General features: G+C 40.9%; 2 protein-coding genes across 9 annotated transcripts; both read left to right on the forward strand.

Annotated features, from left to right (window-relative positions):
- The first annotated feature begins 16,641 nt into the window (after positions 1 to 16,641).
- ZNF37A (zinc finger protein 37A) lies at positions 16,642 to 65,511 on the forward strand. Of its 6 annotated transcripts, none has more exons than XM_032491791.1 (5): positions 16,642 to 16,830; positions 18,711 to 18,737; positions 51,273 to 51,399; positions 51,677 to 51,772; positions 59,270 to 65,511. In XM_032491791.1, the coding sequence occupies exons 2-5, from the start codon at positions 18,723 to 18,725 to the stop codon at positions 60,733 to 60,735; spliced, it is 1,704 nt and encodes a 567-aa protein (XP_032347682.1). In that variant the 5' UTR covers positions 16,642 to 16,830; positions 18,711 to 18,722; the 3' UTR covers positions 60,736 to 65,511. The 6 variants fall into 6 exon arrangements, with proteins under 6 accessions (XP_032347682.1, XP_032347681.1, XP_032347683.1 ...); XM_032491790.1 differs by having other exon boundaries at positions 16,643 to 16,830; positions 18,679 to 18,737; XM_032491792.1 differs by lacking the exon at positions 16,642 to 16,830 and adding an exon at positions 16,840 to 16,928.
- Positions 65,512 to 71,648: 6,137 nt separating this feature from the next.
- LOC116656686 (ral guanine nucleotide dissociation stimulator-like) lies at positions 71,649 to 76,561 on the forward strand. Of its 3 annotated transcripts, XM_032491798.1 has the most exons (9): positions 71,649 to 71,665; positions 71,895 to 72,127; positions 72,528 to 72,638; positions 73,272 to 73,465; positions 74,106 to 74,165; positions 75,111 to 75,304; positions 75,499 to 75,604; positions 75,873 to 75,966; positions 76,291 to 76,559. In XM_032491798.1, the coding sequence occupies exons 2-9, from the start codon at positions 71,990 to 71,992 to the stop codon at positions 76,294 to 76,296; spliced, it is 903 nt and encodes a 300-aa protein (XP_032347689.1). In that variant the 5' UTR covers positions 71,649 to 71,665; positions 71,895 to 71,989; the 3' UTR covers positions 76,297 to 76,559. The 3 variants fall into 3 exon arrangements, with proteins under 3 accessions (XP_032347689.1, XP_032347687.1, XP_032347688.1); XM_032491796.1 differs by lacking the exons at positions 71,649 to 71,665; positions 71,895 to 72,127 and having other exon boundaries at positions 72,241 to 72,638; positions 76,291 to 76,561; XM_032491797.1 differs by lacking the exons at positions 71,649 to 71,665; positions 71,895 to 72,127 and having other exon boundaries at positions 72,241 to 72,638; positions 75,505 to 75,604; positions 76,291 to 76,561.
- The last annotated feature ends 64,446 nt before the right edge of the window (positions 76,562 to 141,007 follow it).

Consider the following 141,007-nt stretch of genomic DNA (forward strand, 5'->3'; position numbering starts at 1 on the left):
TGCCCTTCCTCCCCAAATCCCACAACCACCATTTGATCTTGAGAAAAATTTCAAATGTTGGTTAAGAGGCATACTGAAAAGTACTTGACCAGTACTTCTCAAAACTGCTAAGGTCATACAAAACAAGGAAAGTCTGAGAAACTGCCATAGCCAAGAAATGCTTAAGTTGACATGACAATCAAATGTAATGTGATATTCTGGATAGGGTCCTGGGACAGAAAATGACGTTAGGTTAAAAACTAAGAAAATCTGAGCAAAGTGTGGCTATTAATAGTCATTTATCAGTATTAGTTCATTAATTGTAACAAACGTGCCATATTGATATAAAATCTAATAATAGGGGGAATTAGATGGTTTGGGTTATATGGAAACTCCCTACTATCTTCTCAAGTTTTCTATAAATCTAAAATTACTCTAAAGTTAAAATCTATCTTTTAAATGTAATGATAGAATTAGAAGATTATTATTTTACAAACTCCAGTGAATTAATGGTGTCATTAGTTGTTACATCACAAAGGGAGCCTGCCAGTTAATTATAAGTCTCTTGGTAAAAGAACACACACTATGAGTAGTCTTGCTGAAGTGATCACCCTTAGCATGATTGGGCCTCTCAATCCAGCAGCCAGTTTGCATGGAAAACAGAGGACATTGTGTCATTATTAGTCTTGCCTGAATTGGTTTATTGTAGTGTTTGACTTTAATCACAGGACTTGGAAATACTAAGAAAAGCCCTAAGGGAAACATATTCCAGACATACTGTTTCTTAACTCCCTTGTGCAGTAGCAGTCCAATTTCTTTTTGGTAGCCAGGATCAATCACCCCAATCATCACAAGATCTCCCTTTTCGGCTTATTGAATTGGAGACATGAGGAGCCCAAAGTGGCCAGGTGACAATCTTAACTTCCAGTTCAATGGATTTATTTCCCTCTTTGGACCTAATACCTCTAGGCCAGCAGAGCAGAAGGTTGTGGGGACAGGAAGCAAAAAAATTGCTACAGGGTCATTGTGGATAATAGTGAGTAATGCAAATCTCATCTCCACCCCTTGATTCCATGACCTGTGAATCCTGGCTGCAGGGGAAATAGCACCAAATACTCAATGCTGATTCAGAGCACATACAGCCTCCTGGAGAACCTTGCCTAGTTTATGAAAGGTATTGCCACCTAGCTGGCACTGTAACTGAATCTTCAAAACATTCAATCAAGCCACCTGCTTCAGGATGGTAGCAAAAGTGGAATGACTAATGAATTCCATGAGCATAGGCTTATCACCTCACTTCATTTGCTGTGAAGAGAGTTCCTTGATCAGAAGCAATGCTGTGTGGAATACCATGCTCCTTCTATGATGGAAGCAGTCTGATATAATCAGAGTGTCTCCAGGTAGATGACTGATCACCCTCAGGAATGGTGTCATATAGATATCTTTAGTTAGGTAGATAGATAGATAGGTAGATAGATAGATAGATAGATAGATAGATAGATAGATAGATAGATAGATAGATAGATAAATAGATATAGATAGACATATATATCTATATATAAATTATATATATGTTTTTATCTTATATATATGTATGTGTGTGTGTGTGTGTGTGTGTGTGTGTGTATAAAGATATATGCACACATAGCAGGCAGTGTTGGTCTCTGCTGCCGGCACGTTGGGCTCTCAGCGGCTGCTATAGCCACGTTGGCCTTGGTGAGTGGAAGCCTGTGTTGCTGAGCTCATGTGGAACCTCCATCCTTACCACCATAGCCACTTTGTTCATGGGCCCATTGGGTGATGACAGGTGTGGCTGGAGTAAAGAGTTGGACCTGTATCCGGAGAACAAGTCATTCCATCACTTATCTACTTATTATTAAAATTTTCTCTGATGAGGTCACCTCTTGGTGAACATTTACCTGGGACATAAATATTTTCACTTTTTTTTCTTTTTTGCCCATTCAGAGAAGTCTGTCCACCTAGCTTTTCCCTAGACTTTGTTGTCATCAATTTTCCAGTCGTCTTTCTGCCAAGTCCCTGACTATCAAGCCAAATGACAGACCATAGCCCATGAATTAGTGTAATTGCATGTCTTGTTGTTTCTCCTTCCAAGTTGTGAGATAACAGAATGAATATTATATATACATCTCTGACCCAGGTTCCTGGCACAGAGCTTCTGAAACCTTTGTAATTTCCTAAGGGGTAAGAGCACTAGAAGCATCTTTTGTTCTAATATTTGCCTTTGACCCCATCCCTTTCACAGGGCTCCTGAAACCCTTGTAAATTACTAAATGATAAGAGAAGTAGGAGCATCTTTTCTGCTGAGGAGACTCTGAGTGGGCCCCTGGATGGCTCCTGGATGGGACCTGGTCACCAGTAAGACCAACTCTCGATTAGAAGCTTGGAATTTCCAGTGGGGAGGATACAGCTCAGTGGTAGAGCACATGCTTAGCAAGCACAAGGTCCTGACCTCCACTAAAAATAAATAAATAAGCCTAATTACCTCCCTCCAAAATATTAATAAAGTTTTTAAAAAACAAGCTGCAATAAAATTTTTTTTTAAAAAAGAAGCTTGGAATTTTGAGCCCCAATCCTCATCTTCCAGAAAGGGGCTAGAAATGGAGCTCATAATTGGTCATGCCTATGTGAGTAAGACCCCATAAAATCCCCAAAGGATAGGGTTCAGGGAGCTTCCAGGTTGGTGAAAAAATCCACACCACGAGGGTGAAACACCCCAACTCAGGATACTCTCAGACCTTGCCTTATGTACCTCCTTATCTGGCTACACACCTGTATTCCTTATCATATCCTTTAATAAGCTGATAAATGTTAAGTGTTTACATGAGTTCAGTGAGCTGCTCTAGGAAATTAATCAAACCTGAGCATTGTGGGAACCTCCAGTTTGTAGACAAATTGGACAGAAGTTGTGGGTAACCTGGGGACCTACTACCTGCAGTTGGCATCTAATCGTAGAATGGTAGAAGTCTTGTGGGAATGAGCCCTTAACCTGTGTGATCTGACACTATCTCCAGATACATAGTGTTAAGATTGAGGTAAATTGTAAGACATCCATCTGGTGTCACAGAGAATTACTTGCTACGAGGAAAAACCTCCACACATTTGAAGACTGGAAGTGTCCTGTGTGAGTGTTCTATGTGAAAGTAAAAGATACTCCTAGGTGGAAAACTGAGTTTTTTCTTTAAACAAGCAAAATGAACCACCAGGGGCCCTTTTTAAAATTCTTCCCATAAGGAAGATTTTTCTTTATGGTTTGTTCAAGAATGTTCCAGAAAGGGCCAGCAGTGCTGCACTTGCTCACTTTTGGTAAATGCCTACATATTTTGCAGGACCATATGTAAACCAGGTCCTAGTTCTCTCTTTCTCTGTCTACTGATCATAGACAACTCCCCATGAGGACATAGATGCATGTGGGGAGGGAGAAGGTAGTGTAGCAGGAATGGGGACCACAGACATTTGGTCCATTTCTTTTTTTTTTTTTTCATTTTTATGTTTTATTAGGTAAAACTGACACAATTTAACTGCACATATACAATATATTGCATGTAAATACATATATGTAATATACTGTACATATTTTTAAAATTTACATATACATACTGTTCATTGTTTCTAAGAACAATTTAGAGCTTTAGCTTTTTAAACTTACATAGTTATCAAAGGAATAAAGCCAACCACAAAATAAGAATCAACAGAATGCAGTAATCCAATCATAAAGGACAGTCAAATGTGCTTACACGTACACAAGAAATCAATCATTCCAACTTATAAATAAGAAGTAGTTCATCTGTGTCCTTTTTTTTTAGATTCCACATATAAATGATATCATATGGCATTTTTCTTTCTCTTTCTGGCTTACTTCACATAGAATGATGATCTCCAGGACCATCCAATTTGCTGCAAATGGCATTATTTTATTCTTTTTAATGGCTAAGTAGCATTCCATTGAATATATTATATCACATCTTCTTCATCTAGTCATCTGTTGATGGACTTTTGGGTTGTTTCCATGTCTTGGCTATTGCAAACAGTGCTGCCATGAACATTGGGGTGCATGTCTTTTTGAGTTATATGTGTCTCTGGGTATATGCCCAGGAGTGGGACTGCCAGAACACATGGTAGGTCTATTTTTAGTTTTCTAAGGAACCTCCATAATGTCCTCCATAGTGCTGCACCAATTTACATTCCCACCAACAGCGTAAGAGGGTTGCTTTTTCTCCACACCCTCTCCAGCACTTACCATTTATGGACTTTTTAATGATGGCATTTCTGACTGATGTGAGGTGATATGTAGTTGTAGTTTTGATTTGCATTTCTCTAACATTTCGTGATGTTGAACATCTTTTCGTGTGCTTATTGGCCATCTGTCTGTCCTCTTTGAAAAGATGTTTATTTAGGTCTTCTGCCCATTTTTTGATTGGGTTGCTTGGTTTTTTTTTTTTTTTGGTAGTGATATGTGCTGTTTGTATATTTTGAGAATTAATCACTTGTCAGCCACATCATTTGCAAATATTTTCTCCTATTCTGTAGATTGTCTTTCTGTTTTGTTGATGGTATCCTTAGCTGTGCAAAAGCTTTAATGTTTAGCATTTGGTCCATTTCTTCATGAAATGTACTTGTGCCTTCAGGGCCTGCTTGAACCCAGTCTCATATACCACTTCCATTTGCTAATTCAGTGCTTCTGTGCTTATGGCTTGGTGGGTTGGGGAACACTCAGTTGATTACAGGCAAGTTAGGCCATGTATTTGGGTTCTATAGAGAAACAGAAACAATAGGATATATACACACACACACACACACATACATATACACACACCAACAGACTATATATTTTTAATATAGAAACTGGCTGACATGATTATGGAAACCAAGATGTTCCAAGTTCTGCAATCAGCAAGCTGAGGAGAGCCAATGCTATAATTCCAGTCCAACTCTGAAGCCAGGAAAAAACTGATATCTCAGATCATGCAGTCAGGGAGGAGGAGTTCCCTCTTACTCTTAGCAGGGTCAGTCTTTTTGTTTTATTCATGCCTTCAACTGATTGGATGAGGGAAACCCACATTAGGGACAGTAATCTGCTTTACTCTGATTCAAATGTTAATCTCACCTTTACAGACACACCCTTACAGACACATACAAAATAATTTTTGACCAAACACCTTTACAGAGAGACACAAAATAATTTTTGACCAAACATCTGTGTACCCTATGACCCAGTCAAATTGATACATAAAATTAATCATCACAAGTTGCATGCAACTTGGTGGCCCATGGTTACACATTCAATCTCTTTAGGCCAAAGCTGTTTCTCAAAAGGAGAATAGTTATCTGCAAATGATGAGGGGGGTGGGCTTTGCTTCAAAATCCTAAAAGCTTGTCCTGTGATTCACCTGTATGGGCCTGTCAAAGGCTCCAAACAGCATCCCTATCTGCCACTGACACTTTAAGCATGTGTAGAAGGGGTATCTTGACATGCTCCACACCATTGAACCCTAGAAATTTCACTAAGGTTAAATTTCCCTGAATTTTTTTTTCAAATTTATTTCCCACCATTTGACATGCAAATATATTTCTGCCCTTTTCTTTCTCTTGTCATTCAGGGACTTCCATAAAATAATGCAAATATTGGTTTTCTTGATGATATTCCATAAGTCTCATAAGCTTTCTTCATTCTTTTTCATCTTTTTTTTTTTTTTCTGTATGTTCCTCTGGATAATTTCAAATGACCTGTCTGTGAGTTCACTTGTTCTTTCTTCTGCTTGATTGGATCTATTGTTGAGGCTCTCTCCATTGAAGTGTCCAGTTCAGTCTTTATATTCTTAGCTCCAGAATTTGTTTGGTTCCTTTTTATGGTTTCTTTCTGTTGAAGTTCTCATTCCATTCGTATATTGTATTTCTGATTTCTTTTAGCTGTTTATTTGTGTTCTCTTGTAGCTAACTGAGCTTCTTTAAGGTGATTATTGTAAATTCTTTGTCAGGCAGTTCATAGATCTCCATTTTTTTAAGGTTGGTCACCAGAGCTTTATTTTGTTCCTGTGGTGGTGTTTTTTCCCTAATTCTTTGTTATCCATGTAGCCTTGTGTTAGTATCTCTGTGTTTGAAGAAGCAGTCACCTCTTCCAGTCTTTACAGACTAGCATTGTCAGGGAAAGCCCTAGTTGGCAGGATCTGCAGGTGGATGGGCCAGTGCTGGGACCTGCAGTGAAATTGGACATTCACTTTGCTCTCTTTCCTCCACAGGAGAATTCATAGGCTGAGGGAATCTCTTTTGGTATTTCATGGTGCAGCCCAGGGGAAGAAGTGATGCAGGTATAATGTGCCTGTTTCTCTTACTCTTTTCAGTGTATCTTTTTTCATTTTTGTGCTCCACCAGTGTGCTGTAACCTCTCATTTGGATTTTGGAGCTCTCCTGAAGTTATTTTCACCCATGGGTTGTTGTTAAATTTATGTTTCTGTGGAGAGACAAGGCTGGAACCTTATTTTTGCCATCTTGCTGACATCAGTCCTGAATTTATATTTAGATCTTTTAAAACCTTTCATTGAAGTTTTCATTAGGCAAATGTACAAGTCTTTCAGTTTTCACTGTAAGAAAATTTCACTGAAAATTTCTCTTTCACTTTCTTTGGTTAAATTGATTCCTAAGAATTTTTTTTTTGATGCTATTGCAAGTGAGTTTTTTTTATTTTAATTTCATTTTTGGATTGCTCATTGCTAATGTATGCAGGTTCAATAGATATTTATTTATTGATCTTGTATCCTGTAACTTTGTTGAACTCATTTATTAGTTCTGACATTTATCTAAGAATTTTCTATATACAAGGTCATGTCATCTGTATGTAGAGATAGCTTTACCTTTTAATTTCCCATCTGGATGACTTTTATTCCATCTTCTTGCCTAATTGCCCTGAAATCTTCAGTGCAAAATTAACTAGAAGTGGTGAGAGTGGTATAAGGGCAAATACAAATGAAGAATAAGAAGCTTAATATTCTCTGTTAAAAATAAAGGAAAAGATGTCCCCCCTTCTTTTCCTTAGAGCATTTTCTCTTGTAAACTTGTAACTGTAAATTCTTTATCTACTCCTTTAAGATGAATATGAATCTTTTTAAAAGCCTCATGGCAGTTTCAAACCCCTAGAATATCTTTCTCAAGGAGCCTCAGAGCCATCTCTTTGAAATGGACACTTCAAGGGGAATAGTACTTAGTTTCTTTGGGAGTGTGGGAGCCTAACTTCAATGCGTGCCTTGCTCCAAGTTACAAAACTACCTCCTGTCATAAAGATATGAGGAACTTATTTTTCCTTTTATAAAGATAATTAATTAACACAGGTGGTCATCCCAACTACCAGGAGAATTTAGAATAATCTATATGCAATATATGGTGCTGTCAAGTCTTCTTACTTGAGGACTATTGTTTATCTTGAGAACATGTGTGTAATGAGTTGTATCTGTTTGGCTATATAAAAGGGTGAGTATATTTCTGTCTTTGTAGTCTCTTAGCAGATTGCCTGTAATGTCCATCACATTCTGGTTTAGTGCACATCACATTCTGGTTTAATACTTAGTCAATAATAAAATTCTTTTCTTTTTCTTCTACTTTTGTGTAAAGGTTTTCTGTGTTGGGACAAAATTTTATCAGCGACAGTTTTGGTGATGAGAATGGGATGAGTCTGGCAGTTCCTGACTTGGGCAGATCAGCTGGAAGCCTGTGGCCACACAATAGTCAAGTAAAGGCCCTAAATTATAAACAGTCTTCTTCTTTTTAATTCTCTGCTCTTTTGGTGTACTAGCCAAACAAACCACCCTGTCCAAATTTAAGATTTTACTGTTGAATAAGCATGGATAATTAGGGGCTCTAAAATCTTATCAGGATCACCATGTGGTTAGAAAATACGGAAAGCTATGAATGCTGTCTGTAGGGCCATTTTTTAAACTGTCATACTTGGGATGGGCATGCACATGCAATTCCAGTCCTGCAGTTACTAGCAGACAATTCTTTTGATTTGCAGAGGGTTTTAGAAGGGCTTTATCCCAGTAAATGAGTTAATTATATTTATGGGATGAACATCATTCTAATCATTTTAAGAGGAAAGTTAAAAAATATTACTTGGATAGCCAGAAGGAAATATTTTTAAAAACAGAAGAGAGAATGTGAGAATTAAAGGCATTTTCTCTTTCACGGAACCTTGCTACTCCTCACTCAGTTGGTCCCTCCCTGCTCCTTATGCTTCCCCTGAATATCTCCCTCCCTGCTCACCTCTCCAAGCCTCAGACTGACTCAGGGGAAGAGAGAGGTGATAATCTTTTAGATGGGTGGTAACTTTTAGAGCACAACTTCTTTAGCCGGTAATAAATTACTTGCTCAGTTTGAAGACATGGGGTTTTGTACTTCATGGCCTAGGCTGAGTCCACTTAATGTCTTAGACAAGATTACCATTTCAGGAGTCTTTTATTATCCACATACCATGTAGCTAGAAAGGCAGAAATGATAGAGAATTATGGAAAGATTAAGAACTTGGATAAAAGTGCATGTCTGCATAGAAAGGCAACAGATGGAGAATAGCTGTGCTAGGCACTTGGGAAAAGGCAAATAAACAAGGTATTACCCTAATTAATGTAAACACGTAAAGGGAAACCAAATTTGCTCACGTGATTTACATTTTTCTTGTGTTAATGTGAAGGAAATCAGTCCATCCTAATTGGGGCACCAGCAAAGCTGATGCCATTGAGAGGCTACCCAGAACTCCTGGGTAATGTAGACGTGTTTCTCACAAGCTGATATTCCTCATTTAAAGGCTTCTTTTCCCCATGCCCCAGAATTTCACAGAAGTACGCCTCAGTGTGTTTTCAGTTTACAGCCTACATATGGGAATGTACTGTGATTACTGCATGGCATTCAACAACCAGCAGCTGCATGGAATTCTGCAATTAACAGATTTTGCTCCTTTGATAAAGTAATCACATTAGATTAGGGTCTGGAAGATCACTACATCGAGGGATATGGTGGCCAAGGGAAGCTGACTATCCGCCACCCCACCCTCTATAATTATGGAATAAATAGGGAGTTAAGAACTCATTGAGAACAGTTGCTAAGAGCTTTACTTGAAGCCTTTCCACTAAAGGTGAGCTGGGAGATGTCACAACAGTGTGCCCAGAAGACAGGTGTGTCCCCCATTGATTTCCTTCAGTGGTTTGTGGAACCTTTCTCAAAATTCCCTGATGTGAACCAGGAGGCAGACCAAATATGCTCTGGTTTTACCAGCCTTTGTTTTAGCTCTCTTGCTAACTATTCACATCCAAAGTAAGGAAAACTATTAGTGTGGCAAGAACAGACTATTTGTCAAATCTTAGCAGCAGCTACTTAATTTGGGGACAATCTAGAGAAAGACAAAAAAGAAAAGAAGAAATTAGACTTCTGTGTTGGCTGCTCAGTTAGAACTCTACTAAAAGGAATAATTCCTACTCTGGTCAACCTATGAAAGGTTCAAAGGAAGGGACTGTAGAAAGAGAGGATGCAGGGATTTCAGGGACAAGAGAATCAGGAGAACCTAGATGAACAAAACCTTCAGCTAAGAAATACTTGGTAAATGGCTCAAAATTGGACAGACTGAGAGAATCCTGGTGGTGGGAACTGGTAAACCATATGTGTCAGTAACTCCCTCAGGCTAATCTCTTTGCCTGTTCTGATAAAGACTGGTGCTGCTTATTCTACAATTTCTTCAGAAATTTCTTACTTTCCATCTGGCACTAGGTCATTAGAGGTTGTTGGTATTTTGAACCAGTCTTCTTACTTGTTCCTTTTCCTCCAGAATTCCCATGAATCAGGTCCTCTTACTAAGGAATGTGTGTTCTCATTTCTCCCCATTCATCTATAAACCTACTGGGGATAGACCAATGTGCAACTAAAAGGTTACCATATTTTGTAGTCTGGATGGAGTATTTGTGGAGCTCCTTGGGGAAAAGACACCTGATTTGGTCACTATGTGCCTTTTGAAAGAAAAGGGACATGGTATAGAGTGGCAGTCTCACATCATGCTGGGCAAGCACACCAAGCAAAAACATAGCATTGTATCACTTTGGGTCTAGGAAATGATGTTTTCTTTCCCTTCCACCTTTGTGGAGAGGTTTTCTGAGTTGAAAGATTTTGTTTTTAATTATATTTCCCCAATAGTGGACATCCTTGTCTTCTTCCTGATCTTAGGAGGAAAGTTTTTCATCTTCCACCATCAAGTATGATGTTAGCTGTGGGTTTTCAAAAATGGCCTTTATTAGGTTGAGGCAATTTCATTCTATTCCTAGTTTGTTGTGGGTTGTATCATGAAAGGGTGCTGATTTTGTCAAATGCTTTCCTATATCTATTGACATAATCATACATAATCATACGTGATTAAATGAGATAACAATTTGAGTTTATTCCATTAGTATGATGTATTACCGTAGAAATCATTTTTGATATTGTGTAATTGATGGTTTAGCATCTTGAAATCATGGGCCAAGCTAATGGCTAAAGATGTTTACATACATACCACTCCTGTGTTTCCACAGGTACATAGAAATCATTTTACAAACCCTCCAACCATAAACCCCAACATCTGGGTTTTCCTTCTTGCTCAGTAGGGCCCAGTAGGGCACTTCCCACCTTACAGTTAGGTTACTATAGTTTATTACCACCATTCATAATTTTCCTTCATGTCTGTGTCTCTTGTCCAACCCTGGTGCTTCCCTGTATGGCCCTGGATGGTGTGGTATGTCCCTTCCTCTTGAAAAATTGTAAGTAATAAAGTTTTCTTTCAATGGCAGTTGTCTCCATGTCTCATTTTACCATACCTGATTAAAACAAATCCCAGGTGCATCTTAACAGTTGGTGCAGTGAGCAGGGTGGTTCAGTGATGGATGGGAATGATACGTCTCTTACTAACTGGATCCAGTTGACCACAAATACTGCTTGGGAAGGCACTGCTGGCTGTTGCCCTGCCACACTTGTGATTTAGCAGCCACTACATTGTATTGTATCTGTTGGGTTTCTCAGTTATCCAGTTCAACTGTGTCAGAGCTCAAAAAGCTGAATCCACCCTTAGGTTGGGATGCTGTAGTCTGAGCAGAGAGGTCCCCAGTTGGTCCCTATGTGTTTGTGATGTACCTAGTCTGGATGAGGTCTTCAGGGATACTTAGGGTAATTGGCTATTGTCCTGAGCAAAGGTCCCCTAAAGGGATGGGAACAGTTACTCTCCCACCTTCATCTGATGGGTGAGCCCTATCTGTTGACCTTCCAGGACAATGTAGGTAGGGGCTGCTTCAATAGTCTTCCTTATTTCCCTTGTATGCAAAAGACATACCAGTCTGTCTCATTTGGTAGCCGAAGACTGCCTGACTAGGCATCTTCACACTGAAAGGACCTACTGGCTCTCAATTTGGGGGCCCCCATCCCATAGCGACCATGGCTCCCCACAAATGTTATGTTGTTGCAAAATCCTCTGCTATTGTCTGCCTTGCTGCTGTCACAGTTTGATCCCAGACTCAAGGATATGAGATATAAGAGGGCCCATCCCTGGAGACCTCCCTGGAGACCAATGACCCAATGTTTAATGAAAAAGAGAAAAGGAAAGGGATATCTGGTTGTGACTCCCCCTAAACTCCCAAGGATGTGTTCCAATTAATAAAAAATTATAAACTACCTAATCAATGTGCATGAGATATCTTAAGTGCTGCTGCTTATCAGTATACGAAAGGTCTTATACTCAAAACAAAAAAAAATTGACATCTAAAGCTGATGCCACTGTTGCTCTCTTGGATGTAAATGCCAGACCTGAGGTCAAGTAGACATCCTATTGACCACGAAGGGAGGCCATCACTCACAGTGCAAGCCACTAGGAATTACCAGGAGTTTTCAGGTAGATACCCAAAGGGTCTGATCAGGGACAGAGAGGGGCTGTACCAGGTAAAAGCTGCTGCCTAGAGCCACCTGGCCACTCCCTCTCCTTCCATTTTTCTTATCAGCAGAGAAAGAAACTAAAAAGCACATCTTCAAGCTGTTAAAAGCTTTAAAATAGAAAAAAGGGTAAGACCCTATATAAGGGAGAAAAATCAGAGATAATAAAATAAATGATACAGATGATATTTTAATATTAATATAGTAAATAAATTATATATGTGTATGTAACATGTAATTATATTAAAAGAAAGGTCCATAATTTGACCCAATTGGATGTCCAAAATTCCTATATGAAATTTATAGATTAAAATACTTTTTGTAATAAAAAGATAAAGAAGGACATTGATTGGCTTTTGTGCCTCTACAACACAGATTATAAATTAACTTTAGTACTTGCTAAAATGTTCCAGTCGACAAAACTTCATGGACTTCCTCAATACTGGGGCACAAATATACCTGTGGATACCACTAAATTTAAACACTGTTCAACTTATAATCTTAGGAGAGTAAACTAAATATAAAATATAGGGAAAATAGGTAAACCTCACTTTAACTGTTGTCTCACCTAAATTTTCCATAGTCATAGTACCCATTGCCTTAAAATATCCCATGTTGGGTATAGATGCTCTAACAATAAGTAATATTTTAAAATTCAAGTAAATCTTTGGCAGTTACAAATTGGCTTGATAAATGGGAATCCATGGACCTCCAGTTAAAATAATTAATATGGCCCAGTGTAAGTTAAAATAAGGCATTCATATATCAAAACTTATTATATCAAACCTAATTAATAAAGAAATGATTATTCACACTACTTTTCTGTTTGACACCCTGATTTTGCCTGTTCTTAAACACAGGAAAAAATAATACCTCGTGGTGAATCACTACCACCTTACTCCTGTAGTCCCATCCCTTAAGGCCCTGAATTCATCTGCTTGGGCTGCCTTAACAAATCACTACAGGCTGAGTATTTTAAACAGCAGAAATTAATTTTGTTACAGTTCTGGAAACTGGAAAGTACAAGATCAAGTTCTGGTAGGGTGCAGTTCCTGGTGAGGGCTCTTTTTATGTCCTATAGACAGCTGCCGTCTCATCATGTCCTCTCATGGCTTTTTTTTTTTTTTTTTTTTTTTTTTACGGTGTGTGCACATAGAAGAGAGCTCTCTGCTCTCTCTTCTTTTAAGGCCAATAATCCTATGGGATCTGGACCCCACATTTATGATCTCATTTAGTCTTAATTACTTCCTTCTCCAATTTCAGCCACACTGTGGGGTAGCTCTTCGACATACGAATTTTCTGGGATACAAATATTCCATAACTGCCCTTATACTTAGTATCCAATAATATTAAAATTACTGACTCTATCCAATCAACAGCTGGTAAACAAAGGTCTACAAAACGGACACGGACCAAATTTCAGGTAGTCGCCTCAGCACTGGATGCTCTTACCAAAAAATTGTCCCATCTCCACGTTTATTAGAACTATTGGGACATTGCCTAAGAGCTGACTCCTTCAGGATAAAGAGCTCTGTGAACCTCTTGCCTCACAGATACCCAAAATATAAATATAGTAGGCCCTCCGTGTCCCTGGGTTCCACATCCATGGATTCCACATCCACAATTCAACCAATTATGAATTGAAAATATTTTTAAAAATTCAAGAAATTTCCAAAAAGCAAAACTTGAATTTGCATTGTGCTGACAACTGTTTATATAACATTTGCATTGTATTTGCAACTATTTACATTGTATTAGGTATTATTAGTAACCTAGAGGTGTTTTAAAATTGTGTAGATTATATGCAAATACTAATCCATTTTCTATAAGGGACTTGAGCATCTGTGAATTCTGGTGTCCACAGGAATCCCTGGAACCAATCCCTGTGGATCCTGAGGAATGAGTGTATAAATCAAAAATATAAATAAAAATCATATGTCTCTACATATACAAGGCCTTGCCATGATATTCCTTTTTTCCTTTGAAGTTATAGACATTGCTAATAGGATCCAAGGCACACATTTTACTTCTCAAAATACACATTCTGGGCTCTTGGAAAAAGCATGCAATAGAAATTTCATGTCCCTGCTAGGTCTCAAATAGATGGTATAAATGAGAGGCATAGTTGTCTCCTCAAACAACTCCTTTTCAAATTCTGATCCAGCCAATAGATTCCTAAATGGATCTCTAAGTTAGTCTTTGAGGAGCAACTGGGATGGAAAACAGGTGGGGCATCTAATTGAAGGAAAGCCCAGGAGAATGACATTGTTGTTAGTTTGGAGTTGGCTAAAATTGTATCAGCAGAGTAAGCTTTTAAGGTCATATACAGGCAATTGGAAACCAAATGTCAAGTCCACCAATTTCTGATCCCCAATGTGTAGGTAGCTTTCTCGGCTAAGTCAGTTACCAGAACTTCCCCCCCTAGATAACTGATCATGTTGGATAACTGATTGAGTTATATACTAACAGCTAAGCATAAGAGATGTATTATTTCCTCAGTTAGTACTATAGAAAGTGATAAAATAATTTTTTGATCAATAGGAATTCAGACTGAGATACAGTAGTTGCAGAAGTTGTGAATACACTCCACACCACGTATCATCATCAGTCTTTCAGCTCAAATGACTGAACACACTGCTGCCAGAAGTACTTTCTGATTCCAAAGTTGCAACCAAAATGTCAAGTGCCAGGATAAAATCCACTGCAAAAACACCACAAATAATAGCTTCACTTATGATTACAGAGATGATCAATGTTCTAAATGCCTCATCTTTTTTTTCCACACAGCCTTGGATGCAAGCAATTGCAATGCAGAAAATACACATTTAACTCTTACTTCTACAAGACTCTTGCTGGTGGTAAAACAAATACAAATTTTGATGGATGTTTGCATAAAGGTGCAAAAATGTTTATTCCAAGCTGAAACAAAGCATGAATGATTCTACGGAAGATGTTGACTGTTCTGCCCATATTCTGCATAATGCTTTCTGTTCAAATAGCTTTGCTGCCCAGCTCAAACTCGTTCTGCTCACTGCACGACAGGCCAATTAATCAGGAGACAAGGTGTTGGGGCAAGGAATAGCGACTTTATTCAGAAAGCCAATAGATGGAGAGGAATGGCCAACTAATGTATTGGAGAACCATCCTGCTTTAGTTAGAATACAGGCTCATTTTATATGAGAAAAAAAAGTGGAGGGAAGGCATGTAGTTGGTTTTTGCAAACTTCTTGCTGCAGGCATTCTTTGTTCTTGCAGCTGTCCATGTGGGCCAGGTCCTGGTGTCCCTGTAAACTTCCAACCAAACAAAGGTCATTCTCTATTTTGCAGCTTGCCATCTCCACATAAGTGCAGAAGTGCTAACATCCTTAAAGGTCAGAGCCCTGAGAATAGGTTCTCCTATATATTTCAGGCTAAAGGCAACATTGTTTCACAAAAGGTGCAGAGCTAGCAAGACCGAGCCTAGAAAGCAGGGCACAGTGGTTAAAACTAAAGGAACAGATCCAATGTAGAGTCAGATTTGTTCTCCTCTATGACAGCTTCTCTTGTCCTTTCTATTAATGTTGAAGTAACTGTCATGAAGTTGTTCTCTGACTTCAGTATTTATACTGTTTGAATTGAGTGAATAAAAGATTTTTGTTGGCATTCAGTATTTTTTATTTCTCTTGCATTCAGAAACTCATTGGCACGCTAACAAACACAGCTGGAAGAGTTCTCAGTTAATTTAAAGCACTGAACTAATATTCTAATTTTCAAGGAAAGGCCCCAAATTATTGTTTATTTTTTGAATAATACATTGAAGCCAATTTGCTTATTCCTTCTTACCGTTTTCAATATCTCTTTAGCAATAGAATTATAGAAATTGAGAGAAAAACGTGTTATTGAGATATTCCATTGTTTAGTGGAACTTGGTGAAATCTTCCTGTCAGACTGTTCTTAAAAGGGATAACATTAGTTATGAATAGGAAAATAAATTCCGGTTTGTGGATAATCATTATTGTACCTGCCATGACTGTATTTTGAAATGAGTTTCATCTCTTGAAGAATTTGATTGTTTTACATGGATGTTACTAATTGCTCTTCTAACACAGAGACAAGTGGAATTATCGTATGTAGTGTTAAAAAGGCAAGGGAAAAGTTGACATAAAAGTTCTCTTTTGTCAGTGGACATGTTAAGAAGCCATTAATCAAGAGATCCAACATAATCCTGAAGGATGGAAAAGGCAAGTTGTGCCATAAGTGATGTTATTATGTGTTTCAATGAATCAATTTGCAAAGCAGTTCCCAGAGTTGTTAACTTAATGCCATTATATGTTCGTAATGCTAAAGTTGTGTGTTTTCTCATTAACGAATGTCCAATGGACAAAGAACAAAGTAAGTGAGATGTGACCACTGTAGAAGACATGTGACAATGTAAATGGAACAATGTCAATTGACTATGGAAGAAATTCTGTAACTGAAATCTGCAAAACAAAGAACTGTTAAGCAAAGACAACACATCAGGGAAATATAACTAATGAAACAGACATGTAATTTAAATACTTATCATTTATTTCAGATGAACAACAAATAAAAGTATGTCTCACGGCTTGAGCTTTATTTGCTAAACCTGACAGTTCTACCCAGTGTGCTGGAAGTCACAAACCCCTTTCCAACTGAGCTGGCTGGAGGGCTTTCAGCACCCTGAGTTTTCTGGCCCAGGACAAGGCAGTCGCTCTGGGCTTTCTGCGCATGTGCGCTGCCCCCATTTCCCCTCCCCCCACTTGCCCGTGTGTTCCCGTTCTGCGTCTGCCGTCTCGCGAGGAGACGGTGCCCGAGCCTCTGGCGGGGGAAGGTAGGGGCGCTGACTAGGACGCGCTGTTGAGCCCCCTGAGGGTTGGGCGGGTGGAGCAGCGGCCTCCACACGAGACGGGTAAGTGAGAAACGGCTTTATCCTCTGACCTTGGTGTGTATCCAGCTGCGTTTTCATGCACCTGAGGAGAACCGGCGCGTCCCAGCGCTTGTTACCAGGTGAAGCTGAGTTTTCTCATCTCAGGGGGGAAGGGTGGTCCGAGGCCTCGGTGCGACCTCGCGCGGACTCTGGCTTCGGGCGCTCGTAGGCAGTTCTCATCTCAGCGGAGAACTGTGGGGTTTTTTTCGCTCGAGATCTCACTTCATCCTCCCAACCACCTGCCGTCAGTGTCGTGTCCCATTTTAATGGTGAAACAGGCTCAGAGAGGAGATAGGAATCCGAAGTGGCGACCGGCGCAGGGGCAGGAGGAAGGATAGAGTCCATACCTCCTTCTCTGCCCAGCGTGAAACCTGAGCATGAGTCAGTCGCAGCAGTTAGCAGCTTCATGGCTCCAACCCCCCCGAGGAAATCACTTTGAAGTGAATGCGGCATTGGATTTGGGGAATTTCTTCTTGTTTCTAAAGAACTTATGAGCCTGGCACATAAACAGACGCGTCCAGGTTCCTCTGACCGCCGCCACCCCAGCATTGCCAGTGTTCTCAGTAGCGCCAGGTTGCTTTTACAGGTGGTCCTGCTTGTAATTCAGGCTGACAGGAAGATCCTGGAGCTTTAGATTTTGGGTGAATATTCCAACTGGTTTGGGTCAGGGTTTCTTGCAACAAAGCAGCTTTTGTGACGTAAGAAGGGGGTTCCAGGAGCAGGAATCCCTGGTAGGACAGTCAGTTGGCCGAAGACTTCAGTACAGATCCAGAGCCCAAGTGGAAGGGGCTCTTACTGCTCAGCCAGAAGCAATTTGGGTCCTCCTGCCAGAACCACTGTCACACGCAGACTGTCACAGACTGGGTGACGGTGGATGCTTTGGGCCAACTTTCAGAAGAGGTGTAAGCTGTGGCTGGGTTAGGAGGGCAAGGCAAAAGGAACAGAAGATACTGTTTCTTGGGGAGTTATGAAAGCATCGTGTGGAAGGAAGAGCTTACCAGCCACAGGGAAGGGAATTACCTTCTTCATCCCTTCACTGTTTCTGGGCTCTAAGCTGCGCCCACACTACACCACAACTAGAGATACGCTGATGCCTCTTCTGTACTGATGTTAGAGAATCAGAGGTGCTACTGCATGACAGGTCTATTTCTGCTTTACTTAAAAGACGGTGTGGGGATAGTGTGGGCAGGAAGTGGGCGTAAAGTATTAAGTGGTTACAGTCACACATTTTATTACGGCAGAATCAAGAGCAGACATTGAGTCTCTTGATAGTTCAGACAGGTTTTTTATGTTTTGACAACAGATAAATCAAAACCAGTTTTGTTTTGTTTTGTTTTGTTTTTGTCAAAAGATACTTTTGAGAACCTGAAACCAAATTAAGAGGAATTTTTTTTTTCCTTCCAAGAGAGACCAGTCCTTTAAAATACCCCCTCCCCTTTTTCAGAGTCTTGTTGGGATTTTCTGTTTTGTGATGAACATTACACATTTTTGATCTGTATTTTTGCTCAGCATCAGTTTTAAGGAAAGCATTATATTCCATTCCTTGGCTTTTCCTAATTGGCTGAATTAGTTTAATGTGTTTACATTTTTCTGGGTCAGCGCATACATTGTTAATAAATTAGCAGGAAACAAATGTATTTACATTTGAAAACTAGCGTGTCCAAGCACTGCGTAGTCATACAGGGTCATGCATGGACACAGAGTACTCCCTTCCTGACTGTTAACCTTTCTGCCCCTTCTCAAGGTGTCTTCCTTTCTGAGGTGTTTGCCAGGTACTATGTGGTGTTTTTTGGCAGGTGACATCTCTCATGACCTTTCCTTCTTTCTCAGCTGTACCCTTACAGTTCTGCACTCTCTTCCAGGACCAGCAGAAAATGATCACATCCCAGGTGAGCTGTTTAATTTATGCACAGTTTTGCTTAACAGTGATTATTTGAGGTTTATAAAATGTACATTGAAATGAAATAGTAGAAATGAATAAGTTAACATCAGGAAAAATAGAGAGCGGAAGTCAGCAAATTGCAGTCCATGGGCCAAGTGCAGCATGCTGCCTGTTTTATCATGGCCCATAAACTAGAATTTTTAGATGATTGAGAAACAAACAAATCAAGAGTAATATTCTGTGATGTGAAAATTTTATGAAGTTCCAGTCTCAGTGTCTGTAACATTTTATTGGGACACAGTCATGCTCATTCATTTATGGCTGTGGCTGCTTTACATGTACATACATCACAAGGGCAGAGCTGAGTGATTGTGGGAGAGACTGTATGGCTCACAAGCCTAAAATATTTGCTGTGTGGATATTTACTGAAAATGTTTGCTAACTTCTAATACAGAGTAGCAGATCAGTAGTAGGGCAACAATGCCATGTAGGTAAATGTGAATCTTACGATCTTACTGAGTTGTGAAACTAGGACATAAAAAGTTTTTTGAGAGGCTTCATTAGGTGACACTGTGAACCTTCCAGAGACAGCCTTAACATTACGTAAAGAAGTGTTAGGAATAAAGTGAATGATTCTTATCCAATCCAGGGGACAAGTTAAGAGATGTCAAAAGAACATACGTGATAAATAATTCAAATGAATTGAGCCAACGTTAGGACTCATGATTTTTCAGAGAAGGGACAGGTCTGGGTAGACCAGGGCGACCTAGGATGGTTAGTAGGATGAGGCTTTGTGACAATCCTGAGGACTGGGCAGAATGTAAATCTTTATAGAGTCTGATAAGGGATTCCCCTCTTATTTAATTGTGGTAAAATACACGTGACATGAAATTCACAGTTCAACCATTAAAAAGTAGAATTCAGTGGCATTTTGTACATTAACAATGTGCAACCTTAGCCACCATCTACTTCTAAAATCTCTTCCTCACACCAAAAGGAAACCCTATGCCCTTAATAAACAGTACCATAACTTAATTAACAGTTACTCCCCATTTACCCCAGCCCCTAGCAACTGCATATCTGTTCCTGTTTACGGACTTGCCTATTCTGGATAGCCCATATAAATGGAGTCATGTAGCCTTTTGTGTGTGGCTGCTTTCACTTATGTTTTCAAGACCCATGCATGTTGTAACTTACATTACTTCTTCATCCCTTTTATGACTGAGTAAATATTCCATTGTATATATGTGTGTGTGTGTGTATATATATATATATATATGTAATTGATGGGCATTTGTGGGTGATGCCATTTTTGGTTATTGAGAATAGTGCTGCTGTGAGCATTCTTGAACAAGTTTTTGTGAGGAGACCTATTTTCAGTTCTTTCCTAGGAGTGAAATGGATGGATCATGTGATAAGTGTGTGTTTAACTTAATTTGAAACTGCCAAACTGTTCCACAGCAAGGTCCCTTGCAAGTCATGAATTTTGTGTTAGCTTTTCTATTTCCACACAAAAGGCTGTTGAAATTTTGATAAGGATTGCATTGTATCTGTAGACCACTTTGGGGAATATTGCCATTTTAAGAATAGTAAGTCTTAGAATCTATGAACATGAGGTGTTTTTCCATTAATTTAGGTTTTTAATTTCTTTCAGCAATGTTTTGTAGTTTTTAATGTACAGATCTTAGACATCCTTGCTTAAATTTATTCTTAAGTATTTTATTTTAGATGCTGTTGTAAATGGAATTGTTTTCTTAACTTCCTTTTTGATTGCTTATTGATAGTGTGTAGAAATACAATGGATTTTTAAGTGTTGATCTTGTATCTTACAACTTTGCTGAATTTATTCACTAGTTCTAATAGTTTATTTGTAGATTCTTTAGAATTTTCTATATATGTTATGTGCAAATAAGAGACAATTGTACTTCTTCCTTTCCAGTTTGAATGCCATTTATTTATTTACCTACCTACCCACCTGAATACCTACCTACTGACCTATTTGCTCTGGCTAGAATTTCTAGTACAGTGTTGAATATATAAATGGCCAAAGCAGGCATCCTTGTTTTTTGTTTTTTTTGAATCATCGTAGTCTTCTTAAGTGTACAGTTCAGAAGTGTTAAGTTTATTTACACTGTTGTGCAACCAACCTCCAAAGCATTTTCATCTTGTAAAACAAAGTCTGTACCCATTAAACAGAAACTCCCCATTCCTCTCTGCCTCCTATTCAACTTTCTGTTTCTGTGAGTTTGACTACTCTTGATAGTTCATGTTAAGGGAAGTGACTTTGTGACTGGCTTATTTTACTTAAAGTGTAATGTCTTCAGGGTTCATCCATGTTGTAGTATGTGTCAGAATTTTCTTCCTTTTTTAAGGTTGAATGATATTCTATTGTGTATATATATCACATTCTGTTTATTCATTCGTCTGTTGTTGGATATTTGGTTTGCTTCTGCGTTTTGGCTATTGTGCATGGTGTTTCTATGAACATGGGTGTACAGATATCTCTTTGAGACTCTGCTTTCAATTCTTTTGGATAAATACTAAGAAATGGTATTGCTGGATCACATGGTAATTATATTTTTAATTTTTTGAGGAACCACCATACTGTTTTCCACAGCGTCTATACCATTTTATATTCCCAACAGTGCACAAGGGTTCCAATTGCTATACATTCTCACCAACACTTGTTGTTTTCTGGTTTTTTGATAGCAGCTGTCATAATGGGTGTAAAGTAGTATCTGATCGTGCTTTTGATTTGCATTTCCCTAATGATTAGTGATGTTGAGCATATTTTCATAAACTTATTGGCCATTTGTATATTTTCTTTGGAGAAATGTCTGTTTTAGTCCTTTGCTCATTTTAAAATAGTGGGTTTTTTGTTTTTGTTTTTTTTTTGTTGTTTTTGGGGGGGGGTTTGGTTATTGAGTTGTAGGTGTTCTCAGGGAGCCCCTGGAAGGTCAAAACACAATTCTTTGAAAATAAGGTACATATAGTCGTACCTTGTTTTATTGTGCTTTGCAGATACTTCATTTTTTATAAATTGAAGGTTTGTGGCAACCCTGCATCGAACAGGTCTGTTTGTGCCATTTTTCCAGAAGCATTTGCTCACTTCTTGGTAATTCTCAGTATTTCAAACATTTTCATTATTATTATATTTGTTATGGTGATCTGTGATCAGTGACGTTTGATGTTACCATTGCAAAAAGATTGTGACTTGTTGGAAGCGCAGATGATGGTTAGCATTTTTTAGCAATAAAGTATTTTTTGATTAAAGTATGTACATTTTAAGAGATGTAACACTACTTCACATGTAGGAGACTACAGTATAGTGTAAAAATAACTTTTATATGTACTGGGAAACCAAAAAATGCATGTTACTGAATTTAGTGCATTGATCTGGAACTGATCCTGAAATGTCTACAAGGTGTGCCTGTATTGACCACTCTGGCACCAGCAAGCCAAACCAGGAATGCCTCGGTTATTCCAGGTTTTTTGTTAATTGCAGAGTTCTGAAAAACTTGATTCTGAGAGTTTTTTCTAGTTTAATCATTGCTTTACAGGAGGGATGGAATTCTGGGTTTCCCTACTCTACTATTTTACCCCAAGATTTCCACATCAGTTTTATTTTCATTTTTTGAAACTTATTTTTTATGGAATTATAGTTGATTTACAACATTGTGTTAGTTTCTGGTATAAAGCAAAGAGATTCAGTTCTACATATATACACATATTCTTTTTCATATTATTTTCATAGTGTCTTATTACAGGATATTGAGTATAGTTCACTGTGGTGTACAGTAAGGCATTGTTGTTTATCTGTTTTATATATAGTAGTTTGTATCTGCTTATCCTAGACTCCTAATTTACCTTCCCCCATCCTCTTTCCCCTTTGGTAACCATAAGTTTGTTTTCTATGTCTGAGAGTCTGTTTCTGTTTTGTCAATAAGTTCATTTGTGTCATATTTTAGATTCCACATGTATGTGATATCATAAGGAATTTGTCTTTCTCATTCTGACTTGCTGCACTTAATGTGATAATCTTTAGGTCCATCCATGTTGCTGCAAATGACATTATTTCATTCTTTTTATGGCTGAGTAATATTCAATTCTGTATATATACATCTTCTTGATCCATTCATCGGCTAATGAACGTTTAGGTTGCTTTCATGTCTTGGCTGTTGTATATAGTGCTGCTATGAACATTGGGGTGCATGTATCTTTTTGAATTATAGTTTTCTCTAGATATATGTTGAGGAGTAGGATTTCTGGATCATATGAAACTCTGCTTTTAGTTTTTTAAGGAACCTCCATTCTGTTTTCCATTGTGCTGCACCAGTTTACATTCCTCCCAACAGTGTAGAAGGGTTCCCTTTTCTCCACATTCTCTCCAGCATTTGTTATTTGTATTATTTTAATGATGGCCATTCTGACCAGTGTGAGGTAGTACCCCATTGTGGTTTTGATTTGCATTTCTTTAATAATTAGTGACATTGAGCATGTTTTCATGTGCCTGTTGGCCATCTGTATGTCTTATTTGGAGAAGTGTCTGTTTAGGTCCTCTTCCTATTTTTTGATTGGGTTGTATTTTTGGTTGTTATTTTTGAATTGTATGAGCTATTTGTATATTTTGGAAATTAATCCCATGTCAGTTTCATTGTTTGCAAATATTTTCTCCCATTCCATATGTTGTCTTTTCATTTTATTTATGGTTTCCTTTGCTGTGCAAAAGCTTATAGGTATGATTAGCTCCCATTTGTTTGTTTTTGCTTTTATTTCTATTGCCTTGAGAGACTGACCTAAGAAAACATTGGTACAGCTTATGTCAGAAAATGTTGTGCCTAATTTCTCTTCTAGGACTTTAATGTCGTCATGTCTTATGTTTAAATCGTCAATCCATTTAGAGTTTATTTTTGTGTATGGTGTGAGGGAGTATTCTAACTTCATTGATTTGCATGCAGCTGTCTAGCTTTTGCAACATCATTTGCTGAAGAGGCTGTCTTTTCTCCATTCTCTTGCCTCTTTTGTTGAAGAGTAATTGACCATTTGTGTGTGGGTTTATTTATTGGCTATTCTGTTCCATTGATCCATATGTCTGTTTTTATGCCAGTACAATGCTGTTTTGATTACTGTAGTGTTACACCTCCAGCTTTGTTCTTTTTCTTCACGATTGCTATGGCAATTCTGGATCTTTCAGGGTTCTGAATACATTTTAGGATTATTTGTTCTAGTTATGGGAAAAATGTCCTGGGTAACTTGTTAGGGATCGCATTACATCTGTAGATGGCTTTAGGTCTTTCACCTTCTTGGTCAGGTTTATTACTAAATGCTTTATTTATTTTTGATGTGATTTTAAAAAGAGACTTTTTTGACTTTCCTTTTCTGATATTTCGTTGCTAGTGTAATGAAATGCAACTGATTTCTTTATGTTAATCTTATATCTGAATAATTCTTGCTGAATTCATTTACTAGCTCTAGTAGTTTTTGTGTGGCGTCATTAGCATTTTCTATATGTAATATTATATCATCTTCATATAATGACAATTTTAACTCTTCTCTTTCAATTTGGATCCCTTTTATTTCTTTTTCTTTTTCTTTTTTTTTTTTTTTTTTTTTTTTTGTCTGATTGCTGTGACCAGGACTTCCCAATACTATATTGAATAGAAGTGGTGAGAGTGGGCATCCTTGTCTTGTACCAGATTTAGTGGAAAAGCTTTCAACTTTTCACTGTTAAATATTATGTTGGCTGTGGGTTTGTCATAAAAAGCTTTTATTATGTTGAGATATATTCCCTCTGTACCCACTTTGGTTAAAGTTGTTACCATAAATGTGTGTTAAATTTTATCAAATGCATTTTCTGCATCTCTTGAGATGATCATGTGATTTTTTTCCCCTTTCTTTATTTGATGTGGTGTATCATGGTGATTGATTTGCGTATGTTGAACTATCCTTGTGTCCCTGGGATGAATCCAACTTGTGTGATCTTTTTTATGTGTAGTTGTGTTCTGTTTGCTAATATTTTGTTAAGGAATGTTATATCTCTGTTCATCGGTGATAATGGTAGTGTCTTTGTCTGGCTTTTGTATCAGGGTGATGGTGGTTTCACAGAATGAGACTCCTCTTCAATCGTTTAGAAGAATTTGAGAAGAATTGGTATAATTTCTTCTTTGTATGTTTGGTAGAATTCCCCAGTGAAGCCATCCGGTACTGGACTTTTGTTTGCAGGGAAGTTTTTTTGTTTTGTTTTTCTTTTCTTTCTTTTTCTTTTTTTTTTTTAAATTACTGATTCTATTTCACTTTTGGTGATTGGTCTGTTCAGATTATCTGTTTGTTCTAGTTCAGTTTGGTGGGCTGTGTGTTTCTAGAAACTTCCATTTCTTCTGGGTTTTCTAGCTTGTTGACATATAATTGTTCATAGTATTCTCTTGTGGTTTTTTGGATTTCTGTGGTACTGGTTGTTATTTTTCTTCTTTCATTTCTTATTTTGTGTATTTGGGGTTTCTCTTTTCTTGGTGAGCCTGGCCAGAGGTTTGTTGATTTTGTTTGCCCCTCCAAAGAACCAGCTTTTGGGTTTAAAAAAATTTTTTCTCTGCTGTTTTTAAAATACCTATTTTATTTATTTTCTCTCTAATCTTTATTGTTTCCTTCATTCTGCTGACTTAGATTTTGTTCTTATTTTTAAAAAATTTTTAGGTGGTAGGTTAAGTTGTTTGATATTTTTCTTATTTTTTGAGGAAAGCCTATAGTGTCACTATAAACTTCTCTCTTAGGACTTCTTTAGCTACGTCCCATAGATTTTGTGTGGTTGTGCTTTCTTTGTCATATGTCTCAAGATATTTTTTAATTTTCTCTTTGATTTCATCATTGACCCATTGGGTTTTTTTACTAGCATGTTGTCTAGTCTCCATGCAGTCAGTTTTTTCCTCATTTTTCTTGCTGTAGTTGATTTCTATTTTTATGTCACGGTGGTCAGAAAAGATGCTTGAAATAATTTCTATCCTCTTAAATTTGTTGAGTCTTTTGTTTCATAGTATGTGTTCAATCCTAGCAATTGTCCATGTGCATTTGAAAAGAATGTATATTCTGGTTTTGGAGGGGAGGTAATGTTCTGATAACATCAATTAGGTTTAACTGTTCTATTGTATAATTGAGAATTTCTCTTTGATTTTCTGTCTGGAAGATCTGTCCATTGATGTGAGTGAGTGTTAAAGTCTCCTACTCTTACTATAAACCCATTAGTTTCTCCCTTTACATCTGTACATATGTGTGTGTGTATATGTGTGTGTGTGTGTGTGTGTGTGTATAAATATATATATGTATTACTTTTATGTCTGTTAGTATTTAGGTGCTCCTGTATTGCAAGCGCGTATGTTAATGATTGTAACATCCCCTTCTTGTATTGTTCCTTTTATCATTACATAGTGTCCTTCTTTTATGGTCTTATTTTAAAGTCTATTTTGTCTGATATGAATATTGATACCTCCACTTTCTTGTCATTTCTTTTTACAATGAAATATCATTTTACATCCTTTAACTGTGTGTGTGCTTTACCCTAAGGTAGCATATTGTAGGCTCTTGTTTTATTATCCTGTATGCAACTCTGTGTCTTTTGCTTGGAGCATTTAGTCCATTGACATTTAAAGTAATTATTGATAGATATGTATTTATTGCCATTTTAAACCTTGTTTTCTGATTGATTTTGTACTTTTTCTTTGTTCTTGTTTGTTTTTCATATTGTGTTTTGATGGTTTTGTTTTGTATTATGCTCGTGTTCTGTTCTTTTTGCTTTTGTGACTCTATTGTATGTTTTTGATTTGTGGTTACCCTTTTTTTCAAGTATGTTAACCCATTACTGTATCTGTTTCCTTTAGATTGGTAGTCATAGGGGCTCAAACACATTCTAAAAAAAAAAAAAAAAATCTACATTTTCTTACTCTCCTCCCCCACATTTTATGATTTTGATGTCCTCTTTTGCATCTTCATATTTATTTCTTTTTTCTGTTCACTGTAGTTATCACATTTCCATTTGTGGTTTTTTCTTTTCTATAGCTTCCTGCTTCTTTATTGTTTAGAGAAGAGCTTTCGCTGTTTCTTTTAGGATAGGCATAGTGTTCCTGTATTGTTTTAGTTTTTATTTGAGAAATTTTTTGTCTCTCCCTCTATTGTAAATGATAATGTGACTAGGTAGAGTATCATAGATTGCAGGTTTTTTTCTTCAGGACTTTAATATATTTTGCTACTCCTCTCTGGCCTGCAACATTTCTGTAGAGAAATTAACTGGTAGCCTTATGGGAATTCCTTTGTAATTAACTCTTTGTTTTTCTCTTGCCACCTTTAAAATCTTCTCTTTAACTTTGACCATTGTAATTACAATTTGTCTTATTATAGGTCTTTTTGGCTTCATCTTGTATGGGATCCTCAGTGCTTCCTGTACCTGGATATCTCTTTCCTTTTTTAGGTTTGGGAAGTATTCAGCTATAATTTCTTCAGACACATTTTTTATCTCCTTTCTCTTTGTTCTCCTTCTGGGATCCCCATTATGCTTAGATTGGGATACTTTATATTATCCCATAGGTCTGGTATGTTGCTTTCATTTTTTAAAATTTTTTCATTTGTCTTTCTGTCTGCTGTACTGACTGGGTAATTTCTGTTATTCTATCTTCCAAATCACTTATTCATTCACACTGCATTATCCAGTTTGCTGTTTGTTGCCTTTAGCCAGTTTTTGTCTCAGCAAATGAGTTTTCTGAATTAATTGGCTCCTCTTTATAGTTTCCAGTTCCTTGTTACAGTGATCTGCATTCCCATCAATAGACTTTCTTAATTCCTTCAATGTTTTCATTACCTCCTTTTTGAACTCAAGTTCTGGTAGGCTGGAGAGGTCTGTTACATTGTTTATTCTTTCAGCAGAATCCTCTTGTTTCTTAAGTTGGTAGTGGTCCCTCTGCTTTTTCATTTTACTTATATTGCTCTGACTCTGAGTCTAGGTGAAACGGTTATCTGCTATGGTCTTGAAGGGCTTTTTTATGTGGGAGTGGCCCTGTGTAGCCTCTGTGAGTCTAGTATTTTTAGTATGAGGGTTGTTTTTAGTATGGATGCCTCCCACATTCTTCCTCAGTGTGTGCTTGATGTTATTCCCTTGATATGGGGTGTGATTGTTGCTGTGGTTACCAGAGCCTGCACTGGGTGTTGGGTAGGATCTCCCTTTTGCTCTGTGGTTGTCACAGCTCTGTTGGGGGCGGGTCTACTTCCTAGTTGTTTGGGTGGATGCCCCTAGATGCCTTACTGAACTGCAGTGTGTGTAGGCAGGCCTGGAGTGCTCCCACTGGGAGAGGAGCTACTTAGTGTTCCTCTGCAGTAGCTGTCCCCCAGGAAGTGTGCTCCAAGGTGTCGCCAGTCACCTGTTGTGTGGCTCAGGAAGTACACAGTTTTTGACACTGCCCTCGGCCCCGCTTCAACCGTGGGAATTCAGGCCCTCAGCCTGGGTGTCCCTTAGATGGTGTGCTTACAAAACCACCAGCACAGATCTGCTGGCGCAGAACTGCTGAGCTGAGGCCCAGGCCTGCCGCAGTCATGCACCTGGACCTGCTGTGGGCGCTGCTGGGTCAGCCCAGACCCCAGCCTGGCGTCTGCCGGCGCAAGCTCCCAGGGCCTACAGCCAGACCTCCCCAGGCAAGGGAAGCACCAGCTCTGCTCAGATCTCCTGCAAGCACTGGGTTTACAGAGTGCCCATGGTTGTATACATCTGGGGGTCACACAGCCTCTGGGACACTCTGATTTCAGCCCTGCTTCTGAAGTTGCACAGCCTCTGGGGATCGCTTGGATTTGAGCGCGGCCTCCCACCGGCGCTGGCGTGCTTACGGGACTATGGGTGGAGCCGCCGCCTGCCGTGAGCGCCCTGTGAGTGAGGCTGCTGTGGCCGCCCTGCCCCTCTCTGAGCATGAGTGTTAACACCGGGGCTTCCACGGTGGACCCAACCTTCTTCCTGCGCATGCCCCTGCTTGTGGCCCAGAGCAGGCTCTAGCCCCTTCAGGCTGTCCCTGCACAGCCAACCCTAGTCCTCTCCCCAGATCTGAGCTCTGAAGCCTTAGTTTCAGCACCCAGCCCCTGCACGCACATGCAGACACACCTCTTGGGCTGGGGAATGCAATGAGGTGGCATGAACCCTCTGTGCCAGCCTCTTTCTCTTCTGCCTGCTGCACACTGGCTGCTGCCCTCTCCTCTGAGCCTCTGAAGCTCCCTTTCTGTCCTGGTTGAGCTCCATGCTGGTGAAGGGGTTTCCCAGGGTGAGGAAACCTCTCCTCCTTCACAGCTCCCACCCAGGGGTGCAGGTCCCAATCTGATTCCACTTTTCCCCTTCATTCTACCTTGTTATGTGGAAATCCTTGGGATTTTGGTCTAATGAGATCTTCTACCAGCATGCAGCAGGTATTCTGTGAGAACTGTTCCACATGTAGGTTCAGTTTTGATGCATTTGTGGGAGGAAGTGAGCTCCACATCCTTCTGTTCTGCCATTTTGATCTGACTTCTCCTCTATTTCCAGTTCTATTGAAATATGATTGACCTACAACCATAAAGTCCAAAGTGTTCAACATGACTTACACATGTCATGAAACAGATATTACAAAAGGTTTGTTTAATATCCATCATCTCATACACATTTCAGAAAATTTTTTTCCCTTGTGATGTAACTCTTAGAATTTACTCAAACTTTCATATATACCATACATTGTGTGAACTGTAATCATCATGTTATGCATTACAACCCCAGTACCTGTTTAACTTAACAACTGGAAGTTTGTAGCTTTTTTAAAAATCTATTTTATTTATTATTGAAGTATAGTTAGTTTACAATGTTGTGTCAACTTCTGGTGTACAGCATAATATTTCAATCATACATATACATACATATATTCATTTTCATATTTTTCATTATAGGTTGCTACACGATATTCAGTATAGTTCCTTGTGCTATGTAAAAGAACCTTGTTATTCAGCTATTTTATATAAAGTAGTTAGTATCTGCAAATCTCGGAACTCCCAATTTATCCCTTCCCACCTCCTTTCCCCCTGATAACCATAAATTTGTTTTCTATGTCTGTGAGTCTGTTTTTGTTTTGTAAATAAGTTCATTTGTGTGTGTGTGTGTGTGTGTGTTTGTGTATTTAGATTCCACATATGAGTGATATCATGTGGTATTTTTGTTTCTCTTTCTGGCTTCACTTAGAATGATGAAGGACCTAGAGAAGAGAAGTTTGTAACTTTTGACCACCTTCACCCAGTTTCCTCTCTCCACGCCTTAGTCCTCCACTCCCAGCCACTGATAACCACTAATCTGATCTCTTTGCCTTGGAGTTTGGTGGGTTTTTTACTGTTATATTTTTGTTTAGATTCTGCATATAAGTGAGATCATACAGTATCTTGTGTCTGACATCACACTTATCACAATGCCTTCAAGGTCCATCCATATTGTCATAAATAGCAGAAATTCCTTCTTTTAATGCTGAGTAATATTTTCTCTCTATATATTTTATATCCTATATATATTATATATATATTTTATTCATAGTAGTTTATACCCCTTAAATTCCCTACCTCTATCATGCCCCTCCCACTTCCTTGTTCTACTAGTAACTGCTGATTTGTTCTCTATATCTGTGAGTTTATTTCTTTTTTGTTATATTCACTAGTTTTTTTTATATTCTACAAATAAGTGATATACAGTATTTGTCTTTCTCTGTCTGACTTATTTCACTTAGCGTAATACCCTCCAAGACCATCCATATTATTATAAATGGCAAGATTGCATTCTTTTTTATGGCTGAGTAGTATTCCACTGTGTGTATATATATACCACATCTTCTTTATCAGTTCATCTGTTAATGGACACTTAGGTTGCTTCCATATTTTTCGCTATTGTAAATAATGCTGCTATGAACATTGAGTGCATGTGTCTTTTTGAATTAGTGTTTTAATTTTTTTTTGGATATATACACAGGAATGGAATTGCTAGGTTATACTTTCAAATTTTTTGAGAAACTTCCATACTGTTTTCCACAGTGGCTGCAGCAGTTTACATTCCTACCAACAGTGTCCGAGGATTCTCTTTTCTCCACATGCTCTCCAACGTTTGATATTTATTCTCTTTGGTAATAGCCATTCTGATAGGAGTGAGGTGATGTCTCATTTCTCTGATGATTAACAATGCTGAGCATCTTTTCACACATGTGTTGGCCATACATATGTCTTCTTTGGAAACATGTCTATTCAGGTCTTCTGCCCATAGTTACTTTTTTAGGGGTTTTCTCTTGCTCTTTCATTTGAGACAGATTCTTCTGTCTTCTAATTTTGCTTAATTTTCTCTCTCTAGGAGATAAGTGAAACAGTTATGTGTTGCTGTCTTGAAGAGGCTTCCTTATGTGGAAGCATCCCCATACAGTCAGCGTGTACCCAGTGGATTTGATGGGATAGCTGGATCTGACTTGAACACAAGTTATGCCTTTCCTTAGGGTGTGCTGGCAGCTGTCACCTTGGTAGTAGGTGTTACTGGAGATAGAGAGACTATAGCTGGATCCAGGTTTGAGCTCGGGCTTCCACTTTGCTCAGTGGCTGTCTCCACCCTCTTAGGAGTGAGTGTGAGTCACATATTGCTGGACTAGGAGCTCTGAAGGTCAGGTCCAAGCTGGCTCCAAGTATGTGCTCTCCCCGGTTCCAGCACTGGTACCTTTGCTCCAGAGGGGAGCAGCACTGGAGCAAGGTTGGGCATTTGGCTTGAACTGGGGCACAGGCCACAGTGGTCCTGCTGGGGCAGACATCTGGGCTGCTTCTGTTATAAGCCTGGGTAAGCAGCTGGAATGCATGCCGCCACCTTGCTCAGATGCTGCTTTGGGTCTGAGCCTCCTTTTTCCCTCACAACTTGGCTTTCCCTTGGCCTCTGCCACCCTTGCCTTGGTGTGGAACTGCACCACAGAGCACATAGGGCCTGTGTGGGCCCCCAGCATGGGTCTGGGTGCCAGCTGTGTTTGTTTGGCCTCAGCTGGCGATCAGAGGTGCTTCTCATGTGCTTACTGTGTAAGCATCAGTAATGGCCGCCCCTGCTCTTCTCAGGCGCCAGACTGGGTTACACACAGCTGGGACCTCATCCCAGTGTGGAGCTGCAAAACAAAGCAAGTGGGGCTCCAACGTTAGCTGGGCTTGGGCTTGAGGACCTGCCGCAGCAGTCACAGGAAACCAGGCAGCCACATGTGCAGTTTTCAGTCTGCGTGTTTTGCCTTGCTTCAGGAGCAAGCAGGCATGTGCATGTTCCACACTGGCGAAATCCAGGCTTCCCATAGCCCTGCTGTTAACCTTACTGGCCCTCCAACTGGCCAAGGGGCTTGCCTTCCCTGTATCAGACCCCATGCTAGGGTGCCAAGTATGTGACTTGACCACTAACTCCCCGAGGAGCATCTCCACCTGTGTATTCTCCCTTTTCTTCTGTGTCCTCTCTCAGGGGCACAGGTCTCAACCTGATCACTTCTCTTCCCTTACAACCATATTCTGTGTGGATCTTCTGTATAGCCTTGGTTGTACAGGAGTCTCCTGCCAGTCTCCAGTTAGTTTTAAGTGAGAATTGTTCCACATATGGATGTAGCTTTGATGTGTTTGTGAGGGGAGGTGAGTTCTGCATTGTACTGTACTATCTTCATCTTCCTCTGTCAAGTGAATACTTTGCCCATTAAGTTAAAAATAGTCTTACTTATTTATAAAGTCCTACAACATAGATGTACATGGAGAAATTCTCAAAATAACTAGAAGACTTGGGTACAATATTAGGGTATTACAAAGTTGCAAAGCAAGCAAAAATAGAGACATCACCAAGAAGTAGTTATTGAATCCAGAGGATCTCCAGCGGCTCAGGATATGGTGGATTATTTTTCACATAGGAGTTAGAATTATTTTCCATCTTTAAACTCTCCAGGTTTCTGGGAAATACCATGTACTTGTAAAGTGTAAAAACTCACCTCTTCAACTAATTTTATCACAAAATGTCTGTCCTTGTAATTAATTTTTTTAAAATTTAATTCAGTTATTCATTCATCAACTACTTATGAGAATCTACTACATGCCCTTTGCTATATATACTGTAGGTTCTAAGAAAAATGAACTGTGGGCCTTTACAAGGGAGCCATTCTCAGTGGGGTAGGAGTCGGAGGTGAGGACACTGATAGAATATTGTAAAAGTCTTATAACTGAGGTGCACACAGAATTCTGCTTCATATTCTTTTTCTTTAAAAATTGCAGCTGTTTTATTGATCACCTTATCACACTTCCTGTAGTAAAAAAAAAAATATGAAAAAACTGAGATTTAAGGGTTAAAAATTTTCCTGTCATGATAAAACTGTTTTATTATTCCAACTAATCAAAACATATATTTCAGATATTTATGAATAAGTATTACACACAAAAGTAAAGTTTTATTGGAAACACATCTTACAGAGATGAAGTTTGATGGATTTTTTTAGAAACTGGTGTGTTTTATTATGGATGAGAATTACTACAATGAAAAACAGTTTAGCATTAATTCTACTCCAAGTTCAACTCAACTCTCATGTAAGCAATGAGAAAGCTTGTTTGCATAAATCAGTAGATGTGAGTGAATGGAGTTTTGTTATAGTAATGCCTCTCAATTTTTTGAATTGCTCCTGAATTACAAGCCACCAAAGATCTATCAAAGAAAAAATACTTTAAATGATCTATCAACTGATAACTCTGATTAGGTTCTCTTTTAATTTAATTGAAATCAAGTATAGTCACCCCTTGGTATCTGCAGGGGACTGGGTCCAGGGTCCCCTCCAAGGACACCAAAAGTGACTGATGCTCCTTAGGTGGTTCTCTGTATCCGCGGGTTCTGCATCCTCAGACATGGGCGACTGTAACTGAAAACCCCTTGACTTGTAAAAGGATATGTTCTCATTCACCAGTCAGCTGTTCCTTTCTTTGATGTACTTGAGGGGTTTGCACCATGAGGGTATTGCACCTTCATAAGGTTTTCCATGTTCTTTATGAGTATGTTTTTGGTAAAGAACATGTAACTAGACATTTTACCCCTATTATGAAATGCTCTGCCCTTTATATTGAGAATTTAACCTGATTTCATTTTGCTGTGGTTTCACAATTGAATTTATAGCAGCTTGACTTCAATATCCTGCAGAAAACTGCTCCTTTACAACTTTGTCCCCACTTCTTGATGTCACAAAATTATTCTAAATTAAAAAAAATAATAACTCTCTTAAACCATGTAGAAAATAGAAAGTACATTATAAATAATTGTTGTAGTAACACTAGTTCTGTAATTGCCTATGTATTTCCTTTTATTGGATCATTATTCATACGCTTTCAAGTTAATGTTTGGCATCCTTTTTACCTTGAAGGACTTCCTTGAGCATTTCTTGCAGGGCAGGTCTAGTGGTTATTAACTCCCTCAACTTTCTTTTATCTGGGAATGTCTTGGTTTCTTCTTGACTTGTTGAAGAGCAGTTTTGCCAGATGTAATTAATATTCATGGTTGACAGGTTTTTTTCATTTAGCTCTTTGAGTATATTGACCCACTGCCTTCTGACCACCAAACTTTCTGATAAGAGGTCTGAAGATAATCTTAATTGAGGATCCCTTGTATGTGATGAGTCACTTCCCTCTTGCTGCTTTCAAGATTCACTCTGTCTTTTGAAAGTTTGATTGTAAGTTGTCTTGATATGAGTCTCTGATTTTATCTTAAAACTTGGAATTTGTCAAACTTCTTGGATGTTTATATTCATGTCTTTCATTAAATTTGGGAACTTTAATTCAAACATTATTTCTTTCAGTATTCTTTGAACATTTCTGTGACTTTCTCTGAATGTTTTCTGTGCCCCTTTCTCTCTCTCTTGCTCTGGGACTCCCATGATGCATATTTTGCTGTGATTGATGGTGTTTCTTAGGTCCCTTAGGCTCTGTTCACTTTTCTTCGATCTTTGTACTTTGTTCCTCAGCCTTGGTAATTTCCACTGTCCTATTGTCAAGTTCACTGATTCTTTTTTCCATCAGCTCAAATCAGCCTTTGAGTATCCATATGAATTTTTCATCTCGGTTAATGTACTTCAAAGCTGCATAATTTCTTTCTGGTTTCTTTTTAGATTTTCTATCTCACTGATTTCCGTTTTGTTCACATATCATTCTTGATTTTCTCCACATCTTTCTTAAGTTCTTTGAGCATCAGTAAAACAGTTGTGTTAAAGTCTTTGTCTGATATATCTGCCATTCAGTCTTCTGTAGTGATGGATTCTTTTGATTTTTTTCTTTTGCATGGGCTATACTTCTCTGTTTCTTTATATCCTTTGTGATTTTTTGGTTGTACACTGGTAAACACAGGTAATAATGTTGGTAACTCTAGAAAAAAGATTTTCCCCCTTTGCCGGGTTTGCTGTTCTTTCTATTTGTGTTAATTTTTTGGATTGACATAGGCTCTCTGTGCCAAGAATCAGCCTGATGTGTAAATGTAATATCTTCTTGTCTTTTCTGGACCCTTCCTTGGGTAAGCACAGTCACTTTTAAATTTTCCCAATATTTGTGATTGTTTTTTTAATTTGCTAATTGTTAATCTGGTTCTGAAAGGGGAAAAGCAAAAAAAAAAAAAAAAAGAAGGGGGAAAACCAAAAAATGAAGGGGCTTGCGACAAAGTGAGGAAGTGCATCAATGGCTTTCTGCTTCTTTGCACGTCTGTGATTAGAAGTATCAATGAGCCGTCAGAGCACAGATCCCCAGTATTTGGAGGACTTTGTTCTTTTTATCCACTCTAGCTCCTGTAAGGAGCTGCTACTCTGCTGTGGGGTAAAATTCATTGAAATTAGCCAGAAATACCATCCAAGCCTTCTCCTGGAAGTTACAAGCCTTCAACAGACCCCAAGGTTCCAAAATCCTACATTTGGACAGATTCTGCCAGTGCAGTTGTTGTGTCTGTGGGTATATCTGTCTGGTGCTCCTACCCCACCATCTTCCCAGAATTCTCTCACATTCCTTTTTATAGCTGATTAATATTCCATTGTATGTAAATACTACATTTGTTTATCCATTCATTGATGAATTCATCCATTGGTGGACATTTGGACTTTTTCTACCCTTTGGCTATTTTGAATAGTGCTGCTATGAATGTGTGTGTGTATGTAGTTGTTGAGTGTGTATACACACAAATACACATGAATGTGGAATTTCACACATTATGTCAAATATGACAGTTTGATGTTTAACTTTTTGAAGAACAGTCAAACTGTTTTCTGTAGCATCTTAAACCATTTTTTCATTTCCATCGGAAATGTATGCTGGTTCCAGATTCTCTAATTCTAGCCAAAACCTGTTTTCCATTTTTTATTTGTAGTCATAGTAGCATGGCCGAAGTGGTACCTTATTGTCATTTTGATTTGCGTTTCCCTAATGACTAGTGAGGTTGAGCGTCTTTCTATATTTGAACATTTAAGAAATAAACAACTTTGGAGTAATGTCCATTCAGGTGCTTTGCACATATTTTAATTGGTCCTTTTTGTTGAGTTGTAAGAGTTCAGTGTATATTCTGGATATCAGACCTATGTTAGATACATGATTTGGAAATATTTTCACCAATTCTGGAAATTGTTTTTTTCTTTTTTGATAAGATCCTTTGATGCACACAAGTTTTAAATTTAGACGAAGTCCAATCTACCTGTTTTTACTTTTATTGTTTATGCTTTTGGTGTCATACTTAAGAATACATTGCCAAATCTTACGTTTTCTTCTAAGAATTTTATGGCTTTAACTCATATATTTAGATTCATTTTGAGTTAATTTTTGAATATGGTGTTGAGTTAGTTGTCCAACATCATTCTTTCCCTGTGTTATCCAGTTGTTCCAGGACCAGACTATTCTTTCCCCATTGAATGGTCTTGGCCCATTGTTGAAAATCAGTTGTCCATAGTGCATGCGTTTATTTCTGGACTCTGTATTGTTCCATTAGTCTTCATGTTTATACTTATGCAAGTACCACACTGTTTTGAGTACTGTAGCTTTGTAGTACTTTTTGAAACCAAACTCCTCCTGGTTTGTTCTTTTTGTTTGTTTAAGATTGTTTGGACTATTTAGGACTACTTGCAATTCCATAATTTTGAGTGTCAGCTTTTCCATTTATGTAGAAAAGGCTGTTGGAATTTTAATAGGAATTGCAATGAATCTTCAGATCATTCTTGGTAGTATTACCACTTTAACAATATAAAATCTTCTAATCCATGAAAATGGAATATCATTCCATTTATTTAGGTCTTTAATTTCTTTTAGCAGTTTTTTATAGTTTTGCATATCCTTGGTTTAAATTTATTACTAGGTATTTTACTCTACTGGATGGTATTGTACATAGAATTTTTAAAATTTGCTTTTTGTGTTGTTCATTGCTGGCATAGGGAAAAACAAAACAAAACAAAACCCTGATTGTTGTGTGTTGATTTTGTACTCTGCAACTATGGTGAAATTCATGTGTTAGCTCTTGTAGCTTATTTTGTGGGGTTTTTTTGTTTGTGTGTGATTTTTCTCTGTATAGGATAATGTATGCAAATAGAGATAGTTTTACTTCTGCCTTTCTAATATGAGTGTCTTTTATTTTTCTTAATTGCTCCAGCTAGAACTTTTAGTACAGTATTGAACAGGAGTGGTGCGAGTGGGCATCCTTCTTCTGTTCCTCATCATGAGGAAGCTTTCAGTATTTCACCAGTATGTTTTCTGTAGGCTTTTCATACATGCCCTTCATCACGTTAAGGAAGTTTGCCTCTTTTCTTTATTTTCTTCATGTTTTTATCATCAAATGATGTTGAATTTTTTTCGCCTGAATCAATTGAGATAATCATGTGGTATTTTTTCATTTGTTTAACTGGGGTGGTAATTTAGAGTGATTGATTTTATTATGTTAACCATCATTCTATTCCTGGGATAAATCCCGCTTCATCATGGCATATAATCCTTTTAATATGCTGCTGAATTTGGTTTGCTAGTATTCTGTTGAGGATTTTTACATCTGTATTCTTAAGGAATATTGGTCTATGATTTTCTTTGCTTATGAAGTTTTTATCTGAGTTTGGTATCAAGATAATGCTGACCTCATAGAGTGAGTTAGGAAGTATTCCTAAGTTTTTCTGTTTTTTGGAAGAATTTGAGAAGGATTGGTAATTCTTTACTCATTCATGAGAATTCACCAGGGAAGCCATCTAGTTCTTGACTTTTCTTTTTGTGCTGTTTTCATTACTGATTCTGTTTACTTGTTACATGTCTGTTGAGATTTTGTATTTCTTCTTAAGCCAGTTTTGGTAATTTGTGTTTTTCTAGGAATTTGCCTATTTCATCTAGTTATCTAATTTATTTGGTGTACAGTTGTTCATAGTATTCTCTTAAAATGATTTCTTGTAATGTCCCCACTTTCATTTCTGATTTAGTTCTTGTGTTTTCTTTCTTTTTCCTAGTCAGCATAGCTAAAGACTTATTAATGTTGTTTTATTCAAAGAATTAACTTTGGGATTGGCTTTTTTTCTCTCTGATTTTTTTTCTCTCTTCATTTGTTTTTGCTCTAATATTTATTATTTCCTTCATTTTATAGGTTGTGGGTTTCATTTGCTCCTCTTTTTCTAATTTCTGAGGATGTAGAGTAATGCTATTGATTTGAGATCATTCTTCTTTCTTAATATTTACTATTAAGGCATTTACTACTATAAATCTCCCTTTATGTATGTCTTTGACTGTACCCCATAAGTTGTGATATTTTGTGTTTTCTTTTGTTTCTAAGTGTTGTCTAATTTTTCCTGTGATTTCTTCTTTGACCCATTGATTAAGAGTGCATTGTTTAATATCCACATACTTTAAAATTTTACAGTTTTCACTCTGTTACAGATTTCTAGCTTTATTCTGTTATGGGCAAAGTGCTTATGATGATTTCAGTCTTTTTAACTGTATTGATACTTGTTTTGTGGTCAAATCTATGGTCTATCCTGTACAGTGCTTCTTTTGCCCTTGGGAAGAACATACATTCTGCTAATGGTTGGTGGGGTATTCTACATACTTTTCTTATGTCTGTCTGTTTTATAATGTTGTTCAAGTACTCTGTTTTCTTACTGATCTTTTATCTAGACATTCTATTTATTGATTAAAGTGGTGTAGTGAAATCTCAACCTGTTGTCATGGAACCATTTCCTTCTCCCTTCTAGTCTGTCAATTTGTGACTTAAAGTGTATTTTTTCTGATATTAAAATAGTGATCCAGCACTCTTTTGGTTACTATTTGTATGGATATCTTTTTTCATCCTTTTGCTTTGAACTTACTATGCCTTTGGATTTAGTCTGATTCTCTCGTAGACAGCATATAGTTGGATCATGTTGTTGTAGTCTGCCAGTCTCTGCCTTTTAATTGGTGAATTTAATCCATCTGTGTTTAAAATAATTGTTCATAGGGGAAGACATATGCAACTGTGTTCATTTTTTTGTCTTATTCCATTTTTGTTCCTAATTTTGTCATTTACTGCTTTCCTTTGTTTTGACTTAATTTGTTCGTAGTGTACTGATATAATTTCCTTGTCATTCCCTCTTGTGTATGTAATTTAAAGATTTTCTTAGTGGCTCCCATGGGGATTATTATTAACATATGAAATTTATAACAATTTAGTTTAAATTGATAGCAATGTGGCATCAAGAGCATGCAAAAATTCTGCTCCTGTACTGGTCTCTCTACTCCCACCATGTTGTTGCTTTCCCAGATTGCACCTTTATAAATTTTGTGTCTAGTAACATACACTTATTTCTTAAGGATTTGTCTTTTAAATCATGTAGGGAAAGAAAAGTGGAGTTTGCAACCCCAAATACCATAATATTGGCTTCTATATTTACTTACATAGTTATCTTTACTGGAAATCTTTATTTTATGGCTTTGAGTCAGTTAACTGTCTCATATCCTTTCTTCTCAACCTGGGGATCTCCCTTTAGCATTTCTTGCAGGGTAGGGCTGGTGGTAATGAACTCCTTTGGGTTATGTTTATCTGGAAATACCCTCATTTTTGAAGGACACTTTCCCTGGATATTGAATTTTCAGTTGACAGGTTTTTGTTTTTTTTTTTTCCCTTCAGCACTTTGAATATATCAACCCAATGCCAGCTGGCTTCCAAGGTTTCTGCTGAGAAATCTGCTGCTAATCTTACTTAGGATCCCTTGTATTTGATGAGTTGCTTTTCTCTTACTGCTTTAAAGATTCTTTTTCTTTATGAGTTTGATTATAATGTTTCTTGGTGAATGTATTTTGAGTTTATCCTACTTGGCATTCTTTGAGTTTTTTGGATGTGTAGATTCATGTTTTCCTTGAAATTCGGGGAATTTGGGGCCATTATTTGTGTAGTTATTATCTTCTCTCCTCTCTCATTCTTCTGCAACTCCATAATGTTTATGTTGGTCTGCTTGATGGTGCCGCCTAGGTTATTTAGGTCATGCTTACTTCTCTTCTTTTCCTTTTGCTCTGCTCCTCAGACTTGATAATTTCAATTTTCCTATCTTAAAGTCAGATGATTGTTTTATGCATTCTGAAATCTTGTTAAACTCCTTTAGTGAATTTTTCATTTCACTTATGGTACTTTTCAGTTACAAAATTTCTGTTTGGTTCTTTGTTGTAATTTCTATCTCTTTATTGATACTCTTTTTTCATTTATAAATTGTTTTCCTGGTTGCATTTATTTCTTTGTTTTATAGTTTCTTTTTGCTTTTTGAGTATATTGATTTAAAGTCTTTGTTTAGAAAGTTCAGTGTTTGGTCTTCCTCAGGGACATTTCTGTTAATCATATTTTTCCATTGATTGGGACATACTATCCTATTTCTTTGTATGACTTGAATTTTGTTGTTATTGTTGTTGAATCTGGACATTTGCATATTATAATGTTATTGTATATTGTATAATATAACTTTAGAAATTGCTTTCTTGCTTTTCTCCATTTTGCTGTTCTTGACTGTTGAAGGCTTCAGTTATCCATATGGCTTTTCCAAACAGCCTTTTTTCCCCAAAGTCTGTATTTCTTGTCATGTGTGGCCATTGAATTCTCTGTTCCTTTAGCTTGTGTTCAGTTAGTGTTTTGATGGACTTCCCCTTGAAGGCTGGGATAAAACTAAAGCTGAATAAACCTCCCAAACCTCCATCTTTCAAAGTCTTTGCAAACGGGCTCTGTGCTGGAGTTATTTAGTACTTAGCATGTCCATATTCAACTGTCCTAGCTTTCACATCCTGCTTGCAGTGCTGTAGAGATCAGCTGAGGTGAAAGCTTAAGGTCTTCTGAGCTCTTTTCCCAGCATGCATGCATTCTGTCCTGTGTATGTGTATGGCTTTCTAAATTCCCTGGTGTACGCAAGTGGTTTTGATTATCTTATTTTCCCAAAGAAGATACTCTCTCCCCAACTTATCCCCAGGCTTTAGGTGATCTGTTATGTCTCTACTGTAATATTTTGTGCAGGTAAGTATGGATTTTTCTTATTTTTGAGCAGTGCAGAAAACCACTGCTTTTCAGCCTGGACTGAGGTGTTTTTTTTTCCCCTATGATTAAAAATTATTTTTTATTTTTACTTTTTTTGTATAGTTGATTTACAGTATTATGTTAGTTTCAGGGATACAACATAATTTGATATTTGTATATATTGCAAGAGAATAAACAAGATATGATTTTTTTGCAAGTGTTTACTCCTTTCCCCTATATCACATGTTTTATAGAAATCATTTTACTAGTTTGCTTACATGTTGAATATTAATAATTTTTTCATTTTTCACTCTTTTGTATTTATTCCAAGTTTCCTTTTGACTTGATAGCCCTGATGCCATTAGATAGGTTCCCTAAATGGGCTCCCAGATGACTGTTACAATCACAGCCACCAAGAAAAGGATAATACATTTGCAAATAAGTAAGGGTAGATTGTATTTCAAGTTATTATTGTCTTTTCTTGAATCAGTAGGAAAAGGTGTGGTACAAACAAACTTTCCATGCCAGGCAGAACTGAATTTGAATGCTAACTGGTTGCGTTTTACCAGTTGTGTAACCTCAGGCTAGTTCCTTAATTTCTCTATTTTTTCCATTCTTAACAATGATGTGCTAATAATTTAGACTTGCCTATAAGCATGCAGGTTATTTTGTTGTCTCAGTAGTAAAGGTAATTTGTGAGAGCAGTAGTTCTTGAGCTGTAGAAAGCTGTAATTTAAGAATGGCCATGTGTGAGGCCCTTCAGGTGCCACCCCTCTATTAGCTCATGTAATTCCATCAGTTTTGGAGTTAGCTTTCACTTTTACATCATTTTAGACCTGATAAATGCTAGTGAATAAAGTTTTATATATAGAAGGCACACAGAATGATTTATTCAAGGAAACATTGTAAATGGGTGAGATATTTGACCTGAGTTTGAGTTCACTGCAATAAATGACAGTAGACTTGTCATTTTTTCTTTATTGCAGATTTTTTCATCTCATTTGCCTACTTGAGAACTCGTCTTTATAGCTTTAGATTTTCAGCTGATTGGTGGAGCAATGCCACTTCTCATACTTCAGGGCATCACAGTCTCTGAGTCCTCGGCGTGTGGCAGTGTCCATGGGCGTGATGGAGGGATGCTTAAGGTGCATGTACATCCTTGGGAAGTTAGCAGTCTTATGCTACCTGTTCAGTAAACCACAGAACCACTTCCTTTCCATTTATGACCCCAGTAACTGTCTTCTCTGGCTTTACCAGAAACTAGTTAATGCTGGTCCCGTATATTCTCAGTTCTTTCTTATGTCATATGTTTCTCTCTCTTGGATTCTGCTGTTTTGACAAATTAAATTCTGATATTTTATAAAATGTGTTCAGGGATTTATGGTTTATAGTTTTATGATCTACTTAGTTTTCTTTGTTGTATTAATGGCTATTTGACTGGTTGTATATAGTTCTGGGTGAAAAAATAGTTATTGTCCTCAGGAAATTGTAAGCATCTCTTTTTCTATTTCCTTCTATTACTGATTTTTGCTGAGAATGAATTAGGTGTCAGTTTGAGTCTCATTTCTTTGTGGCCAGTCACTGCTTATTTACTTTCATAGGCTTTAAAGATTGTTAATTATATTTCAGAAATGTAATCATATTGAGCTAGACATTTTTACTTTTTTTCTGGAAATTTCTTTGTATTTAAAAGTGTTAATGTATGTTCTTTAAATCTGAAGATTCATGTATCTCTTCAGGCAGATGTTCTGTTGTTTATTCTTTTATTTCCTCTATTCTGTGTGACCTGTTCTGGATTTCTTTTAGAGTGGTATTTATCTCCTGGATTCATCCATATTTTATAAACTCTTCATTATTTTTTGATTTGTATTTTTTATGAGAGATTTATATAATTTTGTATTCTCTATCCAATTTGTTTTCTAGTAGCTTTTGGCAATATTTGTCATATGTTTCCACAATTAAGCAAACATGAAAAAATTTCATTTCCAAGTACTCTCTTTTTTCTCTCTGATGGATTCTTGTAACAGTATTTTAAAATGTATTTTGTCCAAGTATTGCTACTCCAGCTTTCTTTTGGTTTCCATTTGCCTAGAATATTCTTTTCCATCTCCTTACTTTCAGCCTGCATGTGTCTCTAGCTCTTACAGAGCGCATATATATGGGTCTTGTTTTTTTTTTTTTTTTGATTTATTAATAGGCTTTATTTTTTTAGAGCAGTTTCAGGTTCACAGCAGAATTGAACAGAAAATACAAAGAGTTCGCACATAGCCCTCCCCACCCACACATAAATACTCCCCTACCCTCAACATCACTCATCAGTGTGGCATATTTGGTACCATCGAAGAACCAACATGGACACATTATTATCAACCAAAATCCATAGTTTACATTAGAGTTCACTCTTGATGTTATACATTCTATGGGTTTTGACAAATGCATAATGATGTATAGCCACCACTATAGTATCATACAGAATAATTTCATTGCCCTAAAAATCCCTTGTACTCCATCTGTTCATTCCTTCCTCCCTCCCTCTCCCCAAACCTCTGGAAACTACGATCTTTTTATTGTTCCTATAGCTGTGCCTTTTCCAGAATGTCATTTGGTTGGAATCATAGTTTGTAGCCTTTTCAGACTGGCAAGCTTTTTAAACTTACATAGTTATCAAAGGAATGAAGCCTACCACAAAATAAGAATTAATTCAACAAGATACATACACCCTGCTATTAACAGCAACATTATTATAATTGCCAAAATATGGAAGCATCTTAAGTGCACATCAGTAGTTGAATAATGAAGATACAGTATATGTGTGTGTGTGTGTGTGTGTGTGTGTGTGTGTGTATATAGACACACATACATACACACATATATATAATGGAATACAGCTCACCCATAAGAAAGAAGGGTATTTTGCCATTTGTGGCCCTTCATTCACTTTTTTTTTCACTTCAAAACCCAGAATTTTATAACTGGCATAAACATTTCTGTTACATCAAAAATATCAAAATACCTAGAAATAAACTTAACCAAAGAGGTACCTGTACTCCAAAAATCAAAATGACACAAAGAAATGGAAAGAGTTCTTGTGCTCTTGGATTGGAAGAATCAACACTATCAAAATGGCCACACTAACCAAAGCAATCCACAAATCCAGTGCAACCCCCATCAAAATACAAGACTCTTCACATACCTAGAACAAACAATTGCAAAATTTATAAGGAACCACAAAAGATATGGGTCTCGTTTTTGTATCCATTCAGCCAGTCTATGTCTTGGTTGGAGTGGTTAATCTATTTACATTGTATATTCTTACTGCCATTTTGTTAATTGTTTTGGTTTTATTTTGTAGGTCTTTTTTTCCCTCTTACTCTGTTTTCTTGTGGTTGATGACTAGAGAAATTTCTTTAACATTTGTTGTAAAGCTGGTTTGGTGGTGCTGAATTCTTCTAGCTTTTTCTTATCTGTGAAGCTTTTAATTTCTCCATCAAATCTGAATGAGAGCCTTGCTGAATAGAGTATTCTTGGTTGTAAGTTTTCTCCTTTCATCACTTTAAATATATCGTGCCACTCCCTTCTGGCCTGCAGTTTCTGCTGAAAAATCAGCTGTTAACCTTATGGGAGTTCCCTTGTATGTTATTTTTTGCTTTTCTCTTGCTGATTTTAATATTTTCTCCTTATCCTTAATTTTTATCAGTTTGATTACTATGTGCCTTGTGTGTTCCTCTTGGGCTGATTTTATGTGGTACTCTCTGTGCTTCCTGGACTTGGGTGACTGTTACCTTTCCCAAGTTAGGGAAGTTTTTGGTTATTATCTCTCCAAAAATTCTCTGAGGTCCTTTTTCTCTCCCTTCTCTTTCTGGGACCACTATAATGTGAACATTAATGCACTTCATGTTGTTTCAGAGTTCCCTTAAACTATCTTCACTTCTTTTCATTCTTTTCCCTTTTTTCTGTTCTGTAGTCTTGAATTCCACTAACCTGTATTCTAGCTCACTGATCTGTTCTTCTGCCTCATTTAGTCTATTCTTGGTTCCTTCTAGTGTGTTATTCATTTCAGTAATTTTATTCTTCAACTTTGGGTATTTATATTTTCTGACTCTTTGCTGAAACGTCCCCCAGTGCATTGTACTCCTGAGTCTCTGAACAGCTTCACCATCATTAGTCTAAACTCTTTCTTGGATAGATTGCCTATCTACTCATCACTTATTTCTTTTTCTGGAATTTTGTCTTGTGTGTTGGCCTGGATGATATTTCTCTGCTTCCTCATACTTTCCATCTTTCTATTTGCATTTTTAGGTGGGTTAGTTATGTTTCTCAACCTTGGAGAAGTGACCCTCTGTGGGAGACATACTGTGTGTCCCAGCAGTACATTCTTCTCTTGTCACCCAAGGGCCAGAGTCCAGCTGGTCCCACGGTAGAGTCTGGCCTGTGTTTGCGGATTCCTTCCACAGGCTTTGGGTTTGCTGCTTTCTTACTTCTGGTGCCTGCCCTCTGTTGGATGAAGCTGAGCTAGAGGCTTACGCAGGTTTCTTGGCAGAAGGAGTCAGTGCCTGCCCTCTGCTGGGTGAAACTTGGTCCTGGACCTCTGGTGGTTAGGACCTTGTTTAGGGGCATGTCTAGAGGTGTTTATGGCTCAGGAAGTCTGCTGATGGGTGGGCCTAGGTCTTGGTGCTGATGGCCCCTTCAAGATGACAGCCTCTAGGAAAGCTCATGTAGATGAACACTCCTGGAATGTTCACCACCAGCTTTTATGTCCCCTGGGTGATCTGCAGCCATCCCCTACCTCCCCTGGAGACCTTGCAAAACCAGCAGGCAGGTCTGGCCCAGATTCCTATGAAATCACTGCCTCTGCCCTTGGACCTGGCACACATGAGATTGTGTGTGTGTTTTCCAAGAGAATGAAGTGTCTGTTTCCTCCACTCCCATGGGGATCCTGAAGTTAAGTCCTGCTGGCCTTCAAAACCAGATGTCCTGGGGTCTTCTCCTCCCAATGCCAGAACCCTGGTTTATGGATCATAATGTGGGGCTCAGAATGCTCACTCCTGTGGAATGGCCTCTGCAACTTAATTATTCTTCTGTTTGTGGGTTGCCCACTTGGTGGGTATGAGGCCCCGATTATACAAGCATGCCCTTCCTGCTGTCCCTTTGTGGTTCTGTCTTTATGTTTCCAGTTGAAGATCTTTTTTACTAGGTTCCAATCTTTTTTTTTCCCCCAGTGGTTGTTTAGCAGTCAGTTGTGGTTTTGCTGTAGTCATGAGGAGAGGCGAGCTCATGGTCCTACTACTCCACCATCTTGACTCCTCTCTGTGATGAATTCTAATAGCCAACTATTCTCACTTTATGGAGAAGCAATATTCTGAACATATTTGAGGATTCTATTTAGAATGTTTCAAAACTTTCCCATATTTTTGTACTTCCCTCCTTATTCTTCAGTCATTCTGTTCATTCTGGTGGCTTACTTTTAATGTTTTGGTTTTCCCTTCTTGTTTGATAAACCATCATTTTTCTCTCCTGTTTTTCTCTGAAGATCTAGTTTGATTAGCACAGGTGACTTGGTAGATAAGGATGCAGATATGGATGTATCTTACCACAGACTCTCACCAGAAGGTTCTGTAGGTGAGTGGGTAGGGGATGGACATGGGAGGACTCTCCTTCAGGCCAGGCGGAAAGGAGTCAGGCAAGCAAGCAGGAGGTTCCCCCTTCAGTTCTTGAAATGGAGAATGGTATATCCTGAAATTAGAGCACTAAGATCTGTTTCATTAAGTAGTTGCTTTAAAAGAAATACATGCTGTTATGGAGGATTGAAGTGTGAGAAGCTGCATTTCTTAGTTGGCTTCACTTTGGGCAGAACTGTCTGTATTGTTCATATACAGTCATCCCTTGGTATCTGCAGGAGATTGGCTCCAGGACCACCCATGGATACCAGAATCTGTAGACACTCAATTCCCTTACATAAAATGGTGTATGTAGTATTTGCATAAAACGTATTCACATCCTGTTTGATTTTTTTTAATGTTTTTTCAGTTTTATTGAGATAAAATTGACATGTGGCACTGTATAAGTTCAAGGTGTGCAACATAATGATTTGACTTTCGTCATGAAATGATTACTGCAGTAGGCAAAATGAACATTCATCATCTCATATAGATACAACATTAAAGAAATAGAAATTTTTTTTTCTTTGTGCTGAGAACTCTAAGGATTTACTACTCTTAATGATGATCATTTATTAACATACAGCAATGTTAATTATCTGTCATGTTGTACATTACATCCCTAGTACTTATCTTATAACTGAACGTTAGTACCTTTTATTTACCTTCATCTAATTCCTTCTCCTCCTGCCTCCATACCCTACCTCTGGTAGCCACAAATCAGATCTCTTTTTCTATGAGTTTGTTTGCTTGTTTTTGAAGTATAATTGTCCTGTAGAACTGTGTTCTTGGTACACAACATAGTCATTCTATGTACATTTCAAAATAATCACCATAATAAGTCTAGTTATCATCTGCTACAAAGATATTATATAATTATTGACTGTATTCCCTATACTGTTCTTTTTTCACCTGTGACTCATTTATCTTGTAAACTGCAAGTTTTTGCCTCTTTAATATCCCTCACCTGTTTCTCTCCATACCCCACCACCCTCCCCTCTGGCACCCTCCTGTTCTCTGTATCTATGACTATGTTTCTGTTTGGTTATATTTGTTCATTTGTTTTGTTTTTCAGTTTCCACATATAATGCAATCATATAGTATTTGTCTTTGATTTATTTCTCTTAGTACAATACTTTTTAGGTCCATCCATGTTGTCATAAATAGCAAAATTTCATTCTTTTTTATGGCTGAGGAATATTCCACTTTGTGTATATGTATACATAGATATATACCATATCTTCTTTATCCAGTCATCTGTTGATGGACGCTTAGGTTGCTTCCGTATCTTGGCTATTGTGAGTAATGCTGCAGTGAACACAGGGATACAAGTACCTTTTCAAATTAATGTTTTCATTTTCTTCAGATAAATAGCAAAAAGTGGAATTGTTGGGTTGTACGGTAGTTCTGTTTTTCATTTTTTGAGAAGTATTCATACTGTTTTCCATGTTGGCTGCGCTAATTTACATTACCACCAACACTGTATGAAGGTTCCGTTTTCTCCACATCCTTGCCAACACTTGTTATTTGTTGTCTTTTGATAATAGTCATTTGACTGTGTGAGGTGGTATTTCGTGGTTTTGATTTGCATTTCTCTGATAATTAATGATGTAGAGCATCTTTTCACGTGCCTGTTGGCCATCTGTATGTCTTTGGAACAATGTCTGTTCAGTCACTTGTCCATTTTTAATGGTTTTTTTTTTATGACTGTCAAGTTGTGTGAGTTCTTTGTATATTTTAGATATTAACCTCTTGTTGGATACATCTTTTGCAAAGTCTTCTCCCATTCAGTAGGCAGCCTTTTCATTTTGTTGATAATTTCCTTCAGTGTACAAAAGCTTTTTAGTTTGATGTAGTCCCAGCTGTTAATTTTTGCTTTTGTTTCCCTTGCCCAAGCAGACACATCCAAAACATATTGCTAAGACTGATGTCAGAGAGTGTACTGCCTGTGTTTTCTTGTAGAAATTTTGTGGTTTCAGGTCTTACATTTAGGTCTTTAATCCATTTTGAGTTTATTTTTGTATGTGGTGTGAGAAAATAGTCTAGTTTGACTCTTCTGGATGGGGCTCTGCAGCTCTCCCAGCACCATTTATTGAAGAAGCTATATTTCCCCCATTGTATATTCATGCCTTCTTTATGGTAGACCCTCCCACATACTTTATATAGTCTCTAGATTACTCTAATACCTCACACAATGTAAATACTATGTAAATAGTTGTAAATACAATGTAAATTCTACGTAAGTAATTGCTGGTGTGTGGCAAATTCAGTTTTGCTTTTGGAACTTTCTGCAGTTTTTTCCCCAAATATTTTCAATCCACAGTTGATTGAATCTGTGGATGTGGAACCTGGGCACATGAAGGGCTGACTATGTAGATTTATTAATTTTTTTTAATGTGTCCCAGCTTTAGAGAATGGCTGCTCATCAGCTTTAGTCTTCACTAACTGCTGGGTCTTCACAGAGTAGGGGGCTGCCAAGGTGCCCTGGGAGTCGGTTATTCTGTCAGTGAGTCACCCATCCGACTACCTGTGCTGACCCCTGCGTGGTTTGAAGGCTTAGAGCTTGGTGGTCTCTGGCTGTGGTGGGAAGCCGCTGCTTCTGCCTACCTGTGTTTCTGTAAATTGTAGGCATGGTGCCTCTAGTTTCCTTCGTCTGATGCTATTTACTAATATTATCCAGAAGTTACATGAAATTGTCTTTTTTAGTGTATTCTGTTACTTGCAGACTTTTTTGTCTTACTGTTTCTTCCACTTCTATTATTGGAGGCATCAGAGGCAGATGTGTGTTTTAAGTCCATTATCTTTAATTGGAAATGTCAGATATTTGTGAAATTGTGCTCATTATTTTCCACTATTCTCTGCATCTGGTTGTGTTCTCACATTTCAGGAAATTTCTTCTCAGCCTTCATAGCCTATTTTTCTTTTTTTTTTTTCTACCAGCCACTCAGATATTGGTGTTCCCTCACGTTCTGTGCTGGTATCTCTTTCCTCAGTCTGTCTCATTGCCATTTTCACCCACATCCTTATTTTCATAGTAGATCTATCTCCTGAACTCCAGAATCATCTGCCTCACCTTTAATGAGTATTTCCACTTCCATGTTTTGAAGACATTTGGAGTCCTGTATGTATGTCTAGTATCTGTTTCATTTTCACCGCTCTTCCTCCTGTTTCTCCAGACTTGACAAAAGTTTCCAGAACCTCCAGGGCAGATCACGCAGACCCTCTGGGAGTAAACTCTTCCTCTCTCCCTTTGCTCAGCAAGTTCCCTGTGTAGCATCTTCACTGCTGCCCCCCTTAATTTAGTCAATCCAACTCCACCCTACTCTGGGATCATTGCTTCTTCAGTGACAATTACTTTGTATAACTGGGACAGAGGTGTATATTCCCACTGCACGATTGGCTTCCTGCTGTTCACAGCAGGGACCTGCGGTGAGTGGAGGTGGGAGAAGGGAGGAGGCAAGGCCCCAAGGGAGTGTGTAAGGTGGTTCTGCACACATCGTATGTTGTCAATCCCTTTGGGCATGGGAAGAAAATATTAGCTGGTCTATTTACAGTTTTATCTGAAAAATAACAGAATTAAGCTCTCTTCAAATGTGAATTGGCAGTATTTTATTTAATTTATAGATAGATATAAATAAAACTGATGATTGCTCAAGAATTTTAGGGATTTAGGTGAGTGATTAAATATTTGGAGATCTCTAACAGGATTTAACTCAAATCGATTAGCTTCTTTCCTCCCCAGAATCTCTTCCCCCTGCCTCTGCAGCCTTTATTTTATCACAGGTTCAGACCTGCTCTCCTGTCCTGTTGTGCAGTCTGTTGACTTACCACATTTTTTCAGGTCTTCTTAACTTTCATTGATATTTTGCCATATATTTATAAAGAAACTGCTATTTATATTTAATCACTGAAAGTTTTATCTGCTCAGTCAAATCCAAGGTGCTAACACTTTCACGTGAACTTGCACAGAACCCCTGTATGATCTCTGTCTGCGTTACACAGATTTGTGCTGTGGGTCCTTTAAGTCCTATGTTGGGTATGTCTTTGTATGTTTCATTAAAAGAGTAAGTTCTTTGAGACCAGGAAGAGTATGTTATTCAATTTGGAATTCTCAAAAACTAGGACAGATCTGGGCACATGAGGGCATGCAGGTATTTTTCCCTTAAGTAATAAATTAATTCACCAGTGGTATTTCTACTATGATTTCTTTTTTTACTCACAAAGTATAACACAAAACAAGTTATATAGAGGTCCTTTGTAACATTTCTGGTCAATTTTCAATAGTAAAAATGGTAAAAAAAAAAAAATTAGTATTTAAACACTTTTTCCCACATCACCTGATTCAGACCATTTCAGATTGAGTAGAAATATGTTTTCCTAGGGATCATTGTCATTCAGAGATGTGACTGTGGGCTTCACCTGGGAGGAGTGGCAGCAGCTGGACCCTGCTCAGAGGGCCCTGTACAGGGACGTGATGCTGGAGACCTACAGCCACCTCCTCTCAGTGGGTAGGTAGCACTTGTTTCCCATGTAGACCCCCAGTACACATGTCCTTTTTTATTTACCTGTGGAAGTTTTGTAGAATATAATAATGTTTAGGTTGGGGATTCAGAGGTAAAGGACAATTTATCCCTTGTGGGTACCAGAAAGAATGTGTTGTCCTCTGTCCCATAACAGGATTAAATGAGCATTTTTAATTGTACACTCTTTGAGGTATACTGTCCTCCTCCTTTAAAGGCCCCAAAACTCATCCAGTTTGTCTCATGATACATTTCTCATTTACAGGGTATTGCATCCCTAAGCCAGAAGTGATCCTCAAGCTGGAGCAAGGAGAGGAGCCATGGATATTAGAGGAAGAATCCTCAAGCCAGAGTGTCCCAGGTGAGTTAGTGTGAGTAGGAGCCAGATGGAGGTTAGGAGGAAATTGGATCACAAAGGGTTAGTTCAGAGATTAAAGCCATTGAAATGGTCTTTAGGAGTCACTTTTTAGTGGCTCTGGACCTTTGGAAGTAGCTTGTCGACATGACTCAAATATCCAGTCGCTGAGTCACCCAGTATCTCCTATTGTCACTCTCATACCCAAATGGTTTCCTTCTTTTTTTTTTTTTTTAACGTGTATATAGAGTTAAATACACAGGGTTTAAGTGTTCAAGTAAATACAATTTTGTATATGTACCGACCCATATTTCCATTATCAAGATTAACATATGGAACATTTTTTTAGCACCCCAGGAGGCTCCCTGGTGTCCTCTTACCAGTAAATAACATTTCTCCCTTCTATTATCACAGATCAAGGTTTCCTGTTTTTAACTTCAGATAACTGCAATCATACAGTATGTACTGTATGTGTATTTGCACTGTGTATGTACATACATACACACTATATGTGTATATATACTACAGATACACACATATATATATATAGTATCTAGCTTCTTTGGACCAGCACTATGTTTGTGAGATACATGTGTATTGTATATATTTGGAGTTTTTTGCTTTGTATTGCTGTGTAGTGTTCCATTGTAACTATTCCAGAATTTATCTGTCCATTTTATTATTGAAACACATTTGGGGTACATATTTGAAACACACTTGTTTTAAGTATATTTATTTTCAAATTTGGAGCATTTGAAAAAGGGTGTTATAAATTGTTTCATTTGAAGTATAGTTGATTTAAAGTATTATATTTGTTTCAGGTGCTCTATTTAAAGTTATTACAAGATAATGCCTATAATTCCCTGTGTTATACAATATATCCTTGTTTTTCATCTATTTTATACATTGTAGTTTGTGTTTGTTAAACCAGAGCCCTAATTTGTCCTTCTCTGCTTCAGTCTCCCCTTTAGTTACCTTAAGTTTGTTTTCTGTATCTGTGAGTCTGTTTCTGTTTTGCATATACATTCATTTGTATAATTTTTTAGATTCCACATATAATTGATATCATGTAATATTTGTCTTTCTCTGACTCACTTCACTAGAGCATAATATTCTCTAGGTCCATCCACATTGATACAAAAGACAGAATTTATTATTTTTTATGGCTGAGTAATATTCCATTGTGCACGCGTGTGCGCGCGCAGTCACACACACGCACACACACCCCAAATGTTCTTTATCCAGTCATTTGTTGGTGGGCACTTGTGTTGTTTCCATGCCTTAGCCATTGTAAATAATGCTGCTGTGAACATTGGGGTGCATGTATCTTTTCCAATTAGTGCTTTTGTTTTCTTTGGATGTATATCTAGGAGTATTATCTGCAAACAATAACAGTTATACCTCTGACCCTCCAATTTGGACACCTCTTACTCTGTGTGCGTGTGTCTATGATTGCTGTGATTAGGGCTTCCAATACTATGTTAACAAGTGGCAATAGTGGGCATCCCTGTCTTGTTCCTGGATTTAATGGGAAGGCTTTCAGCTTTTCACCATTGAGTATGATGTTGGCTGTGGGTTTGTCATAAATGGCCTTTATTATGTTGAGATATGCTCCCTCTATACCCACTCTAATGAGAGTTTCTATCATGAGTGAATATTGAATTTGATCAGATGCTCTCATCTGCATCTACTGAGATGATCATGTGATTTTTATCCTTCCATTTGTTAATGTGGTGTGTCACATTGATTGATCTGCAGATAATGATCCATCCTTGCATCTCTCAAATAAATTTACCCACTTGATCATGGTGTATGATCCTTTTTGTATATTTTTGTATTCAGTTTGCTAATATTTTGTTGAAGATTTTTGCATCTAAATTCATCAGAAGTATTGGCCTATAATTTTCTTTTTTCATAGTGTCTTTGTTTGGTTTTGGTATCAGGGTACTTACCACCTTGTGGAATGAATCTGGGAGTGTTCCGTTCTCTTCAGTTTTCAGAATAGTGTGAGAAGGATAGATATTAGTTCTTCTTTATGTGTTTGGTAGAATTTCCCTGTGAAGCCATCCAGTCTTGGACCTTTATTTGCTGGGAGATTTTTTTATTACAAGAAAAACCATTGTAGGTTTTTGACTTGTAGTTACCATAGCCTTAAGGTGCTAGCGCAGAAGCCCTGAGGGTTGGGTGGGCTGGTTCCATTCCTCAGAACGAAGCAGTACAGGAGCAGGAGGGGCTGGACTGTGCGCCCACTGTAGTTGTCCTGGCACATGTCAGTGTTCGAGGACGCTCCTGGTCTGCCATCCCTGACAGCACCAGTAACGCCCCCTATCCCATTCAGTGTAGTGTCAGGTCCAGTCCAGCTCTGTCCCCCATGTGTGCACTCTCTTCAGCAGCAGCCTTTGCCCTAGTGAGGAGCTGTGCCATGGAGTAAAAGGGGCAGGAGCGGGTACTTGGTGTGGTCTTGGGGGGCAGTCCTGGGAAACCAGCCAGAGTTCTGGCAGTCTCCGTCTGCCTCCTCCACCTTCTGTTTTGAGCAGGCAAGCATGTGTGACATGCTCTTCATGAGCCGTGTCCCATGTTTCTCACAGTGCCCTCTCCAGTCCCACTGATGTTCATAGCAGCCAAGGGGCCTTGTCTTCCTGGTGTTGGGTCCAGGGTGGGGGTGCCCAGTATGTGGTTTGAACTGCCCACTCCCTGGGGAGGATCGTTGAACCTGTGTAATGTCACTCCTAGGGGTGCAGGTCCCAACCTGATTGCTTCTGTTCCCTTCCTTCCCAGCTCCCTGTGGGTCTTTTCTTACAGCCTTAGTTGTATAAGAGTCTTTCTGCTGGTCTTTAGATTGTTTTCAGTGAGAATTGCTCCAAATATAGATGTATTTTTGATGTGTTCATGGGAGGTGAACTCAGCATTCTCCTCTGCTGCCACTTTGATTTCCTCTTCCATAAATATTCTTGTGTATGTCTTTTGGAGGATGTCATTTTTGTTAGATATATAACCAGAAATAAACTTGCTGAATATAGAGTAGTTACATATTTAGCTTTAGTAATATTTAGTTTAAGCAGTTTTCCAAAATGTTTGTACTAAATTATACTGCCACCATCCACGTGTGAGAGTTCCAGTTGCATTACATCCTGTTAGCGCTTGGTATTGTCAGTTTAATTAAATTTTAGCCATTCTGGTCATTGTGGTATGTTACCTCACGAAGTCTTAATTTCCATTGGTCTGATGACTAATGATGTTGAACATCTTTTCATATGTTTGTTGCCTTTTTGGATATCTCCTTTAGTGAAGTGATTATTCGGATCATTTACTTTTATTATATTGTTGGATTGTTGGTCTTTTTCTTATTGATTTACAGTTGTTTAAAAATATATTCTGAGTATGAGTCTTTTGTCAATAGTATGTATTGAAAAATACCTTTTTTAATCTATGTCATCACTTTCTTAATGATATCTTCTGATGAACAGAAGCATATTAAAAAGACTATCCTTCCACTGAATTGCAGTTTTATCTTTCTCATTTATCAGGCGATCATACATGTATGATTATGTTTCTGGGCTTTCTGTTCTGTTCCTTGGCTGATCAATCCATCTTTATGACAATACTACACTTACACTATTATAATATTATAACTTATTAATAAGTCTTGCTGTCTGGCAGTGTTAGCCTTCTAGGTTTGCTGTTTTCTTCAAGACTGCTTGGCTGTTCTACAGCATGAATACAGAATGTTGCCAGGAATATCTTTAATCTGCAGAATATATTAAAATGATACCTATGTTTCTAGACATTCTGGACAGTTCTGTGCTGCTATAGGTCTTTTTCATTTTCATTAAATTTTAGAATCAGCTCATCAGTCTCCACATACACAAATACACACACACACATACACATAAACACACACCTGTTAGGACTTTTTGTTTTTGAGATCGCATTGCTTATTTTAGGGAGAAATGACATCTCAACAATGCTGTTTTCCAATCCATGACCATGGGATCTTTATTTAAGTCTTTAATTTCTCCCTGTTTCTGTGGTTTTCAGTTTAGCAGTCTTGCCAATTTTTCATTAAATATGTTCCTAAATATTTTATACTGTTTTTTTACTTTATACTATATTCTCTATTTATTCTCTAATTGTTTAATGCTAATATATAGAAAAGCAGTTGATGTTTGCATGTTTACCTTGTATCCTGCAACCTTGCTAATTCACTTATTCTGGTAGTTGTTTTGTAGGTTTCTAAAAATTTTCTACATAAACAGTTTTGTCATCTATCAATAAGACAAGTCTACTTCTTCCTTCCCAATCTTTATACCATTTTTCTTGTCCTTGCCTTCTGTACTGGCTAGGAACACCAGGAAAGTGTTGTATAGAAGTAGTGAGAGTGAACATCTTGGTCTTGTGTCTGACCTGAGGAAGAAACCACTCAGTATGTTGCCATTAATTTTAATGTTAACTGAAGGATTTCTGTAAATGCCCTTTATTTTTTGAGGAAGTTTTCTTCCATTCCTTGTTTGCTAAGACTTTTTTTTTAAAATTATGAATGAATATTGAATTTTCCCAAATGCTTTTTTTGCATGTATTGAGATAATCATATGGCTTTCCTTATTTATTTTGTGATTATGGTGAATAGTCTTAATTAATTTTCAAATGTTAAGCCAATCTGATATTTCTGAAATACATCATCTTTGCCCATAATGTATTGGTTTTATGATTACTGACTTTGATTGTTCTGTGTGTGTCCATAGAGATGTTATCCTGTAATTTTCCTTGTTGTAATCTTTCCAGGTTTGGGGTTGAAGACGGTATTATTTTCATTTTTATAAGTTGAGTTGAGCATTGTTTCATATTTTTCGATTCTATCAATGATTTTATGTAAGATTCTGGTATTTCTTTTAATGTTTGGAAGATTTTACCAATGAAACCATTTGGGTCTGAATTTACCTCTTTGTGGAGATTTAAAGTTTCATATTGTTAAGTTTTTAATATTTATCTTTGTTAATATTATCATAAATACAATACATGTAGTTTCTGGAACAGTACAGATGAATTATTATTTACTTAAAGCCAAGTAATAACTGTGGTTCCGACATACCTTAATATGTTACTCTTGGTGCAACGAGACAGAAGCCAAGTGTCCTACACATGCATGCAAAGTTAATGTTGCAGGTGAAGAACACTGACAAAATGAATCTGGCCATGTTTCTATAGAAGAGAGAGAGGTAGCTCATCCCCCTCCTCTTTTCAAAGGAGAGATAAAAACCTTTGTTCTCTTGGAGGATCCTGAGTTCTCTCTAACCTTTTGGTATGTAAATAAATTTCTTCAGGGAGGAAAAAAAAAGCATTGTTTCCAGCTTTATACCAAGGATGTCATCAGGGTCAGGATGAGATCTTGAATTTTCAAAAATTTCAAAACATGTCTATATACTGCCCCCTCCCAACACACACCTTTTTTGGCCTCATCATACCCAGGTAGTAGTCCAGAGACCATCCAGTTCTGAAGACAGCAGTATTTAATAAGACTGCCTTGCTGAGGTATGCGTGCCGAGAAAGAAGTGAGGAAAATAGAATCAGACTAATTCTTCCTCAATGTTGAAAAGTCAATAGTGGTGAGATATCCTCTAGAAGGGGTTAAATCCAGATTGGATACTCTTCCAGAAATGGGTGGCCCTCCCCACTACCTTGTGTCTTCCACAGGAATCACAAACTAAGAGTTCAGGCAGCCTCTGTAATTTTGGTTGTACAGGCCATTAGAACAAGCCTTTCACGTGGTAACAAGGGATGCAGACAGTTTTTCCAGGATCCATAGTATTTCCCTAGCTTATAGCACCACAGGGATGTTTTTCAACATTGTCAGAGTTCTACCATTGAGCAGGATGACCACACCTGCTTTCAGATTGGCAAAGCTTAAGGCCAGAGCAGAGAAGGCAGTTAGGGAAGACCTCTGTGACTCCAGGCATTAGATGATTATTTTGCTGGCCAGCAAGGCTTTACTTGCAGGGTTTTCTTTTTAAAAGTCTTTTTCATGTTGTCAGTTGTAGATCCCAAGTTGAAACACTGAAGGTGCAACAGCCTAGAGACCCATTATCAGCCTCTGATGGGTCAGACATCAGATTGTAACTCATTAGCTCATTTTAACTCATTTGCTCATTAGCAAACAGCATTACTTTTCCAAAAGGCATCTTCTAAAGTGTATCTCCATCTCAAGACTGCCCTGGTTATGCTGTCTTCTTTGTATACTGCCTTCCCTCGTGTAAAAATCATTTCTAAGCCTTCTAAAGTCCCCATAAGCAAAAATTATCCATCATGGGGGATTGTTCTATCTCCAGTAGTGTAAGAGTCTGGATACGGACACTAAGGTTTCACCACAAACACTTCTTTCCCTGATTGGGATGACCATCTCTAGGACTTATGCCAAATTGATTTTTACCATATATTCTGATGTAGTAGCCACAAAATAACACAAAGCTGTTCTTAAAAATTACCCCTTTGAGTGATGTCAGCATCATAGCAGTGTGAGATATTCATTTTGTCTCTCCCCTTCAACCTACAACCAGTAAAACAACTGTAACTCAACACATCCTGTTTGCCCAACATACCAGAACCAGAGAGTTCCATATGTCTGTACATCTGAAGGTGGCTGGTCTGGAACGCATAGAGGAGGCAGGACCAGAGGAACAGCTAAGAGTGGGTGACAGTGGATGAGAAAGAGCAATTTACGGGGGACAAACAGCTGGGCTTACCTGGAAAAAATATATTTATTCTAGATTTGTAAAATGATGGTGTGATTCTGATCTGAATCCAGATATAATGATATGTTTGTCTCAGTGATATGTTTAAAAAAATATATATTATCAGTTCTTAGGATATTGAACTCAAGGAAGTAGAGTATTGTAGATAGCAGAGGAGTAAAAACAGTCCTGCATAACCAAAAATCTTAAAGGTAAATGAAATTTCTGGAACCAGGTTTAGAATTTTATCCCTTAAGGTTTTGTTTTCATGGTATATAGAGATGTTGAAACATGTATATGAAAGCAGGATTGAATACTGATACTAAATCAGGTGAGATTTGTTTGGGCAAAAGCCAGAAAGCATTGAAACGGGGTTTGATGGTCAGGAGAGGTTCACTGCTGACCAGTGCTGATGAAATAAAGGGAAAATACCACAACTGAGGTAGAGCTGTGCAGTCCGATCCTGTGGCAAGAATGGTTTGTCTACTCTTTGATTTTGCTCTTGTTTGCATATTTTTATTCCTCATGAGCCAGAAGTAGAAACAATTAAAGCTTGGGTTTTTAGTACTGTTCCTTTGTGAATTAGAGCTTTTAGAGCATTGATTCATTACTGCTAGGTAGACTAGGAGAGAAGATGTGACTGGATGTGTAGACACTGTTGTCATATTCTAGGCATGAGAGATCATGACCTAAACTGATGAACTCCCCCAGATCTAATGCTGTTTCCTCTAAATATCCTTGTCAGCTAATCATTCATGTCACTCTCTTTATATTTCAGAATTAATTAATAGCAGTAAAAACTATTCAAGAAACAAGTTTGATGAGTTTAACAAAGGTAGAAAATGGCTCCATGGTGACAAACATGAAAGAACTCATTCTGAAGAGAAACCTTATGAATGTAATAAAAATGGGAATGGCCTCTTTCTTAATGAAGACTCTGTTCAGCATCAGAAAATTCAAGTTTTGGAGCAACCTTTTGAATACAATGAATGTAGGAAAGCTTTCCATGAAAATTCACTCTTCATTATACATGAGAAACCTTACACAGGACAGAACACCTGTGAATATACTGAATGTGGTAAAAACTTCTGTGATATGTCATCTCTCATTGCTCATCAAAGAACACATCCAGAAGATAATCACTATGAATTTAATAAATGTGGAGAAAATTTCTTTGAGGAATCCATTCTCTTTGAACACAGTGTTCACCCTTTGAACCAGAAGTCAAACCTCGTTCAAATTCAGAGAACCCACTCAATTGACAATATAATTGAATATAGTGAATATGGAAACTTTTTCAGTGAAAAGCTAATCTTTGGTTTACAACAGAGCATACACACAAGAGAAAAACCTTATGAATGTCATGAATGTGGAAAAACCTTCAACCAGAAGTCAGCCCACACAAGACATCAGAGAACCCATACGGGGGACAAATCCTGTGAATGTCAAGAATGTGGGAAGACTTTCTACAAGAATTCAGACCTCATTAAACATCAGAGAATTCATACAGGGGAGAAACCTTACGAATGTCAGGAATGTGGGAAATCCTTCAGTGAAAAGTCAACTCTCACCCAGCATCACAGGACACACACAGGAGAGAAACCATATGAATGCCGTGAGTGTGGGAAATCCTTCTCATTTAAGTCAGTCCTTACTGTACATCAGAAAACACACACAGGGGAGAAGCCCTATGAGTGCTGTGAATGTGGGAAAGCCTTTCTCCGAAAATCAGACCTCATTAAACATCAGAGAACTCACACAGGGGAAAAGCCTTATGAATGTAACGCATGTGGAAAATCCTTCTCTGAGAAGTCAACTCTCACTAAACATTTGAGAACTCACACAGGTGAGAAGCCCTATGAATGTGTTGAATGTGGAAAATTTTTCTGCTACTTCTCAGGTTTCACAGAACATCAGAGGAGACACACAGGAGAGAAGCCTTTTGGATGTAATGAATGTGGGAAAAACTTTCGTCAGAAGTCAGCCCTAATTGTTCATGAGAGAACTCACATAAGACAGAAACCCTACGAATGTAATGAATGTGGAAAATCATTTTGTGTGAAGTCCAAACTCATTGCACATCATAGAATACACACAGGGGAGAAACCCTATGAATGTAATGTTTGTGGAAAATCATTCTATGTGAAGTCAAAACTCACTGTACATCAGAGAACACATTTGAGGAGAAACTCTATAAATATAATAAATGAGGGAAATCACTCTGTTGAAGTCCAGAGTTTATAGAACAAAGAACACAAAGCAGAGAGGAAAATCTATTAATGTAATGATTTTGAGAACACCTTTGATCTAAAATCAGTTCTCACAATACAGAGCAGAGAACTTCTAGAGGGGAGAAAATCACATGAAGATATTCTGGACATTGGAAAATTTTCTACTGGAATTTGAACCATACAGTATACGAGAAAGCTCAGAGTGGAGAAAAACCTATTGTTGAATGAATACAGGGCACCTTTTGCCCAAAGCCACACCTTACTAAACATCAGAGAAATCAAATAGGGTAGAAACCTCTATTAGCATTTGTAGAGAAGCCTTTACTCACAAGCTGGAGGAAATGCACAAGCTATAGGAAATTATAGCAGAACATTTACTATGAGGTGGTATTTTATTGCGCTTGTGTGAAATACTTGAAGTTGCATCTCAGTGGATATCAGATAGTAGTTACTAGAAAAATACTTTTAAGTGAATGGAAGCTTTAAGTTAAACTTAAGTTTATCATACATCAGAGGTGTTCAATTGCAGTGTCTAGCAATGTAGGCAATGTGGTTTTGATTTTAGTACTTTGCCTTGTTAAAATACAATCTGGCCCATTGCCCGGTGTGCTGTTCCTTTCAATTTAAGGTTTTAGATGAGACCTGGAGCCAGCGGTTGTAAACAATTCAAAGATTTATTGCTCAGGCATATGCAAAACAAGGAAAGGTTTTTGCAGGGGACCCACCAACAAGAAGACTTTCTGATGTCCAGGTGGAGAGAGAGATCCTGGTCTTGGTGACATACATAGGACAGGAGCCTGCCAGCAGGATTTTTAAAATAATTCTGGGGCATACTAATTTTGAGTGGCTTGTCCTGAAGTGGTGGATTGAAGGGGCAAGGTAGGTTGCCTTGAATGCAACTTACTAGCTGTAGCAGAAGTGGGTGAGTTTAGAACGTAGGTGGTGTCTGCCCTGCCAGTGTCTTACCAGTTTGGCCAGCTGTCATCCTGCTGTGAGTGACTTATTGCACCCAACTTTATTTCCCCACATACTTACCACTTCTCACATGTGATACAATGATCTTTTAAAAGCAAAAATTCACATACAAACATACACATTGTCAAGTACGGAGCTTTAAAAAGCACAAATAGATCCTGCTACTCAGTAGGCTACAGTAGCTTTCAGCAGACCAGTGCTCTCACTAAGGACAACTAGAAAGGCAGTTCACAGAAAGTGTATTTAAATACAACCTGTTGTTGGAAAGCAAAGAGGGCTGGTATCATAAAATCCAGGAGGGGTGTGAAAGACAGTAAATGGGGAAATGTAACTGTTTTACCCGGGAGCACTTGCCAGTTCTGGCTACAGGGAGGAGCCTGAATATTCAGCTTGGCTCAGGCAGAGGGTTATGACTTGGTGGCAGGGGAGGGGAGATGTAGGGTGCAGGGAGACCAGAAACCAGAGCCCAGCAGAACTCTGGCAGTCAAGGCTGGAGTGAAAATTTTTGAAACATAGGAGACTTCAAACACACGGCCAGTTTCTCAGGATTTTCAGAAGACTGACACAGGGCAGGAATCTGAAAACCTAAGCTGAAAAACATAATTATTTTTTCTTCCATTACTGAGGGAAGAGTGAATAGAATTCAGGAACTGCCAGCAGGCTGGGCCCTTGGTGAGCACAGCATGCTCTCAGTGACAGCGCAGGGTCATAGCAGAGGTAGACTGTACTTTACCAAATCTGCAAACAATTCCTGACTCATATTTAAAATATCTCCCAGAAAGAAAACTCACAGGAACAGATGACTTCACTCCAGTTATTCCAAATACTTAAAGAAATAATACCAAGCTTTTATAAGCTCTTCCAGAGAAAGGATGAGGGGGGTTTTCCTGTTCATTTTATGAGGCTAGTACAACATTGATACCAAAGCCTGTAAGATATTTCAGGAAAGTAAAGTTATATTCCACTATCTTACAAATAATTTAAAAAAAATCAGACATATCAATGGATAACCTGTCTTGACTAAATGATGTTAATTAGAGGAATCAAAGGATGGATTTAATATTTAAGATTCAATTGGTTTGGCCTTCTATTCCCCTTCCTCTCAGACTCTACCTTCTCCCTTGCAATTTGTACATTTCTCTTCTGCTTTCCTGTCCTAGAGTGGGAGTCAGAACAGCCCTGACATGGGGATGAGAAAGGTGTGGAGGTGATGTGCCCCCTTGCATTAGAAGTGCTGAGGGCAGATGGAAGACATGATCAGCAGGGCTGAGGTGCTGGTAACACTGGGCAGATAAGTAAATGTACTGAGGCTGGTGAGAGCCAGGTTTCTCACTGTTGGAGACGGTATCTGTAAATACAGAAGGGGAAAGCTAGAAAACAACCTAAGGTGTTGGAATGTAATTCATATTTTAAGTACACAAATTGAGTAGTGCTTGTGGGTGTGTGTTTTGGATCTGGGTGCTGAGAGGGCCTAAACACAGTGACACCCCCATAGGGTTGAGCACACCAGGTGCCAGGTGGTTAATTTTAAATACTATCCTCCCACCAATAAAGACCAGGTCCCTGAAGTGATGGCTTATTGAAAGTCAGAGATGGGGAGAAATACAAGATGATCCTGAATCATCTTAACTATTAGAAAATAAAATGTCAAAGAATTACGGAGATGTGTTAAAAGGACAAAAGAACCATCTTGTACAGCTTCCACTGGCCAAGTTTGAGACAATTTGAACAAAACAAATGAACAGCATCATAATGCAAGAGACAGAATAGGAATCCATTAATTTGTACTGATATAAATACTTGAATCCATAAACAAAGGAAAGCTTTATACAATGCCAGCTAATAAATGTAGGAGGAACAATGGCAATAGAAAAACACAGTGTAACCGTCATACTGGTGGTTGATTCAGTACGTTGTTGACAACGCAGGCTAGAGTTTGTGGGTAGAGGTTTGATGGACAGGATGTTGGCATAATCTCCAAATATTTCCCCACAAAATACTAAACAACTACAAAGGTGAAAATTGTGATTTTATGATAAACCTGGCAGACACCAGCATTATCAGATGATCAAAGTTCACTTCACCAGCGGCAGAGCACGTCAGTGTGTGGTACCCCCTGATGAGATGCACTGAGAAGACCCAGCGTCACTAGTGCTGTGTTCCTGCTGAGGACGCGTGGCCAGAGTGTGCTCATGAGGAAACATTAGATGAACCCACTTGAAAGGTTCTTTCACAGAATGGAAAGCCTGTGTTTAAAGTGGCAAGGACATAAAAGGAAAAGACGTCCAGATTGAAGGAGGCTGAAGATACTTGACAAGAAAACAAAAAGGAAAAATAGAACATTTGGCATAATTCAGAGTGTATGGGTTGAATGATAGCGTCTATTTCCTGACTTGGTTCAGTAGGTGAGTGTTTTTGTTTGGGGGAAATACACCAGTATTTAGGGGAAATAGAGTCTCATGTCTGCAGGTTGTTTTCAAATACTTTAGAGAAAGAGGAATGTGTGTGAGTGTAGAGGTAGGAGTGCAAGCAAGTGTGTGAGGGACATGGAGGAAATGCAGTGCACGGTTGGGGAAATCAGAGTTTTTTGTACACTGCCTGTGACTTAAAGTCTGAAGTCATTTCAAAGTAAATGTGTGAACATTTAAGTTAATTGATGTAGCCTTACACATTAGTAGAAAAAGACAAGTGAAGCCACGTTAGAATCTCAGTAGACAGAAAACATTTAGAAATACTTTACATACCTCCATGATTCAAAAAAAAAAAAAAAACTAAACTAGGAATGAAAGGAAATTTCATTAAAAACAAAACTAGCAAATAAAAACCATACTAAGCAGATAAATACTGAACTGTTTCTTCCTGATACTAATAATGAGACAAGAAGGCTTGTTACCACCATTTGTATTCAACATTGGACTGAAAGCTCTTGGTCAGGTCAGTAAGGCCAAAAAGATTAAAAAAAAAAAAAAAAAAGGGTGTAAAAACTGTTAAGGTGGAAGTAAAACTCATTTCCCGGTGATATCATTGTATTCATCAAAAAGTAAAAAAAAAAAAAAAAAGAATCTATGGAGTTATTAGAAATAAGTGAATTTAGCAAACTGACCATATAAAAATCATATTTTTGTGTATAACCAACAAATAGAAAAATTGATACCAGGACAATTGTATATCCTTTTTGGATCGGGTAACATGGGCCAGACTTACCCTCCTGCCTGACAAAATTGGGTAAAATGAAACAAAAATAATTATTTTCAAGTCACTGGATGTCAGGCAATAAAGGGCAGTGATCCTTGGAGGTGATGGGTAGGTTCACTATATTGTGATGGTTACACATTTCTATCTGTTAAATTGTATCACGTTGTACAATTCAAATATGTGCATTTTAAATACTGTGTTACATTGCTGTTAAATTTATAACAGGCCTAAAACAGTACCAGAAATCTAAAAACTTAAAAAAAAAAAAAGAAAAAGAAAGAAATTTAAAAACTGCATCACAAAATTGAGAAGTTAAAAGACAAAAAGGACTTTTGATGACTTTGAAGTCTGGTTTCTTCCCAGATTGGTTGATTCAGTGCTCCCCTAATCACCATCCAACAGCTGGTTTTGTTGTTGGAAATTAGCAAGTCTGAATGTAAATAGTATATGCAGATTCAGTGACCACCAACAGCTACGTCAATCTGAAAATGGCAAAGTCAGTCTACAGGACTTAGAGGGCTAAACAACAAGACTGTTACAGGCGCACCTCAGAGTCACTGTGGGCTTCACCGTGGGCTTGGTTTTGGACCACTGCAATAAAGTAAATACCACAGTAAAATGAGTCACAAGTTTTTTGGTTTTCCAGTCATGTAACAGTTATATTTACACCATAGTCTATAAAGTGTGCCATAGTGTTACATCAGAAAAACAAAAGTGTACTTGCCTTAATAAAAAAAAATACTCTATTTCTAAAAAATGCTAACTATCATATATGAGCCTTCAGCAACTTGCAGTCTTTTTGTAATGGTAACATCAAGGATCACTGATCACAAATTGTAACAAGTGAAACAGTAATGAAAAGTATGAAATATTGTGAGAATTACCAGAGTGTGACACAGACACATGAAGGGAGCAAATGCTGTTTTCTCCCAGACCCCAACCCCCAACCTGAATCCCTAGACCCACAGCCCTCACACTCCCCGTCAGTCTTGTCCTCTGGAAGTCCCACCCCTTTCTTTGAAGTGGTTTGGTGCAGTTTAACCATTTCTCTAATTCTGGGCCCTGTGACAACAGCTTCGTTCCTGACAGCCTACTTTATTGGCAAAATCCATGAGAGTCACACTTAATAGGCAAAGTTCCCAGGAACAAAAAGGTAACAGGAAAGATGGAGCTGAACTCCTTTTGGTGAGGACATCCCTGGGGGAGGGGGAGGCCTTGAGGCTGGGTGAGGAGGCCACAGAAGTGGGGGTGGGTCAGGGAGGCTCAAGGCTCTTCTCTGCCACTGCTTGGAGCTCATCTCATTGAGGTTTTCCAGCTAAAATCTGCAGGCACAAGATCCCCCATCTGGCCAGACAAGGGCAACTCACCCAGGCCCGCCCGCATCCAGGAACCCCGCTCTGGGCACCAGGCACATATCAGTGGGGTGGGGGAGTCCCGGCTACACAGGGCCTGCCTGGGTGTGGCTCGCCTGTGGGTCGGGGCAACGATGGACACAGGTTAGGAGCTGCTGCCTGTTACAGTTTATTAAGATGCACCCAGAGCCTGCCCTGGCCCCACTGTGGAATGTAGATGGTGGGGTGACCAGCCCTTCTTGAGCACCACTACCAAGCTGTCAGCCCCTCACCTCCCATCCCGACCTGTGTGTGGCCCCAAACTCATGCCCTGAACAGGGCTGTGGGGAAAAACACTGCTCTGGAGAATACTTGGGTGTAAAAAGCACCAGAAGCCCCTCCCAACCCCCACCCTGAGCATGGGGCAAGGACTGTGCCACCCTCTCCAGCACAGTGCTCACAGGCCTGGCTGGGAGTCCTGGGGGTTTAGCCACCTGCTCCTTCCCTGTTGATGCTCAGGCTGGTGAGAAGTCCTGCAGTGATGTTAAAGCAGGCACATAGCTAGATAAGAGCAGAGAAAGACACAGAACAAATGGCAGATTTGGGCAGAAAGGAGGGCCACAGGCCAAATGCAGGAAACCATACATCATATAAGCACCAGGGGTCCCTGGGCAAAGAAAGAAAAGCAGGAACCTCTGGGCTGATAAGTGGTCACAGCTTTGGGGGTGATAAGCAACAAAGAAAGGTGGGGAAAGGCAGGAATTTCCAGTGTCCAAATGTAACCTTTTGCACATTATGCCCTCATTTCAATAAAACTAGACTTGCAGATTAGAAGAACTCACCACTGGCCAACACCATGACACTTCCCACCCAGGCTAAATAAGGACAAAAATCCCTCATCCCTTTGGGAAGGTGGAGTTGGGATAAAAATCAGGGAATATACCCCAGATCCTTCCCTCCCTAATATACAACCCATTTATTTTTTACACCCTATGTAAACAACTTGCCGAAGAAACTCAGGGCAGCCCCTCACCTGAGGCTGCCCGCTCTCCCCCGGGAGTGTACTATCCATTCTTTAATAAATTCTCACTTGACTTTTTTAACCCCTGTGTCTTGTCTCTGAATTCTTTCTGGGACAGGACAAGCACCTAGAACACCGGTTACATCCACCAGCAACAGAATCTTGCAATATTTTTCCTTTCCAAAGTCTGGCATACTTTGCTTAGCATAACGTCTTCAAGATTCATCCATGTTGTAGGAGGTATCAGAACTTAATTCCTATTTTTCCTTTTTGCATTGTCATTACATTGATCTTTTTAAAACACCTTTATTGTGGTAGATTCCTGAACAGTAAATGACACTTATTTCAGATGTATAATTTGATGAATTTTGATAGTTGTATAAAGCAATGAAACCACCACCACAATCAAGGTAGCTAACATTTCCGTCACTCCCCAAGAGGAGCAAATTTCAAATACCCAGTTTATACCTTCGCACCCACATTACCCCCTGCTAACCCTAAGGTGGGATAATATTCCTCTATGAATTCACCACACTTGATTCCCCCATTCATTTGCGGATGGGCACGTGCTGTTTGCCCCCGTTAGGCTGTTGAGAATAATGCTTTTGTGAACATGGACCCTGGTTACGATTCTTTTGGAAATTTAGTTCTACAAGTGGAATTGCTAGATCAATTGGTAATTCTGTGTTTAATTTTGGAAGCCCTGCCCCTCCTCACTGCAGCTGAGGCTGTCAGAGGTTACAGGCTGGCATCCGGAAACATCGCATCAGGCCTCTCCCCTCTGCAGTCCCCCTTCCAAGGGCTGTGGTGTGCGAGCTTTCCCTCTGCCCAGGGGCCCATTGGAAAAGAAGACAAGGGAAGAGGAATATGAAGACACCCTGAGTAACTGAGGGTTTTTGTTAAAACTGAAGTCAAACTCTAAACTGGACAGAGAATGTTTAAATGATTCTGAAAAATGCCTACTAAATTAGACCAAGTATCCTGAGCTGGGAGAACATCAGAATAGGGCCTTGAGAGCAAAGTTCAATGCCATTAAATACATTAAAAAAATTTTTTTTCATTTGCGGGAAATCAAGTTGAGTTTTCCTTTTGACATTGTAGTTGAAATGCACACATTTTAAACTCAGCCACAGAAACCACTAAGATCCTTGTAGTTGGTGGTTGTGCCATCTCTCACAAGGAACTGGAGGAGGCCCTGTGACGGAGAGAACTGAGGGGGCCTGTTCTAACTCACATCATGGCCCCAGAGGGCCCCTCAGAGGCGGTGACACTTGGGCAGTACCTTGTCGAAGTCAACCCAGAGGTGAGCAAGTGTGAGGGTCCCAGGCAGAAAGAAGTGCACACAAAGAGGCTGAAAGTGACAAATAGCTTGATGTGTTTGAGAAGCAGAAGAAATTTCATAGCAAATAGAGCATGATGATTAAGGAGGTAGCATGACCTTTCAGTTTTGATCATAGGCCCCCACTCCTTTCAATTCTTTACCAATTCCTCATAGGTTTGAAAATAAAGTTTAATTCCTTTGCTCTGAGCCCAGTTCCCACCTGAACCTGATTTCCCTGGCCTCCCCTACTGTCATGACATTGCTAACCCCTCCCATCAGCGTGCTCCGCCACATGCAGCCCCTGGACGTTGTTAGTTCTTTTCTCCCCTCTGCCTTCCCTTCTGCCTGGGACACTGGCCTCCGTCTTCTCTACCTACCTAATGTCCTTCCTGTGTTTGAAAACCCAGGTCCTACCACCTCCTCCAGGAAACTTCCCAGGTTGAGGGGCTCACCCCCTCTGCACCTCTGCCATTCTCTCCGCAGTGGTTGGTTCTAAGTGACAGCACACTCCTTCGGGGCAGGAAGCAAGGCTCATTACTGATGTTTGTGCCCCTGTGTTGACCTGGTCAGAGCTCGTATCTCCACTGATGTCTCCCAAACACTTTCTGCACCCCAGGTCCTCCCTCTCGAGCTTTACGCCCACACATCTGCCTTCCTAGTAGACAAGTTCATGCACTTGGCCTCCAGCAGTGGTTCTGGGGCCCCAGGTTCACATCACAACCACCTGGAGCTACCATGCTGCCAGAGGGTGACAATTGCTGTGTCTCTTCTCAACTCTGTGTGAAGTCAGATGAGTGGCTAGAACTCAGCCGTGGTGGGATGGTTCCCACCACTGAATGGGCAGATACTAAAACCAGGACTCCTCCCTCCCCAGGAATGAGTTGTTAACACTGACCAGCACACCTTTCCTGGGAGGGATGGAAGTTTTATTAAGACCCAGATTGCTGGCCCCACCCACCCACAGGGTTCCTGATCTAGGAGGTCTGGGGTAGGGCCTGAAAAATTGCATTTCTCTAAGTTCCCAGTGACGCGAGGCAGGTGGACTCAGAGTCAGAGGCCTACAGACACTTTTAGCATCATGTCCAAAAGGAAAGCCATCACCCTTCCCTCAACCTGCTCTCTCTCTGTGTTGTGTGTGGGGAACGGCAGCGCCATCCGCCCAGGCTCCTCAGCCAGGAACCCAGGGATCCTCTCCCTCTGCTCCTGGGCTTCTTATCACCAGATCCTGTCACCTCTTCTCCATCAGCCCCCTCTGACTCTTTCCCCATCTCCCCAAACACAGAGCCTGGGCCCAGCCTCATTCACACTCGCTCTCTCCTGTCTGTTCCTGTGCCAGCCTCCCAGGGAGGCACCCAGCTTCCCTCCTCACCTGTTCTGGTCCATTCTCCGTGTCACTTGGTACCGTGGTCCTGACGAGCTAAGCCATCAATCCCATCATAGGATTCCCCATTCATTCCCTTCAGGAGACCTTCTGCCTGGAGGTCTCCCATCATCATCCTTCAGCCCCCACCCCCATCAGGGCTGGGCAGCTGTGTGTCCTCTGGGATCCCTGCGCCCTCTCCATCCCCATGGCTTATTGAAGTGTATCAGGTTTACAGTGTTGGGTTAGTTCCTGCTGTATAGCACAGTGATTCAGTTATACATGTATATATATTGTTCTTCATATTCTTGTCATTATAGGTTATTAATAGTTACTGGATATAGTTTCCTGTACTATAAAGTGGTCCTTGTTGTTTATGCATTTTGTGTATAGTCATGTGAACCTGCTAATCCCACACTCCTACTTTAACAACCTCCTCAACAACACTTTCATCCTGGTAACCATAGTTTGTTTTCTATGTCTGTGAGTCTGTTTCTGTTTTATAAATATTTTCATATGTATCACTTTTTTAGATGCCACATGCAAGTGATATATTTGTCTTTCTCTGACTTATTTCACTTAGTGTGATAAACGCCATGTCCAACCGTGTTACTGGAAATGACATTACTTCATTCTTTTTTATGGCTGAGTAGTATTTCATTGTGTGCATATACGACATCTTCCTTATCCACTCATCTGTCAGTGGACATTTAGGTTGCTTCTGTGTCCTGGCTGTTGTACATAGTGCTGCTGTGAACATTGGGGTGTATGTCTAGGAAACCTAGAGACAGTCATACTAACGGAAGTCAGGAAGATAGACAAGGATAAATACAATGTGATATAAATAATACAAGGCATCTAAACAAATTGCAAAACAGATACCACTTTATAATGAAGTCACTGGGAAAAAGTGCTTCTCAGGGGGTTACAAGCAAGCTGAGTTACTCCAGCTGACTAACAATCCTTTTGTTCCTGGTGACCTCACCTCTGTTTCTACTGGGATTGGGCCTGGATAAAACCTGACAGCCAGCCTCAGTCGTGGGGAGAAGCACTTAAAGACAGGAACATAAAGGAAGTAGCAAATGAGATTGTCAAGTCTGTCTGGTGATGACAGCCACCATCTGTCCGGGTGTCCCTGGGTCACTGTATGTCCAGCCGGAGAAGTTCAGCCTGCCAGACTGTGTGACCAGAGAAGTGGACAGTCTCCCTGACCCCAGCACTGTGGTACTGAGTGTGGACAGTGGAGACACACTGTCTTTGATCCTAGTTCAAGCCCTGCTGCCTGCATGGCCTTGAGTTGTGAACTGTGACACCCTAGACAGGGCTTCAGCCACACTCATTGGGTTTGCTTTGGAAATTAGAAACCCTGTGACCTCAGGATGCTCTTGCCCATCACTCCTGTGTGGGGGCAGTTTTCTGATGGTCACACAGTGTGAGTGCTGGATTACACACACACATACACATACACACAAAGACAGACACATAGAGACCCATGCTCAATGACATTGAATAAGGATGATGGGGTGGGATTAGAAGAGGAACACAGAGGAGGAAGAAAGAAAAAGAAAAAGGGGTAGGAGAAATCACCCACACATGACAACACTCCTCCACTTTTCAGGTCTTATTCTGCATATGCCTGAGGACATCCCTAGAAGAACCTGCTAGAATCATTCCCACTGTGCAGGTGGGGAGACAGACGGACCTGGACAGACACCAGGACTTCCCCAGGATGGAGAACAGGTAAGTATGAGGGGTGGAGTCTGGAAGCCAGGGCGTCTCCTCAAAGCTGCATGCAGACCCTCCCCGGCAGCTCTAGAGACGGCGGGGCTGCTATAACTGTGCAAGATGCGGGTTCACGTGGAGAAGGGCGTGAGCAGGCAAGCGGCCCAGAGGGCAGTGTGTGGAGGTGTTGTCTGAGGAGGGGGTTCCAGGAAGTGGACCCCAGGAAGTGACATCACATCCTTCACAGACCCCAACCGAAATGGAACCTGGTTACCAGGCACCCACATTCTAGTGACGGCTCCAGAGCCAGCGCACTTGGCTGGAGACAGTTGAAGACACAGGATGTTCTCCTCTTGTTTCCCGGTCTCCCGGGGCTTCTCCGCCAGGAAACCCTGGACTGCGAGGTTCTTCGGTGGCTGTAGGCGTCTGTGGAACCCTCCACCCAGACGCCTGTGGCCTATTTTGCGCAGGTCACCTAAGGTAACGCAGGGTGGCCTGGTGAAGGCCAGTGTGGGACCGGCCTCCATTGGGGGCCCTCCCTGGGCAGGCCCGCTTTCCCTCATCTCCATGTCGCTGAAGGTGGACTTGAGAGGAGGTGTCCCCTCTGGGCAGGAATGGCTTGTTGAACACTTGGTAACCTGGTGGTCCTGTCATGGCCGCACCCAAGGACAGGGCTGATAAGGGCGAAAGAGGACTCCTGAGGGGCATCTTCTCTGTGTCAATGGGAATACAAGGCTCCCACTTTGTCAGCTTTTTTGTCCCTGGAGGATGTCTGTACAGACAGTGGTGGATGTGTGTCACGACTGGAGATTTCATATGGGTCGGAGAACCAGACAGGGCTCTGAGGCTCCTGCCTGGCCTCTGGGCACTGTATTTACAGGACTCCACACAGAAGACGGGACAGGAACTGGTCCATGGAGAACCCCGCTCCACCTCCCTGCAGGAGGCGCAGGTGCCCCACGACAGCAGCAGAGCCCAGGACGCGCTGAGGGTGAGTGCGAGCGAGGAGACTCCACACCCAGGAAGCCCCAGGCCCCACTGCTGCCCCGCTTCTCCCCTGGGCTGCCTCTTAAGGGAGTTGCTGGCAAAGGATCTGATGCCCCGTCTCCCCCATCTGCCGTCACAACCCAGGCCCTGCCTTGGCCAGACGCAAAGTCAGTGCCCACATATGAGTCCGAATCTCAGAAAGAGACTTGGACAGAACTTCAGTTCATCTTAAGTCAAGGGTGTTTCCGCATTTTTCTACAGACTGTCCTGTTTCTTCTGCATCCCCACGTGTCCACATTAACCTGAAGATCCTGAGCCCTCCCACCCCAGGCTCAGCCGCTGTGTTCTCATCCCTAGAATGGGGTGTGTGACAGCAGTCACGGGGATGAAGTGGTGCATGCAGGGAGGGGCCGGCACTGCGGTGCTGACACAGGGATCTGAGGCACTGATGCATTTCATCATCGCCCTTCGCCCCTTGTACTGGTGATGCCGAGAACCTTGGATCTGCTCAGGGCTCCCCTGTTCCACCTCAGTCACAAGAGCTTGAGGCTTGAGGATTCGGTCTAATCTCCAGCCCCAAGTGCCTGGGGGTCCCCGGTGCTGCCTCTGACTCACGTCTCTCCTCTTTCCACCCCAGGGGGGAGCTGGACCATCAGGGAGCAGGGATGAAGCCTACAGGGCTTGGAGCCTCCAGCGACACAGGCTGGAGAAGCTGGTGGCAAAGCTGGTGCCTGCCATCCTGGGCGGCCACCCCTCCTATGTGAACACATTTCTGGGCAATTATCGAACTTTTGCCACCACCCAGCACGTGCTGGACCATCTGTTCCAAAGGTGAGCACTCTGTCTTCACGGGACATTGGTGACTCGGCCACCTACTAGCAGTGACATGAGGAATTGTTCCTCTACCTCCCTAAGCCTCAGTTTGCCCCCTTCTGCACACTGAGGTCAAGAGACGATCAGGCCCTAGGAGGGTAGGAACAGAGGGAGACCTTCATGGAAGGTGCTTTCTGGGGACCTGGCTAACAGAAAGGGCAGCTTGGCAAGGCTGTGGTTGTGCTAATTTGTCATCGTCCTCCTGCACATGAAGAAGCCTCTGCCTCCTATGTCACTGGGACTTTGGCCTTGGGTGGAACTGTTTTCCCATTTCAAGGGGGATCTGTGACGCCATTAGCTGTCCCTGTCCTGGGAGAGTGAGAGCAGGGATCCCTGGGAGGGACAAGTGGGGTCCCAGGCCCACTCAGATGTGCGCTGTGGGGCCAGGTGGGCTCACTCACTCATTCCTCCAATGTATAGGAAGGGCCCCCAGGGACAGGGGCTTTTCTAGGAACAACCATCATTTAATGCATCGAGCAGACATCAGCCCTGCCCTCCAGGGCTTCCACTCTCTCGGGTGTCACACCGTCACACTAGACAGCACATCCAGCTAGTGTGCTCGGGACAGTCCATGTGACGCCTTCCTGCTCTCCTCTAGATACGGATGCATCCTCCCTTTTACTGAGGAGGACGGGGGACCCCTGCACCAGCTGAAACAGTGAGTCTCTTGATTGAAGGGGGAGGGACTCCTTCCCCAGTGTGTGTAGCTCTGGGCTATCTGGTTGGGCAGAGGTGGGCAGAATCTTGGATCCCACATATCCAGTGAGTCTGGTTTGAGAGCAGAAGTCCTAGGGCTTCCCCTGGCAAGGAGGAGACGAGACCCAGAGAGCTGTGGATGGGACTGTGGTGCTGTGAGGGGCAGCTGGGAGGTCAGAGGACAGAGTCAAAACTGAAGAAAACCCACAAGCATCCCCTATCTATCCCATCCCTGCCCACATGCACTTTGGGAGGCACAGAACACAAGGGGTGGAGAGCATCCTGCCCACCATCTAGTGGAGCCTCAATGGTGGGGACTCAGCTGGTGCTCAGGGGACCCAGTGAGCCTCAGGGGACAGCTGAGCCCATCCTGATGATGCTGAGTGGCAGGGGCAGAAGGAGACCCAGGCAGGGTCTCTGGAGGATTCTGCAGCCAGCAGGTGCAGGAGCTAAAGTCTGTGGAGCGAGGAGGCCCGTGGGCAGCCTGGGCAGCCGACACAACCTGCCTGTTCCTTCCTGGGTCAGACACTCATGGACCAGCCCCCGTGTTCCTTAGTGGGCAGTGCCCAGAGCAGACAGCCTGCATGTCCTCACAGATGTGCCATCCAGTGGGGAGGGGCAGGGAGAGGGACACAGCAGTGTGACAAGTGTCCCTGAAGAGGTGGAGAGGTGGTCACGCCATTGAGCCAGGGCTGTCCCTTCAGAAGGCTGGTAGCAGCCCCTCCTCTGTGTCCAAGCCCGCCTCTGCCCACACTGCCAGCTGAGATGGGACATGGAGCAGAGCCGGCCTCTGGATGGGCAGGAGCCAAAGGCAAAAAGGCCCAGGTCCCCGCAGGGCTACCCTGGGAGCCCAACGTGGTAGGAAAGGCCAAGCCTCTGACCCTGGTGTCCCCCTGACTACCCCCAGGGCCATGTCCTCCATCCTGGGCACCTGGCTGTTCCAGTACCCAGACGATTTCCACCAGCCTCCAGAATTCCCATGCCTTAAGACCATTGTCGCTTACGTAGAGCTCAGCATGCCTGGCTCCGACCTGGAGCAGCAGGCCCACCTCCTCCTGGCACAGCTGGAGCAACTGGAGCTCCCAGAGGCAGACAGTGATGGTGAGCAGGATGCAGGGTGGGGGATCTGGTGGGTGGGGAGGGGAAGGCACTGGACCCCACAGAGCAGAGTCTGGGAAGACTCCCTGGGGGTGGAGTCAGGGAGTGAGAGTTGATTGAGTAGCAGTGAGGGCTCCCCTGGCTTTGGGAGACACGTGGGAAAGCAGTCCTATTGATGAGAGTTTCCCTTCTTGGAGCTACAGCACCTGCTCCAGAACCCGCTGGGGAAGCCCCTCTGGATGGAGAGCCAGCTCCAGCTCTCCTGCCTGCGACAGCGCCAGAGCCAGAGCTGAGGGACGCGCTGTAAGTATCAGTCAGGCTCTGCTGCCTCCCGTCACCTTCAGGCCCGGGACGCCCACTGTTCTTGAGGTGTCTGTGATTTACAATTCCGGATTATTCTTAGAGGTGATAACATATTCCTTGCGGCCTGTTGTGTCTGTGTTTTATTCTTAATATAAACATCAAAGTGCCCTACATGTCTCTGTTTGGATAGACTCACTCCTCTGCACCAGACACACAGGGCGGGGATGTGGACAAGTGACCCCAGCACGTTTCCACTCTCTCCCTGCAGGTCCTGTGAGGCAGCAGCCTCCTCTCTCTTGTCTGCTGTGGACCCAGGGCCCAGCTCAGGGCCTCCATCAACACTCCCTGAGACCCCACCCTTGGTAAGTGTTCGGTCATGTCATGATCAAGACAAGGACTTAGAAGGCAACAGCAAATTTTGGTCTTAGAGGATTTGTTTTTGTCCAGCAGTAAGACTGATGTTGTGTTTGTGTGAATGTTGCCTGTTTGTCCGACATCCATGGAGCCAGCAGCTCACATGCCATTCCCCATACGGCCACCAGAGGGAGGGGTGTCACTGCTTCTGAGAAACACTGTTCCATTCCAAAGTGCTCCTTCCCAATTTAGCCCTCCTCAGGACATGTTTTAGAAAGTGAGGATTTCTTTAAGCTATAGAGGTTTGGTTTTCTTCTTCAATCTCATTTCAGGTCTAAGCTCAATTCACAAACAGAAGTTCAGCCACTGAGTGGAAGTTGTCCCTTGGGATACACAGACATGTGTTATTCTGTGTCCAGCCCCCATCTGTGTCCACCTCTGTCCCTTCCTCTCTCCCTCCAACCGTCTGCGTTTGTAAATATCTATTTAAATAAAAGACTTTGACAATCAGTGCAATGTAGTAGAGATATTTTAATTCATGTTGCCTTGTGTGTGTGTGATGTAGATTTGGGTAGAAAGAGGTCTGCTCACAGGACAGTGGGGTTGTCCCTGAATCCCTAGGAGACAATTGAAGTGCGGCAGTAGTTCTCAGTGGGAGTCACTCACCGGGGAAGATCTCTCAGCACAGCCAAGGTGGGTCCTCATCGACTTCTATCCCCAGAGCACTGAGTCTGCTTTGGCCTGGGGGGCTTTGCTAAAATCCTGTGTATCCTAAAGTGTCAGAAGAAAGAACAGTGATGATAAGAACTGTGGGAGAGGGACAGGTTTTGATTTTAATTACCTGCTCCTCTACCTACAACGGCTTTCCCTGGATTGTATTGTAACGAACGCTCAGCCACCTGGGAGCAGAGTCTATGCATGGTTTTGAGTATATTACAAGTCTCCAGCCCAGCACTTGGCCAAGAAGATGGACGTGTATTGCTGAATGAATACAGTTGAGAGGGAAGATAGGACAGGTTAGGGAATTTATTTGAAATGGGGCCTCTCCTGGAGCTTTCCTGACATGAGGTCATCATACATAGGCACCTTCCTCACCTGCCAGGCCCTTTAATCCTGAAGACCTTCCCACAGAGCCCCTCAGCCAGGCCCCCATGATCCCAGGCATCTCCCACGTCACATCTCACCATCTGCTCTCACTTCTGTTACCATTTTGGCCCCCTTGACTCTCCTACTGTGTGGCTCTGCACTCTCGGTCTCAGGGGACACCTCTGACTCCCTCAGGGATCCAAAGTCAGAATATTAGATCCTACAGACCTGTAGTTTCACTATGGGACTGAATTTAGGAATCAGTCACCACATGGAGAAATACCGCTCTGCATGACTGTCATAATGGGGGGGGGGGGGTTTCTTGAACAATCAATGTTAAATTCGATGGCATAAAGGAAGCATGTTTTTCTTGCAGTGAGCATCCCTACTAAATGGAGCCATTTCTCTGATGAGGCTCTAAAAGACCTGACGCACAGCACGAGGAACAGTTTGAAGTGATATTGTGCTATAACGCAGTATATAATGCTGTGATACTTCTAAAAATTGTTATTATCCAGTTGGGCTAGAGTTATTGAAAAAAAAACATTGTGTGTATATGACCCTTTAAATTTCTCATGTTTCCATGAAATTCAGAAGATGGTGGTGAATTCATCCATTTCTTTCTCGGCATTCATTGAGATGATCCTGTTTTTTCTCCTCACACTGTTAATGGAATGGAGTATATACTCATGCATTTTTCTAGGGTGAAGCCACCCTGCATTCCAGGAATCTTTCCCACTTGTTCATGGTGCACAATTCTTCTTACGCAGATGGATATGAGTGACTAGTATATAGGTATTTTTCTGCCCTTTCTACCTCAGCTCAGGCTTCCTGAGCCCTGGTAGGGTGGCCGGTGATGGCCAGGACACAACACCGAACCACAGAGGTTTTTGCCTTCTCATTACTCATGATAATCGTTCTTACTAACCCCTGATGCTTGATTTACACAGTCATGACTGTCAGACAGACCGGCACTCACCCATTTCCCCCCTCGTGTCTCACTCTCCACTCATTCCTTCTGGGATTCATTCACTTCTTCCTTCAATCCACCCGTCCTCACTCTCAGTGACAGCCTGACAGCGGCAAAGATGGAGAAAGCAGAGTGTACTTAAAATAAGTGATGTGCCTACTTCCTGTTTCCAAAAATCATAGTCAACAGCAAGATAATGACGCTGCAAAAAAAAAAAAAACAAAAAAAAAAAACTGGCATTAGCCTTAACAGTTCAAACAACATGATGATTATGTATTAACTCATTAAAAAGAATTAAGTAAATCAGTCCCTCAACAGTGTACAATAAAAGAGCAGGTTCACGGACACTTCTTTTTCAGTCATTTGCGCTAAATGCTTATACCAAAGGCTTCAGCCTTGTACCTCAACATTTTGCTTTTTTGGTTTGTTTGTTTTTTTTTTCTGAGAACCTCACCCAGCACCTCTGATACCTGTGACCAAAAGATACTTTATGATGCCGGTGGCCCAGAGATATTTTATGAATATTTTTGATGATACTGATAATCCACTATCAAGCATCTTGAGGAAAAAACAAATTATTAGATAAAAGTGTCGTTTGAAATTCAGTTCTCACTGACAGCTAGTAAATACCAACTTGTGGATCATATAGGGATGCGCTGCCCTGCAGAGTAGGGAGCATATCAAGTTATATCAAGTAACCTCAGCCCGTTACTTTATCACCTGTAACGTCCTAATCACCTCACTTTTGTCCTTTCAAGTGCCTCTCTCATTCCCATCACTCCACATCTTATCTGCAATATAAGGAGAGAAATAGTGTGTACTCTATACAGTCTTGAAAAGGCTAAAAGAGACAATGTACGTAAATCATTTAGTACCACAAACATATAGACATTGGTAGAATAAATAATAGTGGTACAGTGGGTACGTCACCTAACCTTGGATTCTATGAATGGCCTCCTAGCTGATCTTCCTATACCCAGAATCTGCAATCATGTTCTACTTCTCATTCCTTAAATGTCTAAATTAAAATGTGTTTCAGAATATCAGTTTGATGCATGATTTTCCCCCCATAACCAGACCAGTAAGTAGAAGATTCTTTGAGCTAATAATGGGGTATTTGTACCTTTAAGTCACTCCATGCCGCATTCAGTTAAATCAAATTGTTATATATTTCTCCTCTCCCTATGACTGCTACTCATTCATCCTAGAATCTATCCTCTAACCACACAGAATTATCTAATTGCATTTTTATGTTTGGATTAAATTTAATTAAAGCTACTTTTTAGAAATCACATCTGATCAAAATTTTCTAGCAATTTCCTTTTACCCAAAGAGTAAGTTTCAAGTTTCCCTACCTACCACTGAGAAACCTTTGTGACTCAACCTCAGCTTATGTATTTTGCTGTGTCTCCTATTTTAATATTTGTAGTATAAACCCTGGGTTAGTCAGCGCAGTCTTCTTTCCATTCTTCTGTTGCACTTCATTTATTCACACACTTCTCCACTTCTGCTTCTCCTTCAGTTGGCCCAGCCCTTCTCTTCCTCTCTGTATCCTGAAGGTGTGAGGGTCCCTCAGATGTCATTTCTCCATGAAAAAGCTCCTTAGTTTCTATTACTATTTTCCTTTCTAATCTTCTGTAGAAAACTTTCCCCACTGGCCAACTTTATCCAATTCCAATCTTTTGATGTTCTCTGCTAGCTTTAAGACTCATGCTTTTCTTCTCCTTCTATTATATCTATATGTCTAATTGCATACTGTCTGATATGTTTCTAACTTCTGTAATGACTAAAGTTAGAAGATAGCTTATGTAGAGTATTTTTGGGGGGTGTTACACTTGGATTTGTTTTCATTTAACAATTTCATATTTGTGAGCCTAGTTGCCCAAATAACACAATAAGCTTTAAATATATAATACTTCTGTCTTATATTCCCTTTGTAGTTCAGTGTTACCTAAAGATCTTATAAAGTATGTGCTCAAGTGTGATTTTATTGAAATGACCAGATAGTCAGTAATGACCTACTGCATTGCACACTTGGTTCTATACTGGTTATCGTAAAGAATACAAAGATAAGGCACGGAACTTTTCCGCAAGGAACATGGTGTTGGGAATAAATTGTTTTCCCAAAGATGTTATCCTCTTATCAGAAAACCTGATAAAATTGTACTCCAGTGTGTTTAAAGAGAGAAGAGTTTGTTTAGTTCATTTTTACCACATGTATGTCTCTATCTAGTTATGAAGTCAAATCAAAGATAATCATGAAAGAAAATTTTATTTGCAACTTCTATAAGGTCACAGTGTCACTGTCCTACTAGACCTTGGCCCCTCATAGAATCCTTTTTCTTTGTTAGAAATATTTTTTTTTCTTAATTCTAACCTTCTGTACAATACTTAGAACTGATTTATCTTGCAAAAGCCCATGTAAGTCAGCAGGCTTATCTTGAATATTTAGGCCAATATATTTATTTCAAACTCGCAGCTAACAGTAATTTCTGCAAACCATCTGGAAAGACAGTTTATCAGATTACATACTCTCTCCTCCCAACTTGTCCCAGATAACAAGCAATCTGCTGAACGAAGATTATCCCTGTACTTCCCAGAGGAGCCATATTGGACACAAACTCCTAAATGAGTTGATAAAGCAAAGTTTGGCTTGGCAATTTCACCAAAGATTAACATTACATGTGTAACTAGTGAAACAGAGGACTGTTTAGGCTATTGTTTCTGTTTATTTGTTAGTCTTTTAACTTGCTGCTTTCACAGGAAGTCAAATGTATAAGTCATAGGTTTTACAGTCTGTTTTCCTTAAGTCAGTGTTTTGGTGCTGTGTTATTGGAGAGCACCAGTGGTTGCAATGTGAAATGCCTCTGAGAATGTAGTATTTAGACACGCTCACTGAGTCATGACGTCTGTCTATAGAGGTTATTTTTCTGAACGTGATCAGAAAGGAGCATGTTGCAGAGGTATTTTTAAGCTACAGATGGCATCCAAATGTTAGAAAAACTAGAAAATGCACTTACATAGGATGGTTTTGTTTGGAGGAAGGTTTCCTTCAGTGAATACAGAATCAGCTATTTCTGGTACAGAATTTTTGAAAGAATTATACCAGAAATTAAACAACTGGAAAAATAATTCATCTTTCAGTAGACTGGACTAAATTACTTTGTCCAATTTAAGAGAATTAAGCCTCAAGGACTGCACTTTAAAAACACATTTTGAAAAGTGGCTAGAGATGGTTTCAATGACTCTCCAAGCTGGACTTGCCTCCTGCTGGATAATTACCTGATCCCTGCTTAACAGTTTCCACTAAAACTTGAGATGGTTTGGATCTGCTTTGCATCTTATGCACAATAACAACTGTGATACATTACCATCGTGGCCCGTGATTAGATTCATGTCTGTCCCAGAATACATTCTGTGCTACTGTAGATTACTCAAGAATAGAGATGCTGGAAAGAATAAATACAGTAGTATCATCTTTTATTACTTTCCCTAGAAGGTAAAGTAGAACTGGTGTATGTGTACTTATTTCCTCTGGAGGCTTTTATTTACAATTTTATTTAGAAGAGTAAAGTTGTGGTCAGGTTTTGTACTCTGGTCATAGAAATTCAGTTTACTCCAAATTTCAAGAGAGTAGTCTTCCTGAATCAGCAAGTTTGTTTTGTGTAGCAGGGATAATTTTTGTAATCAAAAAATGCAGTATCTATGAAGCAAAATAGAGCTCAGTGCAACAAAATGAGATATGCCTGTGATAGAAACAAAGAAAAGTCTAACATTGCACTGATTAAGATCCTGCATAAAATTCATTAAGTCAAAGGAAATAGCAGTTAACTTTTCAATATTTGAACAAATTCAAGTAGCATTTCTTTAATATTGATTTCAAGATGCTGATAGAATTATGTTTAGATAAATTTATAATTTATACCTATCCATGGAACAGCAATAAGTGCCTTGGGGATGAATTAACTATCATATATGTTATAGCTGAATAGTGACTATTTCCTGGAAGACACAATGAAGAAAAACTAACATTCACAAATTGTGTTTCTTTTGCATTAATAAACCTGGCATCATTTGCTTAATTAAAAATATCTTTGCCTTTGGTAAGTGAAAAGATGTTAGCATTTACATAGTAATATATGAATTTCATAAAGACATTATTTGTACAGGTTCTGTTTGTGCCTAAAATGGATACTAGTCCTTTTATCAGAATCAGCAAAGAAGATGGTATCCTCCTCTATTCTAAGAACACGGCCTTATTATTTATATTCTAGGATTGTTCTTTAAATTTTTCTTAAAATGTTAGTCAATTGCTAAGGGTGGGGTAGGGAGAACTAAATACTTATTAAAACAAAAATGCATTTCTAATTTGGAGCAGACTTCAAGCAGGCAGATGGATAGCACTAAATTCATTTTACAATTTAACTTATGTAGTTTTGGGGGACTACATTTTGTTTCTAACATATCACAGTGGAAACAAAGTTGAAGATAGGTATAAAAGATAATTTAACTATATTTTATAACACAAGTGAATATTTGCTTGATAATTATATCTGTAAAAAATGATACTAGTTTAGGTATCACTTCCAGTTCTGTAGTATAGAATTTCAGGGACTCAACTGTCAGCTTTTTCAAACACTTAAACAGCTACGAATGTGATTATGCAAAATTCACCGTGTACTTTGAGATCCCTACTACTCAAATTGTACTCCGCAGTTCATTACTGTTGGTGCCACATAAAGCTTGTTAGAAATGCATAAGTGCAGGCTCCACCTTAGAACTGCTGGATCAGGATCTGAATTTTAACACGATCCCCAGGTGATTCGTGTGTGTGTGTGTGTGTGTGTGTGTGTGTGTGTGTGTGTGTGTGTGTGTGTGTGTGTGTTTGTGTTAAAGTTTGTATAGGGCTGCTCTAGACCACTTGAACTGCCTTCTAGTCAACAAAAAAGAACACTAAAGTCATCACCTACTTAATGACTGTATTTCTGTGAGCCCTGGAACCACACATTCAAGCTCAGCTAGGCCAGTGGAGGTGTGTTGATCCTGTATGACTGTGGTTGACTCACAGACCTTGCTGCACTACAGACGCTCGTCCTTTGGCAGTTTTAGACATTGCCAGTGTCTCTGATTTGCCTGTCTATTCGTGGAACTCTTCATTGACCAGACATCCTTACTTTCTATGTAGTCACATTTAAAATGTTTTCTTATGATGCAGGTTTTGAAGTTTTAAAAAGTCCCTTACTGCCCTTAGATCATAGAGATATTCTTTAATTTTTTCTGTTACAAATATAGCTTTATCTTTTACTTTCAGTATTTAGTCCATCTGTAGTATGCGTTACTTGTTGTGTTAGGTAGAAATACAGTTTTATTTTTCTCACACAGTGAATTAGTTTCCAAACTTTATTTTCTAAAAACTGTTTTCTTTTTTCAATTAATTTGTGGTGCCAATTTTACTGTAAATTAGGAGTCTTCTCTGAGTTCTCTATTTTGTACCATTGATCCATTGTTGTGTTTCTCTGGCAACATCACAATAGTATATATTTTTTTCGCTCTGATCTATGTCTTTGTGGTATGTATGGCTAAATATTTGGGAGGGCAAGTCTCAACATTTAATCCTCTTTTAAAAGCTGACAGCTATCCATCATCCCTTATTGTGCAACACACACACACACACACACACACACACACACTCCATAGAGAGTATGTTTACTGATTTTCTCAAATATTCATATGCAACCTGTATTAGGGTTTCATTGACTTTACAAATTAATCTAGGGGAAACCTGATATAAATATCTCTATTCAGATAATCCTTTTTGTCTTTATTTTCCAATTTAAAGTTTTATTCATGGAAGCCATTTAGACTCTTGGCTAAGAAAATTCCTCATAATTCTGTGCCTATTGTAAAATAAACAATTTTAAAAGTTACTTTTCTAATTTGTTATTGCTGATAGAGAGAAAAAAATACTATTGGTTTTCATAAGCTGACTTAGTTTTCATTAACTCATTTACTCTGTCCGTTTTACAGCTGTCTTTTCCAAGCTGCGTTAATTAGTGCAGCCAACATTTATTGAGAGTCTACTTTGTGCCAGGCACTCTTCTAGCCACTTGCAGTGGATCAGATAACAGAATGTTCCCTTGGAAATTGTATTCTGTCTGTATCCCTTGGAATTGTAACATCATGAGGACAGATAGACCAGCAATAAACAATAATAAGTAAATGATGTATTATAATAGAAGTGGAACATGCCAGTGAAAAGAAAATCAGGGCAAAGGGGACTAGGGATGTGGGAAAGTGTTTGCAGTCATATTAGGAAATTCAGGATAGACCTGGCTGAATAGATGACACTGAACAAAGATTTAAAGGAGAGGAGTGAATCTATGACGTGGGGAAGAGCCTTCTAGCAGGAGGATCAGACAGTGCAAAGGCCTGCTGGCTTTTGCAATCACAGTTGCATTTTGGCAACTATGCTGGGAATAGGTTCAAAGGCAAAAGAGAAGGGGCAGGGCTACCAGTGAGGAGGTGATTTCAGTAATCCACATGAAAGATGCTGGCTTTGACCAGGCCAGTACCAGTGGAGATGATGAGAAATAACTAGATTTGGAATATATTTTGAAAATTTGACAGTTTTTTTTTAAAACAAGATGCTTGTACCAAGTCTTTCTGAAGCCTTAAGCTGATTTATTTTTAGGTATCTCTCTTCACTTTCTCATTCCACAAGCATAAATATAGTTTAATTAACTAGATTATTAAAATAACAAGCAGCACACTATGAAACCAGCTTTGGAACAAACCGAACCGATGTAAGTTTGTGTATGACTCAAGCCAAATATATGTGTCTGCATAATACAAAGTTACCTTCCAGTGGGAGTACGTGTGTCCTAGGCAACAGCCAGATGTTTTACAGAAGAGGAGGAGAACATTGCTTAACCTAACGAGTAAGCTAAGTGGGGATCCGTTTAGACAGTTCCCCATTTTCTGCTGGCCTATGTATGTGCACTATGTATATATGTTTTATGTATGTATGCATGTATGTAGATTCTACATAGTTCCAGGAAGAATTTAAGACAGTTTCTAAACATAGAAAGCATGACAAGGTAAAATATAATTTGAAGTGAGTAGTTGAGGAAAGCAGACAAAAGGGGAAATGGAATCAGGAAAGATAACATAGAGATAGGCAAGAAGACTTTATTTACTACAAATGAGTTGTAAATCTTGTTCTGGTTTTTAAGGAGGTTAAACTATCAACCCTCAAAATTCTTTAGCCTTGTCCCATAGATAAATAATAAACTACGTTTTTGGGTTATTTGACTTTGATTTTTTTTCTCTTAGAAATATATCTTAACTATATGCTATAGGATTTAGTTGAGGGTAAATATAAAATAGAAAGCTATTTAGAGATCTATATATAGACACACATATGTGGCATGAATAATGTATATTAAATTGTATAGTGGTATCTGTAAAAATACATGGTTCCCTTCAAAGTACACACTTTGGTCTTTCGATGCTGAATTGCAGTGCTGACTTCAAAGAACAGCATGTACTCTGTAGCTTGTTTTCCTCTTTGCTTTGACTTCTAGGAAGCTTAGGGGTGACTGTGGAGGATTTTCTTAATTTGTTTTTTCTGGCATGATATGAAAATCTTCACTTTCAGGCCATTGTGTTATTTGATTCATTTGTTTTAGTGTTTCAAATAATTTTATTTTATTTGTGATATAGCTACTTCGAATCCTTTTTGGAAGTGCTGTGTGTATGTGTATGTGTGTGTGTGTGTGTGTGTGTGTGTATAAGTTTACTGATTTGTAACTCCTTTCCTTGTAATTAGTAGAAATCTATCTTCAGCAAAATACATAGATATTTCTTTTAAGGTTGCAGGAGGCAAAGCTAACACAGACCTCGGGAATAGGGACCTGGTGAGGGATCAGACTATCTGTTACCCATGTTCCTCTCAGCAGATCTATTTCCTTTTTCTTTCGTACTGTGACTGGCTTCCTCTGCTTCCTCAGTTCCCACGCTGGATGGAAGAGGGTCATCTCAGTTCCTCAGGCCTGTGGTGTGTAGGTCAAGTCACCTGAGGGAGCTGACCTCAGCCTCTCTCTCCCTCTCTCCTGCCCTCCCTCTCTTTCCTTCCCCTTCTCTCTGAAAGAAGCCAGCTAGGCCCAGCTTTGGTCAGGAGACCTCTTTGGAACCCATCAGCTCTGCTTAGTGAATGAAATCATCTGACTGCGGTCCTTCCACTGTTCCACAAGACAAGGGCTCACACCTTCAGGCTTTTTCACAGATGGAAAGAAATCCCCACGGTTTAAAGGCTGAATACAAAAACCAAAACCCAAGCAAGTTATGCTAATGTAACTAAAAACAAACAAAAACACGAATGCTGTTGCATGTGATACAACTGCTTGAAACTGCAAAATGGAGCCTTGCTTGTTTAACCAAATATTTGCATATTTACATGATTTGAAGGTCTGTATATATACACACACATTTATACATATATACACATGTGCATATATATAATTGTAAATATAAACCAAAGAATTTGCATTTTAAAAAATTACATAAAATAAGAATTTAGTAAAGAAATAGTTATGAAGCATCTACTGTGTTCCAGACTGTGTCTAAGCTTCTAGATTCCGGGGCTATAGCAGTGAACAAAACAGACAGTATTGTGCATGACTGTTGAGGAGTAAGTATTTTCCTATCTGTCTGTATATTTAGCTATGTAGAGAGATAGACAGGGAACTTAGCATCTCTTTAAGAAGAGTTTAAGGTGGCATATATGTTTGTGTACATGACACCCTTACACATTATATATGTGCACACACATTCTTGTTTGCTTTGATGTCCTCTATAAAAGAGGTCAAGCAAAAGTACTGAAGAACCAATGGCACCTCCTTTCACTTTCAAAATTCCTGAGGCTTGTGCAAGATCATTTCTCAATTTGCATTATTACAAATATTCATTAATATACGATAATTAACACAATGGAAACGACATGAAGGTTGGATTTATGTTTGCTAGTGGAAAAGTGGCGTTGTCACAGTCCTTAGTCCTGCTGGGCCCCTGAGATAGCCCAGATGCTTGGTCATCCTTCAAAGGCTGCAGCCCCCTGAGGTCAAGGATTTGGCCTCCTCCTTAGGCGCCAGGGCCACAGAGGAGACAATCCAGATGCAGTCTGCTTTGGGGAGCAGAGCCTAGAATTCCTCTATAGGAGGAACCCAAGGGATTTACAAAAAAGGAGGGTAAGTAAGTACATAAATTTATGAGTTCTGCTCAGGGACAAATCAAGGAATGACACTACATCTTTGGTTTGGATACTGGCCTTAAGTGTAATAGGCAAGATGGTCAGTTTGCTTGGTGATATTGTAATGTATTGTTCTTGGGGACAATAAGATACTGCATTCATAAAAAATACATAATTATATGTATACATACATATTTTATTTCTCATTTCAAGATAAAAATACCATGATTACATTGATTATACATTTAATTTTTAAAAATAACATTAAAATTTTAGCAAATTAATTTTAAATATTTAGTATTTATTATCAATGAAGGGAAATTGGTATGGAGAATAATAGCCCTCAATAGGTGTTTTTGTCTCCCTAACACTGGACTGCATGGTACAAATTCAATGATTGACTTACTGAGACACAATCTCAAGTTTCTGTTTAAAAGTTATTTTTATCCTTCTTTAGAACTGTGGTGTCTTACAAATATACTTTTTCCTTTGAAACTTCTGCCCAAGCATTCTAAGTATTCCACGTATAAAATAAAAACTAAGGAACACACACACACAGGGAGGGAGACACATATCAGGTTGACAAATCTGGTCACCAAACTAGATTCATGAGGTTCATTATTTACTTTCAGTCTGATATGTGCTGTGGGTTAACTGAATAAATGTTCCATTCAGGTGGGTTGATAGCACTAATTTAGACAGCCACTTTATTTAGGTTTCATAAGTCACGCTGCCTTGCTTGTGAGATGGTGAGGTCTTGACACATGGGTGACTTTGAATTCCATCCTTTTTGATACCTCTTGTCACCAGAAGACTCTCTCTCTTTCCTGTTTGTTGTTGAATTATCCTCGATTTCTGGTTAATATATTTTTTTGAAACTTAACAGAGCACTTCTGCAAAGAGGAAAGAATCTTACCAGATTTGCTTGGGAAGTAATATACCTTCTGACAGTAAAACTCCTATACTAGTCAGGATTGGTTGTTTCATTTGTTGGGAATGACATTTAATTCAGATCATTTTCCATGCAGTAGTGAACGTGAAACTGAGTAATGGAGATTTTCCCTAATAGGTTGGGGTGTAATACCTTGGATAGTGGGCACACTGACCAAATCTAATAAAGTAAGAACTTCCAGGCAAGGAACATTTAAAAGGTAAGGGGCCTTCTGAAAGCAAGGCTGAGGCTGTAACTCAACACGACTGGCACTAAAGGGTGGACTAAATATCTAAGCCAATCAGAATCTAGTCCCAAGGGTAGCATTGAAAGGAACAGGTAGGAATTCACCACAGATTTCTCTAAGCCAAAAATGGCATTGCCTGTCAAAGTCAACTTAATTCATGCAGGAAAATAGTCCAGCTGGTATTTTTATTTATTTTGAAATTATGGGAAGATTGGCTTTTTTCTTGTTACTCCCCACATAGTAAGCAGGCCCTTAATGCTCCTTTTTAAATCTTAGTAAACACACATTAAGAGCTTGAGGAAATTCAAAGTTTGTTTGTAGTATCTCTCTATTTTGTCCCTTGTGAATGAAACAATAGTATTCCTGGAAGATGGGAAGAAAATTTCGATGAACTTTATCAGTGTTGATTTTTGAATGAAAATTCCAACAGGAGAGCTTTTGTAACCTCAAATGCAACGTAAGTTATGGTTTGCGTCTCCCAGTCACATATTCCATTGTTATCTGTTCATGAGTAGCCTTGAACTTCTTCCTCCAGAAAGAAGCCTCTCTGGATGGGCATTTTATTGAGCTCATTGTGTAGGCAGAATCTCAGGTGGGTTTGTAATATGCAGTACCACCCAAGTCTCGTGTCCACAGTTTGCTGTCATGTTTCTTAGCAATTAATTTTGAATGCAGCATGTGGGGCATTTTGATGTGATGAGCTGTAACGAAGCTGCTATGTTTGCTATGATGCAGGGAGTGATGGAAGATTCAGGCCCAATAAAACTGCTTGTGTATCATTTCAGATGAAGAAGTAAGGAATGGGGGTGGATGGTCAATTTGTCAGTCCTGCTGCAGTCTCCGTAAGCGACAGTGAAATAAATTCCATCTATGCGGGAAAGTCTTTAAGTCCATCAGGAGTACCAATTCTTAGGCTTCTTCATCAGTTTCCCTTTGTGCCCCACCCACCTTTCCACTCAGCCCCACCCAAGTTACACATGGAGCTCCCTGTTTCTCCTTGACTTCCTTTTGACCCTTCATTAATTTCTGGGGAAGGTAATGATCTATGTAAAAGGTAAGAATTTTTCCCGACTCCTCTACAGGAATGCAACATCTTTGCTCTCCTAAGCTCCTCCTGTCAGTCTCCTGCCCTGCTCTCACTTAAAACCAAAATCAGGGATCCTTTGGACCCCCCTCTTTCCAGTCTTGAGCACCTGCAGTGTTCCAGATTCAGAATCGTATCACATCCACCCTTGCTTTAGGATCAGAAGCAAACAAGTGACTTAGGGACCAGAAAAAAAGAGAGACCCTGGAACCTTTGCTTCTAGGTTTGGGAACAGGTTGAGAATTTGAGCTAGGGAGATCAAGGCATAGACAGGATTTCCCAAGAAGAGCAAATCTGAGATGGGAAAGGATGACTAGACAGAGAAGGCAAGCAGGTTTTCCAAATCCAAGAGGTTAGGGGGGAAGAACTAGAGCCAAGGACGGATCTGTCTGTCTATGTATCATCCTATCTATGGATGAAGAAATCTGTCTCTCAATGATATGACATGCAATGATAAAGACAGGCAAGAAAATAATTATTAATGTTTCCCAAGATAAACAGCATGACGTCTTTCAAATGTACATCATCCCCACCCACTTAGAGCTAGCGCTTCTGACATCTGCTGGTGAGCTCCTCTGCCCTCATCAGGGCCCTGGTCTCCTCTTACTTCCTGAGCATCTTGAGACGCATCTCATATTCTCTGCTAACCATGAGGCTATGTGTGTTGAAGGTCTTAGGTTGAACTCTGTTTAAGAAGAAAACAAAAGAGAGATCCTGTAATCTTGATGTCTTCAAGAACTTGGGTGTGGTGACTACCAGCCTCTGGCAGGAGAGCCCTCACTCCCTGCCGTCCTTCAGTGAAGTAATTGAAATGAGAGTCTTAGTTCCCATTCTGAGTCTGAGGTCTCCTAGTTTCCTCAGTATTACCTATCTTTACACTCACCCCACTGAAAAAAGTATTTGAGGAAAACTAACCATCAAAAATGCCCTAGTCCTAGCATATTTCCATTGAGGAAAAACAAAAAAAGGATGAGAGGAAGAAAGAAAAGAAGGAGGGAGAGAGGGAGACAGAACAATCATGTAAGGACAGGTCCATTGTCCTGACCACTGAGCCAGCGATCTTTACATACATTAACTTCTTTGAGTCTTTGCAGATTCCTAAGGTGGTTATGATTATCTCTGCTTAACAGATGAGGAAAGAAAGACTTAGAGAAATTAAGAAACTTTCTTAAGGTCACAGACAAAGGGACCAAAGGGAAGAGGAGGAGGAATAGGGTCAGGAAGTAGCTGTTCGTCAGAGTACACAGTCCAAAACTGGTCTTTGCCAACAATTTTCAAAGGCTGTGTAATTCTTGGGAGACTTATGAAAAGGTATTAGGGGAAGCTGAATGAACTCAAGCCTCGCCCCCCACCCTTCCCCTCCGTAGTCACAGGCACAGAGGGAAGGTGTATGGAGGAGGCTCTAGCACTGCTGTCAGGGCGCAAAGGGAAGATGGGTGACTTCGGCTCCAGCATCAGGCGCATGTCAGCTGTGAGGCCTGTGAGAACAGAACTTTTATCCAGCTAATGAACGTGTGTGAGGAACAGGACTGCCGTCAGGCCTAGTTTCCTAATTTGCTAGGCTCCATGTTCAAAAAGTATTAAGAATTTCAAGACAGTGATAGCAGTTTTAAACCAAGTGCAGCTCTCTGAACACAGGGCCCTGTGTAACTTTGCATGCACGACCGTGAAGCTGGCCCGGGTGCAGGAGGTTCTGGTAAGACAGTCTCTGCTCGGGAGCTGAGAACGGTTCCCCAGTTCTTTTTAGCCAGATGACAGAGCCCTGGACAATGTGTGAGTCCATCCTTTCACAACACCCCTCTCGTCCCTCTCCGCTACTCCGTGAGGAAGGGGTTGCCACCAGCAGCTGGCCTTTGGGCCTTGGCCTGCCTTATTTCATCTGCCCTCCTTTTGGTAGCGTATCTCAAATTTCATTTTCTTTATACATTTTTGACAAAACCAGGCAGTTTGACCATTTTCCCTCCTATCTCATGGTATTTGTCTCTATTATAGGCTAGTCCCTGATAGTGTTTCAGTTAGCAGTTTATTTCTTTCCCTTATTGTGTGTCTGATTATTTAATGTATGAACATGTATATCCCCCAGGTGGCTGTTATTTCCTCCAGGCTGGGAGTCCACCAAGTATCTAGTGGCAGGGGAATGCGGCTAAGGGAGGCAGGGACAGAGGGGCTGGGCTTCCTCCTTCACATCTCAACAGGCTTTGGGGAAGTCAGGAAACTCCAGTGCGTGCGAGTCCCCATGGCAGTGCCCTGACCTGCGTCGCACTGAAGTAATTCTGAGTGGCCTCGCACAGGAGTGGGCTGATTTCCCCAGAGCCGTCCAGCTCAGTGCGGCCCACTGTGAAAACACAGAAGAGGCCTGTGAGGGACGATTGTTTTCTGACAGATTTATAGTTCCGCTTAATCAAATGTCACTGTTAAGAGCAGATGGAAAGCTGTGAACCAGACCAGCAAAGAGAAATATGGGCCTCCACCCTCCTTTTCCCCTCTTGTAGAGGGCAGGCAAGCCGTGGAGGGAGCCCCAGGGAGCTGGGAACTTGGATAAACTGCTACAGCTCTTTCCTCATAGGTAGGATGATGGCAGGGGGAGGGGAGTGATGCTACCATGCGGAGTGTATGAATGTATGTTTAATACATTAGACAACAGTGCTGTGCTGCACATTTCTCTGTATTCTTTTCCAGACACCGCACACTGTGGGCATTACAGTAACTGTTCAGCTGGAGAGCTCCTTATAATTATACACAGTGGAAATCTCTCTGAGCCACTCTTCCGCCTGCTGTATAGTCTACAGGAGGCAAACCTATAATACATTTGGTTCTTCCCATGCATTGTGACAACTTTTGAAAAGGCATCGGGATGACTTTTGCATGCGTTATGGAGCTGGAAGAATGAAAACTCTATTACGAGATCTGAAATGAGGAGGCTGTCTTAACCTGACATCAGTCAGGCCCATTTGACAACACCACTTCCAGCACCCAGGTTGCAAGCACCAGGCAGAATATGCAAATGTGAGCGTTGCTTCCTAGTGACGGAGGGGGTGACTCCTCAGACAGATTTAGAATGCAGCCACATCTGATGCTCAAAGAGATTAAAATATGCTTTCTTTCTTTTTGCACACAAGTGAGTGTTTTGGGCTATTTTAACTACCGATGATCATAATAGCTTCATGGTGTCTTATTGATCTGAGGTTTTAATATCCTTATCTAATGGAGTACAGACCATATGAGATGTTTATAGCCCCCGTGCCTTCTCCCAGCAGATAGTAATGTGACTTGGCTGTATGAAATAGGGCTATAATTCCCTCATGGGCTCGCAGAACAACCTGCAAGTGAAGGTCCCATGATTTAGTAATGCCATCAGCAAGCTGCGGCGGGATTATCTCTATACACACAGTTGTACACTTGACTGTTTATTGTCTGCTTTGTTAAAATTTTAATGGTGATGCAGCATCACTTTCCTGCTTCAGTGGTATTTTTTAATTTGCTTTAAAAGGCGAAAGTATCTGTTTAATTCTTTAGAACATCTTTTACTGGTAGCTTTACTGACTTAAAAGTTCAGATCATAAAATAAAATATCCTCAAAGCTTATGATTTCTTAATAGAATATAAAATCCAAAAGCCAAAGAGTTTGAATAAAAACATTGATATGAAATCTTTAGTGTGATCTTTTAAAGATGATCTGGGTCTGAATTTTCTTTGCACTGCTGTTCTTTTACTAAAGATATATGAGTGAACATTATCCTAAGGAATGTGTATGTGAGAGAGAGAGGAGTGAGATCTCAGTACCAAGTACTAAGATCATCTTTATCTTGAAATGCATTTTTATAATAAAAAGTGGGAAAATAAAGCAACAACAAAATCCTTTTGCTATTTAATTTCTTATGAAAATTAAATATACAAATGGCTTTCATTGTTTTAAATGACAAAGTCGAAGAGTCTAGCTTAGTTCTTACAAAGTCCTTTTAAATGTAATTCTTTTCTCAATATTTTATTTGTTTAGCCATAAACAAAACAAAAAACTGAGATGCACTCTGTGTGTGCACAATTGCTTGTGTGCATGAATATGTGTGTGAGCATGCCTGTGTGCATGTGTGCCTGCCTGTTTTTGCATGTGCACAAGCTATTGTGAGTGTTTTTGTGTGTGCAGGGTTGTTTTTATTTGTGTGCTGGTGTAGGCACGTGTGTTTGTGTTCATGTGAGCATGTGTGTGTGCATGTGGGTTTGCACACCTGCATGTGTGTGAATATGTGTGTATATAAATAGAAGCAGCTTGTGCAGACCACATATTAAGTGAATTTTCATATCAACATAAATTCACTGCACACTTACTTACGTCTCTAGCATTTTGTTAAATGCATGAGATACAAAAATGAGTGTGATCCTGTTCTGGACCTTGAGAATTTCAGAATGAAACAGGAGAGATGACTTTGCATACAAAGACCAATCAAGCAATGGAAGGCATCTTTTACTAATTCAATGAACAGAGAGCTTAGTTATCTGAAAGGATGGAATTATACATCCAGAGGAAGGATGGACAATGGAGGAAGGTGATGATTACGTGCGAGAGAGCCTGGAACCTTGACTAGAATTTTGCCCTTTGGAGAAAGGAGGGGGAAGGTGGTTTAGGTAAGGGAGTTAGCAGAGTGAACAGGAAAATGGAGCTGTGAAAGTACATGCTGTGTTGTAGGAATGGTTATTTAAATGATAGGAGAATAGCATACATGGAAATAAAGATACCTGTATGCCTGTTGCCAGATACGGAGATACAGTGGTAAAAAGGTGTACTTAGGCATCAGGTTGCCCGGCTGTGAATCTCAGTTCTTCCATTTACTAGCTGTGTGGTTTTGTGCAAATGACTTAATCTTTCTGAACCTCACTTTCTTTTTCTGATAGTAACTGCAGTGCAGTCATTGACATAATTTACTTCACAATGACTATATATAGTAAATATTTAATAAATGGTACTTATTATTACTTTGTACTTGGCCTAGAGATAGTATTAATAGCTAAATGTTACTGAGCTTACTCTGTGATAGACACTGTGCTAAATGTACATTGTTCCATTTAATCTTCACAGTAGCCCTTTGACATGGTTACTGTTACTATCTCTTCCTATAGTTGAGGAAGCACTTTAAGAAGGTCACAGAGAAAAGCAGGACCACACTCAGATTTGCCTGACTCTGGAGGCTGGCCATTGTGTCTCCTCCAGAGAACAGTGATAGGAAGTAACTAAAACAAGTCTGGGGCTCAAATGGTAAAACACTTCAATGATCAGATAAAGAGTTTGGGTTTTCTGCCCTCAACAGCAGAAAACTGTGAAATATTTTTCCTGGAGAATTGACAGTATCATTTATTCATTCATTCACTGAACAGCTAATTGAACTCAATTAGTAAAATGCATATGGTGCTGTTTTGCTTTTTGAAGACAAAGTTCTCTTACTTGCTATGGTCTGATATTTTTGTGTCCTGACTTGTGTTTTATAAACCTTTGCACTCCAGGCTACTATAAGCCAAACCCTGTGCTAAACATTGAGTAGAAAACAGCAAAAGCGAATGTGGTCTCTGCTGTCATGAAACTGACAGCTTAGGGTTGGGGGGTGGGTGCGTGTATCTAATAAGGACAAATGGCAAAATTGCCACTGTAACAAGAAATGTTTTTCTTGAGGAAATGAGGCTTGAACAGAGAGCTGAAAGATGAGTAGGGGTTAGTGGGGTGAAAGATGGGAAGGGACAGGGACAGCACATGCAAAGGCCCTATGAGGAGAGGAAGCACTGTGAGCACAAGGGGCCAAGAGGGGACTGGAGTGTCTGGGGGAAACATATCTGAAGCAGCTCTGTCTAATAAAAATATAATCAGACCTAGACATGTAATGGAAATTTTCTAGTAGACACATTAAAAAAAGTAAAAAGAAGCAGGTAAAATTAACTTTATTAAAGTATTTTAACCCATTATATCCCAAATATTATCATTACAAAATATAGTCCACATAAAAATTATTAATTTAATATTTTACCTTCTTTTTCTTGTACTATGTCTTTGAGAACCAGTGTGCATTTTAAATGTATAGCACATCTCAATTTAGATGCTAAATTTTCATTGGGAAGACTTGTTCTGTATTTAAATTTCATAAAATTTACAGTTGAAAAAAATTACTGCACATATCAAGTTGTTCCAAACAAATAAATGTTTTCCAATAGTTGAATCAAGTATCTAGTTGTAAATGTAAATTAATTAAAATTGAATAAAATTAAGAACTCAGTTCCTTGGTCACCTTGGTTACATTTCAAATGCTCAATAATCACAAGTGAAATTGGGGCTACTCTGTTGGACAGTATGAAATGGGAGAGTATAAGACCACGGCCAGATCATACAGACCTTCTAAACTTCATGAAGACTTTTGTCAAGGTCCGTGGAACACTAAGGAGTGCTAAGCATGGGGTAACATTAATAGATTTGAGTTGAAGAGATCACTCGGCTGGCAGTGGAGAATGACTTGGGGCTGAGCTAGAGGCAAGGAGAAGAGGGTCGACCCATGAAAATGCAGTTGATGTAATTTAGGCTGAGGATAATGGTAATTTGGACAAGGGTTTTGTTGATAGAAGATAGGAGTTCATGAATTCAAGAGAGATTTAAAAGACAAAATCCACAGGAGTTGATGATGGAGTTGAAACAGAGGAAGACATTGAAAGAGGACCAGGGTTGCTATCTACTGCTGCATTACCGTTGGGTCAAGAATTTAGATAGGGCTCAGTGGGGATGGCTTGTCATTGTTCCATGGTGTCTGGAGTCTCAGCTGGGGAACCTCAAATGACCAGAAGTGATGAATGGAACCATTTGGAAGTTCTTCTTTCTCCCTCTGCAGCCTGGACTGGGATGGATCAATGATTTAGTCTCAGCTAGGTCTGTCTACCAGAATGACTAACATGTCCTCTCTATATAGCTTGGGCTTCCTCATATCATGGCAGTCTTGAAGTTGCTGAAATTCTTAAATGGTAGCTTTCTATTAGCATTCCATCAGCTAAGGTGGAGGCTGCATGACTTTTATATTTTAGTCTCAGAAATCATAGTCCCTCCCTTCCACTATACTCTGTTAGCTGAAACAGTCACAGGCTTACACAGATTCAGAGATAAGGGACAGAAACCCCACCACTCAATGGGAAGAATTTCAAAGAATTCACAGCCATGTTATAAAACCACCTAAGTGCAATTTGGAACTTTCTCATTTTAAGTTGCCTTTGAGTCATCTAAGAGAGGTGGTTGGATATCCTGGTCTGGAGTTCAGAGAAGTCTAGGATGGGAATATAAGTGTATGAATCATTTGGATTGATATGATAATTAAAGTAGAGATGAGAACCCCTCAGAAGGGGATCTGGGTTGCATACCAGTGCCTTGAGGATGTTCATCCAGTTACTGTTCTGAAAAGAAGGGCAAAGATGAAACAGCCAGAGCAGCAGGGAGAAAGGAGAGTGTATGGAAGCCATACACTTGGAAGCCAGGAGAGGCATGTGTTTCAAAAAGGAGAGTAGTAACAGCTTTAAATCTTCCAAAATGTCAAGAATGATAAAGGCAGATTGATATCTGCTATGTTTATTGAACAGGGCAGCTGTTGTTTACCTTTTAAGAATTATTTTGGTGTTTTAGAAGAAAATAAATCTGGATGCAATACAAAAGATGAGTTACTGCCGAGAGCCTAAAAACTGGAAGAAACTGGTGACTGGTCGGTTCTTGCTGAAGAGTAGTAGCTGCATTTCATCAAAATGGCAGTGTTAACTGAATTGTAGAGAGACACACATAGATGGGTAAGATGCATTTCCCCTAGTCTTGTATATTAAGTTAAATAATTTTTTACCCATAATACTAAATAAAAATTTATACTATTTCTTTCATATAACATTATAGATTTGAGAGATATAAATATTGTTGTCAGATTTGGAAAAATATCTAGGTGCTGTGGGTTTTGTGGAAAAATATCTAGGTGTTCTGGATGTGACCAACATAAGACTGCTAAAATAGACCACAATTTTTAAATATGAAGGAAATACGCTTTCCATGTCTAGATTCTGTTCTATCAGAAAATTTTTAACATAATATTTAGTATTTTATGTAATATAAAAATACAAAAATGTTTGTTTAATAAAAGTTTTCCAGTTTTAAAAATGGACTCAAAGTTTAATTACTTAAAATACACACACACAAGTCTAATATTGTGGGATAAGAATATTTTATCTCAACGTAAATATGAATATACTTCTAATGTACATTTTCATTTGATATTTTATATGCATATAGTTATTTATCTGATGAATTTAAGATATCTGTCATGAATTCCTAGAAACATAAATTGATATGATCTCATATTGGACTAACAAGAATTTAAAGATTCTAGAAATTTAACTATTTCTAGTATAACTACTTCAAGCATCTTTTAAGAACTTGTTGTACCAATATCAAATGATGTTTAATGAATGGAAACTACAGTGTTTTCTGTTTGATTATTGAGATAAGTCCTTCAAATCCCTGTTGCCTTTGTGACTGCTGAGCTAGGTGGCACTCTGTCTGATCCAGTCGCATCGTGTGTGTTCATGAGCTGTACTTAGAGCTGCCACTCAATCAATACCAGTCCCAAAGAATGATCACAGTGGTCACAATGACTGGGTCATGTGTTCTGCAGTATGTTCACTTTGCATTCACATTCCTGCCAAAACCTGGAAAGGAAATCATAGAAATGGAAAGTGGATAGACTGGCTTCTGTCACAAAGGTTCAGTTTAGTGACAGAAATATGAATACACTGAACAAAGTAGTCAAATATGTTAACTTTGTGAAGTAAAGATCAGTGAACCATTTGATTGCTTTTCAATCTGTTTTCTTCTTTGATATGCAGACTCAGTTTCCCTTTATCTTCCAGTCCCTGTGAAAAGACACTGTTTTTTCTCTGACTTGGTAAGAGGAGATATCCCAAGATGAAGAAACAGAAAAGCAGATTAATGAAGCTATATCGGGGCACTACTTCTGTCTCCATTTTCTCTTTCTTTCTCTTTCTCTCTTTCTCTCTCTCTTACCCCCTCTCTCCCTCCTTCCCTCCCTCCCTTCCTCCTTTCCTCCCTCCCTTCCTTTCTTCTTCCTTCTGCTATTTCTTTTACAATTTAACCTCATTACTTTCACCTATTTTCTTTCTCCTGGTCTGTTTCTTTTTTCTCTTCAGTCTGCGTCCATATCCTCCATATCCTTTGAACTTGGCAGTTCATTAAATCTCATTGTTGACAATAGATTTGATTGTAGCTGATGACTTTTCTCCTAGAGATGCTGACCCCGGGAATAATGCACAATGTAGAAGATTATTGCCTCTTAGCGTTAGTGATCAAAGCAAGGGAGAAACAGGTGAAATCTGGTATTGATTTACTTTAACATAATGATTTGACCTTTTCAATGTTGGCTTGCTATTTGGGGAATTTTATGAGCCCTGTATGCAGTCTTCTGAAATATGAGTAATGTATTGATTTCTCTCAGGAAGAAACAATCTTCCAACACTATAGAGTGTTGTGTTTAGTTATTTTTATTGTATTATATTTAGTTATTTTTATTATATTGTGATCTACACATATACCACATAAATTTGACATAAATTTACCATGCTTATGATTGCTATACAACCAAAAAATAATCTACAAATTAAATACAAAATAATAAATAAATGCATGAACTTCGAATTTTAATGTAGAAATTTATTTCTTTGGATCCATTTTTGTCTTTATTGCTATCCATTCAGTTAAACAAATTCACAATATGTATGGTAGCATTACAATAGTTTACAAAGAGGTAGTAATAAATTCAAGTTCAGGATAATTTGGTATTTATCAGAAAACAGTACTCTAATGTTTTAATGAAGGAGTGCTTGTTAAGTCTATAAAGCTGTCTTCATTTGAAGAAAAAAATTAACATATGATCCTATTAAAATTTTTATTAAATGGGTGTGTAATCCAATTATTTCTGGAATCAGAAACTGGAAAATAGTATCTGAAGTTGGTTTCAGCTCTTCAGATGATAAGGAAAAATTCAATGAAGCACATCATTGGGCTGTTAAAGGTATCACTAAATTTTCTTAGAAATGGATCCTCCATTGTTTTGGACTAGGAACATTCAAACCCTCATGAAGCTATTATTTGGCATTTAGCCTTCACTTGGCTTGAACATTTGATTTTCGGATTAAACCACTGTTCTTTTCTTTTTAGTCTAAAAGAATAAAGGCAGTGTATTGGACTACCACAAAATGTCATTTTTGCCATGTAGAACCAAAGTCTTGGTTTATTAAAAAAAATTAGGAAATTATTTTATTGTGGAACTGTCAAATATGAATTATTTATGTAGAAGAGACATTTTATATCTATTTCTCGTGAAATGATTTCGTATGAGAACAGTAACTTAGATCAGGCCTGGTATTGGCTTCCAGATATGTTCACCAAAAATTAATTGTGCCCATGATCACTTGTCACAAACATGCTTTTGAATTAGTACAGAAATGTGTACACCAGAATCCTGTAGTAAACTTGATAATGAGATGGTGATTCTGATAAGTTACAATAAACAATTTTTAAAATAAACTTTTAATTCAAGGATAGTTTAAGATTTATGGAAGAATTGGGACAATAGGACAGAGAGTTCCCACACACACCACACCCAGTTCCCCCTGTTATTAATAGTCTATATTGGTGTGGTACACTTGTGCAATGAATGAACCAGTACTGATTGTTATTGATTGAAGTCCTTAGTTTATTCAGATTTTTCTTAGTTTTACCTGGCATGTTCTTTTTGCTCCAGCACCCAATCCAGGATCCTGCATGACATTTTGTCGTCATGTCTCATTAGGCTCCTCTTGGCTGTAGCAGCTTCAAACACTTTCTTTGTTTTGATGACCTTGAGAGTTTTAAGGAGTACTGATCACGTATTATGTAGAATGTCGCTCCATTGGAATTTGATGTTTTTCCTCACGATTAGACTGGGATTATGAGATTTTGTGAGGAAGATCACAAAGGTTAAGTGCCATTCCCATCACATTATATGAAGGGTACATACTATCAAGATGACTTATTACTGCTGATGTTGACCTTGGTCATCTGACTGAGGTGATGTCAGACTTTTCCACTGTGAAATAACTTTTATCTTCCTTTTTATATGTCACTCTTTGGAAGGGAGTCACTATGTGCAGCCCACACGTAAGGCGTGGGGAGTTATGCTCTACCTCCTTGAACATAAATTACTGGGAATCCTTCTGTACAAGAGATTTATTTCTTCTCCTCCATGTATTCATTTATTCAGTCATTTATTTATCTTAGTATGGACTCATGGATATTTATTTTACACTTTGGGTTATAATCCCATATGTATGCTATTTAGTTTATTTTTTGAATTGTTCCAGCTTTGGCCAGTGTGAGCTTCTTCAGTTGTTTCTGGTATCCTTTTGACATTTTCCCGCCATTGTGTTGGCTTATTTAGCATTTTCTTACTTTCTGGCACTATAGGTGCTCCAGGCTAGTCTTGTATATTTGCTTCTCCAGTCTTAGAAGTAGTCATTTCTCCAAGGACCCTGGAGTTCCTTTTATTAGAGAATGGTATTAAAAACCACTCTCTGGGCCTTACATGTGCTCGTGGTTACTCAGGTGCCATTGCTTCTGGGCCTTGTTAGCTGAAAAAGCAAGGAAATGTGTGTGTCTATGTTAATTTGTGCATATATACATTTAAAAGCGTGGAATCGATTTTTCCCTAGAGCATCCAGAAGGAACGCAGTTCTAATGACACCTTAATTTTCACCCCATAAGATCTGTTTTGGATTTCTGACCTCCAAAAGTGTGAAAGAATACATTTGTGTCGGGTTAGGTCTCTAAGTTAGTGATAATTTATTACAGCAATAATAGGAAACAAACACAACGAAAGACAAATGATGTTGAACATTTTTTCATATGTTTATTTGCCTTTGCCTCTGGTGAGAGATCTGATCATTTTCCCATTTATTAAATTAGGTTGTTTGTCTTCTTATTGTTGAGTTTTAAGAGTTTGTATTTTTAAAATGCAAGTCCTTTATGAGATACCTTTTTTGCACATATTTCCCCCCAAACTGTGGCTTGTATAATCATTCCACAATATCTTTTGTAGAATAATTTTAATAAACTTTTTCTTTCATGAATTGTGCTTTTGGTGTTATAGCTATAACTCATAAACAAATTTAAAATCATGTAGATTGTCTCCTGTGTTTTTTTCTAGAAATCCTTTAATTCTGATTTTTACATTTGGCATATGATCCATTTTGACTTAATTATTTTGGAAGGTTTGTGCCTAGGTTAATTTTCCTGCATATTGGCCAAACTTTACCAAATTTTAGTCAGGACCCTCCGAGCCTCCTTCTTGACCAGACTTTGACTTTCCCCAGATTGTAGTTTTTAGTACCGTTCTCAAAAAAAAAAAAGTGTGTGTGTGTATATATATACACATATGTGTGTGTGTGTATATATGTGTGTGTATATATATATGTACTTTTTTCCAAATTTGCATAGTTTTTGTTTCTTTTTATTTTCTTACTACACTAACAAGGACTTTCAATACTATTTGAGTAGGAGTGGTCCCACATTCCATATCCTAGCAGAAAAGTACCCGGTCTATCACCATTAATTACATTGTTACTTGTATGATTATTTTTTGTAGATATAATTGATCAAGATGAGTAAGATCCCCCTTATTTCTAATTTGATGAGAGTTTTTATCATGACTTGGTATTAGGTTTTGTCAGTTGTTTTCATGCATCAATTGATATAAGCATATCATTTTTCTTCTTTAGTTGGTTAATATGTAGATTATATTGATTGAATTTCAAATGTTGAACCAGCCTTGCATACCTAGAATAAATCCTACTTGGTTATGGTGTATAAATCTTTTTATACATTGTTGTATTAAACTTGCAACATTCTCTGAAGGAGATTTGTGTTTATATTCATGAGAGATATTGGTCTGTAGGTTTCCTTTCTTGTAATGTCTTTATCTGACTTTGGTATTGGTGTAATGCTGGTTCTCATAAAATGAGTTGCAACTTAGGAAATAGTCTCTCTATTTTTACTTTTTGGAAGAGATTGTGGAGAATTCAAATTCTCCACAGTAGAGCAGTGGAGAACTGCTCTGACCCAGAGAAGTGAGGGTAAGCACCTTCCTCATATGAGAAAGACTAGATGTTCCATGTTACTCTTTGCTGAATGTAATCACTCAGCATATTTTCAGTTACATTTGATTGTATGTGGTTAAAACTATGTGGAAGCTTATAAGTTATTGATTCAGTTTGTTTAGGCTATATTATCTGTTTCTCCTTGCGTGAGTTTTGGTAGTTTGTGTTGTTCAAGAAATTGGTCCATTTTACCTAAGTTATGAAATCTGTCTGCCTAGAGTACAGTTTCCTTTCTGATCCTTTTAATGCCTGTGCGTGATGACACAGCTTTCATTTCTAATGTTGGTAATCTGTGTTTTCTCTCTTTTTGACTTGGTTAGTCAGACTAGAGCTTTTCAGGCTGTTTTTCTTTGTAGGCATTGTAGTAGTTTATTTTTAGGAATTGCTCCCTTTCCTCTAAAATGATCATATTTATGTTCATAGAGCTGTTTGCAGTTTTTGTTTATTATTCTTTTGATGTTTACAGGGTCTAAGTGAATATCTTCCTGTTTTCTTTCCTATACTAGTAATCCATGACTTCTCCCCTTTTACTGTGTTCATCTTGCTAGCATTTATCCCTCTTCTTGGCCATTTGAAAGAATTAGCTTTTATTTTTGTTTTTATCTACTATTTCTCAGTGTTCAATTTCATTAGTTTCTTCTGTAATTTTAATTATTTCTTTCCTTCTGCCCATTTTAGGCTGAAATTACTCTTCTTTCTTTAGTTGTCTAAGGTAGAATGTAGGTTATGGATTTTATATCTTTCTTCTTTTTAATGTGTGTATTTAATGCTATAAATCTTCAAAACACTGCTTTCACTGCATTAACAAACTTTGATAAATTGTATTTTCATTTTCATTGAATGTAAGATATTTTTTAAGTTAGAATATGCATTTTTAAAAATATTAAAATTACAATTCAGCATATACTCCTGATTCTTTGGTCTCACTATGGACATCACCATGCTATGTTCTTCTAAACATTGTTGTCCAGATTCCAACTTGTTAGTCAAGCAGATTGCAGTAGGTATCATGAGAAAATGTCATCACTGATTAATCTAGGTTATCTCAAATGTGAGAGCGCAAACTCTTGGGTATTCTCAGAGTCCAAAAGTACTCTATCAGAAATTTTTGTTGCTGTATTGTAACTTTTATTTTTGTTTAAAAAAATTTTTGGAGGGTAATTAGGTTTGTTTATGTATTTATGTACTTATATATGTATGTATGTATGTATTTTAATGGAGGTACTGGGGATTGAACCCAGGCCCTCATGCATGCTAGGCATGCACTTCTACCACTGAGCTATACCTTCTCCCTATAATTTTTATTTTTAATTTTAATTTCTGCCTCAGAAAAACTTACCCGCTAAAGGAAACCTTTGGACAAATTGTCACTGAGATGAAATCAGTCATTTTGTGCCAAAGAACTTCCATATGAGTGCACACCGTGAGAAATGATGATAGTCAGACAGACTTGGGACTCTTTCTGAGGTCCCACAATTACTAGGTAGGTGATTTGGGTCCTTTCTAGTATAGTAGGAAAACAGGAAATGAGAGTGCTGCTGCTTTCTGATGATGAATTAGTGGTCTCCTACTTTGCTATCGCCATAAAACCCTACTCTGATAACCATGTAAAGTTTGCTCTGATAACCATGTAAAGTTTGACTTTGAGGCTGATCTATTTGAAGCTTCATTTGATTTGTTTCCTTACATATGTTTTATATTTAGGGGTCTTTATTGTGTATTCTTACTCAGTTTAAAATAGTTACTATATATATTTGTGGTAAGCCTCTTAAAATAATTTTTAACAAATTAAGTAGAAATGAAGGAAAACTTGGATGAAAGATAAAATATTTTTTTAAAATGCCTTGTCAATCTCAGTTTCCTATTTGTAAAATGGGGAAAAGTTTAACACTTGTCCCCCTACTTTGTTGTGAAGCTTCAGTGTGTTAACAGGTATCATAGTTTCTGGCACATAGTAACTGTTAAGGGATTGTTACTTTCTCTCTCAGTCTGTCTCTGTATGTCTTTCTCCTGCTAGGTGCAGCCTATGTGCAAGGATAATTTAGTTTTGTTTAATTCAAATTTTCGAAGTCTTAGACATCCTCACAATTTCCCCCATCCCTATCCTGTATTTCTCGAGAGCCTAGTAAGAAATAGACTACATGTTGTATCGTGAATGGACACATATTTATCTAGCACATACTATATTTCTAATCCTGAGCAAGGGGCTCTGATACATAGATGAAATAAATGACTTTCTCCTTCCAGAAGCTACAATGCTGTTGGATTGACAAGACTATTACTAATAAAATAATTAATGAGCAATGTAAGTCAGTATGTTAATTAAGCCCTGAGTGGTTAAATAATGACCTCATGTGAAATCACCCACAATGTCCCTTTTACTTTAGGGAGTTTAGAAATAGAGTCTGCTCAATAGATTAATCAAGAGCATTTCATTATTTGCTTTTATTGGAAGGGACAGAAAATGAGTAGAAACTAAAATGCCGATGTAATTAATAAACACACGGTAGCTCAGGTCACTGACCCTGCAAGTTATTTTTAAATGCATAGACACATCAGTTTCTCTAACTTTTGTCTCCTTGGATGATTTTTGGAATGTGATCTCCACTGGAGTGGAAAGGAATCATTTTTGACTGAATTCCAGAACTAGATGTCCCTACCTTGTTCTGTGAGTGTGTGTACACACACGCATGTACACACACATATACACACATATACAACGCACAAAGGGGAAGTAAGATCACTGATTTGTGCTCAACTCCAATGCTTAACTGTTTATTGAATTTAAATGAATTCCAATGTCATTCACCAAAACCCCTCAAATCTCTTCCTTTACTTCACACACCTGATGAACTAACCCTTGGGGTTCCCCTGAGGCAAAATGAAGCCTAAGGAAAGTGTCACTTGGGTAGAAACTCAGAAAGGGGCTGACTGTGCACCAGCGGCGAGCATGCAGGGACCTGGGTGGGAGCGCGTGCTGGTGGTCTTCTTCCTGGGTGGCCCTTCCCAGCCGCCTCCTATCAGCTGCCTCAATGTTTCTCCATCTCAAGTTATTTGTGTTGCCACTGTTATGATTTGTGCCATGTCTGTGTACCACTTGTATCACTTGCCATTTAATCTGTCCTTTTATTTATGTCATCAAATATTTAATACCTTTATTAGCAATAGTAATATTACATTTTGTGTACATTTATTTCTGCAGATGTAAAACCAGTATCTCATGGCCTACACTGAAGAACCTCCTTTTAGGTACAGTCTCAGAATATTTGGGTCAGTTCATGTTCTGCTGAAGGTCCACATCCCACATTTCAGGACACACAGAAGAAGGTCCATGTGAACAAAGCACACAAAGGCTCAGTGATCTGGCCCTGATTTCTCTCTGGCTTCATCTCTTTCTGAATCACACTTCACATCCCATTGCTTAGCTTTCTTGAATAATTCATATTTCCCCAATTCACCCTATTTTAGAGGCCTGGCTCACACCACTTCTTAGGTGCCAGAAAACCTTTCATTGCTTTGTTTACCTAGAAAATATCTGCACCCCTTTCGGACCCAGAGCATCATCTCTTCTCTGAACCCTAAGGGTAATTTACTCCTTTTTCTCTGTCTCCCCCTTTAACACTTAAATGACCTTCTTTATTTAGGGGTCTCTCTTTCTCCACCAGATTACAAATGCTTTCTGATAACTTGTAGGCATTCAGTGCTTATAGAAGGAAAAAATGAAGGCAGAGAGGTGATTGACTGCCTGAGATAATCTCTGTGGTACCACTTTAAAAGAGTGTTTCTGCATATTTGCTCAAGCCTGAAATTCTGCAAATGGAGATACAATTCCTTGCTTGAAGCACCTGTGTTTGCTGTTAAAGTTTAATTCCCCTAGGACAGGAATCACTCCATCATATTAAAGTGTCTGCATATCCGTGTGAAGGTTCTGCATACTCTCTCCAGAGAGTAGGTTTTGAGAGGAAGGTATTAGAAGAGAAGTAGGAATGTGAGGAGAAGATGGCACCAGAAAAACATGAACAATTGTAGAAAGAAATTGTCCATCCTGAGAGTTTACCTAGAGCCCATCATGCTGATAATTTCAATCAGAGCAGTCTAGAGCAATACAGAGAATCTTAGATCTTGGAGAAAGTGTTACCCCTGCTCCTACAAGCTGAAGGCTGGCTCCAGGGTACAAGTGGCTATGGATGTGGAAGAAATTGCATGGGAAGAGCAGACTGTCTGGGCTAGTAGGAAGCTGAGTGATGCATATCCCAAGGATACTCAGTTCCTGATATTTTGAGCAATAGCCAAAACTGTATTCATCAAAATTGGCCTGAGAGGCAAAGATGTGGTCCCGTGGGATGGCTAAGATGTTCATTGGTTTTTAGATATGCATAGTTCCAAGCTCCTGTGTAGGAGGAAGGGAATAGGAAAGAAAGGAAAATATATTGGAAAATCTAAACCTAATTTCACACTATCACAGCTGAAGATTGTATAAGTGCTTGGAACTGAAATATTGTAACAAACAGGCAGTGCACCCTGTCAACGTGATTTTCTTTAGACCTCAGGCAGAAGGAAGTGATTCTAGTCTCCAACTGAGGGTTGGAAGGTGTAACATTTCCAATTTAGAACAAACTCTTAGGTCTGTTTGCCATATGTTTGTTTGTTTGTTTGTTTGTTTAATAGTCATTTAATTTTGGTGAAATAGTTTTGTGGAGCTATCTTTCTTTTGTTTTTTTGCTTGTTTCTTTTAAACCACTAATTTTCACAAATAAAATAAGATCTTGGTATGTCAGTAGGACATCTTTCAAACATCTGAATTGTTTCTATAGTGAAAAAGAAAGAAAGCAAAGAAAGAGCTAGGGAAGGCTTCTTCCCAAATTTAAAAGGATTATTACTATTTTATTTCTATAGGTAAATTTGCTTCTTTTCTACAAAATATAAAGAGTTTCTCTCTAGTCTTTAGGAGGCTGTGAAGTATCTGATGGTGAGGCATGTGAAGGAGAACTGGCTCTCACTTAGAAGACCACGTGAGCCTGGGGTGGATATTCCTAGCTGTTACATGGATTACATTTCTCTCCTTTTTCTCTTTCAAGAATTCTACACAGAGTGAAAAGAATTATAGAACATCACTTTCTCTATACACACATATTTTAATGGCCTGAAACTAGAAATGCAATAGATTGTGGAAACAAATGTCTAAATTAATGAAAGGCCTTGGAAATAGAAGTTTAGTTACCATCACTGCAGGGGCGCCAGCTGTCATAATTCTGGCTCAGTAGGGTCTTTAACTTGGGGGGTCCTGTTCATTTTCTTTGGAATGCCACATAATATGTGATTCTCCCAGGATATCACCTAATAAGAATACCATCCAGACAAGTTCTGTTATTTCTGCCTCTTCCTTCCTTACCAATTCAGGTCTCTAATTATTAACAGAAACTAAGTTCAAGAGTATACTTGAAGCTGGTAGCATCTACTTTTTCCTGTTTGCAATCACAAATTAAATGATGAAGACTATATTCGGAAAATCTAAAAATAATTTCACGGTATCACAGCTAAAGACTGGACACGTCCACGGAATTGACATAATATTATAGCAAATAGCCAGTGCATCCTTTCAATGTGATTTTTAAGATATTTTTATAGCTTATATTTTAAAAGAAAGATGATACCACGTTTTTATATTCTTTGATGAAAACACAGTAGATACTCTCTAAAGTTCCCATTTCTGATGTTGTAGCTTGAATCATGAATTTTAACACAGAAATCATGCAGTTATTCAGAAAATGCAATGCCTGTTTCAACTGTAAGTTTCAGCAAATCATACTATGCTCTAAAATGTCTAGGCATTATCTTAGGGTGAGACTTTGGACAATAGTTTATGGTATCCAGCTTCTTTTTATTGGCAAATCCCTTGTCATTATTATTATTTCACACCAAGAGCCCACATCCTGCTACAAAACACAGTAAGTAGGAGTGTATGTAAAAACAATTTGTGTTGTGGAATTTATATCCTAAAATTCCTTCCCTTTGAGATACGTGAAATCTGAGCTCCTATGGTTCCGAGGAGCTCAGTACTGTGACAGATTATTTGTGCCTGCACATGTGTGTGTGTGTGTGCATGCGCTAGGGAGGAGGGTGACAGGAAGGCAGTGGAATAGTTTGGAATGGAAGGATTCTTATGACACATGGGCTAATGGGCTAATGGACGTGCAGTATTAAATTTCCAGGCACTCTGAGACACCTTCCCTCTGCCTGCAAACTCCTACAGATTACCAGAATTTTTCAGAGGAAAAAAATTTTTTTTCAATTTCCACCATAGCCAGAATGATGCAAAAGCCCGGTGGAACTTGAGCCAGTAGAGCAGGAAGAGGGCATCTAGTCAGAAGCCCTTCATTATATCTTGTGTTTTATTATATGCTACGTGGCCTGAACATAATACTTGTTTTATTAAAATCTAAGCATGTTTCCCATTCAGAGAAATGTGCAGCCAAGCAGACATTTTTAAACTGCTGAAGTATAAAAATATAAGAATATTTAGTGTATCTATCTAGGCCAGATACATGTGGAGCTACGGCTTTATATATAGTGTGTGTGCTTCAAGATGAACAAGGAGACAGTTCCCAGGGCTGCACCACAAAGTAAAACGCTTCCAGGAGGTTTTCATTTCGGCAGTACTGTAAGCAAACACCTACTACCCCAGCCTTTGCTAAATTCTAGCTTCAAGTTCCAAGCACCTGGAAACTCCCAGGAGTTCAGTTGGGACAGTTAGGACCCAGAATTCCTCCAGAGTAATCCCAGGGAGCTTACTCTCTGGCCTGAGAAAGCCCAGTCCTGGAAGAATCCAGCTCTGCCCCTCCACTTTGGGAGCACGGATAGAAAACACACAAAACTGGCAAGATCTGTGCCATTTGACATCCGTGGTTACCCATCCTCATGGGGCCCTTAGCACTTCATAGAGATTCTAATGAGATTTTTTTGTTTGCTTGCTTCCCCACTCTCTGGAATGGCAATTTGAAACATTTTCCACTCAACTCACATCTGTGATTTGCTTTCTTCTTGATCCTAGCAAATGTCTTACTTCACAGAAAATTACAATAGGAAACATGAAGGCGAACCACTTCAACTTCCTGCCGTCATGTCTGCCAATCCACCTCAGTTTGCCCCCTTTCCTTTTCCCCTCCCCTCCTGTCACAAAGTCAAAAGTATGCCTTCTCCAAGTTACCTCTCCTCTTGATGGACTCCTCAAGGCCACAGTCCTTCTCAGAACAGAAAGCTGGGCCACACCCAGCCGGCCTCTTTCCTGGGTTAGAGCCGGGCTTCGTCCACAGCGCTCCTGTCTCCTCTAGCCCATCCCCTCCATCCACATTGCAACCAGAGTGAACATGTAACTCACAGCCAGGGTCATGTCCTTGCCTTGGGCTAAGCCTTCTGCTATGGTCTGAATTGTGTCCCACCCCCGCCAAATTCGTATGTTGAAGCTCTGAAGCCTACTACCTCAGAATGTGACTGTATTTGGAGATGGAGTTTTTGAAGAGATACTTAAGTTAAAATGAGGTCATTAGGGTGGCCTCCAATCCAATAGGATTGGTGTCCTCAAATGAAGAGCAGAGTAGGGCACAGACTCACATAAAGACCTCATGATTACACAAGAAGACAGCCAACTACAAGCCAAGGAGCGAGGCCTCATTGGGAACCAAGCCTGCCAACACTCTGATCTTGGACTTCTAGCCTCCAGAAGTGGAAGAAAATAAATCCCTTGGTTAAGCACCCCAGTCTCCGTGGCCCTTCATGATGGCAGCCTTGGCAAACCCATCGCCTCCCAGCGACTCTCAGTCATCTCCAGGAGAAAGTCCACATGCTCTCAAGGGGTTTCTAAGGCCCAGGACGGTCTGGCTCATGCTTACCTCTCCCACCTCCTCCTTGCCCGCTCTCTGCCCTTCTCTGCACTCCAGCCACATCAGCTTTTGAGCAGTTCGTTGAATCTGCTATTATCTTCCTTTTTTTCTGAAACTTGTGGATGTACCATTTCGAGTACTTGGAACGTTCCTACTTGCTCATGCCACTCATTCGCCTAGTCAGCACCCTCATCTTTCAAGTCCCAACTTAAGTATCACTCCTTAGAGAAACCATCCTGGTTCCCTAAGACTAGGTTAGGTCCCTCTGTGGTAATCTTCCATAGAAGTAGATACTTCTACTCTATAGCTCCTGTCACTCCCAATCATTTAGTCAGAATATGTCTTCTCCAAATGGCTGTCACCTCCAGGGACAGGAACCATTTCTGCCTTGCTCACTGCTCTGTCCGCAACCTGTGTGCCTATATTTGCCATTTGTCTGTACTCTATCTGTATTTGAATGAAACAGCAGAACAAACAGGCTAAAAACAGACAGGATCAGAACTTCTGGCAGAAAAATAGGCAATAGAGTATTGCTTTGGGCATGGTGTTAGTAAGATTTCCAGTTATTATCAAAATTCAGTTAGGTAGGTATTTGTTACCAAAGTTGAAATAGTGATGTAATTGCCTGTAGAAAAATGTGCGTTACTAATTCAATTCAGCATATCAGAGGCCAAGGTGATTTTTTATTTTCTCAAATTTATCGAATGTCCAGAGCTTGTTGGACTGGACATACACAGGTCTCATTTATTTTGGGACATAATGGAAACAATTCTGTGAAGGACCAGATTCTCTTTTTTCACCTGGAATTTCTTATTTTTACAGAAACAGTGAAAACGTGTTCAAAGTGTGGCCACCATCATAGGGCACATAGTGACGCACATGTGACTGTCACTGGAAATTGGGTTTGCTGCTGCTCTTCATTTCTGGTTTGTACCAGAGGGTGGAAACCCTTTAAAAGAAGCACTTGGAGTTTCAGAGCTTTTTCTTGTAGTGTACTGTGGGAGCTGCTAATCAGGTGGGACTCACTAGCCTGCAAATGTGGAGGAAACGCAGATGCTAGAAGAGGAAACCTGTGGTTCGTGTGCCTAGCTCTTGTGGTCAAGAGGAGGGTGGATTTGACAGCAACACCATGCCAAGAGAAGCCTTCATGGCACCTGTGTGGTAAGTACAGTGGTGCCATCTATTTGTGACTGATATTTTTGATGGCATTGACTATTCCTGAGTGAGCTAGGGACGAAAAGAGTAATGTAGCTGACCATCATTTGCACATTTATTTACATATCAGGGCTTTTGTTCAGACTGTGACTGAAGCCTATTTGTAAAGTCAGGCATAATGAAGTAAACCTCATCGAGATTCACTTCAGGACATATCCAAACAAACAAGATCTTCATTCTGAGCCCATCCAAATGTCTGTAATTTGGTAAATTACTCATTCTATTTGAATGCATTAGTCATCATTTATGAATGTCAGTGAAATTGAATGGACTTCCCTCAAAGCAGTATAGAACATTTCCATCATGCTACAAATGCTTTTTTTTCAAGGCTTTTTTTTTTTTTTTGCTGCATTTTAAATTTCTGATCCATAAACCAAATAGGTATTCCAGAAAATAAGGAATCATGTCCAAGTAGCTAATGGGTATTTATAAAAATTTTTTTTTAGATTTGAGCAGATTAAGGTCACATAGCATATGTTCAAATGTATAAACCGTCTTAATCTTCAGATTTAGTCAATATTATGAAGCACTTTGAAAATCTTAGTAACATTCAATATAAATAGCTGTCAGTAAGAAATAAAATAGAAGAATCTTAACACAATGCCTCAATAGCTCATCTTCTCAAAAAATTTTTTTAAAGTTAGAGTGATGAGAGCTTTTTATTGAGTATATTGACTCAGAGCAAAAATAAATAAATAAATTTTAAAAGCCCTTAACAGAAATAAGATACAGAAAAACTTTTTGATGCCTGAACATTTCATGTTCTCTTTAAAGGCAAAGGGTTTTAGCAAAACAGCAAAGAGAGAAATCTGACAATTTGCCATTCATCAAGTATTTGCAGCATTTTAAAGTTATATCAATTAAAATTCCCTATTCCAGCACATTTTCCTTGCTATGTGCCAGCTGTAAGTTTTTACAGTATATTGCAAATGTATGATGAAGATAGGAGATAAGATAAAGGCGTACCATTGATTTCTGAGTGTATTTATGTAATTCCCTAAATTCTGATTTATCAGGGCCAAAGAAAAGTCCTGAATTCTTTTATGTTTATTTAAGGAATGATGGGAAGTGGTGCCTATAAATCATTATTGCTCAAAGAACAGTCCCAGTGTTGTGGAATCAACCAGGTTTCCAAGAGCAGTCAGAAACCTGGATTTTCATTTGAAATCTCCAAGTATGTAAATTCTAGCAACTGATTCTAATTCATACACTATGTGAACCATGTAAATAAATCTGGGAGTGCCTAATACGCAAATTCTTCTGTAAAACAGGGGTTGTATCATATCTAGAAAGAAAATACTATACCGTAAGACTTACTGACTTCATTAACAGCAACAGAAAATGTCTATAAAAGAAATGTAAATGTAAAATGCACACCTAGGTACCATGTTTGGGAGACATACCTTGTGTAAAAGAAGACCTTCCCCCTACCCCTGCCACGGAAGGGTCTGCTGGTTCCAGGGACCAGTTCCATTCAGTCCCACCCACTTCCTTACCCTGACTCCAACCAATGTGGGTGCAGTGGCTTTCCATTTCCTGAATGCCCGCCTCTTTGCTTGCTATCCAGGGAAATATCCTTTTTGGTTTGTGGATGTCCTGGAGTGTTAGGAGAATCAAAAAGGTGACGCGAGGACATTTTCAGATTATGGATGTCATCATTCATGCTGGGCACATACTGAGGGAAGTGATGGCAGAGGGGAGAACTCTCCACTAGACAATAGCAGGAAATTGGAAAGAATGGTTCTCAGCCTGGCTGGCCTCAATGCAGAGGGGACAAGCGAGGGCTGGACAGTTTACAGAGGACCACTCAGCTCCTAGGCAGCCCCAGAGCACCTGTGACCAAAAACACTGCCTATTCTGCTGATGCAGATTCAGCTCCCACATTGCCAAGAAGCTGAAAGTAAGGCCCTTCGTGGAAGCGGTCCTCACCTCTGCGTCCCTATCATGTCTTCCTTCAGACCTCTCCCTCCACACCACCTCTCAACATCTCTGCTCTCACCATAGTCCTTTCTGGTGAGAAGAGACATGGTTCTCTCACACCAGATGTTTCTATCCCAAATTTGTCCACGACCTAAGTCTTCTCCATATTCCTAAGGCCTTAGGATTTTGGAAATAAATTCCAGAAGATTCTCCTTTTCTCAGCTTTTCATTCTGTCACATTCATTTCTGAGGCAGTGAACACACAGAATAGGCTGCTTAAATGGAGAGGAGGAAGAACTCTAAACATCAAGATAAAAAATAAGTTAACGTTTCAAAAAATGTTATCCTTCCACATATGTGTGTTTAAAGCAGAATAGCTTTTTACTTGTATATTTATTTTTATTTGTATTAATTTACAAATCTGGCATAGCAATCTTTTTGGCTTATAAAAGAAAATCACATATTCAAAATAGAAATAGAAATTTACTTAAACGGATGCGTTTTCTTTATACTTCTCCCTTTGAGCTCCTTCATAGGATGTGGGGACTGCAGACAGTCTTCAGTTGTGTGCCCTTCCTTCTGCTCCTAAGGTAGAAGACAGGACAGATACATCTGAAAATGTATTGGAAGCATATTGCCTAATTTTAAGCATAATCTACTATTAAGAGTATTACAAGCTATCAAGTGCTTAAACCAATGATTAATGAAGTCTGGGTGATTTTACTGCCATATCAGGGCTGAGATCTCATAGAGAAGAAGCCACATTTTTTTTTTCCAAAAGAGGGAACTTTTAAACCTATTATTTTTCAGATAGCTCACTAGAAATCTCCCTACATGCTAAAGAAGAGAAACATAGGTTTATTTGATTCTACTGTTTATAAATTCTTGTCGGTTTCAGAAAAGAACTCAATTAAATTCTCACCTCAGTTACTGTATCATAATCATCGCACAGATTTCTTCTACCTGCAAGAAAAACCGTCTTAGGTGTTTTTGCCTTAATGCACAAGGAGTTTTTAAAAAATGAATAAATGAGACTTGAAGAAAGTGCTGATGCCTTCAGGAAACTTTGCATGATGGCTAAGAAGATAAAATATCTTAGTTTTAAGTGATCCTGCCTTTGGTCATTCTCACCACTTATAGATTCCCTGCTAACATTCAACATTATCACCCCTTTAGCTTCTACACTACTCATCTTACAGTTACTTGTTTCATATGATAATAAATTATGCGTATATCTGATAGGTATCAAGAACGTTCACAGGCTACATTGCAATAAAATATGTATATTTATTCAATTACTCAAATTAATAAGCATCTCTTATGGCAGACACTGTATGCTAAGTTATTTGACATAATAAAGAGATAAATAAGAGAGGTCACAGTAGACTGGGGAAGCAGGATGTATGACTATGGTTATAATACGCTGTTATATGTAATAGATGAAAGCAGGTTGCCCGACAGATCATAAGAAAAAGCGAGACAAGGCTCCTGAGGAGAGATGAGCCTTTTGTTCAGCCCCCATGAACAGGTGATCATCAGCCAGAGCAAGTGGAGGTGAAGAGCAACACATGCTAAGTTAGAAGAGCTGTGCACTTAGAAGAACATCAGTGTGACCAAGACTTAAGGTGCAATATGGAGAATAGTGCAGGAGAAGGTTGACAGGGAGGCCAGGTGTGAAAGACCTCATAGTTCATGGTAAGGCTTTCAGATGTTACCTTAGGAGGCGTTTAACCAGTGGAATATTTGTCCAGATTATCATAGTGGAAAACACTCTCTAGCTACAGTTTAGCGATTGCACTGGAAACAGGCAAGAGTGCAAATGGGGAGGCCAACTATGAGGGTTTGTTGTAATACAAGAAGAGGCCTGAACAAGACAATGGCAACAGAGATGGACGAGAAGGGGTAGATTCAAAGACTATTTAAAGAGATAAATGGTGGACATAACTCAGTGAATTTTGGATATGAAGAGTAGGGGAGGAGAGTCCATTTTTCTGGCTTTGATAGCTGGATGGATAATGGTGCCAAAAACCACATAGAAAATTCAGGAAAAGGATGAGATTTTACACGGAAGATGGTGAGTTTAATTTTGGACATATCTACTGCAAATATCTGTGGTTTATCTATGATCAGACGTATCCTGGGTAGTTGAGTGAGGGCTTGGTTCAGAAGTGGGTAAAAGAGGAAGATCTGAGATTGACCAGGTCTTAGTTGAAACTATAAAAGTGGATGAGATAAACCAGAAAAACATATAGAAGATGAGGTAAAAATTATATATCTGGGAAACATTAACATTTAAAGAGTAGGCAGAGGCAGTGGAGACTGCAGATAAAAAGTTAGATACAAATCCAGAAGATTCGAGCTCTAAAAACCAAGAGGTCAGCTGATTTCAGATATAAGGGAGAGAAATTAGTCACTGGCTTCAGATTTACAGAGGAATTAGGCAATAGAAAAATTAAGAAGAATTATCAAGATTTAGCATCAAGGTGGTCATTGGTAGCCTTGGGTAGCTCTTTCTTTTAATATGTAGTAGAAACAGTAGCCAGACTTTAGGTGAAGGGGATGATAAAATAGAAAAAAAAACTGTAGAAATAAATCTAAATGTATAAATAATTTCAATAAATATAAATCAACTACACTTGCTACTAAAGAAAAATCTATTGAAATATGGAAACAAATAAATGAAAAGACTATCACATATTACTGGCAAGATATACACCTAAGCCAAATGACTCAGAATTGCTGAAAATAGGAGATGCAAAAAGATACAGCATAAAATTCTAACCCAGGTTAAGTGGATAGAGCATTATTAATATCTGACTTAGAGAAAAAATACTAATAGACATAGCTAGGGCTAATAAATACTTAAACTTCTTGCAAAATAGAGAAATCATTTACTTTTTGCATATAACAACATGACTTCAAATTACCAACTGTAAAATGGGTATTGTATACAATAATTACAGTATGGATTTTAACACATGGTTTAGAAACCAATAAATTTAACTGACAAAAATTTAGTAAATCTATAGAAGATTTGAACAATAAAATTAGTAAATGGGATATATATATATGTTATATATAATATTTTTCAAGCTGAAATGGACTTAAACATTGACCTTCTATAAGGCCACAAACTCAAAAATTTTCAAAGAACACATGACATATCGATTATTTTCTCTGACCACAATTTAATTGAATCAGAAATTAGCATACCAAATGGCCAGTTTCTTTACCCAATGCTTATAAAAAAAGAAGAAAATAAATAATTTATGGATCAAAATATTTGACTGGAAGTTAGGAAGTACTAAGAACTAAAAGGAACTTAAAATATTCTATAAAGTATTGTTCAATACACTTGTAGACCAGAGATTTTATTTGTGCCCTAACTCCAGATCTTAGAAAAAGATTATAACTTTAACTATATTATTTTTAAAAATTAAGAAAATTAGAAAATAACATATTTAAACATTCAAGAACTAGAATCAACTCAAGAATTAGAACACAAAAAATAATACAAACAAAAATATAAATTACTGAACTAGAAACAAATCTCAACAGTAACAGAACCAATAAAAATATTTAAAGAAAAAACCTCCGTCTTTGAAAAGATGAACAAAACAGACAAAGCTATAGTAAGATTAACATGAAAAAGAATTAAAGAGGGACAACTGTAGAGTGGACATTTTAAAACATTATAATATACATTTTAAAAATCAAGATAATTGCACCAATAAGTTAGTAAATTAATATTAAATAAACAATTTTAGAAAATATAAAGAAGTAATATTGAATAAAGAAAAATTATTTCATTAGTCAAAAATTATTGATTCCAAAATGAACTAGTGGTAAATCACTTTAAAGACATTTTATCAGACTTAAAAGGAGCAGACAATTTCTGTTATAAAATTTGCTTCCAAGAAAAAGAGAAAATGCTGTCAAATTAATTTTATGTAGCCTTAACATGCACTCTAGACTAGGACAGCATTTTAAAAAAGCCAATTCAGTCTCCTTACTGAACATACATGCAGAACTACTTAGTAACCCATAGTGAACAATTCAAATGTTTGCAAGCTAGCAGGTGGATAAAATAAAGCAGGTCGGGGGGGGGGAGGATCAGAGAGTGTAGGGACCATGGCAAATAGAAGGGTACGCATAAACATGCCATTGTGAACTTGTGAGAATATACACTTGGTTTTGTCACACTGGCCAATTCTTTAAAGAAGAATCCTAAATCAATATTTCTAAGTATAATCTCTTGATTTTTAAATGTTGACAAACTCTTCAGTTTTTGTTTCCCTACTTTTTGTGGGCCAACTGCACATGTCCAGAGACTGGATTTGGTCGGAGGGCCAGGAATAGCTCAGGTTGACCATTTTCCAAGTCTGCTATGAGTGCCTACTGCGAGGCTTGGGGAGAGAGTCGATCCATTCATCTTCCTGACCTCTCACTGCTCAGATGACCCCCAGAGCCTCCAGCTGTGCCCAGAGCCCAGTTTCTGACAGGGATCCAGAGATGCTACTGTTGGGTCAGCACTGATGCTTGGCCTACTCCCTGTGCTGCTGTTTGGTTACCTTGGGTGTCCCAGTCACTCTTCTTCACATTTTGCCATCTCTGCTCAAACATGTCTGTCAGTTTGTAAGTCAAATCCTAAATTGTCTTGCCAACATCTTATTAGACTCTCTTCTCTGCCTTGTTTTCCTTAACAATCTGATGGGAGTGCGGTGATTCTCCTTTGGACTAGGTGTGGTCTGTCAGTGATACTGTGAACTCATTTTATGAGCTTTCAAATAAAATCTAATGTCTGCAAATATCTTCCCTCAAATAAGGATTATCTTTCCAAGAGAACACATAGCCAAAACATTTCCTGTAAATTGTTCCTCATCAGAAATGTCTGAGGCTGAGAAGTTGATGGCGCAGTTGGCAGAACATGTGGAACCAATATTCTTTTTTGTGTTCAGTGATTGTTGACCCATTATTGGTCTGTTGCTACATGACCCGATGTTGTAATTTTATTTAAAAGATTTTGATGAATTATTCTCTTTGTTTTTGTTATTCCTAGTAAGTTGCAATATTGGCACATAAGGTTTCTCTCCACATTTGGAGTTGTGCCAATAACATGATACCAAGATCACAATTAGAAACAACTCAAACATGTTCTCTGCTAATACAGCGGCTTATCAGAACTGTCCTCTAGCTTGCTAAGAAGCGTCAGCCTTTTATACAACAGGAAATCAGGTTACTTTGAAGGCAATCCTCTTGCTACAGACTTCCTTAATCAAAACATATCTGTATACAGAAAGGAAAGGGGAAATCTGAGGCACCTGACTTAATATTTTTAGCTTTAAACTTGTTTTTGGCTGGTAATATTAAGATACTTGATGCCATGGTGATATTCAAAGGCCTCGGTTTTCTAGTTTATTTTCTCATTTCTGCATTTTAGTTTGACCATTATGATACACTCTGTATCAGGAAATAGGACAGAAAGTACTGTTCTTGTTCTAGGCATATGGTAGGAAGTCTAGGGGATTCTTAGGTTGTGTACATGCACTTTTTTAACTATAAAAAGAAAGACTTTTAAAAAATTATGATTATGTGTGCAATAATTTTCCTCAGGTTTGACACTGCCTTCATTATTCTGCCTGCAGAATAAGACCTATATAAACTATGAACATTAATATGTGTAGAAATCAACTTGAGCAAGTATATATTCTATTTGATTTAACATTCACAACCAAAACAGGGCTATTTTTGATGACTACAATCAATTGCGTTCATGCCCAAGTCTAAGCTTCCTAAGTCAGAAAGTGCCAGAAATTACACTTGGAACCTCCAAATAGTGTGAGCTGAACAGAAGTGTATTTTTGGATACCAAATGTGCTCTCATATCCTTCCAACTCTGCAAAATCAAACAAGCAGGAATTTCATTATCTGGGCGTTCAGCCTTTATCCCTCACAACTGGCCCTGTCTTCCTGTGACCCTATTCCACTGTACCAGACAGAGCCAGAACTGTTCCTCGGTGTTCATTTCCATAGTACCACCACCCCTGCCTCCACCCCTCCCTCTCCTTCTCCCCTTCCAATGAGGAAATGCTTCAACAGAAGGGAGAGGAAACTCAAAGAGTCCCCCTTTACTAACTAGAACTAAGATGAATTGTGTCAGAGTTCAGAGCCCCGTTGTTACTTTGGCATGAAATCACTGCCCTCGGTTTCTGCCAAGGCGGGTGTCAGCTGATGAACTGTAACACTGGTGGACAGGACTGAGATAAGCAAAAAATACAATGACAGCTTCTACACAGAACTATTCTTTCTGGCCTAGTGAATACAAAAATACATTGCGTAAATAAAGACAGACAGCTTCATTATGCAATTGTCTGCTACTGTGTCTCTGCTAAAGAACAAGTATTGATTCTGGAAAATATATCCAGACTCTTCAAGCTAATATGGTCTTGCTCTTGGTGTGTAGGGGTCATTGAGGAAAGTAATCACTTAATCTAGTTTCCTAATATTAGAGTTGAACCAATATGTAAGTTTAGTATAATGTCTCATTAGTCTATACAGTTGAAATTTAACTCTTTTAAAAAGCCTATTTTTTCATTTGTCTTCAATTATATATATATATATATGTATGTATATGTATATATTTATATATTTGAAGTAAAATTCTAGGGCTTTAACTAGGTTTTTATGAATTATAAAGTAAGTATGTGTGTTAGTCTGCTTAGGTTGCCGTACAAAATACCATAAACCAGATACCAAATACCATAGAACAAAATACTATAAAATATTGAAAGCTTAGACAACAGAAGTTTTTTGTTTGTTTGTTTGTTCTGTTTTCTCACAATGTGGTTGCTGGAAGTCCCAGATCAAGATCCAGCATGGTTATTTTCTGGTGAGGACTCTCTTCCTGGCTGTCCTTTCACATGGTGGAGAAAATAAGAAAAATCTCCCTTGTGTATCTTCTTGTAAGGACACCTTCCCATTGGATCATGATCCCACCCTTATGACCCCACTTAACCTTAATTACTTCCTCAAAGGCCCCATCTCCAAATACAATGCATCTCCAAACATAATATACATATACACATGTATATGTATATGTTTGTATGTATGTGTGTATATATATGTGTGTGTGTGTATATATATATATATATATATATATATATATATATATATATATATATATATAAAATGGAATATTACTCGGCCATAAAAATAATGAAATTCTGCCATTTACAACCATGTAGATGGATCTAGAGAGTAATATACTTAGTTAAATAAGTTAGACAGAGAAAGACAAATACTGTATGTTATCACTTACCTGTGGAATCTAAAAAAATAACCAAATGAACATATATACAAAACAGAAACAGATTCACAGATATAGAAAAAAACAAGTAGATGCCAGTAGCAAGAGGGTTGAGGGGGGCAAGAAAGAGGTATAGGATTAAGAGATGCAAACTACTATGCCATAAATACCCAGTGGTGGAATTGATGGATCATATGGTACCTCTATTTTTAGTTTTTGAGTAACCCCCATGCTGTTTTCCATAGTGGCTGAACCAATTTAAATTCCAATCAACAGTTTACAAGCATACTCTTTTCTTCACATTCTCACCAGAGTTTGTTGCTTGTAGACATTTTGATGTTAGCCATTCTGACAGATGTCAAGTGATATCTCACTATGGTTTTGATTTGCATTTCTCTAATAATTAGCAATGTTGAGCATTTTTTCATGTGCCTGATAGCCATCTGTATGTTTTCTTTTGAAAAATGGCTATTAAGGTCTTTTGTTTTGGTTTTGTTTTGCTATTAAGTTGTATAAGCTGTTTATGTACTTTGGATATTAACCCATTATTCGTCATATCACTTGCAAATATCAGTTTTATAGTTTTCTGTGTGTGTCAGTATTTGAAATGAGCCTTTTATAAGCAACATACAGATGGATCTTTTCTTTTTTGTCCAGTCAGCCACCTTGTGTCTTTTAGTTGGAACATTTAGTTCATTGATACTTAAAATTCTTATTGAAAGGTATATCCTTACTGCCATTTTATTACTTGTTTTCCGGTTGTTTATGTAGTTCTTCTGTTTTTCCTCCTTTTGTGTCTTCCATTGTAATTTGATGATTTTCTTTAGTGGTATGTTTGTGTTCTTTTCTTTCTAGTTTTTGTGTATCTATTGTAGGTTTTTGATTTGTGGTTACCATGAGGTTCATATATGTTGACTTATACCTATATCTATTTGTTTTAAACTGGCAGTCATTTAAGTTCAAATGCATTTTGAAAGATTTACCTTTATTATTCCCCTTCCTCACATTACTTCTTGTTAGAGCCTTTTCTTTTCCACTTAGAGAAGACCTTTTAACATTTCTTTTACAATTGGTTTAATACTGAGGAACTCTTAATTTTTGCTTGTCTGAGAAATTATTTCTCTCTCCTTCAATTCTAAATGATAATCTTGCTGGGTAGAGCATCCTAGGCTGCAGTTTTTTCACTTCAGTACTTTGAATATAACATGCCACACCCTTCTGGCTTGAAAAGTTTCTGCAGAAAAATCAACTGATAGCCTTATGGGGATTCTGTTGTATACTCTTCGTTTTTCTCTTGCTGCGTTTAGAATTCTCTCCTTATCTTTCACTTTTTCCATTTTAATTATGGTATGTCTTGGTGTGGGTCTGTTTAGATTCATCTTGTTTGGGACCTCTGTGCTTTCTGTACATAGATATCTGTTTCCTTTTTCAGGTTTGGGAAGTTTTCAGCCATAATTTCATCAAATACTTTTCAACCCCCTTTTCTCTCTCTCCACCTTCTGCAATGCTTGTAATGCAAATTTTGGTACACTTTATGTTATCCCAAAGATCTCTTAAACTGCTCTCATTTTTAAAATTTATTTGTCACTTTGCTTTCCTCATTGAGTAATTTCCATTATTCTATCTTCTACATCACTTATGCATTTTTCTGTGTCAGTTAGTCTGCTATTCATCGTTTCTAGTGTATTTTTCATTTCAGTCATTATATTCTTCAGTTCTGACTGGTTCTATTTATATTTTCTAGTTCCTTGATAAAATTCTCACTGTGTTCATCTATTCTTTTTCCTAATTCGTTTAGCATTATTACTAATGCTTTGAATTATTTTTCTGGATAATTGTTTATTTCTGTTTCATTCTTTATTTTTTCAGGGATTTTCTCTTGCTCTTTCAATTGAGGCCAGTTCTCTTCTATTTTCATTTGGCTCAACTTGCTCTGTCTCTATAAATGTAGGTGACACGGCTACCCTACTGCAGTCTTGAAGGGGTGCCCTCGTGTGGGAGTGTCCCCATACAGTTTGTGTGTGCCCACCGCCTTTGGGAGAGCTAGATTTAAATTAAACAGACGTCTTGTCTTTCCTCAGGGTGTGCTGGCGGCTACCACCTGGGTAGGAAGTGGAGCTGGAGACGGAGGGCCTTGGGCCAGAGCCAGGTGTAAGGCAGGACTTCCCCCTCTGCTCAGTATGCCCTACTGGAGGTGCGGCTGGATCTCAAGCTGATGGAGCAGAAGCCCTCATGGTTGGCTCTAGGCTGGCTCTGTTCCCTTTAAGTGTGTGCTCTCCGCTCTCCTAGCACTGGTACCCTGGCCCCAGAGAGGAGGAGTGCTGGAGCAAGAGGGGCCCATGTGGGCTCTCAGCTAATGATGGGTTGTAGGCTGCGGTGGTTTTCCTCAACCGGACATCCAACGTGCTGGGCCCCCAGCGAGCTGGGTCTGCAGCGTCCCGGCCAGCCGGCCCGGAGGCAGCTGGGCCCGGCACCAGGCGGCGGTGGCAGGGCCAGAAGAACGGCGCAGGGTGGGCGGCCTTCCATGGTGTCCTCGCCCCCTGGCCGGCGGGCCGGCCCGGCTCCGACTCCGCAGCAGGCCCTGGGGCCCAAGCCCGCCTCCTAGAGACGCCTCCAGCTCCTGCCCCTGCTGCGGCCGGGGGCTGCGGTGGCGGCAGCGGTGGGTGGCTCTCCGCCTCGTTCCGCGGAGAGAGGGCTTCGGCGTCCGGCCGCCTGTCCGCCCCTTCTGTCTTCTCCGGGGGCCCCCACCCTCTCGCAGGTCCCTGCACTCCTCCGCTAGGGCCGGAGCACCGTCACCGTGTCTCCCCCCCACTCCCCAGCCCCCTGGCTTCTGGGCCCCACTCACAGGCCAGAGCTAGCGCGTTTGTGTACAGGTGTGCCACGCGTGTACGTACGTGTCCGGCCGGCAGGTTGCCAGCATGTGTGGGCAGGCATGCAAACTGCCACATGTGTCTGCATGGAGTGGAGCAGGGCTTGTGTGAATGTGCGCCCTTGAAGGCAGTGTTTAGTCCAACCACGTTTTACCTGTGGCAGGTCGGTGTCTGGCTATGTGCAAGAGGCGAAGACCTAGGGGCAAAACTCTAACCTCCCCCCACCAAGACCCTAAGCCTGGAGGGTTTTGTTAACCCCAGCTGTCAGCAGATCCCCCTTTGCCATTGTCCTCCGGAACCCTCTGGCCTCCAGCCTCCATGGCTGCAGCTGCGCCATCAGACAGAGCTGTGTTTTCTGGGTAAACACACAGCCCAATACCCTTGTGCACAGCCAGCGTGCACACACAGACTGAGCCTGCGGGTGCGCGTGTGTACACATTGCCTGAGATGCAGCCTGGGAGAGGCAGAGGGCGTGACCCCACCCAGAGTGAAGGCTGGTGGGAATACAGGAGGAAAGAGACCCTGACTGGCTCAGTGAATGGGCCCTGGAGGTAGAAGACTGTGGCCTGCAGGAGCCCAGAGGTGGGGCTCCCTCACCCCCCCATCTCCTGAGGGATTCCCACCCCTCTTTGGCTCTCCTGCTGATCCTACCTCCTGCCCATGGGGTTTGTGGGCATCCTCGAGGGGCATCCTCAGGCCCTGCCGGGTGATTGTGGGTCCCAGAGAAGCCTCCAGGGCTGGTGGTTTCCAGAGGCTCAGAGGCTGAGGTGGACAGTGTGATGAGACCCCAGCTGTCCCCATCCCCTCCCAGCTGTGGCCAGTTCTGGGCCCGCTGACTCTGAGCTGAGACTGGGCTGAGGAAGAGCTGCAGTCAGAGCACCTGACGTGCTGGTGAACGGGGTCATCGGTGCTCTGGCTGTGTCACTGACCCAGACCTGGCTATGGGTGGAGGGGGCCCACCCCCTGGAGCAGGTGCCCCCCCCTTGTTTGGCGTGGGGACTTCGGACAGCGCTTCTCACTGCCCAGAGATGCCTTGCAGCCCTCCCCTGTGTGCAGCCCCGCCTGAGTGCAGCGCTGGGAGCTGTCAGGGGCCACCCAAGGCGGGTGTCGGTGAGGCCCAGTTCTCCCGGAGTAGTGCCAGTGATTTCAGGACATGAGAGCACCCTCCACCATCTGCTGCCCCTCCTCCCCACCCGAGCCCTGACTGTCTGGTCCCCCCTCACCTGGGGCACCTTTAGAAAGGTTTCCTCTCAACAGCAGCATGTGCACATGTGCACACACACGCACACACACGCACACACACACAAATACCCCAACTCACTCTGCTGCCTGTGCACACCCTCAGTCCCATGCCTACACACACACACACACACACACACACATACATATACAGATGTACCCCAAGTCACGTAGGCCTGTCCTTCAGTCCCAGCCTGTCCCAGCCGAGGGCCCCACAGCCCTGTTCCTGGTTGCTGGGTCGGCAGAGCTCAGCCTGGGCTGCAGGTCCGGCTTGTCCTATCTCCACCCAGCCCAGCCTGATACTTGGGATGCAGCTGGTGGTGGCCCTCAGCTCTGCCCGGCCCACACTCTCTATCAACCTCCCTCACCCTAGCTGTCCCAGGGAGAGGGGAGATGGTGCCCCACAGGTGTTGGGGAGGCCCAGATCCGGAAGCCTTGGTGCCTTTTAGTACCGGGGACCGGGGCCCTACTGCCTAGTGGGGATACCTCGCTGGTCTGCCCCCACCTCTCTGCTGTGAGTGGAATATGGCCAGGGTCCTCCTTACGGCAGGCCTGGGATGCCGCATAGTCAGCCAGGGGACTGGGGACCTGGTTGGCTCGCACAGGCTGGAAGTGGGGGCAGACGGTGGCCATGGGTCTGCGGGGAAGGCTAGTCTAGCACCCCACCCTGCTCTGTGCTCATGAAGGGAAGCCTGCCTGGGCTCCTCAGTCCCTCCTCGCCACCCCAAGCCCCTTAGACGGTGCAGACAGGTTGTCCTGGCTCTGTGATGGGGGTGTCCTGCCAGGGCTGCCTCCGCCTCCGAGTGACGAGCTGCCTCACGTGCTATGCCCCAGGGGGCATATGTGGGGGCCCCTGGGGCCCCCCAGGCAGGGAGGGCAGGCTTCAGTGGGAAGGGTGGTCAGGGTCCCCCTCCTGCTGGCTCTCCCAGCCCTGCACACTGCCAGCCCCCTGGGGCATCCCTCAGTGCCGCGGGTGCCCACCTGCCCCTCTCTCCCAAGTGCCGCCTTCCCCTGACACACAGGTGGGCACTGTTCTAACGGCCAGCAGGACAGCAGAGTGCCTTTTGTACTGGTGTCTGGGGATGCCATTGGCGGCCTGGGGTGGGTGGGGAGGGTACGGAGGCAGGGCCTGGTCCTATCTGTGTGATGGGCTAGGCCTGGGGAGGGTGCAGAAGGCTAAGGTGAGGCTGGAAAATCCTGGAGCCTGAGGTACCAGTGTCCAGCCCATGCCCTTGTTGTCCGGTGGGGAAACCAAGGCACTGGGACTTCTGATCACAGGCAGGGGACATGGATGGTTCACACGTTCGTGGGTACATCTGGGATGGTGGGAGTTGGGTGTGGGGTCCCTCTTCTGATGGGGACCCTGCCAGCTGCAATGTGGGGCCTATAGTCACGTGAGATCAGAGACCGGTCCTGGTGTGCAGTAAATAAACTAGTCATCATCTCCCTCCCTCGTCACTGTGGCTCCAGCTCCTTGTCCCTGCCTGGCGTGGCCATCTCTCTGAGGTCCCCCACCCCTCATCCCGAGGAAAACCTGCAGGCTCTGGGAGGCTGTGTGGCAGGTTCGGGGAAGAATTTGACCAAAGCGATGGGGGCTGGACCCCTGGAGAACCTCCTGGCAGCAGGGCATTTTTTTCCTGAGGATGTGATGGGAGAGGCAGGGACCTGAGTGGGAGGGCTTGGGTGTTCATTGATCACTGTCCTTGGGAACCAAAGAGGGGCAGTGGGTGATGGGCACTGCAGTGACCGAGGCTGGTGTATGGGAAACCAAGGGCCAGTCAGGGGCTCTGGGGCTTGGGGGAGACAGTCACCCAGTGAGCACCTCTGGAGAGGAAAGCCCAGTGACCACGCTGAGCCCCGGCCCCAGGGTCAGAGCCAACGAGCCTCTTCCACCCCTCACCTTTGGTCAGCAGGCTGGCAGAGTATGATCTCAGCAGAGTACGACCCCAGGGTGCTTGGTGTGGCTGAGGGGAGAGGGCGAGCCAGCTCGAGGGAGCCCAGCACAGAGGAAGCCACAATTCAGATGCTGTGGGAGCTGCCAGAGGTCCCCCGTGCCAGGTGCGGACCCAGCCATCCACTGGCCTGGCCCTCCTTCCCTGAGGCCCTGCCTTAGGCTCCTTGGGGCTCTGTCCTGGCCATTGGCCTCTCCCTAAATGGTCCTCGGCAGGCAAGCCCTCCTCTCCCGGTCCCTGTCCCTGTCCCACTGCCCCGTATGTCTCAGTGAGCACACGCTGAGCCCAGGTCTCCTCCTGCCCTGAGACTTGTACAGGCGTGGTGCACGTGTGCACACGTGCAGACATAGCACGTGCATACACAGAGACACATGCACCTACAGACATGTGCTTGCACACACATGTGCACATGTCTGCTCCCCACTGCTCAGCAAGGGTCCTCGCCACCCATCACCTACTTGCCCAAGCTGGAGGCCCAGGGATCTCCATGACCCTGTCTCTCCTCTGACCCCATCTTGGCCCAGACATCACACAGGCCTCCTCCCAGCTCCCCCTGATTGCACCTGCCTCCCCTGAGTCAGAGGGATCCCCTCAGTGAAGGCCAGGTCCTGACCCCTCATCCTAGAGTCCTGCCCGAGGGGTCAGGTGAGAGCAAGGAATCCCTCACACGCCCTCACCCCATCCTGGCTCTGATCGCCCAGGCCTGGGATGCACTCGACTTGTCAACCTCTGCCACCGCTTTGTGGCCTGGGGACTGACATGGGTATCCCCTGGCCCAAGCCTTGGAGGGGCCTCTGAGGTGTTTATCCAAGGCCTCATGCAGCGTTTCAGGCAGGCAGTTAGTGGGGACAGAGAGGTTCAGCTTCTGGAAAGCATCTGGAGGGAGGGCCTCAGCAAATGCCTTTGTCCTGCAGGCCATGGTGTGACAACAGCGGGGGTTCCCACTTGCTAAGGGAGGGAGCCAAGGCACAGGGAGGCTGAGCAAGGCCCAAGGCCACACACAGGGAGAGGGCAGGCCCGGTTCTTCCCACAACCTGTCCTGTGGATCGAGGCCTGCCGCTGCCCTGTCCCAGCTGGGTAAGTGGGCAGCTCCTGTCTTCAGCTGGTCCAAAGGGCATCCTGGTGCCCGCTGCCCCGAGGAGCAGGGCATGGAGGGCCTGGAGTGGGGGCAGACTCATTTCTCAGCAGAGGATGGTTCTTTCTTCCCCAAGGGAACGGCCAGGCCAACGGGGCCAGGGGTGCAGTGGCGTCGGATGTGGATTGTGTGTTGGCCCCCACACGGCCCTGCTATGTGACCCTGGGCAAGTCCTCTGCCAGCCTCAGTGGCCCCCACCCATCACCCAAGGGTAAAAGCAGCCCTGTCTGAAGGCTGACGTGAGGCCGAGATGACCTAGCACGCTCACCACACGTGGGGTCAGGCAGAGGGGACACGTGCACGCAGACATGCGTCCGGAGGGCACTCATGCTGTCCATGTGAGTGAACTCGATCTCCAAGGGTGTGAACAGGAGTGGGGCGGGGGCTTCACGGTCATGGAGATGACCTTGGAGTTCAGGGCGTCGTGTTCCTGGGTGGAGCCAGTGGGCTGTGTCAAGGTCTGGAGTCTCCCTGCATGAGACCCCCCCACCTCCCATGGCCTGGCCTTCCCCCACCCCACGTGCCCGCCGCGCCCACCTCTGCAGGGCCGGGAAGCTGCCCAGGTTTCTGTAGGGCTTGGTGCCCACCGCAAGCACAGACGAGTCATCAGCCTCTAGAAGAGAGCACTGCCAGTGGCCCTCCTCCTGGCCCACCCCCAGGTCAGGACCCTGCTCCGGGGAGGGCAGCGCGTGTCCCCTGAAGGAGGCCCCAGCTCTGTGGTCACATCCACCCCCACGACGGATGCAGTCTGCATTGGAGCTGGGGTGGGGGTTGCCCTGAGTGACCCTTGAGGGGACAGTTTCTCTTCCTGGGAACCAGAGTCACATGCTGTGTGACTCCAGGCTAGACCCTTGCCCTCCCTGCAATAAGGCCGTCCACTGGTCCATTCAGCCAAGGTTGGCTGGGAGCCTCTCAACACAGGGAGAGCTGGGGAGGCTTCCTGGAGGAGGGGGCAACCTCAGGAACACTGAGAAGAAATGGATGCTGCCCTAGCCCTTAAAGCAGCAGGCCAGCCCCTCACCTGCCAGCCCCATGGAGAAGATGCTCTTGGACACAGTGACCCTGTCCTCTGGCACATTGGCCCAGTCGCCTGTGGTCCACCAGCCTTCATGGAGAAGCTGATGTCTGTGGCTCTGTTGACCGAGAGCTTATGGATGCCGAGGACTGGGGAGGGTGGTGGTGGATGACAGACAACAGAGACAGAGAGAGGGACACACAGATGGAGAGAGCTTTTGTGACAAGGAGCCTGGGAGTGGGCCCAAAAGCATGGGGGTGCTTGTGTTTCGGAGCAGGTACAGGATATCTGGGGCCACCCAGGTCATGTGGCTCCCGGACGCCAACCTGCCCATGAGGCCCAGGGCCTGGACAACTTCCTGGTTCCTTCCAAACCCTCAAATGACACCTGCCACCCCAGCAGGAGTCACCCAGCCCCTGTAAGAATCCAGGCCTAGACCCAGCCCTAAAAGTTGCCAGAGGTGGGTTCTGCCATCAGGGCTGTGGCCAAAGGGAGTGGTGCCCACCTTGGTGCCCCTGCCCGGGACGATGGAGCCCAAGCCCTTCCCCCGTCTCTGTTCTGTAAAAGGGACAGATACAGATCCCCCTCACAGCGCTGGGGGCTATAAGGGGACAACAGATGGACAGAGGCATGAAGGGGACCCGGGAAGGAAAGTGCTGAGTGTGGGGAAGGGGCAGATGGGGACACAGCACGTCTGGGGAGAAGCCAGAGCAGAGACAGCTGGTGGCATCTGCAGTCCTTCCTCCCACCCTCCCACTGCAGGGAGGGGCCCGGCCAACCTCCTGAAGACCCTCAGCCCCGCTAGGCCCCAGCCAAGCTGCTCCTGTAAACCCCAGTGGGCTATGTCTGGCCCTGACCGAGGAGTCCCAAGTGGCAGACTGGCCTGGGAGGACCGGACAGGGTGGAGGTCCCAACGTCTCTGAGCCCCTTCATTCCAGGCCCACCCACTCCAGGCAGACTCTGCTCGCTTCACCCAGCACCCACAGCCTGGGTCCAGGTCTGCACAGGGTGGGGGGCCTCAGGTGTGCGGTGAAGGGGGAGGACCACGGGAAACAACAGCCCCACCTGCCCGGCTGTCACCTGGCCTTCCTCCATTGCTAAGGCCTTCCCCCAACAAAACCCCACCCCTCAGCCCATTCCCACCTCCTGCCTTTGCTCAGGCAGTGCCTGGCCCGCACAGTCTTCCCCCTCCAGGCCTGGCATCCCGGCCATGCCCTCCCTCCCCCACAGGCCACGGCCTCCCTGCACCTCTGCGCTCAGCTCGGGGCCCAGGGTGTCTTCCCTGCAAGAGGCCCTGGGGACAGGGATGGGCTCCCTCTCCGGGTGCCCAGCCCAGCACGAGGCTGGCCCTCTGGCACTGAGTGCCTCACCGATGACAGAACAGGTGGGCAAATCCATCATGCCCCATGTCTCCGAGCACTGACTGTATGCCCAGGATGGTTCTCATGCTGCGGACACAGGAGAGGGAGACAGACCCTCTCCCGGAGCTGACGTGCAGCAGGGAAGACAGACAGTGAGCTGAGCAGAGAAGAAAATGGGTGGTCTGTGGTCTGCGGGGGCAGTTATGGACCCTGGGGAGGCGTTCTCCCAAACAGGTGGTCAGGAAGTCCTCCCTGAGGAGGTGGCCTCTGGATGAAGACCTGGAGGAGGTCAGGCTGCTTGGATTCCTGGGGTAAGTGTTCCAGCAGCAGGACATAGGGAACATGTGGGTGTTTGGGGTCTATGGGGTGTGTGAGGTGCACAGGGATGGGTCATGAGGGGTGATGGGGTGGAGTCCAGGGCTTCCTTTGGTGACAAAGAGACGGCCCGGAATGTCCACCGGTTGTGGACAGGCACCCTGGAGGTAGGAGGTCGGGGGACGGCAGCCCAGGCCTGAGCGGCACCCCAGGGGCCATGGGCACTGCCAGGCACCTTGGGAGCTGACCTCCACAGTGGGATCCTGCAGTGGCCACTCCCGTGCAGCCACACAAAAGCTGTCCCCTCTCTGGGGTACTCCCACCTCACCTGGAAAAAGGGCCCGGGCAGCCCAGCCAGGAAGGGAAGGAAGGGCATGTCCCACCCAGCCAGCCTGGAGCCACCACTGACCCCACTTGCCAGGTGACCTCCAACAGCACTGGACCCCCAGCCCCGAGACTCCCCACCTGTGAGGTGACGGCAGTCCCCGCTCCCCTGGCCTCAGAGGTCTCCCCAGCTCTCACCCAGCTCTTTGGTCCTGAGCTCTAAGGCAGAAAGGCAGAGCTGGTGCTCTGGGAACCTCCAGCTTAGTGAACATCCATGACAGCCCAAGGCCCGTCCCCAAGTGTGAGTGCGGCACAGCTGACCCAGGGCGTGTCACTGAAGGTCCAAGTCTCTCTACAAGGGAGGTGACCATCTCCCTCTTGAGTGCTATTTGGACCACAGCCGGGTCCAGGGCCCACTCCTGGCTTCCCCACTATGAGGAGGGTCCCTGACAAGGGACAGAGTCTGGGGAGGTGCCTGACACAGGGAGGATTTGACAAATGTGGCCCAAGAGAGCTGCTGGAGGTCACCATGAAATACAGTTTTTGTGGTGCTTGCACGCCCCGGTCCCCTCCCAGGTCCCAGGCCCGTGCCCTGCTCTCTACCCTCCACGAGGCCCGCGCTGCCGCCTTCCTGTCTGAGAGACACGGTCAGTGCCCCAGAGCTGGGTAGAGACCAGGCTTCTCTGACAAGGCGCCCTGGGCCTGGAGGGCTACACAGTCCTGCCTTCAAATCTCCAAGGCCATCCCAGCACAGAGAGGGCACTGGGGGTGACACGTGGAAGTGGGGTGCAGCCCCAAGGAGGTGCAAGCAAGGGGCTGGCTGTGGCCTGGGGGTCCTGGTGTGTCCCATGATTTGAGGTCTCCAGGACCTTGTCTGAGTCTAAGAGCCCCCATGCCGACCCCCTCCCAGGGTCACATGGAACCATTGTGAGGAGACTCAGGTCTGTGCACGTAAGAACATAAAGATCATCTTAGAACTGGGTCTGGGGGCCCCACAGAGGGTGTCTGGCTGCTGCTTGTTTAAAGATGAAGAAATTGAGGCCCAAGGGCCCTGGCCAGGTCTGCGGAGCAGGGGCGTGGGTGTTGGCAGAGCAAGGGGTGGGCTTACTCAGGTTGTCACCTGGTACGTGTCCCGCAAGTCCTTCATGCAGAAACCGATGACGTCCATGAAGTCCTTCACCAGCCAGAACAGCTCCTCAGTGTCGGGGCCCATCTGGGGAGGGGAGGGGAGGGGCTCAGGGAGCCTTGGAGACAGTGGGGAGCCCAGCCGAGAGTGCCAGCCACCAGAGTTGAGTGTCACCAGAGATGCCCGCATCCCAGCGGGGACACATGTTCTTGTTCCTCGGCCTCCTCCCGCCTCCTCCCCTCATCTGGTCCCTCTGTCAGGTTCCTGTCGCTCCTTCCCTAGCACTGTGGGGCTTTGGACCTGACTCAGGGAGCAGAGTCGGGACCTCTGGGACTCCATAGGCATTTTGCAGAGGAGAACACAGAGCACAGGGGGGAGGAGAGCGGAGGGCCCTGGGCCCCACGCCCCCGCGCCAGGTGCTGCCCTGGGCACCGGCATAGTGGCCACTTCCAGGTCAGTCTGGGAGGAAAGGAGGTGGGCAGCTCTCTCCAGATAAGAAAGAACTGCCATGTCCCAGTCACCCCAATTAGCGCCGCCCGGCCAACATGTTTGCTTGTACCCCGCCCTGAGCCCCACGTGGGGAGCCACTGTCCTCAGACAGATGGGGACACTGGGGCTCAGAAGGACAAGCAACTTTCTCAAAGACACAAGACTGGCAGAGGCCATGCTGGGATTTGAACCCAAGATCCTATCCTGGTCCGGCCTGGGGCTCAGGGAAACACTGGAGAGGCCTGTGCTCTTCCTGCTACTCTGATGACAAGGGCCTCAGAATGGGGTCCAGACCAGCTGGGCCTTCTGCCACTTGTCCCGGTTCTCCTCCAGCAGCAGGCTGCTGCTGATCTGGACAAAGTTCAGGAAAGAAGAGGAAGGGCTAGTGGGCAGAGAATAAGGCATCAGAATCAGGGGTCAGAGTGAGACTAGGGTCAGGGCTCAGTCTAAGACTGGGGTGGAGGACCGCCCTCATGGGCACCCACCTGCACGTCCCCAGGGATGGGGCTGTGGTACGTCCCCTGGAAGATCTCCGTCATGTTGCTCAGGAATCGATGGTGGACAGCAAGTCCCCACTGTAGCTGATCCCCTCCTGGGAGCTCTCCACCAACATCTGGATGACCTCAGAGAACCCTCCCGGGCAGTCCACACTGAGCCTTCGCCAGGTGCTCCTGGGTCTGGAAGATGGAAGGAGTGGGTGCCATGACTTGCAGGTACCAAGGACCTCCCACCCCCAGAAGGTCCTCTGCAGCCCCCAGTCATGGCCATAGCTGACTAATGTCCACAGAGTGTGCCACTGGGGACACATGGTTATGTCCGAGGACAGAGGCAGAGAAGGGCCCTGGAGATTTGGGCCAGGCTGGGTACGTGACCCCTGGCCTGGTCTTACCATTACCTGGGTGTTTGGGTAGTCGATGGAGACACAGCGGATGTAAGCGGGGGCTCCCAGTGGGCAATACCCTCCTCCTCCAGCTCACAGCATCGCAGGATGAGGCCTGGGGAGATGGCGGGTCAGTTCTGTCTCCCGATTCTCAGGTGGGAGCCCACCTCCAGCACAGGAGTCCCAACCACGGCTCCCAGGTACAAGCTCCTCCAGGTGGAACCCTCCAGCCCCAGAAGCAGACACTTGCCCATGGCCTCATTCCAAAATGAGCCAGCCCAGGGGACAGGCTTCCCTTGCTTTCATTCAAAAACAAAATGGGGCAGGGGGGTTGCAACCACACCTGGAAATACACAGCCCGCACTAGGGGGATGAGTCCTGAGTGGGTGGGGGACCCAAAATATGCTTGTTTTACAGAAAGAAAACAGAGGCTCAGAGGAGATCACTCTCTAGTCAGTATTGAATCATGAAGGGATATAGGAGAGCCATTTTCATTCTTAATGGAAATTATTATTTCATTTTGTTAATGCGATGAATATTAACTTAATAAATAATAAAAGAACACTACTATAAAATGCCATTCTTAATATTCTATTTATGATGCATGACTTTTGTTGCACAATTATAAAACAAAGTTATTGATAATACTTGGAATAGATTGTAATTATTGGAAAAGCATATTATACCTAAACATGGTTTTAGGCCTTTGTTTTGTAATTAGATTTTGGAGCAGGAAAATAAGCTGTATAATTATGTTCTTCAAATGCAGAGAAATACAAAGTGTGTGTTTTGAATACAAAACACATATTTTTAGAATCTTAAAACCATAAGTTACTTCTTTTCATATACAAGTCCCAACATCTGGTTTCTATAATTAGTTTATGTCCGTTAGGTTTGTATCTATGTTAATTATGTGAATGCATGTGAGTACCAAATCATTTGGTCAGTCTTAGAAATCTTTTTGACAATTGTCTACTCTCCTTGGGGTTGAATTCAGCCTTCCCCTTAAACTAGAGAGAGAAATGTCAAAGGACTATCCTCAGTAAGACCACCACAGTGATATGAAGAGCTATACATTACTTTATCCAAGAGTTTTTCTTCTGCGAACATTCCCATCATGTTTTCCATGGAGACCATCTGTTACTGAGTTGTGAATAAATTCAAACCTTTCCTCTTTTAAAACACTGTTCATGTTTTAAACATGAGATGCTTTCTACTTTGAAATAAAATTATTAAAAGCTCTGGTTGAGACCCTTTTGAATACTTTTTATAGAGAAACAATGAAGGCAAGTTTAAACAAACGTCAGAGTTTCTGAAAACTGCAGGATGTAATCTGCACTAGGCTGTCATTCACAAAGACAGCATCCTATTAATGGTCTTTGGGCAGTTCAGTCTCTATTACTTGAAGAGGTAGTTCTGAAGCTCAGATACAAAGAAATTTTGTTATGTTTTACAAAGTGTTTCTCAAATCCCCTTAAGAAGAATAAACTTGGGCCAGGAACCAGTCGTTTGTGTTCCAGGAGATTCCATGTAAATCCAGTAAAGTCAAGAAGTGTCTTTCACTCTTTACTTCTTAGAAATGTACAACGGAGGGGCTAACTGTCACCTGTGTGCCAACCAGCACAATCCCCATGCCGAAGCTCTTGGCTCACATCACCAGAATTCATAGTGGGTTTTTGGTTTTTTTTCAAATATTAGAAACATCAAATTTTCATGGCCATAAGGGTCATGACTTAGCTTCATGTAAGTGCAGGAACTGTGAGTGCTGAATTAAGGCTTAAAGCACTGACAATTAAAGTGTAAACTAGGTTACAACTGACTACACCTCCAAACTCATTACTGCACATGACATTTAGAGCAGGCTTGTTATTACCACAGACAACACAGCAACGAACCCTTAATGCATCAAAAACACAAGTCTACTCATATTATTAATATATCAATAACATGCCATTTGAAATCTCTTACTTTATCATGAAAACCTTCTATCTGTGCATGGTGTTTTCCCTCCTCTTGACTTGAAACTTCTTCAAGGAAGGAACAGCATTTCACTCATCTCTCTTCAATCATGGTAACTGTATTCAATGGAATTGTATAAATCAGGTGAAAATATTTGATATACACTGAACATTCTGAAGCCTTTCTTAAAAGCAGGCTAAAGGATATTCAGTTGTTAAAATTCTAGGGGAAAATGTGATTAGATGTGAACTATCGCCACAGTATAAAATAACAGTATGCTACAAGTTAAAACAAGGATTTTTCCATTTTCCAGTAAGATTTATTAAATGCCTATTATAATTCTGTACTTTCTGAAAATTGATTATGATGATGAGATCCTAGCCATTATAAAGTTGTCATTTGGATTTAGGTAAAATAAAGGAGGGAATTGTGGTGAATCAAATATAGAAAGCATTTAAATTGAAGAAAAGATGAATTTATACTTCTAAAACATCTTAGTGTTCATTTTGTGTTGAATAAACTAACATGGAAAGATAACATTTTCATTTGTAGATGCTAAAATTTAGATACATATTTTAACCTGTAATCACTTCAATTATACTGCAGTAATCATTTGGTGTTGAATATGTATCCAGAAGGCCTCAAACATGGATACACTTTAATGATGGCCTAGTGATGAATGCACCTGTGTTTAGTAAGGATTTGCCAATTATTCCTTCAAGAACTTTGGGTAATTTGCTAGTTTTCATGAGTTTAGATTAAGATAATGCCTAAATATAATGGCTTAAAGCATGAATGTAAAAATATGTGGGTGAAAAGTCACTCTAAGTCAGTAGTCTTCAAGAACTCATGATTTACGTAATCCATTGACATGTATGTAGGAGGAACATTAGGACTTCTGTATTTTATTTAATCGAAAAAATAAGTAAGAATAAAGGCTTTTCTAACATTCATTGTGTGAGTTGACAGTAGCCTCCAGGTGTTCTCAGGGAAAATGAACATCTATAAGGTGGGAGCATTTATAGTGATAAATATATTTATAGTGGTAAATTGTTCACTAACTGACATATTTTGAACTATTTACTTTAATTTTGCCCAGCTAAGCTGAGTTACATCACCTAGTTTTTTAGCCATATAAACTCAACAATCAGTACCTGAGTTGACTATATCCCCTCAGAAGAGCTGCAGCGAAGACAGCACTGACAGTGCACGTGCAGGCCAAGCACGAGGAAACACTAACGTTGACCATCACCTTACATTTCCCCAGTCACAGGATGAGGTGGAGGTAATGACGACGTGAAATGTGACAAAAAGTTGAGCATTGAGTAAGAAATTGTCTTGCAATTTTGGATTTCATTATACAGAAACAATTTTGAAAAGAATTGTTCAGAGAGGTTCTATCATTTTTTGGCCAAAATTAACTTTAGTCTATCGGCCACAATACTCTTCTGCACTTTGGAATCAGAAAACAGAACAATTTAACCTGCTTTTAAAATCTTCTGAACACAATGTTTCAGTGAGCTTTGAACCTTTTAAAAACAAATCAACATGCCACATTTTCTAAGTAATTTTCAAGTACAGCCAAGTTTCATAAGGAAATTTATTAGCCAGGTTCCTACCATAACCTAAGCTAATTGATGAAAAGGATTGAAATTAAGTTTCATAATTTAGTATGCTCAGCCAATGATGTAATTCTTATAATGGGACCTGTGTGTTGTCTGTGTAGTATCTCTTCTGAGCTATGAAAACCATTGCTACTAAGTAGTAAGGTGAACCAAACCTAGAAAGAGACTTTATAATTTCAGTATGTAGTAATATCACTAAGTAGTAAGCCAAGATTTTTAAGAACAGGAAAACATTTAATTACATTGTTCTTTCTAAAATAAGAGCATTGTATTGTTGAGTGAAGAGGAGTTTTATATCAATAATTAAACATTTAAACATAGTGCTTATTTTTCATACTTTAAAATCTTTATCTTTGCTTTTAAATAAATTTACAACATATGAATATCATAGAATATTATACAATAAGTAAGTAAATATAAAAAAGAGAGTGTACAGATACATGTATACATGTCCATATGTATGTGTATATGTATTCTCATAATATATGTGAATATGTACCCTAAAAAAGCATTTTTATTGATAAAACTGTAAAATCAGTTCTGGAGACCCTTGCTCTAAGTAACTGAGTAGTGCAGTAAATCCACTCCCACCAAACAAAAAAAACTTGTGGGATAGATGAAACCTATCTCTCATGCATAATTAACATCTTTCTAACCATGGCCCTCATTCTCCTGGTGGTTACCTACTATTCTTCTATTGCTCTTAATTATACCATTATTTGGGTTTAATGCTCAAAATAGACACTTAAGAGATTCATCATTGCAAATGACCATTGGATAACTGATGTATGTATTCATTTATCAGGAAATTTCTAGTCTCTGATTAGTGAATACGACAAAGAAAAACCCTCACCTCCTGCAGCTTATTTGTAGTTAGAAGAGAGAAAATCGCTTAGGTAAGTACACGGAGCGCATTATGTTAGCCAGGGAAGGAGGAGAATAAAGCACAGAAAGGAATAGGAAGAGTGGTGGCAGGTAGACGGTTCTATAATTTTAGGTAAAATATTTATTTAAAGAGCTAAAGATGACATAGGCACAAACTATATGGATGTCTTGGGCAAGAGGGCCTTAGGCAAGAGAAAAGCCAGGGTAGAGGCCCTAAAACCTGACGATGGCTGGCGGGATAAGGAGCGTTCAGGATGAGGTGAGTGAGAGGGGATGCAGGAGGTGGGGATGGGAAGAATATTGGAGACTTCCATTTGGTTATGTTTTTGGATTTTTATCACAGTGAAATGGGAAGCCACTGGAGTGCTCTGAGCACAAAAGTGTAATTATCTGACATATTTTAACATCAATGTGATTGTTACACTGAAAATGGAATGAAGAGGATGAGGACAGAAATAGGGAGCCCAGAGGCTTTGTAATCGTTGAGTAGGTAGATATGATGGCTTGGACCAAAGTGGTAGCAGTGGAAGTAATGAAGAGTGATTTGATTATGGATGTATTTTGAAGGTAAAGTCAAAGAGATGTCCTGACAGTTTGGTTATGGACCATTTTAGAGAAAGAGGAAAGTCGAGGATGACTTCAAAGATATGGGGGCCGGGAACTACATGATGCTTAAAGAAGAGGATGAAGAATTCGGGAAGGATGGCAGCAGTGGGGCCAGCTCAACCCTGGCCATTGGCTTGGACCATCCATGGTGGTGGCAAAGCGGCCAGCCCACTGGGGTCTGGCTTCCTTGTCGAGGACTCAGCCTGGCTGCCAGATCCCGGACGGCGGAGCCCCTGGCATGGACAGGTCCTCGTGACAGGCCCGCTGAGTGAGGGGACACAGATGCCGCTGCAGCTTCAGCCACCTCTGCCCCAGCAGCTGTCCTGGGTGCCTGGGTCTCCTGGGAGCCCAGGAAATGCTCGTAGCATCAGAACGGCTGGGGGAGCCTGTGCCTCACTGACCTGATGACTCACGCCACCAAGAGCACCCTGGGCAAATGGATTTTATTATTTTTTTAATGGCTAGTACTGGAGAGGGCTGGTTTAGATACTTGAGAAGCAAGATGTGCAGTGGGGAGAGGGTATAGCTCGAGTGGTAAGAGTGCATGCTTGACACGCATGAGGTGCCAGGTTCAATCCCCAGCACCTACTCCAAATAGAAACAAAGGAGTAAACCCAATTACCACCCCTTCATAAATCAAACAAAACAAGCCAAATGTGTGCGTGGATATCATTCCCCAAATCTGTCTCATCTTTTAACAAATGCTGACATTAGGAATCTTAGATTGAAATGAATGAGAAAGAATGCTGCTGTTAACAGTAGGGTGTATGTATCTTTCTGAATTCATGTTTTTGCTTTCCTTCGGTTCGTGCACAGGAGTGGAATTGCTGGGCCATCTGGTGGTTGAATGCTTAGGTTTTTGAGAAACCTCCATATTGGTTTCCATAGCAGCTGCACCAATTTGCTTTCCCACACACAGTGTATGAGGGTTCCCTTTTCTCCACATACATGCCAGCATTTGTTTTTGGTGTTCTTTTGGGGAATGGCCATTCTGATAGGTGTGCGATGATATCTCATGGTGATTTGGATTTGCATTTCCCTGATGTGAGTGATGCTGAGCAACTTTTCATGTTCCTGGGGGCCATCTGCATTTCTTCTTTTGGAAAAATGTGTTCAGTTCTTCTGCCCAAATTTTAAATGGGGTGTTTGTTTGTTTCCTTTGGAATTGAAGGGCAGTTGATTGAAAATGTTGTATTACATTCTGGTGTACAGCATGGATGGTCTTCAAAGGCATAATGCTAAGTGAAGCAAGTCAGACTGAGAAAGACAAATACTCTAAAATATGACTTCCATGTGGAATCTAAAAAAATCTAGTGAATATCACCAAAAAGAAACAGACTCACAGAAGTAGAGGAGGAACGAGTGGTTATCGGTGCGGAGGGGGGAGGGGGAGGAGCAAGATGGAGGTGGAGGATGAGGAGGTACAAACCGTCAGGTATAAAAGAAGCTCCAAGGATGGACTGTACACCGTGGGGAACAGAACCAATAGTTGACAGTAACTACCAATGGAGTGAAACCTTTAAAAATTATGAATCACTCTCTCGTACACCTGTAGTATGTCATTGTACATCAACTATACTTCAATTTAAAAAGTTTGATATTATCAAAGAAATACGTCAACAAAGAAAAGGAAAAGGTAGGAGTGGCCATGCCCGTACCCCTCCTGCCCCACCCCTCCCCCTTCTTCCCTGTCCAGCCACCTGGTCCAGCAGACACACAGAGCTCTGGTGGCCATGGCAGTGGTGGCAGCGGCAGGGGGAGGGGGGCTGCCCTGTGTGAGCCCATGGATTCACTCAGGTATCCCCTAGCCTGGCTGGGGGAAGGAATCTGCTGCCTCGCCAACCTGATGATTCACACCACCGAGATCTTCCTGGACAAGTGGCTCACTGTATCCCAGATCTAGTAGTGGATAGTGTGCCGCATGATCTGCTTCAAGGTGAAGGGCGATGGGAACAGCTCTGCCCCTTGGAAGGTGCTTACCTGCCTCTGGCTGGCAGCTGGACCTTCCAAGCCACCTGCATAGTGGGAGACTCACCTTAGATTCCTGGGATCACATTTGCCACCACCTGGGAGTAGGGTAGGCAGGGAGAGCTTTGGGCTGTGAGGCTTGGGGGGATACGTGTCATGTCTGGTGAAGGGGAACCCTGGGACAGCCTTAGAGGCGGTGGGAGGGTAAGAG

The sequence above is a fragment of the Camelus ferus genome, chromosome 11, assembly GCF_009834535.1.
Source record: "Camelus ferus isolate YT-003-E chromosome 11, BCGSAC_Cfer_1.0, whole genome shotgun sequence".
Taxonomy (NCBI): domain Eukaryota; kingdom Metazoa; phylum Chordata; class Mammalia; order Artiodactyla; family Camelidae; genus Camelus; species Camelus ferus.

What these genes read in the sequence shown, in the direction of transcription:
- LOC116656686 (XM_032491796.1), top strand. Translation starts at nt 72,300, where the DNA reads ATGGCCGCACCCAAGGACAGGGCTGATAAGGGCGAAAGAGGACTCCTG. An exon ending in CTGGACCATCTGTTCCAAAG is followed by an intron (nt 73,466 to 74,105) that starts GTGAGCACTCTG and finishes GCTCTCCTCTAG; the next exon opens with ATACGGATGCATCCTCCCTT. An exon ending in CCCCTGCACCAGCTGAAACA is followed by an intron (nt 74,166 to 75,110) that starts GTGAGTCTCTTG and finishes GACTACCCCCAG; the next exon opens with GGCCATGTCCTCCATCCTGG.
- ZNF37A (XM_032491789.1), top strand. Translation starts at nt 18,657, where the DNA reads ATGACCTTTCCTTCTTTCTCAGCTGTACCCTTACAGTTCTGCACTCTC. An exon ending in CAGCCACCTCCTCTCAGTGG is followed by an intron (nt 51,400 to 51,676) that starts GTAGGTAGCACT and finishes TCTCATTTACAG; the next exon opens with GGTATTGCATCCCTAAGCCA. An exon ending in CTCAAGCCAGAGTGTCCCAG is followed by an intron (nt 51,773 to 59,269) that starts GTGAGTTAGTGT and finishes TTTATATTTCAG; the next exon opens with AATTAATTAATAGCAGTAAA.